The following is a 144,179-nucleotide window of genomic DNA, read 5'->3' as shown; positions in this document are numbered from 1 at the left end:
AGATTTTATATCACTAAGTTTTTCAAGAGTTCCAGTCTATAGTTATTTCTATTAAGTTCTTCATTATTTAAAAGGAAATTTCAAATTAATGCAAACATCTAAAAATATTCCTTCTGCTGCTTTCATGATAATTCAGTCTTATATCTACATCGACTTTTTATTTAAATCCTTTTGAATGAATTTTTTTATTAATTGTTACATAAATATTTCTAAGTTCATTTCTTTAAATTTTGTTCAATTTTGCTCCAAATTCTGCAGGTTGAAGAAAAACTTCAGTGATATTTATGAATTTTACTTATCAAACTCTTTTATTATTGAATACATGTAAATTCATTTATTCAGTACATATTTATTAAGTGCCTATTTTATGCCTGTCTTTGCTATAAGCACTCAAGATATAAAAATATGATAATAGCAAAAACAGAGAAATACCTGCCTTTTAGAAGTAATAATCTAGTAAGACATATAAGATAGATTTGTATGTCCTTATATTCTTTTAAAACGTGCTTGTTTCCCACAATAACAAACTGTACAAGTTCCTAGTATAGAAGGAAAATACAGAAAAAAACCAACTATCTATAAAATACAACTTTTTTGAGACAATCTAGTTTAGAATTCTCCAAAACTAGGATATAAAATATTGCAGAAACTGCAAGTGTTAGTGATTTTCTATATAGATGGGATTATAGAAAATATGTATAACGAAAATAAATTTCAATGTTTTGGCTCATTAATTCAATCTGAAGAAAGCAGGCCTTTTGACATTCATATGCACCATCTAAAGAGCTATAGTGTAATGAAGATTGAAATGGTTTAGAATAAGTAGCAACACTAAGTTGGCAAAGGATCGTACCATTTTATGGTTACTTCTCCTCCTCTCACTTCAAGGTGTGATAATTACCAGAAAGATTGGATTCTACCAGACATTTTATATATTGATACCTCAGAAGCCTGGGAATAGAAGGGGGAGAAAAAGAGACATTTTCTTATTACACTACACACTTACTACAGGCAAACAGTGACCAAGAAGATATGAGGTACAAATTCTGTATGATCATCACTTCTTTTGTGAAGCTATTAAAACAAAAAGAATACCATCTTAGATGGAAAATAAAACATAAAAACAAAAATGAGATTTTTATCATAGGAGAGTATTTTATGATTTTGATTTGAGATTTTAATAAATTATCTCCATAAGGATAGCTGACTGCAGAGTAAATTCATATATGGGTAATAAGGACTCTATGGGCAAAATTGTACTCTTCAAATAGCCGCCTATATGTGCTTGTATGAGTGTACATATGTATGTACTAAAAAGTGAAAATATACATGTGTATTTTTAAAATATACAATATTGCCAACACTATTTGTTTTTACTGTTTATGTTTTAGTTTCTTCCCTGGTTTCTAGGGATGAATTTAAATGTATTTTTTATAATTTTTATTTTTAAAAATTGAAAGTCTAAAAATTTCAAAAACTTAGGCAATCCAAATTTATGAACAATTTTGTTTAAAGATATTGATCTTGTTTTTAATATGAAAATTTGGTAGAACAATTTACAAGATATGCAAGAATACCAATAGCCTAAGAAACAAAGAAAGTACCTGAATCAACATTTCTCAGAGGAAGACAAACAAATGCCCAGCAGATGTGAAAAGATGCCCAGCCTTACCATCATCAAGGAAATGGAAATTGAAACCATTTCAATGGGATATTACCTCACACTTGTTAGAAAAGTGACTGTAAAAAACAACAAAGGATAACAAGTGTTGATATGGTTTTGAAGAAAGTAGAACCCTATATACTCTTGGTGGGTGTGCAAACTGGAATAACCACTGTGAAAAACAATATTAAAGATAGGCCAGGTCCCGTGGCTGGTGGCCTATAATCCCAGTGGCTCAGGAGGCTGAAGAAGGAGAATCATGAATTTGAAGCCAGTCTCAGCAACTTAGCAGATAACAGGGACTGGGCAGGGGTAAAGAAAGTGGAGAAATTGTCAAACAGTACAGTTCAGGTATGCAGAATTAACACTTTCTGGAGATCTAATGTACAATATGGTAACTATATTTAGCAATACTTTATTATGTACTTGAAATTTTCTGAAAGAGTAGATCTTCATTGTTCTTACACACACCCAAAAGGTAATCATGTGAAGTGTTGGATATGTTAATTAGCTTGATTGCAGAAAGTATTTCTCAGTGTAGATGTATATTGAAACATCATGTTGTTCACTTTGAATATATACAATTTTTATTTGTTAATTATGCCTTAATGAAGATGGGGAAAACTTACAAAGTAAACTTCAGGTACAGAGGTCTTAACTAGAAATTCAACAAAACATGTAAGAAAGAGTCAAGGGCAACCTGCTCTCAATTCCTCTCTTACCCTTGCAAGAGTTCTGTTTCTATTCTTCACATTCTATTCTTTCACTCTTGCAAAAAAAAAGTCTTTTTGTGAACTCTTCCAAAATTGAAGATAAGTGAATACTTTCCAAGTTATTCTATATCTCCACTATTACCCATTTAAGAAAACAAGAGACATTATAAGAAAATTACAGATCAATATTTCTTATGAACACAAATACAGTAATTCTTCACAGTATATGGCAGATCAAATTCAGCTACATAAAAAAGGTAATAAATACATCATGACCAAGTGGAGTTTATCCTAGAAATGTAAGGTTGGTACAACATTCAAAAATCAACCAATTTAATTCACTTATTAAAAAATTTGAAAATAAAATCCATATGATATTAATATATGCAAAAAATCATTTTACAAAATCAAATATACATTCATGATAAAATATATTGGCAAATAAGAACTGATGAGAAATTCTTCAACTTAAATTACTGAAAATGTAGAGGAAATATAATAGCTAATAAAGAAAGATAAATGCTTTCCCTACAAAGCAAGTATATCAGCACTCACCCCTTCTATTTAACGTTATGATAGAGATTCTAGCCAGTGCAACAGAAAGAAAAGAAATAAGAGAGCCATATTGGAAAGGAAGATGTTAAACTGGCTCTGATCTCAGCATGATTATTTATGAAGAAACACGAACACAATCTACATAAAGTATCTTCCACTAATGGGTGAATTGAGGTTTCAGGATAGAAGATCAAAACACAAAACTCAATTGCATTTCTGATGCTAGCAAGAAAAAGAAATTATAAAAATTATATCCTTATAATCACATCCAATAATTGGAGATATTTGGGAATAAGCCTTATAAAAGATACAAAAACTTTGTAAAGTGAAAGCTTCAAAATATTTCCAAGGGTAATTAAAGATCACCTCAATAAGAGAAAAATACAGCATATCCTGGTGGGAAATTCTCAATGTCATTATGGTATTAATTCACCCCAAATTGACACAACATTCAACACAATGCCAATCAAAATCTTAGCAAACACTCTTTTAGGAACTGAAAGGCAGATTCTAAAATCCATGTGAAAATGCAGTGGATGTAGAATAGGCAAAACAACTTAATAAAAGAAGGTTAAAGGACTAATAAATGATTTAAAATTTATTATAACTGCATATCTATCAAAATGACTAAAATTTTTTAAATGTGAGAATATAAATGCTGACAAGGATATGGAGAAATCACATCACCAATTAATTGCTGATGGGAATATAAAATAGTACAGCACTATAGAAAAAAGTGTGGTACTTTCCTACTTAACTAAAACATGTGCTTAACATATGGTCCAGTAACTGCTATCCAGGTCATGTATCCTGGAGAAATGAAAACTTATGCTCACAAAACAACTTGTCTGTGAATGTTCACAGCAGTTTTACAGTAATAGACAAAACCTGAAATCAGCCCAGATATTTTTCTACAGATAAAATATTTAAAAAAAAAACTGCAGTTTGTATGTAGTAAGGTATACACTTAGAAATAAAAATACACAGACACACAAGTTGGGTCTAACTCCAGGGAATTAAGTTGAATAAAAATTCAGTCCCCAAAATGTTAATTACTGCATAATTGCAAACATTTCAAACTCCATTTTAGTACATTAAATTTTAAAATTTTGATAATAGAGAATAGTGATTGCCAGGGACTGGGAAGAGGGTGTAGAGTGGGGAAGTAATGGAGTTATTCCGTATTTAGACTGTGGTAGTAAAACTGGATAGGACTTAGTAAACTTATACACACAGGTATAAGTAAAAGTGGGGAAGATCAAATCGCATCAATTTACTGTGTCAAAATCAAAATCCTGATTGTGATATTATAGTTAGCAAAAGTGTTACCATGAGAAAAAAATGAAAGGTGAACAAAAGATTGCCCTTTTCATTTCTTACAATTGTATATGAATTTATAATTACTTCAATAAAAATTTCAATTGCAAAAATACTATGGAGTCAGAGTAATAGTGTAAACTTCATTTTCTATGCCTGTGTAAATGTAGACAAACTGATCAATATAGCTCTTAAAATACAGCATATATTTTATTTATATTTAATTGAATTAGTGATATAATCAGCTTTAATTACTATCTATGTGTTTCTATTTGCTTCATCTATTCTAGATTTTATTTTCTCCTCTTTCATTCTTTTGGATTTCTTTTTATTATTTGGTTTTCCCTCTCTTAGTTCAGAAGTTGTGTATTCTTTTATAATTCTGTTAGTGGTCATCCTAGAACCTTTATTCCCAACTTTTAAGTCTCAAACTTTTTAGTCTCAAACTAGTGCTTTCTGCTCATTCAGAGAATGCAATGACCTGAGAAGATTTTAATTCCCTTCCAATGTATATTTTATTGCTATCTGTAATATTGACTCAACCAGCATACTTACTTCATGCTCCAAAAGATTATATAATTATTTCTTTATAGGTCAATACTCATTTTTGTTTACTCACTAATTACCATTTTTATTGCTCTTCTTTTTTTATGTGGCTCTAACCTTCCTCTGGGAACACATTTTGTCTGAAGAACTTCCTTTTCTTTGATTTTCTTTGATAAGGATCTGCACTTGGGAACATGTATTTGTAGGGACATGTATTTATAGCATTTGTTAAATATGCTATAGCTCTCATTTCATATTTTCAGATTTCTCTGAGTGACACTAGATTCGGAGATGCTCTATAGTACTGTGTCTTTATCTTCAACATGATTACAATGTCAAATACTTTTGAAAAGTGCTTATATGAATTTCACTCTTGGCAACAGCATTTAAGTACTCCTGTTGATCCATATTCTCATAATATTATACCTAATAATACTATGTCTTTTAAATTTTTCCAATCACCTAGGTGAAAGTCGAATCAATGCAGTTACAATCTCTCTCTCTCTCTCTCTGTCTCTCTCTCTCTCATCTCTATCTCTATCTCTATCTCTATCTCTGTCTCTATCTCTGTCTCTATCTCTCTGTGGTACTAAAGACAGAGAGAGAGAACCCAGGGTGCTCACTACTAAGCCACAACCCCAGCTCTCCCTCTCCTTTTCTTTTCTTTTGAGACAGGGTTTTCTTCAGTTGCTTAGGGCCTTACTAAATTGCTGAGACTGACTTCAAACTTGTGATTCTCCTGCCATGGCCCCCAGAGTTGCTGGGATAACAGGTATGTGCCTCTGCGCCGTGCATAATTTCTTTTACTATAGATGAAGTGGACAACATTTACTTGACTAAATTTTGGCATTAGTTATTATGAGTCACTGTTCACATATAGATAATCTGCTCTTTCAATGTGCTTAAAATTCCCTTCTCCTTTATGATTTAGGGAATTTTTCTGGATTACAGTTATTAATTTTACTTCTATTTCCCTTATTTGGGTTTTATTCTCCAGGAATTTTGTGCATGTCTTTAATAGTGTTCAATTTCTCACAAATCCTTTGAATCTCTTCATTCATTTCTTTCTGATTTTTTTAATTGCATCTTTTCACCTTCTATTTCTATTCAGGCATTATTGGTTGTGTTTATTTGTTTATGAATTCCTTATCTTTGATGTGTTTTGCTGTTGTCTTGGCTTTTATGCATTCTAGGAAAGCACTATACCATTAAGCTACATCCACAACTCTCATTGCCTTTTTTTAAAGTTCTCTTCTATCAAATTGCTATATTTTTATTAGTGCATTATGGTTATACATAATATTGGGTTCATTTTTGTCATAATTATACATGCATGGAATATCATCCCCCAGTACTTCCCTTTCCCTCTCCTCTTCCTTTTCCCTGTTTCCTTTTCTCTAATCTACTGATCTTTCTTCTATTTATTTGTGTTTTCTTTAAGTAGTACATTGGGTATTCATAAAGATGAAATTCAATGTGGCTTATTCATATATGCATGTTGAAAAGTTTGGTCTAATTCATTCCACAGTTTCCCCCTTTGCCTATCTCTCCTCCTTCCCTCTAAATCCCGTTTCTCTACTACAATAATTTTTCTTCTATTTTCATGGGATTTCCCCCTCCACACATACACACTTCTTTTCTTTTCCCTTTTTTAAATTATTTTTACCTAGTTTCAACATATGAAAGAAAATATTCAACACTTATCTTTCTGAATCTGACTTATTTCACTTAGCATGAAGTTCTCTGGTCCCATCAATTTACCAGCAAATGCCATAATTTTATTCTTCTTTGTGACTGAGTAATACTCCATTGGGTAGACATACTACATTTTCTTTATTCATTTATCTGTTGATGGGTACTTACACTGGTTCCATAGCTTGGGTATTGTGAATTGCACTGATATTAATATTGATTATTGGCTTAATTTCTTGTGCTTCAGGAGTCTTGTTAAAGCATTTGATACATATCCCAATGTGTTAGATTGTTGAAACTACATTTTCTTCTAGCAGTTGCAGTTTCTGGTTTAATTTCTAGGTATTTGATCCACTTTGAATTGACTTGTGTGAAGAATGAGATAGATATAAAATTTTCCAATTTTTTGTATATATATGTGCGGATATATATATATATCACATATTCTTTATCCATTCATTTAGGTTGGTTTCATAGTTTAGCTATTGTGAATTGAGCTGTGGTAAACATTGATGTGACTGCATCAATGTAGTGTGTTGATTTTAAGTCCTTTGGGTATAAACCAAGGGTTTAACTGGATCAAACAATGGTTCCATTCTGAGTTTTCTGAGGAATCTCCATACTGCTTTCTAGAGTGGTTGCATCAATTTGCAGTGCCACAGCAATGTAGGAATGTACCTTTTCCCCCACATCCTCACCAACATTTATTGTTGTTTGTATTCTTGATAATTACCCTTCTGACTGGAGTAAATCTCAGTGTAGTTTTAATTTGCATTTCTCTAATTGCTAGAGATGGTGAACATTTTTTTCATATACATGTGTGTGTGCATATATATATATATATTATTTCATTGGGGTGTACATTTTCAAAATAGGTTCTGATTATCTTCTGTATTTCAATAGTGTCTGTCATGAAAGTTCCTTTTTCATTATGAATTTTACTAATTTGAGTTTTCTCTCTCTTTCTGTTAGAAAAAGAAAATTTCCAATTTTCCCAGCACCATTTGTTTAAAAATCAGTCTTTTCTCCAACATATGTTTTTGGCACCTTTGTTGAGTATTCGATGAGAATATCTATGTGGGTTTCTCTCTGTGTCTTCTATTCTCCTCCACTCATCTTCAGGTCTATTTTTGGTGCCAGTACCATGCTGTTTTTGTTAACATAGCTCTGTATTATAATTTAAGGTCTGGAATTGTGATGCCTCCAACATTGTTATTCTTCCTCAGGATTCCTTTGGCTATTCTTGGATTTCTTGTTCTTCCAGATGAATTGTAGATCAATTTTTTTCCTAGTTCTGTAAATAATGTCATTCGTATTCTGATGGAGATTACATTGAATCTGTGTAACACTTCTGGTAGTGCGGTCATTTTGATAGCATTAATTCTGCTATCCAAGAACATAGGAGGCCTTTCCATATTCTAAGGTTTTTTTCCTTTTCTTTCCTCAGTGGTCTATAATTTTCATTGTAGAGGTCCTTCATCTCCCTTTTTAGATTAATTCCAAAGGGTTTTTTTTTTTGAGATTTTTGTGAATGGGATAGTTTTTCTAATTTCTTTTTCAGCAGATTTATTATTGGAGTATAGGAAAGCAATTGATTATGTATATTGATTTTGTACTACTTTACTAAATTTGTGTGTCAGCTATAGAGTTCTTTTGGTGCATTTTTTTTTGCATCTTCTAAATATACAATCATGTCACGAACAAATAGAGAAAATTTCACCTTTTCATTTCCAATTTGTACTCCTTTAATTTTTTCTCTTGCCTGATTGCTCTGGCTAGTGTTTCAAGTATTAAGTTAAACATGAGTGGTGAGAATAGCCATCCTTGTCTTCTTCCTGTTTTTAGAGGGAATGGTTTTCATTTTTCTCTGTTCACTATGATGTTGACCTTGGGTTTGGCATGTATAGTTTTTACAATGTTGAAGTAAGTTCCTTCTATCCCTAGTTTCCCTAGTGTTTTAAACATGAATGGATGCTATATATTGCCAAATGCTTTTCTGCATCTATTGATATAATCAAGAAATTCTTGCCCTTAATTCTATTTATGTGGTGAATTACATTTATTGATTTGCATATGCTGAATCAGACTTGCATCCTGAGAGAAAACTCACTTGATCATGGTCCACTATCTTCTCATTTTGTTTTTGAATGTAGTTTATCAATAATTCATTAAGAATTTTTGCATCTATATTTATCAGGGCTATTGGTCTGAAGCTTCTTTTCTTTGAGTTTATTTGTCTGATTTTGGTATCTGGGTGATACTGGCTTCATAGAATGAATTTGGCAATGTTCCCTCCATTCTTATTTCACAGAATGATTTGAGGGAATTGGCATGAGTTCTTCTTTAAAGGACTGGCAGAACTCAACTGAAAAATCCATCTGGCACTGAACTTTTTGTTAGAAGACTTTTAATTGCTGCTTCAATCTTGTTGCTTGATATTGGTGTGTTTAGATTTTCTGTATCCTTATGATTCAATTTTGGTAGGTCATATGTCTCTAGGAGTTTGTCAAAATCTTCAAATTTTTTTGTATAATTGAATATAAATTGGTGTATAAATTTTTTAAATAATTTCTAATGAGCCTCTGAATTACAGTAGTGTCTACAGTAATATCTCCCTTCTCAACTCTAATTTTTCTAATTTGAATCTTCTCTTTCTTTTAGTTTGGCTAAGGGTTTATCAATCATGTTTATCTTTTCAAGGAATCAACTGTTTCATTGTTCCTTGTATGTTTTTTAATTATCAATTTCATTAGTTTCAATGTGGATTTTAATTATTTTCTTTCTTCTACTGATTTTGGCATTAGTTCTTTTTTTTCTAGAGCCTTGATAGAGCATTAATTTATTTATTTGGTATATTTCTATTTTTTTAATCTAGAAATTTAGTTCCAGATATATCGACAAATTTTTGAGTGCAGATTGCTCACTGACTGGCACTTATCATCCACCATTTGCTTACATCTTGCCTGCCCATCGCCTACCTTTCTCCTACCCATCACCCACCACCTGAGGTCTACCTGCTGATCGTCCACCAGTAGTCAGCAAACCAACTACAGACCGCTAGTAGATTACCAGCTGCCAGCTGTTGCCTGAAAGTCCACTATCACAATACCTGCAGGTTTGCTTACACATGGCTACTGCCATTTTGGGATAATACCCAGGACCTGTAGGACCCCCAGCCAGACTGAACAAGCCATTTCTCCAGGACCCCTCAACCAAATTGACTACACCTTGCCTCCAGGACTACCAGCCGACCATGTCCACACCCAGTGCTGCAGCTCCCTATTTGCCAACACATTTGGAAGCCAGAGTGGCCATTTTGGATTATCCTGGAAATGGTAGCTCCCATCTTTCAGTGGGACAAATACCATCCTAAGATACCTTCTGGAGACTGGAAGCTCACTGTCAGGTAGCTCTTATATATCAGACTACTGAAGACTGGAAGATTTGAATACATAGACTGTAATAGTGTACTTTTTTTATCCTTTTTGAAAAGTTTTAAGTTTTTATTTCTTTACTTTCCTTGCTTTCTTTTACTTTTGTTTAACTTTTTCGTCAGTCTCTTTCTCCCTTTTCTCATGCTAACTATCAACTTCTTTTGATTACACTTTCACACTTTCTATGATCTAAACTTCTACATTCTCTTTTCTTATCCCAATAACAGCTACATCCTACACCCCTCCCAATTCTCTTTGTCCTCCATTAGAAACTGCAGACCTTATTGCAATTCTATTTGCTATACTACAGATAATAATTGGACTCATCCTCTCTATTATGACAATATTATTAACATCTTCATAGGGGCTCTTTGGTTTAGGGCTGCATATTGTCTGTACTGGGCACTGCTAATATTGATCTCCCCCTTAATTAAAAAGGTTTTGGAAACCTATAGGGTCACTACAAGCTTATAGGGGGAAAACTACAATACCCAGATCTGCACTGCTAGAGTGGAAGATATGAACAACATGAAAAACCAAGGGAAGAAAATGTTCCAAACAAACCTAGATTCTATATTAATAGAATCCAATGACAGCATGGTAGAAGAAATGTCAGAAAATGAGTTCAGAATATACATAAGTAAAATGATTCATGAAGAAAAGGATGAGATAAGAGAGCAAAAGCAGGCAATGAATGAACACTCCAATAATCAGTTGAAAGAGCAAATGCAGGAAGAAAAAGATCATTTCAACAACGAGATAGAGATTCTCTAAAAAATGAAATGGAAATCCTTGAAATGAAGGAAACAATAAACCAAACAAGAAATTCAATGGAAAGCATCACCAATAGACTAGATCACTTGGAAGACAGAACCTAAGACAATGAAGTTAAAATATTTAATCTTGAAAATAAAGTTGATCCAACAGAGAAGATGGTAAGAAATCATGAACAGAAATTCCAAGAACTATGGGATATCATGAAAAGACCGAATTTAAGAATTATTGGGATTGAGGAAGGCACAGAAATACAAACCAAAGGAATGAACAACCTATTCAATAAAATAATATCAGAAAATTTCCCAAACCTGAAGAATGAAATGGAAAATCAAATAAAGAGGCTTAAAGAACACCAAATGCACAAAATCAAAACACAACCACACCAAGATATATTATAATGAAAATGCCTAACATACAAAATAAAGATAGGATTTTGAAGGCTGCTAGAGAAAAGCATCAGGTTACATGTAGAGGAAAACCAATATGGATATCAGCATATTTCTCAGCCCAGACCCTAAAAGCAAGAAGGGCCTAGAACAACATATTTAAAGCTCTGAAAAAAACATGGTTGCCAACCAAGAATCTTATGCCCAGAAAAACTAACCTTCAGATTTGAAGATGAAATAAAATTTTTCTATGACAAACAAAATTTGAAAGAATTTACAAATAGAAAATCTGTGCTAAAGAACATTCTCAGCAAAATATTCCATGAGGAGGAAATGAAAAACAACAATGTAGATTAGCAAAGGGAAGAACTACCTTAAAGGAAAAACCAATGAAGGAGAAACAAAGTCAAGTTAAAAAGCAAAAATAATCCAAAATGACTGGGAATACAAAGCATATCTCAATAATAACCCTGAATGTTAATGGCCTAAACTCATCAATCAAAAGATATATACTGGCAGATTGGATGAAACAGAAAGACCCAACAATATTCTGCCTTCAAGAAACTCATTTCACAGATTAGGACATCAACAGATTAAAGGTAAAAGGAAGGGAAAAAACCTACCACCCATATGATTGCCCACTGCCCGCGGGGACAATCACAACACGTACGCTCTTCTTGATCACAGGAACCACAAAGATTTTATTCCACAAGTCTCAGACTTATATTGAGAACATCAGCCTATCAGAGAGTAGACTACCAGGAAAGTCAGCCTATCAAGGATCAGTCTCCAGGCAGATACCAGAATTGCCTCATGTACAACAGCCAACCAGAGTTACTTCCTAAAACTTGTATATGAGTGTAGCTATGTCTGGCAAGCTGCCAGGTGCCATCTTAGAGATCAGGCCATGGTGCAGCTCTGGGACCCTCAGAGCCCGCCCCTGACATCTCCCCCTTATTCTTTAAATAAAGAAAAGATGACTTGGGACCACGCCTGTCTTAGGTTGTCCATGGCAAATTACATCCTTACCCATCATTGGAATTCTGACCTCCAGGCGTCAGAATCCTGTCTTAGGTTGGTATGCATTTCCATGGATCTTACCCGTCTTTGGCTACTGGTCCAGCATGCTTAGCCATACTTGGGGGGATGTGCCTGTCTCAATGGCTGTCAAAGTCTGTACTATAGCCCGTTGATGACATCGGGCATCTTGGCGAGCTCTGATTTGGCTGTGTATAACATAGGCTATCCCTAAGCAGATAATAATCAGAACAGCTACTATTCCAGCCCACTGTTTTGTCAATCCCAGGGCTTTAGATAACAAAGAGAACATCTTGGATACCAATGCAACTTGAACCTTGGTGGCATTGACTCTGAGTATTTCAGCTCATAGCTGACTGGTTAAATTATCAAACGTAGATGACCAATTACCAGTAAGGTAGACAGAGAGATTTTTAGATAACATAACCACAGAGCTAAGGTTATTATAAGCAATAGGGGTGACACACACTGCTCTTAAAGGATAAACACATCCCAGTCCCAAAAGTTCTTGCAAGATATCCACTTGTTCTTGTAGTAAGTCCACTCTTTGATTTACAAGGAGTATGCCTGCTGTTAGATGTTGGTTTAGGGTCTCTTTAGTCTGTAAGGCTGCAGCTGTATTTTCAGCCAAGTGATTGTTGTTGCTGTCTGTATGGTTGTGTCAATGCTGCTGCTGTGGTTGCAGCTGCCACTGCAGAGACTGCTACCGTGGCGACCACGGCCACTGTGATGCCAAAATCTCTCCTGTTTCTTGATACTAACACTGGCAATTCTGCATCTGTAACAGAGACTGGAACTGGTAGGAAGGTAGGAACACACATTAAGACTGCCAGCGGGAACCTAGAAGCATTCCAACATTGAGAGAGATAGCATAAATCTGAAGTACAATTGAGAGAAGCAGTTGTTTCATTAGGTGGAAAGGTACATAATTGAACTGTTCTTCCTAAGAGACTAAAAAGAGGTTGTAAGTTAGTTCAAGGGGGGAAAGGCTACGAGCATCATGGTCATCAGGAGTATGTTCAGCATCTTCATTTTGTTGGTCTGAGTTACTTGTTGGTAGCGTTGGCATTGGTCGAGTTAGTCACTCAGGAAACCAGATAGGCGATGTTTTATCCTGTGGAAACACACAAACCGAGCCGTGGCTCCAGTAAAGCACCAGGTCTGGGCCGTTCCATTGTCCTGTAAGAACATCCTTCCATTTTACCGTCGCTCTATCATGTTGTTTATGATTGCCATGTCTCTCAGTGGCAGAGCGACCCTCATTATCCAGAGTTAAAAAATTTAAAATAAAGAGGCAAAGAGAAAGTTTATCTTTAGGGGAACTGAAGGTCTCCCCTATTCCCCCTTTTTGTTTATAAAGAGTCCTTGTGGGTTATAAGGTATACCTGTGGTTAGAGTTATTTCAAATTTAGTGAGAAATTGGTTCTTACCAAATTTAGTTTTTAAAGAAAATTTAGACTCTATAACGTAGTACAATACTCTAACAGTTGCTTAACCATAATTGTATAAACCCCTATTTTTGTTCTAAAGAATAAAACTTAATAGACACAAAGTTAAGAGTAAATTAGTGTTTCTAAGAAATCCTTGTTATTTTACCATGTCATTTTACCATATAGATTAAACTTTGGTTTATATTAGAACATTAGTATTTCACCTTAGGAAAAACCTTAAATAGCTTTAAGTGTTTCACATACATACAACCAACTTAGTTACATGCAAACTTGTTGAAACTTGCCCTTTACTTACATAGACTTTCTTAGCACTTGCTTAGACCCTCATTTATTTCATCACACAAGCACTTTCTTACCCAGAAACATTTCCTTTTCCCTTTTACTAAATATATTTCCATACCCAGAACCTTTATTTTCTCTTTCCTGTTGACCCCTTTTTGTTCACATTCTGAAACAACTCTTATGAAATTTCTAAATTTAAAAAAATTACTCTATTTTAATAAGATTAAATATTTTGTTGTTTATAGTACTCTAATCGAAACACAGTTGAAACTTTTAGAACCCTTTGTATATAGAATTATACCTATTAGGACATAACTCTTAGTAACCTTGTTTTTAGTTTAGTGATGACACAAAACAATTTTTTCTACAAACACATTTGAGTAATCCCATGCATGTCAACTCTAATTCACTTACTTTGTAAAAACCAAGATATCAGACAAGTGTCCTGAATAGTATTTGCCATCTTTTTCTTGTTGAAGGAAAGTCCTAGAAAAATTGATGTTAAATATTTTATTAACATCAACATTTTATTAATTTGACCACCTAAAGACTTGCAAGTTATTTTCAAGACACTTTACTTCTATTAGTTTACCCAATTTAAACTGAACCTTTTTAAATCACGTGAATTAAAAGTATTTGGATCCATTTTTAAATTTTAATTTTAGGAGTGCTCAGTTTTGATACAGACAAAACATGACATCAGACAGCACGACATACACATAACACAAAATCAAAGGCCTTGAAACTTTTTAGGTGAATCTCCATTGCAATGTAACAGATGTTCAAAAACTCTAGTTGAATAAAGAAAAAATAGAACTGATCAAAAAGTCATGAGCTCAAAAAATATGTAGAATTAAAAAAAAACAAGAGTCCTGGAAAAATGATACGGGAAAAATGATACGGCCATTAATTACTTTAGTAAAGCACCATAAAATCTACTTTTGCTGGAGTTCAGGTAAGACTCTTTTTGCTCTCTTTTTTTTTTTTTTTTTTTTTTTTTGGGAGTTTGAGACCGGTCTCCTACTGAGCCTTCAGGCTTTCTCTATTTACATTTCAATGTAAGCCTTGACTGAGATTTGGATCTGAAAGGGGATAAAATGTTCCAGCAGAAACTTGATGCCTAGGGCATTTTAACCCTTAATCTTGGTTAGTAATCAATTCAGGTTTGGACGCAGAAAATTGTGAAACAATTATCTCCCAATATTTGTGGGGACTGAGGCTACTATATTATACTCCTTACTAGGACATGCCACTGATGGTTGGGCTGGTTACTCCCTACCCACTGGTGTACGTGGGACCTCATGGCAGGAGGACTAGGTGGGCTGGACTGGGGAATGGAAGCAGAAACAGCTGAGTCAAAGTTGGAGGAGGAGGAGGGATTAAGAGGGGGAGAAGAAGGAGGCATTTGCAGGAAGAGCAGAGAAGCGCAAGAAAGAAGAGACTTGAAGATAAGGAATCCCTTTCCATCTGCCCACTCGCTCACAGATGCTGTGTGCCAATATCTTTGGTAGCCACAATCCACCTTCCCATGGAGCAATCTTTCATCCCTGCACAGGCCAATTTGTTATCGGTAGTCATTCCTTCCCAAACTAACATTTTAACATTTACCGGGAAGGCCCTACAGGGAGGGGGGAGGTTAGAGTCTGTGAGTTCTTGCCCAGTATCATAAAATGGCCACCAGGAAGATTTCCCACCATCCAGAAGGAGGAGGGTGAGGGCTTTCATTAGAGTCTGATGTGGCCCCAGAATACAAGATGGCAGCAATGAGCCTCCCTGGGGCGGTAGTGGGCCCTCCCTATGTGTAGAGGCTGGCTGCCCTCGTGGTTCCTCAACCTTGGGAGGAGTGGATGGAGATGGATTGGGCTCCTCATTAAAGGTCTCCTAACATTGTTTACTATGTGGCAAGTTTCTGGAAGGAGATGCAACGGGAGGAGCCGGCGGTTCTTTAGGTGGCGGCTCTTTGGGGAGAAACTTGGAGCCCCCTTTGGGAGGTCCTGGAGAGAAGCAGGCCTTAAGGACGGATAACACAGGGCAGACTCCTAATGGGGGACCCTCCCCTAAACTGATTTCCCTCTTAAAGGTGTCCCAGGCTTTTTCCGCCTGTGTATCAGACCATTCAAGGCTGCTACTCTTCAGCATGAGTCTAAGAGCTGAGAGCGCAGGGTCACCATGTGTGGTGTGTGTTTGCCCCATCTTTTCTTTAGTAGATCCTGTAATAGCAAGATTTTTTGTTTTACATAGTAAATCCTCCTCTTCATCTGAACTATCCTCACATCCAGTTTCATTTTCCTTGTCTGTCTCTGATCTTATTGACGCCCTTTCTGATGCTTTAGACCTTTCCTCTTTTATTTCCTCCAAAACCTCTTCCCCTTGTTTTATGGCCTCTCTGCATTTGGTTCAGGCTGTTTTAGTTTCAAGAGGAATTCCATTGGCCCGGAGCAAATCCTTTAAGGGACCTTCCATGCGCATTCGTGACATTTCAGTGCCCATATTTCTCTATTAAACTAACAGAATGCAAAGCACTTTAACTAGCAAAACAAAAGCGAAAACACTTACACTCAATCGCCGTTGCTTATCCTGCGAACTTTAACTCGTCACTTATTCAGCGAACTTTAACTCGTCACTTATCCTGCAAACTTTAACTCGTCGCTTATCCAGCGAACTTTAACCTGGCCAGACTATACTTTACTTTCCCTATATTTACCTGATCAGTTCCTTCTTTGTAACTCGAGTTCCCGGGTTTCAGCACCACTTATGATCGCCCACCGCCCTCGGGGACAATCACAACGCGTACACTCTTCTTGATCACAGGAACCAAAAAGATTTTATTCCACAAGTCTCAGACTTAAATTGAGAACATCAGCCTATCAGAGAGTAGACTACCAGGAAAGTCAGCCTATCAAGGAACAGTCTCCAGGCAGATACCAGAATTGCCTCATGTACAAAAGCCAACCAGAGTTACTTCCTAAAACTTGTATATGAGTGCAGCTATGTCTGGCAAGCTGCCAGGCGCCATCTTAGAGATCAGGCCACGGTGCGGCTCTGGGGCCCTCAGAGCCCGCCCCTGACACACCCACACACACTCAGTAAAAAAGTGGGGGTTTCTTTCCTTATGTCAGGTAAAGTTGCTTTCAAGCAAAAGTTTGTCAGAAGGGATAAAGAAGGACATTTCATACTGCTTAAGGGAACCATAAATCAGGAAGACATAACAATCATAAATATGTATGCCAAAACAACAGTGCATCCATGTACATGAAACAAATCCTTCTCAATTCCAGGAATCAAATAGACCACAACATAATAATTCTGGATGACTTTAGCACACCTCTCTCACCACTGAATAGATCTTCCAAACAAAAACTAAACAAAGAAACCATAGAACTCAATAGCACAATCAATAACTTAGACTTAACAGACATATATAGAATAGTCCATCCATCAGTGAGAGAATACACTTTCTTCTCAGCAGCACATGGAACCTTCTCTAAAATAGACCACATGTTATGCCACAAAGCAGCCCTTAGTAAATGCAAAAAAAGTAGAGACACTACCTTTATGATCTGTTCTATCAGATCATAATGGAATGAAATTAGAAATCAATGACAAAATAAAAAGCAGAAATTACTCCAACACCTGGAGACTAAATAATATGCTATTGAATGAAGCATGGATAACAGAAAACATCAGGGAGGAGATTAAAAAATTATTAGAGGGAAATAAGAATGATGATACATCATATCAAAATCTCTGAGACACTATGAAAGCAGTACTAAGAGGAAAATTCATTGCATGGAGCACATTCAAGAAAAGAATAGAAATTCAACAACTAAATGACCTAACATTATAGCTCAAATCCCTAGAAAAGAAAGAACACCAAAATAATAGAAGACAGAAAATAATTAAAATCAGAACTCAAATCAATGAAATTGAAACAAAAGAAATAATTCAAAAAATTGACAAAACAAAAGGTGGTTCTTTAAAAAAAGTAAACAAAATAGACAAACCCTTAGCCAGACTAACAAAGAGAATGAGAGAGAAAACAGGTGATCACAAATATATTAAAAAGTGATCATCATCACTAGTAATTAGAGAAATGCAAATGAAAACCACCTTAAGTCTCCATATCACTCCAATTAGAATGGCTATTATCAAGAATACAAGCAATAAGTGTTGGCCTGGATGTGGGGGAAAAGGCACTATCATACATTGCTGGTGGAGTTGCAAATTGGTGCAGCCACTCTGGAAAGCAGTATGGAGATTTCTCAGAAAACTTGGAATGGACCCACCATTTGACCCAGCTATCCCACTCCTTGGTTTATACCCAAAGGACTTAAAATTAGCATACTACAGTGATGAAGTCACATCAATGTTCATAGCAGTTCAATTCTCAATAGCTAGATTGTGGAACCAACTGAGATGCCCTTCAACTGATGAATGGATAAATAAACTGTGAGATAGAAAGATAGATAGATAGATAGATAGATAGATAGATAGATAGATAGACACACACACAATGGAATATTACTCAGCCATAAAGAAGAATAAAATTATGGCATTTGCTGGTAAATGGATGAGGTTGGAAAATATCATGCTAAGTTAAATAGGCCAAACTCAAAAAACCGAAGGCCAATTTTTTCTCTGGCAAGTGCATGATGATATATAATGAGGGGGATGGTGGGGGGGAGAGAAGAATGAAGAAACTTTGGATGGTGAAGAGGAAAATGGAGTGGGAGTGGGTGGGGGATAGGAAGATAGTAGAATGATACAGATGGTTATTACCCTATGTATATTTATGATTATATGAATGGTGTAAATTTTCATTGTGTACAAACATAGAAATGAAAAGTTGTACCCGATTTGTGTACAATGAATCAAAATGAAGTTTGTAAAAATAAAAAAAATTTTATTTAAAAAAAAGAAAGAAATTTAGTTCTATAAACTTTCCTCTTAGATATACATGTATACTATTCCAGGGAGTTTTTCTACATTCATCTACTTATTCAGAGTTAAAAGGAATCAACCATTGCAATATGTTCAAAATTCAAAGTATACCAAAGATGTATAAAAGTTGCTTTAAAATCTCATACAAATTGAATTGCATCCTCAGTGAATTTGTTTTTCAGAGGGAGTGAAAATACTGATTTTGCTGTGTGGATTGCAATAATTGTTTTCTTAATACTGAGGTTGTATATTTTTCTAGATAATAAATATTTGTGTGTTAATAGTATTAATGTCTTCCTTTGTGAGGTTTATTTAATTATTTACATATTGTTTGGGGGTCAAATCCTGGACTTTGTGCATGCTAGTCAAACACACTACCACTCAGCTACATCCCTAGCCCTATTGTGTGTTTGAATGGTATATTGACATCATTGTATCTTAAAGTTGGTTGCAAAGTGGGGCAAAGTCTAGATAAATTATAAACTTCCAAGACATTGTGAAATGTTTATTTGTTTTCTCATTCACTTCTAAAAGTATTTTATTTCTTCCCTGATTTATTCTGTGATCCATTCATCATTCAAAAGCATATTATTTAATTTCTAGATATTAGAATGGTTTCTCTTTTTTTATCTTGTCAATTTCTAGTTTCATTCCATTATGATCTGATAGAATGAAAGGAATTGTCTTTTTCTTTTTGTATTTGCTAAAATTTGCTTTGTGCACTAAAATATGGTCTAATTTATAGAAAGTTCCACATGCCACTGAGAAGTGAATTCAGTTGTCAATGGATGAAATACTCAACAGACATCTGTTAGGTCCATTTGATTAATAGTATTTTTTAGTTCTGAAGGGTCTTTACTTAGTTTTTCTCAATGATCTATCTGTTGATGAGAGAGGTATGTTGAAATTACCTAGTTTTATTGTATTATGATCAGTTTGATTCTTCATATTGAAAAGGGTGTGCTTCATACACAATATAGATGCACAATTGTTTGGGGAATAAATATTTACAATCATGATATCTTGTTGGATGATTCATTTAACGAGTATGAAATGACCTTTTTTGGTCTCTTCTGATTGACTTGAACTCTAGTTTATCTTATATGAGAAGAGCTACTTCTGCTTCCTTTCAGTTTCCACCTGCTTCCTTTCAGTTTCCATTTGCATGGTATATCTGTTTTCATCCTTAACCTTCAATCTTTTAATGTCTTTGTGAGTCTGTTTTCAGCAACATGTGGTTAGATCTTGTATTATAATTAGATCTGCTAAATCTATGACTTTTGATTGAAGAGTTTAGACCATTTACATTCAATGTTATTAAAGATGATTTTATTAGAGAGATGATTTTTATTTCTTGCTATTTTGATTTATTTCTTATGTTTAGTTCAAACTTAATTTTCTTTTGATTATTGTTCTAATGCAATTCATTGCTTTGCTTGTTTTCACACTTATTTTTTATTTTTTCTGCATGAAATATTTTATTGAGTATGTTCTGTGGTGTAAGTTTGATGATTATAAATTCTTTTGGTTTCTTCTATCATGGGAGGTTTTTATTTCATTAATTTGAGGTTTTATTTCATCTTCAATTCTGAAGGATAATTTTGTTTGATATAATAATCTTGGATTGCTTGCAATTTCTTTCCAATCTTTTAGGGTGTGGTTTGAGAAATTAGTTGAAATCTAAATTGGTTTACCTCTAAAACTTGCTTCTTTTCTCTTGCAACTTTTAAACTCCTGACTTTATTCTGTATATTAGGTATTTTCATTATAATGTATCTGGAAAGGATCTTTTTAAATCTAGTCTATTTGGAGTTCTACATGACCCTTTTATTTGGATTTTAATCTAATTCTTAAGTTTGGAAAATTTTCTAATATTATTTCATTGAAGAAATTGTGCATTTCTTTAGTTTGTATTTAAACCCTTTATCTACTCCAGTGATTCTTAGATTTGGTCTCTGAATGTCATCCCTGATTATTTAAATATTCTCATCATGATCTCTTGACATCTTTTTTTTTTTTTTAATCTTCTGATTCATTGTACACATATGGGGTAAATCTTTTTATTTCTCTGGTTGTACCCAAAGTAGAGTCACACCATTTGTGTAATCATACACGTACATAGGGAAATGATGTTTGTCTCATTCCATTATCATTCCTTCCCCCCACTCCTCATTTCCCTCTACACAATCCATCTTTCCTCCATTTTTCCCTTACCCCCTCACCCCCTGTTATGTATCATCATCCACTTATCAGAGAAAACATTCCATCTTTGGTTTTGAAGGATTGGCTTATCTCATTTAGCATAATATTCTCCAACTCCATCCATTTACCTGTAAATGCCATAATTTTATTTTCTTTATAGATGAATAATATTCCATTGTGTAGGTCCAAATCTTCATTATGTCAGCTTAGGACCAGACTTCCTTAACAAGACTCCAAAGCACAAGAAATAAAAGCAGGAATCAATAAATGAGATAGATTCAAACTAAAAAGTTTTTCTCAGCAAAGGAAACAATCAACAACGTGAAGACAGAGCCTAAACAGTGGAAGAAAATCTTTACCACAGGCACTTCAAATAGAGCACTAAGCTTCAGAATTTATAATGAACTCAAAAAACTTTACACCAAGAATACAAATAACCCAATCAATAAATGGGCTAAGAAAATGAGCAGATACTTCACAGAAGATTTACAAGCAAATCAAGGGATATATGAAAAAAATGTTCAACATCTCTAGTAATAAGAGAAATGCAAATCAGAACTACCCTAAGATTTCATCTCACCCCAATTAGTATGGCTACTATCAAGAATACAAGAAACAATAGGTGTTGGTGAGGATATGGGGTAAAGGTACACTCATACATTGCTGGTGGGTTTGCAAATCAGTGCAGTCACTCTGGAAAGCAGTGTGGAGATTCCTTAGAAAACTTGGAATGGAACCACCATTTGACCCAGCTCTCCCACTCCTTGGCCTACACCCAAAGGACTTAAAATCAGCATACTATAGTGATCCAGCCATATCAATATTTATAGTAACTCAATTCACAGTAGTTAGATTATAGAAACAACCTATATGCCCTTTAATAGATGAATGGACAAAGAAGCTATGGTACATATAAACATCTTTTCTCTTATTTTCAACTTTATTTTCAGAATTATTTACTTTATCTTCAAGACCTGAAAATCTATCTTAAAAGTAGTCTAATATTGTAATTCTATCCACTGAAATTTTAATTTATTTTATTGAGTCTTTCACTTCCAGATTTGTTTAGTTCCTTTGCAGATTTTTCTTTATTCAAGTGATCTTTTACTTCCTGTATTTTCTTAGTTAATTCCTTACATCTTCTTTTAGCTCATTGACATTCTGACTATAATTTCTAAATTTTTCCAATATTTCATCTCACTGTGGTTTTAATAGGTTCAGTCATTAAAGTGTTGTGGTCTGTTTGGGATGGTTTTATCCCTTGCTTTTTCATATTGTTTATATGTGCATACATCTATTGGGATGATTATCACTTTTTCTTTTATTCAAAGGACTATTTAGTGAGCTTTTTTGTATTAAGAGCTCCAGTCTGGGCAAGAATCCAGGTTTTGATTCTTTCACTGAGTGTGTGATCTTTCTTGCTCCCAGTTCAGCACTACTTTGAAAGAAGACTGAACCCAATTCACTACAACCACTTCATATATAAATAAAGTCATATATTATTATTATCTTATTATTAAAAGTGAAAAACTTCCTGATACTCTCCTTCATAGTTCTTCTAATTCAGGTGTAAACTTATAATAAAGTTGTGGAGTAGCTTTAAAATTTAGTTACTAAATATCACACAATTGTTATAGCATTATATAGGAGCTGAAAAAGGAGGAAGAAAAATTGTTCAAAAGAAGAAAAAAAAAGAAAAAATAGAAAAGAGTAATATACATCAAGGTAAAATGAAGAAAAGAATGGATGGAGGATGGATGTGAGGTGGTAGCAGGTAATGTAAATGGGAAAAGAATGGGTTAGAAGAGCAAGTGCCAACTCGAGCTAAGAAGACAAAGATAGAATGACTCCAAATAATTAATAATTAGAAGAAATTAATTAAAATGGTTGAGGTTGAGGTACAAGGTCAAACAGTAGAATAACAACTATCAAATCGAAATGATGTGTAATATATATATGATCAAAGTTGACATTAGAGCTATTTTTATCAAAACACACTTAGGTGAAGAAAATTCTTATTGAGTTTTTATTTTGTATTTCATCAGGATTTTGGAATTGTAGATGTCCTTAACCCTTCTTTGAATCCCCCCAGAGGCAATAGGGCATGGGAGTTACTCCATTAGTTGCAATGGATATTCCACCAGCTGGTTCTCCTTTGTCTGCCAAGGGACCAGAGGCTGGATCCTCAGAGAGTGCTGAATATTGTCGGTTGACTATTTCTATTGTGTGCAGGTGCTCAGGATTCAGGTCTTTGTTCTGTCACTCTGACTGCTGTGAGTCACTATGCACTCATTCTACTCCACAGGGTCCTCTTCAAAGTGGCACAGAGCTTGATGGCTGTCTGCAAGTATGGGACCTGTAGCTGTGAGTTCTTCATGGATGATCTGTGGTGCAAAAGCATTTCTCCTAACCAATGCAGATCTCTGAGTCACTGTCCATGCTACTGGGAAGGGACTCAGCTGGATCACCTGGGTTCTATTTTCCACTGCACAAGATTGTGAACCATGGATGCCATTCCCATCTGCCGAGTGGGAAATAGACAACTTCATGCCTGTGTCCAAGCTCCGACTGGCTGCTGCCATGAATCACAGGCAATGTCCGCCTCTGGGACCAATAGAGCCATCCTACCAATGTAAAATCTCCTGCTGGCTATATATATGAATCCAGCTGCCATCTATCTTTGTTTCCCCAGAGATTACCTTCCTGCTTGGTTCTGAACTCTTGCTTCCTGTGGCCATGAATCATGGAATTCTTCTCCATCTCTGCTTGGACTCCTGTAAATGTTGTGTGAAGTGCTGGGTTAGGCTAGCACTTCCAAAGACAGGTCTGCTCCACCCCCTCCCCTTGTTCATGGTGAGGGCAAGAGGATTTTAGCAAAGTCTGGCTAGTAGCAATCCTTCTACAAGTTCCTTCTAAAAGGACTATTGTGACATTCTTACTACAGGGGTACTTCCTCTGGTTTAATTTGTTGCTATCTGGAGGCAGAGAGATGCTGTGTTGATTTAATTTCTTCTACAGCATCTGACCAACTATGGACTCTCCAAAATGGTTCCATACACAGCATGGCTTTCTATCCAAATTTGGGCTAAACTGTTTGATCTTCAAAGATGCTACTGCTCCTGTCACATTTTAATTTGTTCTGCTTTTCTTTCTAGCTGTTAAGGGATGAGCTTATGTGCTTTTCCTTTTATTCTTTCTCTCTGTTGTGTATCTCCCTTTAACAACCTGTTCTGCGTTTGGGGTTAAGGAATTCTGTCTTTATCTTCTGCTCCAGTAACCAAACTTCAAGTCTCTCCAGGTCTCAGACTGTCTAATATTAGAACATTTATTCTGTGATCCACCTCTCTGGTGAGCTGTTCCTTCACTGCCTCCTTTATGTGCTGTGAAGGGGTCAGGAATCACCACCTAGTTCTGCTCTGCCATCTTCTCCTCAGTTTTTTAAATTTTATTTTAAATTCTTAAGTTCTGCTTCTTTAAGTATTGATTCTGATTTTGTTGTATTTTGTGTCTTGAATTACTTTGTTATTCTTTAGCCCATTTTAAGTATTAAGTTTTTATCTGTTTCTTTTTTTTTTTTTCCATTTCTTGAGTATATTTTATTCCCATTTCTCTATAGGCATATATTTTTTTTTATTCAAGTTGTGTTTTCTTCATGGGATTTGATGTTAATAGTTTGAATGTCTCATTTTAATATAGAATTAGTATTCCTGAACTGTGAGTACTGATTTAGAAAATTTTTACAACTTTTTTGTTTTGTTTCTTCCATTTTTTTTCTATTACTAAAAACTTGACAGTTTAGAATTTAGAATTCTCCACCTCTAACACTTTTATCTGGACCATCTTCTTCCCTCTGCTCTGTCATTCTGGTATTCACTTTTGATTCCACTCCAAACAGTTTTTCCTCAGATTTGTGCCATGACCTGGAAGGGAGATCTCTTGGTTCCATTTTGAAAATTAGTAGAGAAAAAACAGCTTTAATTCCTTAAGGCCTTTCTATATAGATCACCTGCACTCAGTCACCCATAAGTTGTAGTTCTACATTAGTATACCAGGTTTTACAACAAATTTATGCTGCCATTCTTGGGGTTCTCCCACTGCCTTATTTCAATGTGATGATTTGAAAAGACCCAAAATCCATCCTGACACTGATGCTACCATATTCTGCTAATCCCTATATTCTTCATTTTTGAGAGGTTCCCCCTTTCCTTTGACCACTTTAAAGATATCATTGTATTATTTTCTGACTTCCATTATTCTGAAAACTACACTGAATATCATATTGCAAAGAGTTAACTAGTGTAATGCAATCATGCGTTTAGCAGGTTTAGGTATATATGTAGACAACTGACAAATGTTTCAAGAATAAATCTTGTTTTGTCTTTTTAGTTTGTTTTCATGACCTTTCTAGTAATAGGACTTTGAATCACAAGCATTGTGAGATTAAGGGAGCTCCTCCTTTCTAGGATAGTTCCAAGATTCGTATGCCTCCCTTATGTGCCTCAGGAAAAACTGAATGTTTGTCTTTGTCTTCTCTCCATTCCAATTTGTCATGCCAGCCCATGCAGAAGCTTTTAAAAATTCTGCTTATTTATTGATTTTTTTATACCTAGTAAAGTCTCTCTGCTGCACCCAAAGAGAAAAGATTAATAGCTCAACAAGAAAGAGTTCTTCTGTCTTGAAATATCAATTTATACTGGCTCATTTGCTTCCACACTTTCCAATGTTTTTAAAAATATAATAATATTACTTGTTCCTTTTTATAGTTGTTGAAATAGAAGAAATGTCTTGCCACTATTATATCCTACTACAAAATAAGCAATTTTATGATTATCTTTTTGGAAGTGTTATATTTTTCTTATAAGTTTGTATTAATTGTACATAATAATGGGGCTCAGTGTAACATTTCAAAGTATGCATATAAGATTCACTGATCAGCTTGCCTTTATTCAACATTTTAACCACCCTACCCAGTCTGTAGTAGTCAACATCCTACTATTTATTTATTTAACAGTACTGGAAATTAAACCCAGGGACTTTCTACCACTGACCTATATCCAGCACTTTTTATTTTTTATTTTGAGATATGGTCTTTCTAAGTCGCCCAGGCTGGACTCAAACTTTAAATTCTCCTATATCAGCCCTCCAGGGAGTTGGACTTTCAAGCATGTGCCACTATCTGAGGCACCATTCTACCTTCCCAGTAATGACACTTCCCACCAATGAGACACACACTCCAACCACAGGACTGATCTCCAAAGTAAACTTTGTATCCAAGTAACTTATGTAAATTTCTTTCCTTTTTCATTTTTCCTTTTTTTTGGGGGGAGGTAGGACTTTGCCTAAACCTTGAATACATTCATGGTTTACAATGACACATATCTTTCCACTGAAATGCTCTGTTATTCCTAAATAAATTTATTAATCACAGGAGATTCTCTCTGAATGTTATGTAGATTGATACGTGGTTCTTATAGTCTTAAGGTGGAATAAGGAGGGAAAAAAAGAAGGGCAATGTATGTACTTATTTTTACTGCATATGGATTTCCAGTTTTCTCAGCACCATTTGTTGAAGAAGCTATCTTTTCTCCATGTTTTTGGCATCATTGTCTAGTATGAGATAACTGTATTTATATAGTTAACTGTATTTATATATATTTGTCTCTGGGTACCATTGGTTTTCCTGCCTATTTTGATGCCAATACCACGCCACTTTTGTTACTATTACTCTATAGTATAGTTGAAGGTCTGGTATTGTGATATCACATGCTTCACTCTTTCTGCTCAGGATTGCTTTGGCTATTCTGGGTCTCTTATTCTTCCCGACGAATTTCATGATGTCTTCCATTCTTACAGTAAAAAAGTAAAGGCTTTTCATTTTCCTGTTTAACAAAGGAAGGGAGAAAAAACTGTCTCAAGAATCCCACCTTGGCAGACCCTAGAATTTTTCATTTCCAGCTTGGGAGATAGGACTTTGTATTTTCACATAGTATTTGTCTTCTTGGTATTTCTGATCATCTTGTACTTAGGCATTTATAATGAGTTTTAAAAGATTCCACCTTTTGGTCCCTTTCTTCCACCTAGGAGAAGTCTGCTTCTACTTTTCTTTAATAAAGCTTACTTTCTACTCTACGCTTGCTTCGGCGTGCTTCTCTGGCATTATACTTCAACACCTGAGAAATAGGACTCATCACTGGTAAATGCGGTTTCAGATTTGGAGGTCCTATCGAGATCTACCCTGAGGTAAGTAAGCTTCTCTCTCCATGCATGCCACATCTCTCTGAGGTGCATCTTTCTGTCTCTTTCTTTCTGGATGGTAAAATGGGCACCTGTCAGCTACTTAAATGCAGTTAGTGCAGCTGCCATCCTTCAAGACTCGGGTGAGAGGTTTCCCGGCCCAGACAAGTTTCCAATCACCTGCTCTTTGCAGACCAGGCATATTGAATTCTGCCAAGGCTGTTTCCTACTTTTCTGTCCAGGCCCAAAGCGCAATTGCCATCAATGCACAGTGTCCCTAGTCCTGATCTACCCAGGATGCATGGAGGTGGAGGAAAGGTTGGAACAACTGCAGGGTTCTCTGGCCCGGGCTACTCTCGGGTGGAGCCCAAAGGTTCCTTCTCCAGACTCCCCCTCCCAACCACCCGAAGGGGTATCCAGGATAATCAGTTGATGAATGGCACTGAGGGAAAGTGCCAATTACTTTTGTCTTCGTATGGGCCATACAGTCCTCCCCCCACATCCACTCCCTCCTGGATGTGTCCCCTTCCCTCGCCAATCAGACATTAAGCATTCAGATGGTAGGATCAAGAGAAAGACATGGGACAATAAGTAAGAAAATGCCCAGGTTACCTTTGTTTGCATATTTAGCCTTTGCTAGTTGGTTTAAAGTTTTCCTGTGCTTAAATGTGCTCAGTGTGTTCTAAGCTGCAAGGAGGATGTATTTTAAATCAATCCCTCCCTTGAATCCCTCAGAGAACAGGGTATTATATGTCTAACAATCAATAGGTGTTCCCTCACCCTCTGGAGATTCCTTTAGACTACAAAATAGGCAAGAAGATGTGCAATTTTTCTTTTGTTGTGGGTCTCTCTTAATTAGGAATTTATAGGGGCAGGGAGAAAAGCAGTAATGCCCTTAAGTCTGAATCCTCCAGGGGTCTCTAGCACAGGGCAAACTGGGACCCTAGTGCTTTGCCAAAGAAGCCAAAAATAACTTTGGCAAAGCCAGGTGGTGAGAGATGGGTTTTCTGGATTGGATTGAAGCTCAAACTTAGGGAGACGTCCCTAAAAATGATCTCTGGTGTGGGTGCCTGAGGTCCATTTTCCCTTTCTTCCACTCATATGGGAGCTTCACTCTCAACAGTTTGCCAGGTTCACCACTAGCCTGCATACTGAAAAACTGGGACAAATTTGACCCGCAGACACTCAAGAAAAAGTGCCTCATTTTCTTCTGCCACCAGGCCTGACCTCAATACAAACTCTCTGATGGAGAATTCTGGCCACCAGAAGGAAGTATAAATTTTGATACCTTTCTACAACTTGTTAGATTTTGCAAAAGGGAAGGAAAATGGTGTGAGGTACCTTATGTTCAAACCTTCCTTACTCTAAGGGAAAACCCCAAATTATGCCAACAATGTAAAGTAGACTTGGCCATAACCACAGCCATAAGGGAAGAAAAATTTAAAGAACCACCTATTAAGGGAAAGGAATCATGGCTCACCCCCCAAGCTCCATTTTTCTGCTAATGCTCATCAGCAGACCTCCTGTCCTCCATACTCTGGCCTTTCTCCATCTGCCCCGATGGACAGATCAAATATACTACCTCTCCAGGAGAGGCCAGGAGGAGAATTTGGACCAATTAAAGTACACAACTCTTTCTCCCTCTAAGATCTAGGACAGACAAAAGCAGACCTAGGGAAATTTTCAGAAGATCCAGATAAATATATTGAGGTATTTCAAAACCTATGCCAGGTGTTTGACCTCATCTAGAAAGATATTATACTGTTACTTAACCAGACTTTAACCTCCAATGAAAAGGAAGCCACCCTAAAAGCAGTTGAACAATTTGGGAATGACCTACACCTTGCTCATGCCCCAGGAGCCCAAACTAGATCTAAACCCAATTATCCATCAGGAGGACAGGCAATTCCAGAAATGATCCTGACTGGGATCCGAATGATGAACAGGATACTTGGAAGATCAGACATTTCCAAATGTTAGTCCTTGAGGCCCTTAAAAGAATCAAACAGTTCCAAGGTTTCTGAAATTATACAAGGTCCCCAGGAAAGCCCTGCTATTTTCATGGGGAAACTCAGGGAGGCAATGAGAAAACACACCACAGTGGATTCTGAATCCACAGAGGGCCACTTACTTTTAAAGGACAAATTTATCATTCGGTTGGCCCCAGACACTCGGAGGTCATTACAGAAATTGGCATATAGCCCTGATCCATCCTTAGATGATATCCTCCAACTTGCAACTTCTGTTTTTTATAATCGAGATGAAGAGGAAAAGAAAGAAAGAGTGTAGAGAAAAAAAAAAAAAAAAAACCAAGGCTAAAGCGCTGGTCTTAGCCCAAGAGGAGTTTGCTTCCCAGGTGAAAAAGGAGGAAAGTCTCAGGCCACAAAAGGGATTTGTTTCCATTGTAGAGAGGAGGGAAATTTCAAATGGGAATGTCCCCGAGCCAAACGGCCACCCCTGGAGCCCTGCCCTAAATGTCAAGGCAATCACAGTAAAAGTGACTGTTCTCGGGGGCATAGGTCCTCAAGGCCAGACTCTTTCACACAGGCCTGATGGGGCCCAGGGTTGACTCTAGTGGCTCCTGTGACTCCTATCACTAAGCATGAGCCCTGGGTATGCTTCTCCATAGGGAGCCAAGAGGTCAACTTCCTCTTAGATACTGGCGCCAGTTTTTCAGAGCTCACTTCTTATCCTGGACCTCTTTCCTCTAATACTATAACGGTGCAAGGGGTGTCTGGATGGCCTATTACCAGAAAGTTTACCCCATAGAATTGTGTGTGTGAGTTGTGAGTTGTGAGTTTTCTCATGCATTCCTGTTAGTCCCAGAATGCCCTACCCCTTTATTGGGAAGGGATTTACTTTCAAAACTTCAGACTTCCATTACAATAAATTTGGGACCATAAGGATCATTATGTTTACCTTTATTAGAATGTGATATAAACCCTGAAGTATGAACCACTGAAGGCAAGATTGGGTGGGCAAAAAGTGCAATCCCAATTAAAATAGTGTTAAAGGATCCCTCTGTCTTTCAACATCAGAGACAATAGCTGCTACGCTCAGAAACAAAAAAGGGCTTATTAAAGATCATCCAGAACTTCAAACAGCAGAAACTTTTAGTACCTTGTAACAGCCCATGCAATACGACGATTTTGGAAGTTCAAAAATAATGGAGAATAGCATTTAGTCCAAGACCTCAGAATAATTAATGAAGCAGTTGTTCTCCTCCACCCAGTAGTTCCTAATCCATATACTCTTATTATCTGAGATTCCAGCAACTGCTGCTTGGTTTACTCTGTTAGATTTAAAGGATGCCTTCTTTTGCATACCTCTGGACTCTCAGTCTCAGTATCTGTTTGCCTTCAAGGAAGCAGATAGTGGATCTCAATTAACCTGGACAGTACTTCCCCAAGGATTTAGAGATAGCCCCCCACTTATTTGGACAAACTCTGGCTAAGGACTTAACAAAATTCAGAGATAAGACATCTGCAATTGTTCTCCAATATGTGGATGATGATATCCACCCAGGAGGAATGTCAAAAGGCTACTACAGAACTCTTAAACTCCTTAGCCAATTAGGGTTATAAAGCCTCAAAAAAGAAAGCTCAATTATATCAACAACAGGTCCAATATTTAGGATTACAATATCTCAAGGAATCCGCAAACTAGGACAGGAAAGAATAACTCCGATAGGACAATAACTTCTGCCTTAGACCATAAGGCAACTCAGAGGCTTCCTAGGAATAACTGGATACTGCAGACTTTGGATTCCTGGGCATGGGGAATTAGCTAAGCCTCTTTACATCCTTCTGAAAGAAACTTTACACCAAGGAGCAACCACCCTAATATGGGAACCAGAACACATTAAAGCCTTTAAGACATTAAAAGGGGCCTTACTCCAAACCCCTGCCCTTAGTTTACCTACTGAAGAAAAATTTAACCTGTTTGTCACTGAAAGAGGAGGAATAGCCCCAGGAGTGGTAACTCAAAATAATAGATCTGTTCAAAAGCCAGTAGCCTATCTCAGCAAGGAACTTGACATGGTGTCTCGGGGATGACCCCACTGTGAGTAATTGCAATTGTAGCCCTACTAGTCCCTGAGGGCAATAAAATCACCCTGGGAAAAGACCTTATTGTCTACATTTCCCATGATCTCTCAGGAATTTTAAACACTAAAGGAAGACTATGGCTTTCAGACAATCGCCTTCTAAAATATCAGGCTTTACTTTTGGAAGGACCCATAACTCAGATAGAGGCCATGTCCTCCCAGACTTATCATGGGAAAAAATTTCTTAGCTCCTGGTTCTCTGGTACCTCCTGGTGGAAAACATTATTAGTTTCTGTCATCACCATCATATTCATTGGGGTGTTCCTATGCTGTGGCATTTACTGTTGCATTAATCTTATCCCAGTACTCCTAACTTCTTGTTTCTCTTATAGACTGCCCATCTCTCAAATGACCCTCCAGTCTATTATTTCTTAACCAGACTTTTACCATGGATCCCTCGATCAACCCAATTTCTAAAAGGGTACTCCAAACTGCTTGCCCCACGCTGTCCCCTTCCAGTTTGAAGCAGCCAGAGCAGTCATTGCCCCCTTTTCTTACAACAGTAAGGAGTTCCTAAAACTAGAGGGGGGAATGAAGCCAGAATTGGGGACAGGCAGTTAGTGTAGAATAGGGGATTGGTCAGATGGAGAAAATGGAGGCCATGAAAGTCATCTGCCTCTGGAAGTTGGAAACCGCCTGGGAGAATGGAATGTCAAGGACCTGCAGAAACCATTGATAACCAAATTTACCTGCCCTTGTCAGGAACTATAGACAAGGAGATACTAATTAATGCCCCCTGGGCCCTTACCTGCCTGAATCACCTTGGCCCTCCCCCTGCCCCATCTCTTCTCACTTTATGCAAAACCAGGCCTAATCCCGTAGGCAGGAAGGAAAGAGATAAGGGGGAAAGAATGGGAGAATAAAACCTATAAAAGGACAAGATTTGCTCAATTCAATGGATTCCGCCTTTGGGTCCCCTTCTTCCACCTGGGAGAAGTCTGTTTTTACTTTTCTTTAATAAAGCTTACTTTCTACTAAAAGGAAAAAATAATAATAATTTTATCCTATGTTTGTATTTGTTTTCCATGAGAAGTTTGGCCAGCATACCTAATCCAAAAATGCTTAAGCTATGCAAGTTATTAACATCTCTAACATAATTATTTAGAAAAACTCTACATGCATTCAGAGAAGAAAAACAAAAAAATCAATAGAGAAACAAAAATTATTCTAGCTTCTTCTTCTCTTTTGTAATAGCAAATACCAGAAAATAGTGGAGTTATAATTATGATAAAAACTTGGAAAAGGGTATTTGACCCTTAATACAGGTACACGTCTGTAATCCCAGTGATTTGGGTGAGGTGGGAGTTTGCAAGTTCAAAGCCAGCCTCATCATCTAAGCAAGGACCTCTGCAACTTAGTGAGACCCTGTCTCAAAATGAAAAATAAAAATGGCTGGAGATGTAGCTCAGTGGTACAGTGCCCCTGGGTTCAATCCCTAATACCAAGAAAAAACAAAAAGAATTCAGAAAATACATTACTCTAAATAAAATTAAGAAACTAAAATGAATAAAAGTCTGGTAAGATTATCAAAGTAAAGCATTCAAAATATTATGTAGAAATAATGCAAATATGGTCACAAACTGAAAATAAATTTCAAAAAATATAACTGCAAGAGATATATGACATGAAAAATAAAGACTTTTAATTCTCTTTATATTATTAATATCTGAGAAATAAAAAGAGATATCAGAAGAAATATGAATTTCTATTTATTAAGCTGTCACTGGCCGAAAATATTACATATATAAATTTAATTAATTCTTCATAACATTCCATTAAGTAGGTGAATTTATTTATTTTTTCTCCTTACTCTAAGAAGGTACCTCAATCAAAGTGGTTTGAAACCACACAAATTTATTACCTTACTAGAGCTCCATGTTAGAATACTTGTCTAACACTCACCAATATTGATCTCAATGGGCTCAATTCAGTGTGTCAGAGGGACGAACTGTGAACACATTGTGTTCTTTTATAAAGTGTCTAGAGGAAAATGTGTCCTTTCCTTCTTAACTTACAGAACCTGCCCACAGTCCTCAGATTATAGACTCCTTCCTCCCTACTCAAAGTCAGCAATAGCAGGTCAAATTCTTCTCACATCACATCATTCTAATTTCTGATTCTTCTCATTTTCAGGAAATTTGGGATTACATTTAAGCTATCTTGATATCCCTTATAATCTCTATATTTCCTTTTTATGCTTTTATTAGTGCATTAGTTATACATAATAGTTGAATACATTATGACATAATCGTACATTCATAGAATTTTACTCTATTTCAGTCCCCAGTGTCCCACGTTTACCTTTCCTCTCTGAACTCCCATTACCCTTACTCTACCCTACTGGTCTTCCTTTCACTCATTTATTTTTTATTTGTTCTTTATAGATATACATAAAGGTAGAATTCATTGTGGTGTACTTATACACACACATAGTATAACTTCACCAAATTCATTCTGCATTTTCTTCCCTTACCTGTCCTCCCCCTTCCCTCTCAATTTCCTTCTAATATTTCACTGATCTTCCCTTTATCTTAATGGACAATCTCTATTTTAAGGTCAGCTTATTAAATATTTGAAGTCTGGACAGCTCACAGAATGGGAAAAAAATCTTTGCCACATGCACCTCAGAGAGAGCATTAACCTCCAAGATATATAAAAAGCTCAAAATACTTAACACCAAAATAAAAATTGAAAAAAACAAATAGCTCAATCAATAAAGGGGTAAAGAAACTGAACAGACACTTCACAAAAGAAGAAATATGAATGATCAACAAATATATGGAAAAAATATTCAATATCATCAGCAATTAGAGTAATACAAATTAAAACCACACTGAGATTTCATATCACTCTAGTCAGAATGGCAGTTAGCAAGAATACAAGTAACAATATATGTTTGACAGGATGTGGGGGAAAAGGTACACTCATACATTGCTGGTGGCACTGCAAATTAGTGCAACTACTCTGGAAAGCAGAACAGAGATTCCTCAGAAAACTTGGAAGGAAACCACCATTTGCCAAGGAGTGATCCTGCTCCTTGACATATGCCCATAAGATTTAAAATTGGCATACTATAGTGATGCAGCCACATCAATTCATAAGAATTAAGTTATGGAACCAACATAGGTGCCCTTCTATAAATGAATGGATAAAGAAAATGTGGTACATATACACAAAGATTATTAGTCATAAAGAATAATAAAATTAAGGAATTTGCCAGTAAATGGAAGGAACTGGGGGACTATCATGCTAAGTGAAACTAAGCCAATCCCAAAAAACCAAAGGCCAAATATTCTCTCTAATGTGCAGATGCTGACTCACAATAGGCAGGAGAGGGGAGTGGAAGTTCACCAGATTGGACAGTGGGGAATGGAGGGAAGGAAGTGGGGATGGAAATAGGAATGATAGTAGGATGAATTGAACATAACTTTCTTATGTTCATATATAAATATATAACCAGTATAACTCCATATCATGCATGACAAGAATGGGCAGTAATATTCCATGTATGAATGATATGTCAAAATCAATCTACTGTCATGTATAACTAAAAAGAATAAAAAAGAAAAAAGAGATTTTAAGTCCATCTGCAAACTTAGCTCCAATTTACCATGTAACAAACATATTCATAGTTCTGGGAATTAAGATGTGAAAAACTTTGAGGAATGATTATTCTATCACAGACTATCCTCCATTCCCCTAAAATTCATGTCACTCAAGGTCCTCAAAATTCAGAACCTGTTACAACATTAACTTAGAGTTCCAACTCTCATCTCAATCCTATCAGCTCAAAAGTCCCAAATCTCATATCTAAATCAACTAAATAAATATGGGTAAATTTCTGGATATGATTACTCAGTGGTACAATTTTCCCCATGTATGAACCCGTGAAACTTAAGATGACAATATTGTATCCATTTGACAAATGAAACCTACTAAGTTAAAGTAACTTCCCTAAATCCACAGTTATTAAGATTCAGATTCTAATCTGTATTCATCACCAAAGTTCATGATATTCTTAACTAGTTAGCAAGCATGAATTTCCTCATTTTACAATTGAAAAGTTCAAAAGTACTTATTTCATAGGGAAATAAATATATTAGATAGAGGTGTTAAATATTTCTATTTCTATGATCCAGAGATAGAAGCCAAGAACAAATCTGGGTAAAAACATTCTGATGGGACACCATTTTCAACTGCATCATACAAACATAATAGTGACATTATAGTATGCTAAACAATGCTCTGCCTTTCCAAGATGCCCACATACTTAAATCTGTGAAGAACGTTTTCTTATTTGTTGAAGAATTTTGTTGATAGTGGTTTTCGTTCATTACTTTGAAAGTGTTAAACTTTTGACTATTGGCCTCCATAGTTAAGTGTTACTCTTAAAGACTTCTTTGTACATGATGATTCATTTCACTCTTGGCTGCTTTCAAGATTTTCTTATTGATTTTTGCTTTTGACACTTTTATTTTGTATATCTGTTAATACCAGAGTTCATCCTAACTAGAGCTCAATGAGTTTCTCAGATGTGTAATGTTTTCACCAGATCTGAGAAATTTTCAGACATGTATTTTCAAATATCCTTCCCCTTTTTGTCCTCTCTCCTCTTCCTCTGGAACTCTTGTTATATATATACTGGTGTAAGGAAAAATGCAGCTCAGCTTGGGACCCGCAGCAGTTCCAGCCCCTTCCACAGAACTGCCGCTCCGCATGCCCATCTCAGTTGCGCTCGACAATAGCTCCCAGAAAAATCAACAGGCGGGCACAGGGTCTCACGCAAGAGACTTTATTATGCAGACGACTAGCACGTCTGTTCCGGGGTGAAAAGAAAGGAAAAGAGAAAGATGACGTGGATGCTTCTCCCAGATATTGGAATCTCCTGGGCTGGAAGGAACCAATAGCGGAGGAGAATACTTGCAAGATGGCTGATGAACCAATAGCTAGCTAGCATGTTAGGACATAACTTGGGAAGCAGGAAATGGCTATAGCGTAGGCCAGAAATTCCCATAAAGTAAGAGGTGGGCAGAGCACAGATTGACAAGTGGTTGGGAGGCAGGGAGAAATGGCTGCACCTGAAAGGGCAGAGTATCAGTTTTGTATTACAGCTGGTATGTGTGAAAATGTTCTACGCATTTGAGACTCTGGTTACTTTTCTTCATTTTTATTTCTTTTCCTATTCCACAGACTGGATACTGTCAACTGATCTATATTAAAATTAACTTATTCTTTTTGTACAAGGCCTACTCTGATGTTAAACTTCTGTAGTAAATCTTTCACTTGTCATTGTGCTTCTCAATTCCGTAAGTTTCACTTGGTTCAATGTCTTTTTAATGATAATGTATGTTGATATATTAGTCTCATATTTTCTTTTTCTTTCTTTCTTTTTTTTTTTTTTTTTTTTTGTGGTATCAGGGATTGAACTCAGGGGCACTCAACCACTTAGCCACAACCCCAGCCCTGTTTTTATTTTATTAAGAGACAGGATCTAACTGAGTTGGTTAGCAACTTGCCATTGCCGAGGCTGGCTTTGAACTCAATACTTCTGCTTTAGTCTCCAGAGTCAGTGGGACTACAGGTGTGGACCACCATGCCTGGCCCAGTCTCAAATTTTGTATTTATTGTTTAGACATAGTGTTATGATTTGAATCTGTAATGTCCCCCAATGGATCATGTGTTGATTATGTGGTCCCCAACACAGCAAAGTTCACAGTTGGGCTCTTGGGAAGTGATTGAATCATGAAGTCTCTGACATCATCAATGGATTAAACCATTAATAGATTCATAACTTTTATGATTTGGATCTGGAATGTCCCCTCAAAAGTTTGTATGTTGGAAGTAAGATTCCCAAAAAGCAAGGTTCAGAGGTTGAACTTTTAGGAAATGATTGAATCATGAGAACTCTCACCTCGTCAGTGGATTAATCCATTTGGTTGATTAATAATTTGAATAGATTTACTGGAAGGTGATGAAAACTGTGTGCAGGTAGGGAATGACTAAAGTAAGTAGATTACTGGAGGTATAGCCTTAGGGGCTACATCTGTTCCTTGGCCATCTCTCTTTATCCCCAGTATAAGCTGAACAGCTTTCCTCTACCACATCCTTCTACCATGGTGTTCTACCTTACCTCAGGCCTGGAGCAATAAAGTCAGTTGACCACTAACTGAGACCTCTGCAACTCAGTCAAAATAAATATTTCCACTTCTAATTTGTCCTTGTCAGGTATTTTGGTCACAGTGATGAGGTAACGGTGATGAAAAGCTAACTAACACAATGACTGATAGCATTATTGGGAAATGGTGGAAACTGTAGGAAAGAGGGCCTTGTAGGCAGATTACTGAATACATGTCCTGGAACAGTATTCCTTATGCCAGGAATTTTGTTGCAGTCACAAAAAATGATATGCATGATACCCTTTTTATATTTGAAACACATTTATCATCATCAATATCTTTGTTGAATAAGTCCTAAGTCTTCCAAAGGGTCGTTTTCTAACATACTACCCTCTGCCCAAATATGAGCCATTCTTGATCTCATTGATCTATTTATTCTATTGATCTCATAATTTTTGTATTGAAAACTGGGTGTTTTATATTATATAATGTGTGAACTCTAAAAGTAAGAGTCCCCCCACTTCCTAGGATTTCTTTTGTTGGTCATTTATGCTATTGCTTAATTTTTTTCCTAGACTAATTCTGCAGAGTTTTCTATCCCTATTATGTGTCTCCTGCTCTGTCAGCTTTGTGATTAGCTACTGACAGATTTTCATATATGCTTAAATGAATAAGCCTTGTATTCTCTCTTGAGATTCTCTGTCCTCCATACATTAATCTTCTCTTTCTACTTGCATCAGTTCTCAAGGTTGGGCAGTAGTGACAAATTGGGATCTTCTCTGCTTATTCTTCACATGCACACAATCCTGTCCATGCATGTAGCTTTTTTAGAGTTCTTCAGGAATTTCATGTTTTTGACTCTTAAGTAATCTCACAGTTCAAATCCTGTTAAAGTTTTTATTCTTATTTGCTTCAAATGGTAACACCTCCTCGGGCAGCTGCCATATAACACTATCATTGCTATTTTCAGCAACCTTTCTGAAGACAAGATTTTTCCCAACAAGCAACTTCTGAGTAGGTCACACGATCATACCATGAAAATGGAAATTTTCAAGGAGTTGTCAGAAAGATCAGTAGTGCCATCAAACTGAGGATGGGGATTTTGAAGAATCTAAAATAATTCTATCCCCTGCAGTTTTGCTAGATTTCACAGCAACCATTTAGCCAGTGAGAATGAAAATAGAGTAAAATGCCATATAGCTTGACGTTCTAGGCAACATTTAGCTCTTTTATAGAAAAACTTGTTATGGGGCGCAACTTAAGAACAGATCTATCACCACTGAGAAGTTCAAATTTGAGAGTCTTTATTAAACCAGCTGGCTTAATTTATTTATTATTAATTATTTATTAATTTGTCTCACAAAATGCCCCAAAAAATGGCTACTGGGAGAACAGCCCTGACCATAGGGTTGTAGGGGTTCTTATACCAAAAATCACATCAATCATAAGTGTCTGATGCTATGATTCAAAATTACAAACTAACATCATGAGATCATCAACAGAAGGGGAGGTGGGTCAAAATGACCCTTACCTAGGTACAAACTAAAGAATGGTTACTAATGTCCAGACAATCACTACATGGTACATTGTTTAGAAGCAACAGGAATCAAGAGAGAGCAACTTCTCATTACATATGAATTGTTATTTTGTATTGCTTAACATGTCACGCTAAGTAACTGATGATGGGTACAGAAGCAGGGTGTTCCCACGGGAGAAGTTTATTTCCTATATAACATGGAATCTCAGAGCAAAATGGAGTCTGGAGTCTGTTTAGTCATTTCCCTTATAGTTTGGCCTATAACATTCTCATGGAGTCAGATCTGTCAGCCCATCACAAACTGCTTTCTGATTATCGCAAGGCTGGCTAATTTCAAGTGTATTAAAAAAGTTTTCTGGGTAAATTTTGCCATTGCTTTTATGGATGTGTAATGGTTAATTTGAATTGTCAACTTGATTGAATTAAGAGATGACTATGATTAAGAGGCTTCTGGGTGTGTCAATGAGGGCATGTCTAGGAATGATTGGGATGTGGGAGAGTGAACTGAAGACTCTCCCTAAGTGTGGGCAGTACAGTCCAATAGGATGGTGGCTTGGATGGAATAAAAGTTGGAAGAATAAGCAAGCAGATGCAGATGCAAGCTCAATTCTTCTTGAATGAATTCTTGATTGCTGCTTTGATCACCTGAGGATATTGGACTCTTGCGTCTTCACTCTTCCAAAGCAGACTCTGCCAGTGATTCTCCAGGGAGTTTCCAAAAGCCTTGATCTCAGACTAGGGTAGCACTGTTGATCCTTCTTTTTCTGGGGCTTCCACCTCTTGGACTGTGCATGGATGTGTAAAGGCTAATTTGAATTGTCAACTTGATTGAATTAAGAGATTAAGAACATCTGGTTCTTCCAGCTCTTTAACCTGCAGACAGCCATTGTGGACTATTCAGCTTCTGATCATATAAACCAAACTAATAAATTCCCTTTTTATAATCATACTTCCTGTTGATTCTGTTCCTCTAGAGAACCCTGACAAAGAAATTGGTAGCTTGAGTGGCTCTGGAGAAACAGAATTGTAAGGATGAATTTCCTTAGTTGGTTTTGTGGGTTTTGGAGTTGACTGTCTAAATTGGTTAGACCTAAAGTTACTAAAGTCTCTCCTATTTGTACTATGGAGAGCACTGATAATTCATGGTGTGGACTGTTTAAAGAGATTCACAAAGGAAATGTAGTTGATGCTCCCATTTCACCATATAAAAATTAAGGCATTTAGTGACTCTATAACTTTGAACAGTTCTGGAAAATTAAGAAACATGATGATGTCGGTTGGTTGCTTCTGGCTTCACTGGACAAAGTAACAAGCGAAAATGATGAGTTCAGAAATTCAGTTTCTCAGTTGCACATGTGCATAACTGATCTGAAAGCTGCTAAGTGTGTTATGAAGGAGACTTTTCTCTCTTGGAGTCACAGTGCTGAGGTTGCTGAAAACCAAACACAAACCCTTAATGCTGCAATTGGCTGAATTAAGACAAAAGTTTAACTCTCAGCCTTGGAAAGTGTCTGCAGATAAAGTGAGAGCACTACTTGGAAAAGAATGGGATCTTGCAGGTTGGGATGGCAATATGTGGGAGAAGTCTGAAGGGGTTGGGGATGTTGAACTCCCATAATTCTGATGAGTTTATTTTTCCACAATTTGTTCAGTTCCCACCCTTAGCCAAGATTGAGACATCCCTACCCCCACCCTGTGGCATTGGCTTCTCTACCCTCCCTGGAGGAAACTAACCCTGCTTTGTTTATGGAAACAGTAAAAACCTTCTGTGATTCAGTTACTCAGTATGAAAATGTTGATACTTCTCAGGACCCACCCTCACTACCCACTTTTGCCTCCAGGCCGATAACCAGATCCAAATCTAAACAGGTCTCTACAGGTGAGGTAGAGTGTGACCCATGGGGAGGCACACTACATTTCGAAGAACTTCTTGAGTTTTCTAATTCATACAAGCAGAGGTCTGGGGAACACATGTGGGAATGAATTTTAAAGGTGTGGGATAGTGATGGAAGGAACATAAACTTAGATCAGGCTGAATTTATTGATATTAGCCCACTAAGCAGAGATTATAGATTTAATGTAATAGTTTGCAGTGTTAAAAAAGGTACTAATAATTTGTTTGCCTGATTGACTGAGGTATGGGTCCAGAGATGGCCTACTATGAGCTGGAAATGCCTAATACCACTTGATTTACTGTTGATGAGGGAATTCAGAGGCTCAGAGAGATTGGAATACTGGGGTGGATCTGTCATGTATGGCCTTCTTCTCCATACATGGGGAGTCCAGAAGACGTGCACTTCACCAAAAAGTATAAGAAACAAATTTGTGAGGGAAGCACCAGCATCCTTGAAGAGCTCTATCAACGCTCTTCTTCATATGCCAGACCTTACAGTGGGAACTGTGGTAAATCAATTTGAAGACTTAAATGTGATGGAAATGATTGGATCTTGGGGAGGAAGAGGCTAAGTGGGAGTTCTCAATCACCAAAGACAGGGTGGTTGTGGTTACCATAATGGACAGCAACAGTGAAGAAATGGGCCCAATGTTCTGACTATGTAGATCTCTGGCATTGGCTAATTAATCATAGTGTTTCTAGAAGCCAAATAAATGGGAAACCCACACAATTCTTACTTGACTTATATAAGCGGAAAAATTCCAGGGTCTTTTATCAGGGTAACTCTGCATTGAAGAAAAGGCAATGATCAGACCTTTCAGGGACTACTAGACACAGACTCTGAACTGATATTGATTCCGGGAGACTCAAAACATCATTGTGGCCCTCCAGTAAAAGTAGGAGCTTATGGAGGTCAGGTGATCAATGGAGTTTTGTCCAAAGTCTGACTTACAGTGGGTCCAGTGTGCCCTCCAAATCATCCTGTGGTTATTTGCCCAGTCCCGAAAAGCATAATCAGGATAGATATACTCAGCACTTGGCAAAACACCCAAATTAGTTCCCTAACCTGTGGAGTGAGGTATTACGATGGGAAAGGCCAAACGGAAGCCTCTGGAGTTGCCTATACCTGGGAAAATAGTGAATCAAAACCAATACTGCATTCCTGAAGGGATTTCAGAGACTAGTGCCACCATCAAGGACTTGAATGATGTGAGGGTGGTGATTCCCAAAACATCTCCATTTAACTCTCCTGTTTGGCCTGTGCAGAAGACAGATGGGTCTTGGAGAATGAAAGTTGATTATCGTAAACTTAATCAGGTGGTGACTTCAATTGCAGCTGCTGTACCAGATGTGGTTTCTTTGCTTGAACAGATTAATACATCTCCTGGTACCTGGTATGCAGCTATTGATTTGGCAAATGCATTTTTCTCCATTCTGGTGCCTAATGACCACCAGAAACGATTTGCTTTCAGTGGGCAAGTTCAGCAAAATACCTTCACCATCTTCCCTCAGGGGTATGTCAACTCTCCAGCACTGTGTCACAGCTTAATTTGCAGAGATCTTGTTCATCTTTCTCTTCCACAAGATATTACACTGGTCCATTACATTGATGACATTATATTAAATGGACAAACGGAGCAGGAGGTTGCAAGCACTTTGAACTTACTAGTGGAGCATTTGCATATCAGAGGATGGGAAATCCCACTAATATTCAGGGACCTTCGACTTTAGTAAAGTTTCTATGTGTCCAGTGGTATAGGGCCTGCAGAGATATTCCTTCCAAGGTAAAGGATAAGTTGTTGCATCTGGTCCCTCATACAAATAAGAAGCACAACACCTGCTGGGCCTATTTGGACTTTGGAGGTAGCACATTCTTCACTTGGGTGTATTACTTCAGTCCATCTCCCAAGTGACTAGAAGAGCTTCTTATTTTGAGTAGGGTCCAGAACAGAAGGGTCTGTAACAGATCCAGGCTCTGCTCTGCCACTTGAGTCATATGACCTGGCAGACACAAAGGTATTTGAATGTCAGTGGTAGATAGCGACACTGTCTGGATCTTAGGCAGGTCCCCATAGGTGAATCACAGAAGAGGTCATTGGGAGTTTGGAGTAAGGCCCTGCCATCATTCTCAGACAACTACTCTCTCTTTGAGAAACAGCTTTTGGCCTGTTAATGGGCCTTAGTGGAAACTGAACACTTGACCATGGATTACTAGGTTACTATGATACCTGAGCTGCCCATCATGAAATGGTTGTTATCTGATCCACCAAGCCATAAAGTTGGAACACAACACAACAGAACTCCATCACCAAGTGGAAGTGGTATACACGTGATCAGGCACAGGCAGGACCTGAAGGCACAAATAGGTTGCATGAAGAAGTACCCAAATGCCCATGATTACTACTCTAGCTGTAGTACCTTCTATCCCTCAGCATGAACCTATGGCTTCATGGGGTGAACATTATGTCAACTGACAGAGGAAGAGAAGACTGGGGCTTCACGGACGGTTCTTCACGATACATAGGTACCACCTAGAAGAGGACAGCTGCAGCACTGCTGCACCTTTCAACCCCGGACAGTGGTGAAGGGAAATCTTCACAATGGGCTGAACTTTGGGCAGTACATTTGGTTGTGCATTTTGCCTGGAAGGAAAAATGGTCATATGACTGACTGTACACTAACTCATGAGCTGTAGCCAATGGTTTGGCTAGATGGTCAGGGAACTGGTAAGGACATCATTGGAAAATTGGTGACAAGGACAACTGGGGAAGAGGTATGTGGATAGACCTCTCTGAATGGGAAAAGGATGTGAAGATATTTGTCTCATGTAAATGCCCACCAAAAGGAGAGCACAGCAGAGGATTTTAATAATCAGGTAGATAGGATGACCCAATCTGTGGATAGTAGTCAACCTCTTTCCCAGCCACCCCTTGTCATTACCAAATGGGCTCATGAACAAAGTGGTCATGGTGGTAGGGATGGTTGTTATGCATGGGCTCAGCAGCATGGATTTCCACTCACCAAGGCTGATTTGATTACAGCTACTGCTGAGTGCCCAAGTTGCCAGCAGCAGAGACCAACACTAAGCCCTGATATGTCATCATTCCCTTGGGAGATAAACCAGCAACCTGGTGGCAGATTGATTATATAGGACCACTTCCTTCATGGAAGGGGCCGTGATTTGTCCTTACTGGAATAGACACTTATTCTGGGTATTGAATTGGCTCTGGTTCATGTAGTGCTTCAGCCAAAATGACCATCTGTGGACTGATGAAATGACTTCTCCACCATCATGGTATTCTCCACAGCAATGCTTTGGACCAAGGAACTCACTTCACAGCCAAAGAAGTGAGGTAGTGGGCTCATGCTCATAGGATTCACTGATCTTACCATGTTCCCCACCATCCTGCAGCAGCTGGTTTGACAGAATGATGAAATGGGCTTTTGAAGATGCTATTACAACACCAGCTAGGTGGCAAAACCTTGCAGGACTTGGGCAAGGTTCTTCAGAAGGCTGTCTATTCTCTGAGTCAGTGTCCACTATATGGTACTGTCTCTCTTATTGCTAGAATTCATAGGTCCAGGAATCAAGGGGTGGAAACAGGAATGGTGCCACTCACCATTACCCCCAGTAACCCACTAGGAAAGTTTTTGCTTCTTGTCCCTGCAACCTTATCCTCTGCAGGCCCAGAAGTCTTAGTTTCAGAAAGAGGAATGCTTTGGTTGGGAGATACAATGATTTCATTAAACTGGAAGTTAAGACTTCCCCCTGGCCACTATGGGCTCCTCATGCCTCTGAGTCAAGAGTTGATGAAGGAAGTTACAGTGCTGGCAGAGGTGACTGACCCAGATTACCAAGGGGACACTGGCCTACTACTCCACAGTGAAAGTAAGGAAGAGTACTCCTGGAGTACAGGAGATCACTTAGGGCATCTGTTGGTATTACCCTGCTATTAAGGTCGATGGGAAACTACAATAACCCAATCCAGGCAGGACAACAAATTTCTAAGACCCTTCAGGAATGAAGGTATGGGTCACACCTCCAGGTAAGGAGCCAAGACCTGCTGAGGTACTTGCTGAAGGTAGAGGGAATACAGAATGAGTAGTAGAAGAAGGTAGTCATAAATACCAACTACGGCCAAGTGACCAGTTATAGAAATGAGGATTGTAACTACCATGGATATTTCTTCCCTGTTCCATTATGAATATGTTTGTGCATACTTACACATGTATTAAGAGGAAATGCTTGTTACTGTCCTGTTATTCATCATGTAGTGTAGTATTGATTGACTTAACATTAGTAATGTTTCTGTTTTTTTCTTCTAATCTGGGGAGATAACTAGTATGTTTTCAGTTGTATGAAGGATAGTTAGGCGGAATTATGTGTTGATTTGGAGATTAAGTATGATGTAAAGAATCATGTTTGGATATCAAGTTGACAAGGGGTGGACTTGTAATGGTTAATTTGAATTGTCAACTTGATTGGATTAAAAGATGCCTATGATTAAGAGGCTTCTGGGTGTGTCAACAAGGACGTGACTATGAATGATTTGAACGGCGGATAGTGAACTGAAGTGGAGACCCTCCCTCAGTGTGGGCAGCACAGTCCAACAAATGGTGACTTGTATGGAATAAAAGTTGGAAGAATAAGCAAGCAAATGCAAGCTCGATTGTTCTTCAACAGATTCTTCATTGCCGCTTCAATCATCTGAGGATATTCAACCCTTGCGTTTTCCCTCTTCCAAAGCAGACTCTGCCAGTGATTCTCCAGGGAGTTTCCAGAAGCCTTGATCTCAGACTAGGGTAGCACTGTTGATCCTTCTTATTCTGGGGCCTCTGCCTCTTGGACTTCACAGCTACTGGTTCTTCCAGCTCTCCAACCTACAGAAGGCCATTGTGGATTAACCAGCTTCTGGTCCTGTAGGTGATCTAATAAATCTCCTTTTTATAATCATACTTTCTGTTGAGTCTGTTCCTCTAGAGAACCCTAATACATGATGAGATCTTTTTTTTTTTTTTTTTTTGAGGTCCTTACTATACCCATTCTGGAGTCCTAACATACATGGTAAAACATTTTGTTATTCCTCAATACTCTAAGGTTGGGTTAAGGTTAAGGTTAAAGTCTTTATTGGTCTCTAATGCTTCCTACATGGTTTGGCACAACTATACCTTACTTAGAAAACAATAAAAATAAAGAAGCAGTCACACAACCATACACATAAAAGGAAAGTATAACTGAGATAAAAGAGACTAAAAATCTTGATCATTTTTATTGCTAAACTTTCATGTACTTATTACTCAGTGCTTACCCTATACTGTTTTATATGTGTTGTTTCAGTTAACCTTCACATTATAAATAATCAATATTTTATAGATAAGAAAACTGAGGACTATAGATGTTAAATAACTTATAAAGTAATATGTTCTGGGCCACTGTAAGTACTGAATTTTTTCAATTACTAATCAGAAGGGAAAAAGTTAAACTTGTCTGCAAAATAAAAGATTCTTGGAGTGAAGAAAAGAATAAAAAGAAGCAATCTATCTGTTGCTTACTAAAGAAACAACCAAAACAAAATGACTAAGGTTAAATATGAACAGATGACCTGCGGTTTATTAGGCAAAAATGAAGAAAAGAGAATAAGTGAAATCTACATCAAGGTAGATTTTAAGACAAAAATACTAAATGATACAAAGAAGCATTTCTTATATTAAAAGCATAAAATGAACTAGGTAACTATAAAAGACATGTACCTTTACAGGATAAATAAGGTCAAATGCACAAAATCCTCAAAATATAATCATAACAAGTGAAATTACACATCTTCCTGAGTATTAGATAGATCAAATAAAATGTCAAAGTTTTTGTTCTCACAATATTAGTTATTTCAAAGATAAAGCCATATACCATACTTTAAAAAACATTATCTATGACAAGTAAAAAGCAAAATATTATAAATCTGTCATCATAGCCACTGTTATCAAAGATCAATGCATAATATTTTCTTTTTTTTTAATAGAAGTGTTTTCAATAATTATCCTCAATGAAAAATGAAAAAGCACCCTAACTTGAATAATCCTAAATGAAGGTACTATCTGTGTAGTACTTCCTGACAAGGTACAAGAAGGCAAACTCGTGAAGAGGTTCATTTCAGGGCTGCCTTTCTGTGATTTTTAATGTGTACTAAGTGCCACATTCAACAATGAAAAATGTAACCCTCTGGATTGCATTTGGCTAACATCAGATCAGTATTCAGCTAAGTTAATATCCTCGTAAAAGGAGGAAAAGGGGAAAGATGAGTTAATTGTGATGCTTTTATACTTCTTCCTTGATGAAACTGTAAGGACTATTAAGTAGGGGTGTGTGTGTGTGTGTGTGTGTGTGTGTGTGTGTGTGAAAATTTCAGATTTCTTTTCTTAAAATAATGGTTTGCTCTACGAGTCAGTTAACACTAAACCTCCCAGATCTATTCCTTGTGGGATTTTCTCTGGGCCTGGTTAAGGTGAGTGGCCCAGGTAGGAGGTTACTCAGTTAATCAAATATTCATTGTCTTTTCCACCTTCTGAGGCACTGTCTGCCCCTTTCATCTTGCCGTTGTGAACACAATGGGAGAGATGTTGATGGTGATGCTGTGCTGTCTGAAGGTTTCAAGAAAAAGCAATGCCAAACAAACAAGCAAACAGTTTCTACTTCCCAACTCTGCAGGATTAGGGGAGATCCCAAAGTTGTCCTGCATCAGACACATGCTGACATCTCTGTCACTATTTTGGGTGTTAAGACTGGCAGTGGGTGACTCAATTTTTGAGTATATGTTGAAATTATAATATTTTAGATACATTGGGATAAACATACTTGAAATTAATTTCAACTTTTTATTTTCTTTAGTGTGGCTATTAGAAAATGTAAAATTACATTAGAAAATGTAAAATAGATGGATATAAAATGGATGGATATAAGAAGGACTGTATAAATCATACATATAACTAACAGAAAGTTTCTTAGTTTGTGGTTAGCACTAGACTAGAAAAGGAGTTGAAAGTTGAAATAGAATGGAATGCACTGTTTATGGATTTTTTTTAATCACAAGAAAAATTAAATTTTATCACATTAAAATACCCAGAGTAGGAGCACAAACTTTCCACATACTATGACTCCATTCCTTCTTTTATTCTTTTTTAAAACATCTATATTTATAAATGCCAGGGAGGCATAAATTTAACATAAATTGAACATAAATTTATGAAAGTTACTTTAGTAATTCAATATTGCTGAATGATGGAATTATTGTTGACTTAGTTATTTTATTCTTAATATGCTTCTGCATTTTCAAATTTTCTTTTATAAGCAATCATTTTCTGATTGTAAAATGCTGTAAGTAAAAAAAATGGCACTAAACATTAAAATTATTTAAGATGGAATATAGTAACAATCCTAGTAATATGGCCATGCTACTAGGATACTCAAAGACGGGTCAAGATGGAAAATTCTTTGAGTGTTTGATCTTTCCATTCCTAATTATGTATGATTCATTTCTATGGTCTATCATATCTATGGTTGGTGAAATTTAAAAAATGGTACTGACTTTGGAAACCAATTGAATATATATATTATCTTTAAAAATCTCAAAATTACTTAAAAGAGTTTTGACCTTTACCCCAGTATTGCCACTTTTCAAACATTATTCCAAGAGGGAAACTTAAAATAAAATATACATATAAAATAAATATGTACAATTATAGGTATATAAAATAAATATAAATATATAATTTTGTATATGTATAAACTAAATTCATCTTTGAATCTTAGGTACAATTGAGAAGGCTGGTGAGATCAAAGAAGAAAAAGTTAAATTACAGTGTATTATAAAAAGTACAGTAAGCCACTAATAGGTGCACGCAAACAACACTAATTCCAACTTAAATATTTCCCAAACTTGGTATATTATTCAATACAACACCTCATCTTTGTAAACGGAACTTATGAAACAAAATAGAAAAGAATTCATGCTAGGTTAAGTGAAGGATAAATTTCGGGAGTTTCAGCCACGATTATTACATAAAAGCTGTATACTGCTAGTTATAAGCAAAGGAAGAGAATATGTGAAAATGAATAGACTTTTTAAACTGCGGTGAGAGGATTGAACAGATTTCTCAGGAACTAACGTGGGATCCATGGAAGCATTACAAAACTTTCTACTTTTACTTACTAGCTACTACCATTTTAAGATTATCTCGTGTTATCCGTCATCAAAAGCATTTTCCTTCCAAACGCCCCATCTGGGAAATACAAATTACAAGTGTTTGTAAGCACATATTACTGTCCTTTATATTTAAAAAGCACTTTGCTATTTTTCCAGAATTGGAGAACTGAGTACTGGCAAAGAGGTAACCAGGGGCTAATTTGAAATATCAACCACTATCTTAGGGTCTTGGAGCAATCGTGACCATTTCTAGCATTACATTTAATCCATAATTTTCTGTTAATCTTAAATGCTTTCTATTTGCAAAGTGATCTGGCCGCATTGTTGGTAATATTGCCCTAGATGCCAGCCCTGCCGACAGCAGGTCAGTGGACGGGCACGGACGTGGACACTGACACGCACCCACATGGAGGGATTTGTATTCTACTCCTCTTTCTCTCAGCTCCGCAGTCTGCGCGGGGGCGGCGGGGGTGGAAATACCGTAGGATTCTGCACGCACTTTGAAGCAGACCAGGGGTAAAGGGCGACACTGAGGTACAGCCCAAATGAAGGACGCGGGGACGTGGAGGAACGCAGAGGGGAGGCCAGCTCGGGGCAGCAGGGACCACAGTCAACAAGGCGCCACTCCTTCGGAGGCAGCCGCTCAGCCCCCGGACACTCTATTCTGCTCCGTGAGCGTCTGTCTACACGTGCCCAGGCTCCACCTCCGACCCCCGCTGTCACCCACCCGAGCCCAACCTACCCCGGGCGCGCCAGCCACAAGGAAACCAGCCACCGCCTCCGCCTCTTTCTTCTCTTCTGCGCCTGCGCGACCGGAAAATTCGCGAAGGTTCCTGAAGCGGAACCGGCGCGATTTCCGGAAGCCGACAGCCGCCTTAGGAGTCAGGCCAGTGGTTGGTAGAGCAGAGTGGGTCGCGCCGTCTTGCCGTTCTGGGTGTCTGGGCCTTGCCCGTAACGGTGGGAAGAGACAATGGCCCTGCTGTGCTACAATCGGGGCTGCGGCCAGCGCTTCGACCCTGAGAACAATTCTGATGGTAAGGAACCGCGCCGCCGGCGCGCCAGCCCTCTCGCCACTCTGTCCTCTCTCGGGAGGCCTTGCGATCCTCCGCGAGCTGCGGTGGCGCCGCGCGGGCCGGCGCGCCTCCTCGGCCGGCGCCCCTCCTGGGCCTGCGCAGCTGCCTGTGTTCCCCCGGCGCGGCGCCTAGCGAGCGCAGGCACCCGGCAGCCTTCGGCGTCCGTGGGAGCCCCGCGCCCGAGCCCCGCGCCGGACCCACGTGCCTGCCGGGTCGACCCTCACTCTCGCATTTCGCCTCCAGTTTTGAATAATCACCCTGAGCCTGCGTCCCCGCAGTCTCCTCGGGGGATTAAAAATCGAGGAGTCCTGCCAGCTCGCCTCGCAGTTCCCCAGCATTACCGGCTGCGATTTCTGCTGGGGAGTGCGGCGTGGAGGAGACGGCAACCGGCAGGGAGGGATGGGCGTCCGGTCAGCCCCGCACTTAAGTTGTGCCTCGTTTTGGTGTAGAAGTTTGTCTTGGAAGTCTGCGCCACCCGTTGTTACAGATTACTTTTAAAGAAGTTTTTCTTTGGTTAGAGAAATGGCTCGATCTTTTTCCGCTGAGTTTTCACACATCCGACCTGATGGTACGTTTCATCACCCGTTGCAAAAGAATTTGAATATTCTTTGCGATGACCTCCGCATTTTAATAGCGTGGCATTTTCACAGTGCGCAAACGAATGAGCCCTGCAGCACCTAGGTGTAGATTTCCAAATGTGAAGTGAAAGCGATTACACTAGGTTAACGCTGGAAAGTGACCCCCGATTTTGATTTTAGTTCTTAAAGGGGAGAAGGTAATAAGCTATTTCTTTAAATGTCATAGGAAATGATCGCTCTTTTTAAAATTAAGTGTTTTTTAAATCCCAGACGTTGGTCTATCTCTTTACCACAGCAGCCCTGGTAAGTATGTAGTCATAGAACCATTTAATAGATCTACAGAGTTCAACATGGCAGTAACGTGGTTCAGCTTTGTGAAAGAGATTAAGACGTTTGAAATATTTATCTCGGCGGGCAGGTAAATTGGTGACGTCATTTAAAATAAGGTCGTTGGTGCAAGATTTTAAGAAAAAGGTAAATCTGGTTTATGTATATTCAAGTTACTGTCTTTGACATTTTATGATATAAATGTGATATTACCCAAAGGGAATTGTTTCAGTCGGTAACAAAATTGAGAAAAGAGGGATTTTAAGATCATATGTTGGTTATGTTTATCACGTGTAAAAAATGAATGGTGTATGCTTTGTTGCATGGGACAGTGTTTTTAGGGAGTTACATTTGGGTCTACAGTTCAGGGGAGCTTTATTTGTTGAAAGTCAGTGTGCCCAGTTGAGTAATCATGCTATGCCTGAAAAAGAGAAGAGAGGCCAGGAAAACCAACAGTGTTAACAGCCTTAAGGATTGGTGGTCAACAGTACCAGATGCAGTAGGAAATTCCAATAAGATTGCTGAAAGTTTATTCACTTAAAGTGGGAATTATTTTTAGAGACTTTGGATTAATTGGTTAAGTGAATAGAAGGTCAAGGAAATGTTAATAAGGATTTAGAAGACAACTAAAAGCAAACTGTAGACTTGACTAGAAGTAAAGTTTTATAGAATACTAGACGATTGACTTTGTACAGTAACTAAAATGGCATGTTAAAGGGGTAAAGCAAGTTCCAAGTTCTGTCTTGCATGGAGCTAGATGGCAGTTTCCATCATTCTTTAAAAAACTTAATCTACACTCAGTACTCTTTTTCTTGGTGGTGTGACATAATTACCAAGCTTATTAATTTCTTTTAATATTTTTTCCCTGTGAACAAAAATCAGACACTTTAGTTTGTAATACAAGTTAAACAGGTGTTCAGAATAGATATGGTTGGTGACTTGAATATGTTAAAATACTTATGGGAAAAGCAAAACTTTACAAATAGTATTTATTTAATCCTCATATATGAGGTAACTGAAGCAGCAATAAAATGAGAATTTTAGCCAGGGTTAGACCCAGTGTGAGAAGCCCTTGATACTAAACCACTACAGTGTTGTAGTTCTTAACCTATAAAATGTTGATTTGAACAAAACTGGCAAGCCTGATAAAAGCTAGAGAAGAACATGTTCATCTGCTTGTTACTAGTTTTTGGAAACAGTGATTTTCTAATTTTGTCCATACTAGTTATAGGATTAAGATCTGAGTCATTTCTGCTGCCATTCTGCCAGAACTGACCACTGTTAAGAGTGCTTTATGCCTCAGACTGTTTATATTATACATTGTAGACTTTATGTCTCTGTACATTAAATGTAATATTGGACAATACTATACCCCTTCTCTACTTCTATTCCCCCTCAGCTTCCTGTCCTGCATATACATTTCAACTTCAATCTCCTTTTTCAGTTCTTATTTTTTCTATTACATAGTCTCTTCCTAATCCATAGGCTTATTTGCTGTGCTAGGAAAATATCTAACACTTTCTTACCACATTAGTATAGTATTTACATAACACATGGTTACTGTTTAAGGAAGTAATATTTCTCTGGGCACAAGGAATTATTCATTTTAAGGTAACATAGGAATCAAAAGTAGAGAAAGGGAAGAGAAACAGACTAAAGAGGTTGAGTGAGGTAGCCTTATAAGAAGATTAGAGGTGTGGAGTTGACCTGTTTTCTGTAAGTTCATTATACTATCTAGCCAGAGAATAAGTTTGTCTTTATTATCTAATTTTTTAACAAAATACTCTACATTGCTAATTGTAATAAATTCATTTTCTTAAGAGAGTTAAGTAAAGATTGATGGTATAATGGGACTGAGAAACTAAAGCACTTAATAATGATCAGTGACAACCCCAGTGAATGTAGGATTTAAATCCACTTCTTTTTAATGAGGTTAAATTAGCAGCTAGATATTACAAGTTGTTTAAAATGTGAAGCCTATTCTTCTAAAATATGTTTTGAGGAAATCTCTTGAGCAACCTTTATGGATCTGTTCATGTAGGTACATTTAAGTTCAATAGTATTTTTGTTAAAACAGAATAGACATGTTCAGAATCTTAAGTCTTTAAGTTTGATGCTAAACAACTTTCACTACAAAGATGAGAGGAATATAGAATATGTAATCTGTTGTTCTTAAACTGTTCTGTGTCCCCCCCCCCCCCGCATTTTTATCTATAAGCATTCATGCCCTTGAATTTAATCTTAACAGTTAACTATTGCACTTTGGTGTGCATTAACCACAAGCATTAGTGGATTTTTAAGGAATAGTGTTGCATACATTTGGACAAGGAATTAAATCTTAGCAACTGAAGGGAATAATGACGTGTACATTTTTCTACATTGTAAAGAATGCCTTTTTTTCCTTTTCATTTTTGACCAGATGCTTGCACGTATCACCCAGGTGTTCCAGTCTTTCATGATGCTTTAAAGGTAGGAACTAGATATGTTTTCAGTTTGTTCCTATTTGTTTAATAAATTTAGAAATGTAATATTAAATCTTTTGTTATCTTTTTTGCTTGGCTTGTGAATTTCTGCTTTTTTAGTAACCACTGTGGGAGGCTTTATGCATGTATTACACTAAAAGCAAAGAAGACGGTGGATGGTGATGTTTTCCAGTTATAAAAATATTTATTTGTATTCAAAATCATTTTCCTAATGATTTCTCTACTTTCTAATTTTGAAGGGAAATAGAAGTAGTTATAATAAATCTCAGTCTTTCTGTCTTATCACTGTTGCCCAATAAGAAAAGCTTTGAAGCTTTGAATTTTAGGAATGATTGTTATAAACATGCTAAGTGTAGAACATGTTTACTAAAGAGAGACAGTACCCGTTTTTCAACTGTATTTCCTTAGTGTTCCGGAGAATTAGAGAAATAATAGAATGTTTTTTTGGCCAGATTTTTTATGAAATAAAGAAAAATAAAAACAAAACTCAAGATACATTGGAGGAGTTTCCTTTGTATATCTAAAAGAAAATGCTGCCATGTGGCTACCGTGGTTTTAGGTACTACTACTTATATGCTCAGGAACATAAACAGTCTTACATGTTTAAATGTTGTTGATTCCTTTTGAATTTTCGAATTATTCTTCTAAAGAGCAGTTGAACTCTTGGCATTTAATTGACACAGTCAAATTCAAAGTTGTGTAGTAAATAACAATTTTATGTTAGCTTAGTTCTGAGTGAGAATAACAGAACTTCATAGGGGCACTTTGAGATCTGACTCTTACAAAACTTTAGAAGACTGGAAACTGTGGTTCTCTGGGGATATTTATTTTGCCTGGGGGTGGGAGGTTTCTCTTTCCTGGATTGCCATTTTTTGTTCATTTTTCTTTCTTTTTTCTCCCCCTATACAATTTCCTCCTGTTTACTAACATTAGAAATACTTGACTTTGCAGTCTGTAGCTTCCTGTTTTCTCTCATTCAGTTCATTTGTTTGTTCTCCAGTGTTACCTCTGTGCCAATGATTTTTGCAGCATATCACCATGTATGTGTCTTTTGCAAGTTTTCTAAAGTATTTTTTTGTTTCTCACTTCTGCAGGAATACTGTTTATTATTTCCGTTATATTAACACTTTTTCTAGACTTAGACTTTCCAAGACAATTGGATTTCACAACCCAGACTATTTGGATGAAATTTGTTTATCAGTATAAACTCACTAGTTTTCTATTTAACCAGTTAAGAAATTTAACTTGTATTAGCAGAAGAAAGGACATCTTTTTTTATTCTTCTAATAAATTGTTCTGTTTAGTTATACATGACAGCAGAATGGCAAGAGTACATTTTAATTCATTTTATACAAATGGAGTGTAACTTTTCATTTCTTTAGTTGTGTATGATGTAGAGTAATTCGTGTAATCGTGTGTACATTAGGGTAATGATGTTTGTCTCATTCTATTGTCTAAAAAATGATGTCTTAATTCTAGAAGACTATAATACTCATAAAGTTCTTCTCAAGAAAAGACAGTTAACAACCTTATACCCACATACTTAATATTGATTCTTTTCTTATTACTGAGGACTAGCATAAGACCCAGATAGGAATTTAAAGCAGCTAGCTTGTGTCATATGTGCATCACAGTTTCTGATTTAATTCTGTATGTATGATAAAACAATGACTCTTTCTAACTGGATAATTGTTTTGAGATAACTATTATCAATGCTGTTAAGCCCTCCAATTAAGGTGTTGAGGATTGGTTTTCTGCATTTCAGTTCAGAGTAAAAGAGAAAATGAAATTTTAAAGGAAAAAATGAATTATAGATACTTTTATACTTTCTTTTGCTTGTATTAACAAAAGAAAGGACATGTCTTTCAAGTTTCTGAAAAAAGAAACTTGAAAAGTGCATGCTGTGTAAAAACTCAATACCAAATTCTTTATGCAAAAGAGAAACAGGGAGACCTAGTTGAATATATACAAAGTTGGTCCTTAATCCAAATTTGGGACTTCCCATGTCTCAAGATTGCAGCATTTCTTTCCCCTACTCTCTGTAGTACATTAGTAGAGATGATAATTTCATAGCTGTTTTTTGTTAAGTCACTTGATATTTTGTTTGAAAAAACATACTGTAGTATAGCATAAAATGTTTTTCTTCTGAAAATTAGGGACTATTCTTAAAAATAAGCAATTTGTTTTACTATTTTAAGGTGCTACTTTCTTTCATGATAGGCCATAATACAAATCATTTTTTTTTATTTAATCAGACTGTAAAACACTTTAAAGCTATGAAATATGGAAGTTATTTCAGAATTCACAGAGATGAGTGCAAGAAGAGAGTTTCAGTGAGTTGTGATTTCTGTGGGAATAGTTTTCAAGGTTTTTCTTATGTTTCCTAGGGTTGGTCTTGCTGTAAGAGAAGAACAACTGATTTTTCTGATTTCTTAAGCATTGTGGTAAGTACTTTTTTTCCCCTAGATTATCTCCCTAAAAGTATATTTTATAGGAAGCTCCAGATTTGAGGACAGTGATTTCTGTTATCTATTAACTCTGAATCATCATCAACCATCAGATAGCAGTTTACTTTTAAAATGGAGTTCGCCTCTCTTCCACAGCCTCTATATTATTTATCTGTCTGCTCAGGAGATTAAGGTTTTAAGATATTAATTATTTATTGATCATATTATGTTCTTGATGTTAGCAGTATTAAAAGAACATCACAGAAGAAAATAGTGGGCTACCATTTCAAGTATTTTCAGTTAGGAAAAGTAAACTTACGAAATATAAAGGAACCATTGAGATATACCATTAATTTATATTCCAGTAAGAAAAAAAACTCAGCATTATGGCCTGTATTTTACAAATAAGGAAAAAGATTTCAAAAGATTATCTTGCTCGAGGTCATATAGCTATTAAATAGAACTGGTACACAAATTGAGATCTTGAGTATAAGAACTTTGCCTATAAATAATTTGTAAAGTCTTTCTTAAAATGTTTTATTTAGAGGTACAAACTCATTTTCAAAGTTAACAAATGTAACACATTTAGTTCATTAAAATAAACTAATAAAAGTATTTCTATTGTGGCATATAAAGTAGATGACAAAATAACTCTTAATGAATGCCTTTTACTAACAGGGCTGTACAAAAGGTAGACATAATAGTGAGAAGCCACCTGAACCAGTCAAGCCTGAAGTCAAGACTACTGAAAAGAAAGAACTATCTGAATTGAAACCCAAATTTCAAGAGCACATAATTCAAGCCCCTAAACCAGTAGAAGCGATAAAAAGACCAAGGTATGCTTTTTACAGTTGCTTATTTTTGTGACTTGAATAATAGCATTTGTTCATGGTATTTTCTTTTTTCATTTTGCATGATAACATTTTTCTCTTAAATGAACCTTTAATTTTATTCCCACCCAACATGAGGCATATACACAATGAAACTTCATTGCAGATTTGTTTATCATACCATCGCAATTACAGATTTATGTATATCAGGATAAGGGATTTACACTTTTTTTTTTTTTTTTCCTTTCACTTGGTATGTGACTTTATTGTGGCCTGGTGAAGTTCTGTGAAGTAGTTGTTTTTGTATGAAATCAGTTTGAATTGAAATGGAGCATAGAGACCTAAACATTAATCTTTACTTTCAGATGCCTGAAAACTACTGTTACTAATACTGAGGAATATTTAATGCATTTGATTTAGAAGGCATATTTCTTGAAGTATCTTAAAATAGCTTTTGCTCTTTTTTAACTAGTCAATTCTCAGGAATCATTTTCTGATCAAACAGACCCTGTGTTGGGTTAACTTCTGTTAGGTTGGGTCTTCATAAGTACTGAATTTTTATTTTTTTTATTTTTTACAGACTGCATTTTGATTTATTGTACACAAATGGGGTGCATAATTTCTTTTCTATGATTGTACACGATGTAGATTCATACCATTAATGTAATCATACATGTACATAGGGTAATGATATCTGTCTCATTTCACCATTTTTCATATCCCCCCTCCCTCTCATTTCCTTCTACGTAATCTAAAGTTCCTCCACTCTTTCACTCCCCATCCTCCCACCCCCATTATATATATCATCTTTCACTTATCAGGGAAAACATTTTGGCTTTGGTTTTTGGGGGATTGGCTTATTTCACTTAGCATGATATTCTCTAATTCCGTCCAGTTATTTGCAAATGCCAAAATATTCTTCTTTATGACTGAATATGTGGATGATCCTCAGAAAACTTGGAATGGATCCACCTTTTGACCCAGTTATCCCACTCCTCGGTTTATACCCAAAGGACTTAAAAGTAGCATATTACAGTAACGCAGCCACATCAATGTTTATAGCAGCTCAATTCACAAAAGCTAGCTTGTGGAACCAACCTAGATGCCCATCGACAGATGAATGGATAAAGTACTGAATGTTTTAGAAGCAAACTACAGAACTTTGAGTAGATGGTAATTAAAAAAAAAAAAAAGAGAAATAATTGACAGCATCTATTGAAATTTGTGTTCATACCGTTGAACTTACAGTGTTCTCAATTTTTTCTCTGTTGATCTTACTTGAATACACAAGAGTATTGAATAATATGGGACCAAGATAAGAACTTCAAGAGACTTTCAGTATGTTTGCTCATTAGTGTTCTTGAGTACAGATTATTATAAAGAAACTATTCAAATAATCTTACTCCATCTCCATTTATCCATAATTCTGGGAGACTTATCAAATTCCTTGCTAACCATTTTGAATAATTACTGGAAAATGATAAGAAAACATCTTATCCTAATTCATTTGATGATACTATAGAGTGAATAGACAAAGTGGAAATATGAAACTTATCCATTATGAAATGTTCAGAGGATTTTTTTTAACCTCTTGCCATACAATTGTATCTGAATTTACAGATCCTCAGTGTCCATATACAGCAAACATGTCCACTGGTAGAAATGAGTATGGATTCACAGCCTTTTACTTGGGCATGGCGTGTAGAAGTATTCCATAGCTCCTTCCTCAGTTACTCGTCTTGACAAACGTGGATTCCTAGTCTTTACTCCCTTCCCATTAGCACTAATGATTAATAATTGAAATGCATTACAATAGCATAATTACTTGAGATTTAATACTTTAACATAAGAAGGACCTTTTCTGCTAAAATCTATAATCGTAAAATATAGCAACTATTTTTTAAAATACTTCTTATTAACAATAACTGGATTACAAAGCATTTAACATTTCAAAAGGGGTTTTAAGGTTTTTCTTTATTTAGTTTTATTAAAAGGACATATTTGATATATTAATAAGATAACAAAGTTTCAAATTTCTCCAGCCCAGATGAACCAATGACAAATTTGGAATTAAAAATATCTGCCTCTCTAAAACAAGCACTTGATAAACTTAAACTATCATCTGGAAATGAAGAAGAAAAGAAAGGTAAAGTTTTGTTTTATTTTATTATAATTTTTTTCTATCTAATAAGCTGTCAACCAAAGCTCACTAAATAATGATCATTTAGCACATTCTAGTAAAAAAACTTATTTTTTTCCAAATGCAAAATAACTCAGAATGAATGTGTAGTTTATCGTTGTTATTAAAAATGAGAATCTACTCACTAAAGGTTTTTTCTTCTATGATTTATTAGTTTTAACAAACTTCTTTGCTAATTGAAAAGTTTGCATTTGATGTAAAATATATTTCCTATTCTATGACCTATACCTGATACCATGGGACAAAATTACCCTTTCATAATTTTTCTTTTTTATATGGTTAAGATGTTGGATAAAGTAGTATAGTATAGAATTAAAATACATCATATATCATTTTGAGGATATAGAGAAAACTTAATTACAGTAGATGAATATTATAAGACTATAGAAAATTTGCATCTTAAGAATGGCACTTCAGTGAACTATTTGATTTTTTTTTCTTCATTTTAGAAGATGACAGTGATGAAATTAAGATTGGGACATCATGTAAAAATGGAGGGTGTACAAAGGTATGTATTATAAATCTTGTGATGTTATGAAATAGAATTTTAATTTTGAAGAAAGAGGGTGCAATTCATTCACAATTTAGAAATTAGTCAGGTGCGTATTACATGTATGTGCCATACATTATTGTAGGGATTGGAGATACTGGTTTTTACTAAAAAAGTCTCTTATGGAACTGGCAGTCTAGTATGGGCACAGGTACAAAAAAAAATGGTAAATATGAATTCAAGTAGATATGAAGCAAGTAAAAAAGAGGAAACTATAGTGTTTTTGGTTGAGAGTTATCATTTAATAAGATTGTCAGTTATGTTCTTTTTAACATGGTGATGGAGTCAGAATTCTTCATAATACAGTGGATAAATTGTAAACCTGGGAGATGAATGCTATAGGTAGAGGAAGCAGCCTGAGTAGAGGCGTTAGAGCTTGATTATTTAAGGAATAACAAGATCATTGGAGGTTGGTCAGCAGTGTGGAAGTAGTGAATAAATTAGACAAGATACGGAGGTCCTTATAAAATGATGAGGAATTTTGTCTTTATTCTGTGTTGGGAAATTACCTGTCTAGGAGTTTTAAAAGGATTTCTGTTACTAGCAAATACATGCTAGGAATAATAGTGAAGTTGGAAGAGAAACCCACTTGGATGCTATTATAGGCTGTGAGATTGAAGAGAAGTTTGTGGAGAAATGGTTAAGTATGGGATATGATCAAATATCTCAATGAGACCTTATCCTGCTTACTTTGTAAACATTTCCTCTCTTCATCTTTTTCTCTTCATGGTACTTAAAACTTTGAGTCATTTTGCTACCATGGAAGGTTAATAATAATATTTACTCTTTGCTATATCTCGATGCTTAGAACAGTGCCTGGCACGTAGCAGATACGGTAGATTGAATGGTATAATTCATAAGTACTTGCAGGACTTGCTAATGAATTGCATGTAAAAGAAACTTGGATCTTGAGCATATGGGTGATTGGTGTTGCCATTAAATGAAAAAGGGAAAATGAGGTGGGGGCAGGTCTTTATTTTTCTCTTCCGTTATGTTTAATATCATGTTGCTTATTAAGGGGTGGAAATAAAATTATTCACATGTATATGAGATGGAAAAAGTAGATAAAAGGGAATGATTAATACTTGGAGTAAGGAAGGCAGTACAAATGTTAAGAGTAATGGAATAAGATCAAAGAGAAGGTGTTGCTGAGTTTTGAAAAAATGAATGACAGTTCTGAAAATGTGAGGAAAAAGTATATTCCTAGTAGAGATACAGTAGTATAAATAGTACCCTATAGTATACTATAAATAGTATAGTAGTATAAAGAAACAGTAAATAATTAAGAATGGTATACATACTTCTAGTGTGGAATTGAGATTAAAAGAGGTTAGTAATGGCCAAATCCTAACAGTCTTCAGTAGTACTGGGAAGTTAGACCTTACTTTAGATTATGGAAATCATTATAGAAATTTTTAATCTTTTTCATTGAGCTGTAACATAGAAATTATTTAAATCATGTATAAATAAAGGTTTTAGCTGAGGGATTGTCAGAGGAAACACCAGCATAGTAGAGTACTCCTTAAGACTCTAACCCATTCATTTTTCCCTTCCCCAAAAGTGACCACATTTTTCTGTCAACATTAGTTTTGCCTATTTTTAAATTTAATTTGAGTATAATCATAGAACATGTACTCTTTTCTTTTGTTTGTTGTCTTTTGCTTATTTTTGTTTGTTAGGTTCATATTTGTTGCATATAGCCATAGCTTTTGTTCTTTTTTATTTTGTTTCATTTGTTTAAATTTTGTTTTGTTCTTTTTCATGTTGCCATGAATATTTTCTCATACAGTTTTATACATTTAAATATGCAAAGCAGCTGGAGCTAATTATTGTATGAGGTGTGAGGTAAAGAACTTTAAATTAAGAAAGTGATTGTAATTAGGTCTTTTACTGAGGTTAAAAAACAGAAATTAAAGGGTTAGGAATGAGGTAGAAAATTTTGCATAGTGTAATTGCCTAAAATCTACTAGGTCATGAGTATCGCTAAGAAATTAAACCAGTAGATTTTTTTTCAGTTCAAAGTGACAGGATTTCATGATAGACTACATGTAGGTAGAGGGAGTGGAGAAACTAAAGAGCACTTACAGATTTTGATTTGAGAGACTGGTTATGGTGCCATCATATAAGATGGGTAGAACAGACTTGGAGCTATTGTGATAATTTCAAAATCTGACTTACTGGAATTTGTGTGCTCACATAATATCTTTAAGAGATAATACTTAAGATTTATGAAAAGTAAACACTGAATTGTATGTTCTGTCCTTGTAGATAGTTAATATAAATAACAATAGTAGAGAGAAAATAGGCTGCTGGCTGCTTCCATGTTTTATTAACCTGACTTACAAATTCATCTATAGAGCTTTCACCTACAGCAGCATTTGGGGCCTAGATTGTCCAAGCCATGGAGAGATACATATAGATAGACACAGGTACCCCTGCAGCTCATTTTACCATTTGCAGGAAGAGAAATAACCAACACTCTAGAATTATGCATTTTATTTCCCATGTTAATTGATAATGCCAACAGTTTGCTATACACCTAATCCTGCTGTACCTCTTTTTGATGAGAATCCTGATCTATTTTGAATGTTTCTGTAAATATAAATACCTGAATATGATTGGATGTCAGGCTGTGGAAACACTTTATATGTTATCTGTTGCCTACCTTTCTATTTGCCTTTTCACAGGAACCTAAAATTTAACCATGTCTAAAATGGAATCTTTTTTATTCCTTATTGGAATGGCCTGGGATGGAGTTGTCATTGTTCTGGGTAACTTGTTATTTTTTTCAGTGTTTGACAGAGTTCATAGAAATATGAATTACAGTAATAACAAATATGTATGAGATACAACTGAGAGCTAATGCAGCTAAATTTGTGCTTTTCTTTTCTCTTTTAGACATATCAGGGTCCACAGAGTCTAGAAGAAGTCTGTGTATATCATTCTGGAGTACCTATTTTCCATGAGGGGTAACTTATGCATGACTAATTAAAAAACCTTATGGTAGAGATTAGAAACTTAAACCTTCATGTTTTTAAACGGTACTTACCATGCAATGTTATTAAGTATTCTACTTACATTGATATTTAATTTTTATAGTAACCTGAAACTAGGGGATTTGTCTTTTAACAGAAGAAAAACAAATTAGTTACTGAGTGGCCATTATGATTCAAACACTATAATTTCCATTTTAATGTCATGCTTTTCCTATTTGGGCTAAATTCTTTTTTCTTTTTTTTAATGAAAGACTGTCTTGCTTGTTGCAGGACATTTAGAATTTTTGGCCCCAGGACCATTAAGACCTCACTACCCAAGAAAACTCATACTTTTCCAGTCTTCAGTTGAGAGTTTGTCTTTTATTTTGTTTTAAAAATCTTCCACTGTTTCCTTATGCTTCAAGGGTCAAACCTGAAGTTCTATTGTAATTTTAGCTTCCTGTGTTAGATTTTTCTTGAAGAACAGTGATTTTCTTCTGCTTTGGGATTAACTATCACAGGTTGTATAAACATTAATTGTAATTTGTTTCATGGTCTTTACTGGATTATTGAAATGTGATGATTATAAATTTTTCAATGCATCACTTTTTGGTAGTTTCATGAGGACACTGGGACTACAGCCTACCAGTGAAAAGTTGATTGGATTTTGTGATGGCCTTTAGTCTTTGCCCAGGAGCTTCAAATTTATATAATAAGTGACATTCTTGTTTTTAAATTATTAGTCTTTCTCATGTGTATCCATTTTTACTGTTTAGTAACTTACACACTGGTAAGATACTAAAGTTGCCCTGACTTTTAAATCATACTTGTCACTTTAATATTTCTATATTTAATTGATTGCCAAATTTTACTTCTGAAAAATTTTTATAATTATTTAAAGGATGAAATATTGGAGCTGTTGTAGAAGGAAAACCTCTGATTTTAATACATTCTTAGCCCAAGAAGGCTGTACAACAGGGAAACATGTGTGGACTAAAAAGGATGCTGTAAGTAATCTTTTTAAAATAAGGATGCTGAGTTGTGTTCCTCTGAGTCATTTTTCTTTATATTTAAAAAGAAAAATTCTTGCCCTCACACAGTAAATATTTTATTATTAGGTACACACACACACAAAAAAAAATGGTCTGAATCAAACTCTCAGCATGGCCTGTTGAGCAAAATAGCTATTGTATATGTTGGTGTAGACATGTGGGTTTTTGTGAAGTACTTGAACCTGTCAAAATGAGGCTTATTGTGAAAATTAATTTCAAAGCCTGTTCCCAATTCGCTTTCTTTTTTTTGGCCACTTAAAACTTTCGCCATTTACAGATATACAAATGCCTTACCTAGTGGCCGAGGAGTAGATTGCAAACTTGTTTCAATGGAATTCTGAATTCCTCGGTTTGCTATGGGGAAATATCAAGAGAAAACTGAAGCATCAGTTCCTGCTTCCCTGGACAGCATCTTAAAAAAACTTGGGGCTATAAATATAATTCCCTAAAAGACCATAAAATTGTAAGAAGGAAAGCAGTTTATCATGAAATAAGTTAATGTATTTAATAATATGCTGAATAAATTAATCTTTTATGCTGTATTGGCACTAATAAACCTCAATTTATTATCCTTTTCAGTTCATAGAGCTTGTGCCTTTTTGAGGCACAATCTCACTAAGTTGCTTAGGGCCTCTCTAAATTGGTGAGGCTGGCTTTGAACTTGGAGTCATTCTGCCTCAGCCTCCCAAGCTTCTGGGATTACAAGTGTGTGCCACCATGCCCAGCAAAATTTGTACCTTTTAACTTAGCAAGTAATTGTAAAGTTTCAGTGTTAGAAATTTATTCAACATTTGAACTGTTGGCTTTTTATTAACACGTGGTGAGCTATTATAAATGTCCCTCCAAATTAAAATAATTCGTTCACCATGAAACTTCCAGGAATGTGTTCTTAGTAGAAAGTTAGGTCTGCCTTTGTATTTTTCCCAAAGTTCAAAACTTTCAATATTTTAGTTCGAAAAAATAAAATATTGTTTTGTGTAAGAAGTTTTCAGAATATAGTCCATGATGAATGGTCTGTTTTGTTGTAAGTATTAAATATATTAGGTAATAGCTAAGGAAAAATTATGAGTGACATATATAATTTAAACTTAGTGTAATTGTACGAGAATATAAATGATGCCTTTTATAACAGTAGTGTCTTGGAGTTTACTGAATTAATTTGACTAAATTGTTATCATTTATAAAACCACCATTTGCCTCTTTAAAAAATGAATTGATATGGCAATAAACCACTAATATATAATCATTATTACCATAATAGTAATTGAGTAATCAAGGATTACTTCTGCTTTTTTCCTTTTTTTTTTTCTTTCTATGTTAACATAGAAGGACAAGAAGATTCAGTGACAATATCAGGTTTAAGTGGTCAGTGGATTTTTTTTCCCCCAAAATTATTCTCTTTCTTTTTTTGGTTCTGGGGATTGAACTCAGGGGTACTTGATCACTGAGCCACATCCTCAGCCCCTAATTTTATTTAGAGACAGGATCTCATTGAGTTGCTTAGTGCTTCACTTTTTCTGAGGCTGGCTTTGAACTCTATCATCCTACCTCAGACTCCCAAGCCACTGGGATTACAGGCGTGCAACACCACACCTGGCCCCAAATTATTCTTGTAGAAAATAAATCAAAGGTTCCTATACATGAGGTTGTTGTTGTTTTGTTTATCCTACTGAAACAAAGGTCCTTCCTTATTTCATTGTTCTAAGAATGTTCTTATGGCAGTACTTAATGGATAATAGAATTTTAAGATGAGATGAAGATTTCTTAAATTGTCCTTTTAAATGTATAGTGATATTGTGGTCCTAAAAAGAAGATAAAGAAAATGAAATGGGAGGAATAAGGAGGTCTCAAATCATAAAACTCTCAAAGTACTTTGTATTGTGTTGTTTTATTATTTAAACCTTTTGGTGGAAACTTTGGAAGTTGATTGTCCTAAAAACATTAAGTACTTAGTTGTGCATAGTAATTTTCCTCAACTATAAATGAGTCAAATTCTTTTGAAGAAGGTAATTATATGGTGCTTTTTAAACTTATAAAGGTCTTCTTATATTACAGGGGAAAAAAGTTGTTCCATGTAGACATGACTGGCATCAGACTGGGGGTGAAGTCACCATTTCAGTATATGCTAAAAATTCACTTCCAGAACTTAGTCGAGTAGAAGCTAATAGTACATTGGTAAGTACACTGAACAACTGAATCTAACTTGTCTTGTTCACATTGTTTTTATATTACTGCATTATGAGGTACTGTTCTTATTTCAATGGATTTTAAGATCTTAAAATCTTTCCCATCTGAGCTGAGAATGATGGCACTGTCTGTAATCCCAGCATTTGGAGAGACTGAGGCAGGAGAATTCCAAGTTCAAGGCCAACCTCAGCAACTTATTGAGACCCTAACTCAAAAAAATAAAAAGCTGGAAATGTAACTTAGTGGCAAGCATCCTGAGGGTTCAGTCCCCAGTACCAAAAAAAAGACTTTTTCCCACATGAGAAAATAACTTTAAATTATGTTCATGGAAGCTCTTTTAAATAAAAATCTAAAATCAGTAATAGGGTTTTTTCTTAAAGCATGTTGGAAATATAGTAGCTTATAAAACTTGCCAGATAATATAGTATTTTATCCTCAGTGTGAAACTTCAAGTTAGTCTGTCTTTTCTGTTGATGGTTTTCTTAAATGGCAAAAAAGAAAAAGTAAAACACAATATTGGCAGCTTCTTAAAATAGCTTAATTTAAATCTGTGTCTCCATACAATCAGTCGTACAAAGAGCCAGCCATGTGAATTTGATGGCTCAAGATAGAGCACATGCTTAGTATCATCAAGGTCCTGGACCCCAATACCACAAAAAGAAAGACGTTAATCAACTTTTTTATCTTTTTTAGTTGAATGTGCACATTGTATTTGAAGGAGAGAAGGAATTTCATCAAAATGTGAAATTATGGGGTGTAAGTATTATGAATCCATCAAATATGCAAATATGTTAGTTAATGTAGATATGGAAATTTATTATCCTACAAGAAAATCTAAAGACTGGTATACAGATGCCCTTGGAGGCTTGAGTTTGGGATTTTTAGCATAAGCAAGACTTTTTTTCTGAGACTAAATAGATAACCCAAGTTTACTCTTAGACTCCTTGATACCTTACAGGTGATTGATGTAAAACGAAGCTATGTAACTATGACTGCAACAAAGATTGAGATCACCATGAGAAAAGCTGAACCTATGCAGTGGGCAAGCCTTGAACTACCTACAACCAAAAAGCAGGAAAAACAAAAAGAAGATATTACAGATTGAGGTGGAAGGGGAGGGCTGTTGCCTATTTCAGAATTCTGAATGTGTGGTGAAGTGATGGCTTGCTGCTGTAACTTTTTGTTATTGAATCAGGCATTTCAGGGTCACATTAGGTTTTTGTTTTTAAAAGCCAAAGTCAATTTATCTTTTTGTGTTCCGTAAGATTGATTATTCATATTTCCTCATTGGTAGAACCATACTTGTGTCCCTTACTTGAAGAAGCTGGAAAACAGCTTGTAAGTGTAATTGCAGATTTCTTAGTGTATTATTATTATGTTAAACAAATAAATAATAAGGGACATTTGTTTTTTATATTTCTATTATTCCATAATTAGTAAAGATGAAAATGTCAAATTTTTAATCAATTTTTTTTCTTTATGAACGTTTTGTTCTTATAATACTTGAAAATCTTCAAGGAAGAAGTAAAGCTCTGTATTTTGTTTTGTTTTGTTTTTTCATGTGGGACAGTTACTTTTTCTAGGAGGATTAATTCTGAGGTAATATACTAGGTTAAGGGGAATATATGCATTGGCCAACAAATTTGAATTGGTTCACAGTTAATTTAATTTTAAAATTGCATCATTACCTATGTTACTTTCAAAACAGTATGACCTAAGAGTATAGGAAACAAGCCTAGAGAGGTATCAGTTTGGTTAAAATTCATCATTTTATAAGGTTAAGCAATAATGTTAAATCTTTTTCCTGATTAAAGGTCTTTATATGGTGTTATGACTAAATGGTACCTGATTTTCAGTCTAAATCCTCTGAAAACCTTCAGTTACCTATAAAAAGAAATCATCTATATCTGGCCTTACTGATGGAAAAATATCTATAAAAGTATCTTAAAAGTTTGTGGAATTACAGAAGAATATAAGAAAACTAAATACATAAACTTTGCTTTATGCCAACTATTACCTATTAAGTAAAATAGCTTAATTCTTCCAGAGTTATTTTTTTAAGGCTTTCAAGTAGAGTTTGACAATTTTAGTGATAAAATGTTGATTATATATTGTACTTTATTTGTATTAAGTATATGTAACTCATGATTTTGATTATTTATGCTTATCAAACCTATTAGTGAATAGATTGCTTTTTGAGGTAATACAGAGCTCAAGAAGAAAATTTAAGAAATGAAGTTATGAAGTTCAGACTCTGGCATAGCTTAATAAATTTGATTATTAATTAGGCTTATGTAGATTAGAAATGAAAGTCAAAAGGGTTTTCCAAACCCATTGAGTGTATTCTGGCTTAATAGAATTCTTGCAAAGAAGAATATTCAGAAGTACTATACTAGTTCATAAGGGGTTTGTATATATTATTCTATTACTCTTAGCAAATAACTATTAGATATATTAGTTATAATTATTTAAAAATCTAGCTCTGTTAAAATTCGCAAAGCCAATGTCTGTCAGCCAGGCTTTGTTGACATTAAAATAACATGGCAAGAAATTTTGGGCAATAAAAGTTTGATCCAGATAGAGAATATAATTGTTTAGTACTGAGAGAAGTATTTAAATTTTGACAACTGTCTTTCTGGAATTAGAAACCTGTGGTCTTTGGAGAAATGGTATCTTGATTGGAGAAAAGAGGTTGATTTGTAAATTTGATTCAAAGTAATTATTGTACCTTTTGTAATCCTTCCTTCTTGAGGCTGTTTTCTCCTGCAAAATATCTTAATCTTTTTGGATTTGTATGTCATTTAAAGTAGGTGAGATATTCTAACCTCAGATTTAGTTAAAAAGCACTGATTTTTTAAAATTTTTTTGATACAACTATATAGTCTAGTTACATTAGTGACTATATTATTTTGATTCTTATTCCCAAGAACCTCTAAATGTGTTGCCCAGTTAAAAATATAAGTGATATTTACATTAGACTCATAAAGGGACACACTTATAGTTAGGTAGAGTATGTTTTACTCTGAATTTTTCAAAAATTAATAAAAAAAAAACTTGTTAACTCTAGTGAGTCATTTCTCTAGAATTATGCTATGTCTGTGTTTGCGTTCAAAGTATAACAAAGCAGTCAAAAGGTAGGTGTATTAAACACTTGGTAACTGACTTCATCACAGGAAACATGAAATGCCATTTTTATTGCCTAGCACATTTGCTAGTGTAAAGGAAGTAATGTTGAGCTTTCTTTTTTAACCTCTTATTTTGAGATAATTTTAGATTTACAAGAGTTGTAAAAAACAGTACAAGAGTTCTTTATATTAATCTTTCTCTTATGTTAAAATCGTGCATAATCACGGAACCTTTCTACAACTAAGAATTTAAACCTTGGTACAATAATGTTAACTAAAATAGAACATTTAATTTTAACCAGCTATTTTTAGTAGAAGTCTTGAAGATCTGTCCTATTCTTGAGTCCTATTTTACTTTTAATAATTTAAGTTAGTAATATAAATAATTAAAAGTATGAATTGAAATTAACAAATGTTTACAGGTTGATGATGTAACTTCTTGGTGTACCTACACATGGCAAAGGGCTGGGTTTACTTTATAGTTTGATTTTATGCTAGAAATTTTAATTCTTACTAAATATAACTTGTTCAGTTTTCTTTAGACAGTTCTTCAAGCTTCAAGAATGAAGAGAACCTTAAAGCATTCTTGCACATATTTTAAGGGGCCTTAAAGCTATTGCTAACCCAACCCCCACCTTAAAAAAAAAAAACAAAAAACAGTCGTTTTCAAACCTGTAAATGGATGTCTTAAATATACCTACAACATGTAAACTTTGAAAAATTCGTTTATGAATTCTAGTATCCTTTTTAGGGCTATTTGAATATTAAAAGATTATTTTTTGTTTGTTTTATTTCAAATTTTCTTGACTTGGCATTCATATATAGTATTTACTTTGTATTTTCTGCTAGTGTAATTTCATGGCCTTAGTTTGGAAATGCAAGCTTTTAAGTCCAGCTTGTTTTAGATTTTATTTGTAGATTTTTGTTTTATTTCTTTTGTGTAATAAGTGAGAAGTTGTTTTTGTTTTTTTGTTTGTTTTGTTTTGTTTTGTTTTGCAGCTCCTTCCCTACTGTTCTTAAATTCATCTAGTGTTTCCTGGCTTGCCTTTTTTAAATCAATTATAGATGACTATGGCCTTATGCATGTGACTTTATCCCTAAAATACAAGGCTTGCAAAGTTTTTTCTTCTGCATAGCATTGCTTAATTTTAAGTTTTCATCGCATTCGTTGATTAGAGTTTCTTCAAGAATAGTTTCCTAAAGACCATGTTTTCACTGCTTGTTTATGACTTTTCTTAATTCTTCAGTTTAGAACACCTCACCTTTAATGTACAATAAAGTGAAATAGAACCGACACTCTTAGACAGTTTTAGGTTGCTTAAAGTTGCATGTCAAAGTAGTTTATCATTTCTTTTTCAGTAAGCAGATATCCTGTTCAGATACTTTTTAAAAAAGATTTTGCTAATAGTGATTAGGCTTAAAAAAGACAAACCTCCCCAAATGTACTGCACTTCTCCAACAGACATTAAGTGAATGTATTAGTTTTATTTATTTGTATTAATTTGTTATCTGTATCCCTTTGTAGACTGCATGTGACCTTAACTGTTCATAGTTTGACCATCGCTGCTCCTATTTTCTAGTAAAGTACTTGGCATATTGGTTGACTCTTTATACATACAGCAATAGTGGGCTACTCACTGTTCTAGAAATTTAAATGAGTATGAACGTAATCATCATATCATCTTATGAGGTAGTTTATATTCTTATATTGCAATTGAGGAAACTGATTTATGGCACTGCTTAACATGCCCAAAGTCGAGACTAGTGAGTTGGGGAGTAAAGAATTCAGACTCAGGAAACCTAGCCCTGTTCTGTGCTCTTAACCACTATTCTGTGCTGCTTTTATTTACTCATTGAATGAATAAGCTTCGTAAAACATTGACACATAGCATGGAAAATTAATAGCAGTATGTTGATAACCAGGAACAAATTTTTTGTTAGATGTGTTTGGTTAGAAAATAAATCTATAAAATAAAATATATAGTCCTTTGCCTGGATGTTTTGGTTATAACAGCCTATTAAAAGCTCATCACTTGTTATTTGACAACTTTTATAGTCAGTCTGTAGTTTAAAGTCTCAGAATCCTCAATGCAAAATATCATTGCCATTTTGATAATGACAGTACATTGTGGGAATTCATATTTCTACATTAATAAAATGGCATCACTGATGAAGTATCAGATTCTTTGTTTAATTTGGAATATCTGGAACATCAAATAAGAATGACAGAAGATAGGATTCTAAAAATACATACTACATAGCAAAGGATCATTTGAATTTTATCTTCCATCTTCAGGCCAAGATTATCAGAATACCATTTCTAAACCAGCTCTATTAGTATCGATAGGAATTTGTTGGAAGTATAAATTTTTGGATCCAAACCCAGACCTATTAAATCAGAATATGAGAACAATTTCCAAATTCTGCTATACAGTAAAAGTTTTTAAATTTTAAAGCCACTAAGAACATGGTAGTCCCAGTAGACTTATATTATTTTTTCTTTTACCAGCCTAATTTTTTAAATGAACTTTTTTGCTTTAAGAAAATTTGGGATTTGTAGAAAAAAGGTGAAGATACTGCAGAGTTTCCATATACACAACCAATTTTACCTATTATTAACATTAGTGTGATATGTCAGTAGAATTCATTGAGCCACTATTGATTTATTATAATCTATAGCCCGTATTTTATTTGGATTTTCAGAGTTTTTACCCAGTGTCTTTTTTTCATCTATTCTATCTAGGAGACCACATTGTATTTATTTATTCCTCCTGTGTTTCCTCTTGTTCTTCAGTTTCTTAAAACACTGACAGTTTTTAGAATGTCCCTCAGTTGGGATTTGTATAGCTTCTTTTATGTGTTTGGGAAAGAAAGAACACAGAACCAAAGAGCCATTCTTATTCTTATATCAAGGGTAAAGTGACTTGAGCAACTGACTTTTCAGTATTTTTCACTGTAAAGAACTTTTTAATCCCTCCTGTCCATCTTTCTTCCCACTATATAGTTCACATTCATGAGGGAGTGGAGAATTAACTTTCTTGCATTTCCTTTAGGACAGAATATCTATACAAACCACTTGGAAATTTTTGCACAGATTTGTCTCTTTATTCCATGAATCATTCGTTTATATTAGTACAGACTCAGATATTTTATGTTTGGGGTTAAAATCCAATGCTACTTTATTTTCTTGCTTAAATTATTCCAAGTTACAGCTTTTCAGTTGACTTCTATTTGGCATTACTGTTTCACTTTTTTTTTTCACTTTTTTTTTTTTTTTTTTTTTTGCTTTTGTGTGTGTTTATAATTTTTGTTTTAGTGTTAGTGCATTTCAAGATGTTCTAAGCTCATTTTGTATATTTACTACCCAAATTCAAGAATCAGCCATTTCTTTATTGGAGAATGGTTTAGAAACCAGTATCTAAGTACTAGATGTGCTTATTGCTATTGGAATCTTTGCCCTAGGCAAGGAAATGTGTTTTTATGTGTGCGTGTATTTTGGTTTGTAATCATCTGTCTTTGTTAAGCTAGTGAACTCCTTTGTCTCTTAATTCATTACTACATATCATTCCAACCTTCTCTCCTTGCTTATCTCTAACTTCCTATTATAGTAACAAACTTGGTTCCCAAATACACTATATTCCTTTGCTTAATTCTGATAAAACGTATTGCAGGGTCAGTATTGTTAACCCAATTACCCATGGGAAACAACTTTACCAACTTCAGTGTGCGTATGTAGCCTTAAGTCTTAAAACATTTCTAGAGACCTGCATACTCAGTAAGTTAGTTGAGCACCTTTTCCTTTCATCTCTTTAATACATTTGTAATACAGTCTGTACTTCATAGAAAAAGCAATTGGGGGTTGTATAGAGACCAGTTAGGATTAGGGCATGAAATACAGTAGGGGAAATAAGAGAGACTCAGGGTCTTGAAATGAAAAGAATTTGGTACTTATAGGTTTGAGAACAGAAGAACAAGACAAGGAATATAGACAAGGTTTTGGAGGAACTGATTTTGTCAGTGGATGACATTAAGGTCTGAAGCTTACAGTGAGGGATCTGGCTCAGGTTTGGGGAATCACAACTAAATAGGCATAATATAAATACTTCACTTAGCTTTTGGTGATGCAAAGTTGATGCACTGTAAACTTTGAGGGCATCTTATTTTCATTCAAACAATGATCCTGCCTTCAAATATGATTCAGTACACAGATGTGGAAATAAGTAAATACAATAAAGGATTATGTAGGTGTACACACTGAACCTTGAGAGTATGCTACCCAAACCATCTGAAATGGGTCCCCATGTGAAAGAAAGTACTGCTATCAGAATGGGAAAGGAAAGATGAGTGAAGAGAAATCCATTACAGACCTTGGTCCTGTGTGTAGCAATGATAAAGCAACTTAGGTGTGATAGATTCTTAGAGGAAAGTGTGAAAGTTCTCTGCGTCAAAAGAAAAGCCACATTTTTAAAACTTTCATTACTTTAGGCTGTTTTCAATTAATGGGATCATTGTAATTACAATTTTATGTAAAACTTTAGGTTTCCTGCTAATGAAATCTGGGTATCAGTAACAGATCCTTGACTACCTACCTCACACTGTAGACCAACTTTGTCCGTTTTATTGATACCTTAAAGATTCCTTTAAGTCCCTTTTGTTCCCCAATAAAGCTACTTAAGTTTATTAGCAGGAAAAGACTATTTAATCTTAGGGGGCAGAGAGGGAAATTAAGTTTATAAAGCCAGCATGCCTGTGAACATGAATGATGGAAATTAAAATTGGAAGATAGTTCAAGGGAATTTAGTCCCATTTTCTCAGGTAGGTATTAATGCTTTCAGGAAAAGTAGGTGTCTAATCACAGAATTCACAGTGCACTTAAGTAGAGAACACTTCAAAAATTCTATTCCTGATCTAGACTTAGGAATTTGGGAAGTATTCGTTACAAGAAGTAACTTGAAGCTACAGACCTAATTGCTAGCTATAGAGTTTTCATTGCACAATGTGTCAAGCGCTTTGGTAAGTATTTTATGACAGGTTTTGATTTACTCTTCACACCACCCAGTGTTTATACTGTGTGCTGTTGTCTGCATTTAGAGACACAAGAAAGCTGTATAATTTGCCTCAAGTTACAGAAAATGGTGAAATTCTGTTTCAAAATTAATGACTTACAGTTTAGACATATGAGGTTATCCCCCCAAAATAATTAACACAAGAAGTTTTAGAGGCAAAAATGACTGGGAGGTTAGGAGGGCCTTAACCAAATCACTGTCGATTAACTTAACTGAATGGTGACTCTAGATAGTAGGGTTGGTTGGAGGAGGGTCCAAACTCTTGGGATTTGAAATTTATCCCTTGTGAGTGGAGAATGCTCTCTGCTCTTTGGTGGCCACGTCCTGACCTATTCTCTTCCACCACATACTTTTGTCATGATTTTCTGCCTAATCTCAAGCCTCAAGGAATGGATTCTACCTTTTATGGACTGAGACCTCTGAATCCGTGAGCCCCCAAAATAATTTTCCTTCCTCTAAAATAGTTCTTGTCAGGTCTTTTGGTCACAGCAGTGAAAAAACTGACTAAAACTGACTTGACTCCAGAGGCCTTAAACTTTTGAAACAGTGAGACTGAAGACATCCCAGTCAACTTGCAAAACCAAGAAACAGACTGGTATTTCTTAATAAAGTCAATTCCTATTTTTTAATATCAAATAACAATTATGAAAAGAATGTGCTGTCAGTTTTTGTAGTAGTCAGTTAACCCATTCATTTTCTTAACTCTAAAGGGCCAATGAGCAGTTAACAATAAGAATGCATTCTGCAGGACTGAGTCAAAGTAAAAGGTTCATGGCCATGAATCTGCCCTGCAGGCATTTTGTTCTAATACCCTGTACCTATGGCATGATCATCTGGAGTCTAAATACATTTTTGTGTTATGTGTAGACAATTAGAAGGCAATGTACATAAACAATTCTTTTTGAATTCAGAAAAAAGAAGCAGTTTGTTAAAGATAAGCATATGAGGCAAACAAAATGGACTCATTTCAATTGTGTGAAAACTAGGTTCTTTGTAGAAAGGTAAGGAAGATGTCCTATAACATTACAAGGGAAAGACATTTTCTTAAAAAAAAAAAAGTTCCTGAACTCAGTGTTTTAATGAAGAATCACATTAAAATTGTTATAGAACATTTTCCCAAAGAACTCTCACGTACATAGGTTATCCACTTTTCATATTTATGTTTTGTCAGAAAATCTTGGTTAGTTGAGGTTTCTTACTATTATTCTCTCAAAGGAACTTTTAATGAGTGTGAAATTTATAGATTTTAGATGTAAATCTGTAATAATGTAGTCATTCCTTTGCTTAATTATATTTCATTCAACAAATGCTCTTTGGCGTGCTGGGGATAACTGATCAAATAAATACACAGCCTCTGCTTTCAAGGAAGATTCCAAAAAGGAAAACAAGATCATTAAATAAAAGTATGTCAAGCCAGGTATGGTGACACATGTAATGCCAGCGGCTTGGGAGACTGAGACAGGAGGATCACAAGTTCAAAGCCCAGCCTCAGAAACTTAGCGAGACCCTAAGCAACTTAGCAAGACTCTGTTTCAAAATAAAAATAAAAAGGGCTGGGAATGTGGCACAGTGGCTAAGCGCCCCTGGGTTCAATCCCTGGTACCAAAAAAAAAAAAAAAAAAAAAAAGTATGCCAAAGAGTTGCTGTGAAGCATATTTCATACACTTTGTGGAAGAACAGAAGCCAGAGTCCAAAAAATAAATGGGTACAAAAATAAACGGTAGCCAGGTAGAACAGAGGGGAGGGAAGTTTACAAAGACAAGAATGTGAAAGAGCCTGCAGTAGAGAGATGGCATGGCTACCTTTGCAACAGTTCTTAAGCAAACGTCATAGTATTGGATTGGGACTTCTCTTAATTCCAGTACATCATGATAGTAAATACAACTCTCAAAAATCTCCTAAAGTAAGTTGCTTCAGTCCATGCCAAGCCTGAACTTTAGCCTAATGCTTAGAATTGGAGAATGAACCCTGGAAAGAAAACAGTTGGTAGTCTCAGTTACCCAAGGACTCAGCGAGACCTTAAGCACCTCTGTTTTTCAGTGCTTCTATAGCTCTGTGGAATCTCTAAAAAATATTTTGAAGTTTTAAAATATAAAAATGTTATCTTTAAAAATATTCAATCCAATTTTTCCTAGTTGTAACTGGAGCCATTGTCTACCAGAGAGAGAGAGAGAGAGAGAAAGAAACAATCCCTCACCCAGGGGAACAATAATTAACAACTGTTAATCAAATGCTCGGAAAAAATTCAAATATGTAATGAACATGGGATAGCACATAGCCTATGTCCAATATCGTGGACTGATTATAGTGCTTACCACATAGTCTCTTGTTCTGATCAACGGTTGATGACAGTTGAGAAAAACAAAATAACTGACCAATTAAAGGAACAGAAAGTTGCAAAGATTACTATTTTACCCCACATTCATATTTCAAATCATATATGCTGTCTTGGAAGCCCACATCTTTATTCAAAAAGCTGCCAACAGGAATACCACCCTTCAAGAGATTTCTAAACTTTTGTGATTTGTCTCCTTTAGAAATAATGTGGTAGAATTGGAAGAAACTGATGTCCAGACATATACTAATTCACTCACTTGGATAGTAGAAAGTGACTATTAGTAGATAGTGAAAATTGACTCTTGGGTGTTAACCCACTATATTTTCTAAAACAGTGCTTCCAGGCAAAAGTTAAAATAGTTGCTTCTCTATGAACCTCAGGGTGGTTATGCTGAGGTAGTGTAGTGTGATAGTGAAGTTAACCCTCTAGATTTGAGAAAACATTATTATTTCAAAAGAATAGTTTTGCATACTTTTTGAAGTATGAAGGAATTTCATAAACAACATAGCTTGTGCTTTTTTAAAGCAGAAGTATTTGTGATATCTTTAAGCAGAATAAGTGGAACACAAGATTTATCTTGATGACTCAGGGGCATTGTTACACATGCCACTTATTTTATTATAGGGAATTGGTGAGACCTGTAGTAATGTTGTGATGTAGAAGTAATGTCTGTCTACAAATACTCGCACTCTTTTGTTAGATTAAATCATATTGTTGGTCTTGTAACGAGTGGCAGAGGTAGTTTCTCCTTGCAAAGTTTCAGCTATCACTTACCTTAGTATGCCTGCCAATAAATCTCTTCTAATTTGTCATTATTAACTGTTTTTTGGTAAAAGAGTTGAACAAGCAAGTTACTGAAATGTAATAATGTTTACCTGTAATTCTGTGATTTCATAAAAACTTGCAGATGCTGGTATACCTTATAGAAGTTAGACTGTGGAACTTTTGGGCAGCTCTCTCCTCACCTATTAGATTTATGTGTTTTTTCAATAGAGTTGAATTTATCAAAAGTATAGACACTATTGACTTTTTCTGACAATTTGCACTCCATGGTAGTTTTACAAGAGAAGATGTGTTATCCCAGTTTCTCTACCAGACCTTTATTTTTTGTAATTACATTTATCAGGGCATAATTTTCATACAGTAAAATGTACACATTTTTAGCATGATGGAGTATGGCAAATGTATACACCTCTGTAACAGCTCAAGATACAGAAAACTCATTTAGCCAAGAAAGATTCCCCATACATCTTTGTGGTCATTCCTCCCCTCCTACCACTTGCACAATCACTGATTTCTATCTAGTTTAACACTTATTCATGTAATTAGTTTTGCCTTATGTACTTTTCTATGCCTAACTTCTGTCATTCAACAATGTCTGCCAGTAACAATGCTTTTATTTTTATTGCTGAGTAGTATTCCCTTATGGATATACCACAATTTATCCATTCATCTGTTGATGGACATTTGGTTATTTCCATTTTCAGTTTCTCTGACCATGCATGAAAAAGTCAAAATACCCTGATGTGAACATCAAGATTTGAGAACACTCTGCTTCATGAGTCATCAAACAGAAAGACTAATTCATCCTCAGACTTTCAGGAACATTTTTAATAATTGTTCACTTGACTGGTGCATTTCTATAACACTTCTTTCAGTGTTTCTGCTGCTGCTTGAATTGTGAAAGCTGCAATAGAAATCTGTTTCTTTACTTCTGTCCAGGCCAAATGAGGGTCTGCTGTATTTTCAATATCAAACATAGCATCATAAATCCCAGGAAATGATTCTCCAGCATATTTGTTGTGGCTACTTGGAGCAAAGATAATGTGCCTAAAAGAAAAAAATGCTTATTATTTAGAACAAATGGAAAATTCTAGGTAGCTAGAATTAGTACCATAGCCATATTCATCTCAGAAGTTATTTGGGTAAGTACAAGGGTACATGCAATACATTATATATTCACTTTATAATATAATCTTTATAATCATATAGGGAAAACTGTATATCACTGTGGTAGACTGAAACAAGGCAATGCAACTGCTTTAGAATATACTTAATATTTAATTAATAGTCCAAAATGTATTTTTAAAAATATAGTGTAGACCAGGCACAATTGCATACACTTGTAATCCCAGTGACTCAGAAGGCTGAGGCAGGAGGATCATACAATTGAGGCCAGCATCAGCAACTTAGCAAGAACCTCTCTCAAAATTAAAATAAAAAGGGTTGGGGAAGTAGCTCAATATTGAAGCATCCCTGAGTCTAATCTCCAGTACCAAAACATAAAATTAAAAATTCAGTGTAGTTTTTTTGGAGCACAGGTTGTAATATCCTCATCAACTTTTAAAATGTGTTGACTCATAGACCCTGAAATCCCACATCCTGATTATGAAGATATTAAATATTCAAATAGGATACAATGATGACTTATTTTCATATATGTTTATTCTATAGTAATAGAAAATTGGGAGAAAAGACTCATTCAAATTTTAATAAGGGGTAAATTATAAATGTAAGCCATACAGTACAGCAGTAGGCTACAGATGAGAAGAGCAAAACTATATATATATACTAACAAAAAAGTTAAAAGAGTGTTAAGGGAAAAAATTTTTTTGCAAAATACTATATGGTTCCATTTAGGTAATGATGAATGTTTATATTAAAATGTGTGTTGTGTATTTATAAATGTGTATGTATATATATATATTTGTATACAGACAATATGTGTATTACAAATAAATATACATGAATATAATTCATATTTACATAAAAACAATATATACAAATTATAAAGATATACATTTTATATACTCACACAAATATATGTATAGTATGTGTGTGTGTAAACCACTGAATTTCCCTGAAAATAGCAGAACTGACTGAGAGTGAAGTATAGAGGGGAATGATAAAAGTGCCTTGTCTTTTTTTCTATAGGCTTCTTAAAGTCTAATATTCTTATATTTTAAAATATAGATGTTTGATTATAATAGTAGAAATTTTAAAAGAGACTAAAAACAAGAGAAGACTATAGATATTGTTTTTAACATTTTGTTTGTTTTATATACTTACCTAATTGCCCTAGTGTATTTGCATGAGTAAAAATTTATGTTACTATTTATAATTTATAAAAATAGCTGCCATGTACTGAGTGTGTGCTTCTTTAATTTTGCCTAGCTCACACTTATTATGTGATAGAGCTGGGCTCTAAAAACCTGTTTGTAATTACTTAAATGTCAATAGTAATCACTGACATTTAGGAAAGTATTATATTTAACAACTTTTTGCATGTTATCTAGTGATAGACAGCCTTGTAAAGTAGCAATTAACATCATCTTAGTTGAGCTGGGAAAGCCATGGAAGCCACTTAAACTAAATCTTATATTTGTAAGTGAACTTAATCATGTATTTTCTGACTTAAACTTTAGGACCTTTCTAATTTCCACAAGGAACCATAATTTACAAAGGACCTTCAGAAAACATGACAGATATACAAAAAGAAAACCAGTATATTACTTTAGAGGAACATGGCAACCATCTTAAAAAAACCTTAAATGTTATATGGAAATGTTACTTGGCTTTGGAGCAAAGATCCGGGTCAAAGAGAGAACATTAAAGGATAATAGATTTCAGATCTTATGAAGAAAGTTTTGTAATAATGAGTGCTTCTCTTATGGAAGGGACTTCCTCATGAAGTAAGCTTCCCATCCCTCAGGATCTAAATATACTGCATATATTAACTGAGAGCCTATAACGATTCATGTAGATGGTTCAACTAGATGAGCTCTAAGGTCTCCTTTTAAATTCTGTGACTTGAAGATTTTGTTACAAGAGTTCTTTTTCAATTCTCATTATTTGCATTAAAAACAATGGGAAATGGGTAATTTTTCATATATATTATACTACTATTGGATGCCCATGTTCCTTTCAGTATAACATAGTCACCCTCTATTCATCTAATAATATCAGTTTACAGCAGACTTTGGGTATGCTTTATTTGTCACCGTGAGGTATTTGGTACTCTTTAGTGGGTTCCCTACTATTTCCTTACCTATAGAACTTTCTCCCTGGTAAACCAAGGGGATCAATGAATGCTCTTTCCAGAAACATCAATTGGTCATTCATAATTCTCACTGCAATGGGACTTTGAGAACAAGAAAATACATAATTAAAACTTTTACTACAGAACCATGATTAAAATAATATTAAATAAAGACAAGGCAAGGGAAAATAATTAAAATCAATAGATTTCTTCAACAAAAGTCATATTAATCCAGTACTGCCTTTACATGATAAACTACATAGCAAGGTCATCTTTCTGGCATTTATAATAACAATTCTACTGGAAACAATTTGTTCTTCAAGGCCACACAATGATCAAAAAGAAGTCTTCCAGCCCTGGATAGGTACAGAGTGAACTGCCAACTTTTTCCTGACAAGTCACTCAGCCTACTGTGGAACCAAATAAAGGCGGAATGACTAAATGTTTCAGGAGTCCATAAGAAGGGCAGGAAACCATGGGCTGGGAATTCCTTTTGCACTCTGAATTTTCCAACTGTCATCTTGGGGAGTGAACAAATTCCCGGGGAACTCCTAAAATTCAAAGAAGAAAGTCTCCTTAAAATGACTGAGAAAGCCAGGCATGTGGTGCGTGCCTGTAATCTCAGCAGCTGGGGATGATGAGACAGAAGGATTCCAAGTTCAAAGCCAGCCTCAGCAATTTAGTGAGACCCTAAGTAACTCAGTGAGACTCTATCTCTAAATATAAATACAAAAAAGGACTGAGGATGTGACTGAGTGGTAAAGAGCCCCTGGGTTCAATCCCAGGTACCAAAAGTAAAAAACAAAACAAAAACTGACCAACAAAGCTTTCTACTTTCTGATTAAGTCTGGAAAACGAAAGTCATGGACTTTAATATGGAGCAATTTATGCTTATTACATAATGTTTTACCTTGAAACTATTTTCAAGCTAAAAGTGGTAACAAGTCATATGAATTCAATAGAAAAAGAATTATAAACTGATGCACAGAAGTATTGGAACAGGACTATAATGAAATAGATTACAAATGCCCTTAAACCCTTAAAGCTATGAATACCAGCTAAACCAAGCAAACTCCTAAGAATATGTCTCTGGCCCTTGTATTGAAATGAGTGTTTAGTCTTTCTTGTACAGCAGTATCTCCAACTTTAAATCACCTGAATGTCTTTTTAAAAAGTGAATTTTAATTCACTCTGCCTTGGGTGGGCTCTGATTTCTGCTTTTATAACAAGCTTCCAGGTGATGGTGATGCTTTTGGTTTGCAGACCATAATTTGAACAGCAGTGATTTAGAGCTAAATGTTTATGTGAATGAAAACAGTTCATTCTTGCAACCAGATTACTTTTCAAAACAATAGGCATCTGAAACTTACTTATTAAGATCAACTTCTGTAAGTCTTCTATGAAAATCTAAAGCAGCCTCTGAGAAGTTTTTCACAGCAGAAAACATGGAGTCTTTTTTTTTAGTAGAAAAAAGAAATTAGTAAACATTAATGATTCATATTTCAGTTTCACTTTTCTGCCCTCTCCACTCCAGACTGATGTGACTGAATAGGTGCAGAAACCATTTTCTTATTGAGCCTTCTTGTAGATTCATGAAAAGTATTAGAATATATCACCAAAAATATTGTATGAAATTTTTTAAATGACTAAAGTGATTCTTGAGGAAATTACCATTCAAAAATTTAGGATATAGATAATTCCTTGACTTATAATTTATCCAATCCTAGAATTCATGCATTTATATGGTTATTCAATACATATTTATTAGGACAATTACTCTACATAAAACACTGGATACATAGATATGAATAAATAATAATCCTTATAATTATTACAGGATTAAAACAATATCAATTTTTATTTTCAAACAGTACATTTAAGATCTTGCTCAAAAGGTAACCTGTGACAAACTGATATATCCAGACTCAATGATGAGGTTTGATTGGTTAAACTTTTCTCTAGTTCACAAATTAGGTTCTTGGGACATATTTTTTTATTGCTACAACCTATTTATTGTTTTTCATGTTTTCTATGTAGGACTTGATTGGTTGGTTGATTGATACTGGGAATTGAACCCAATGTTGCTTTGCCACTGAACTACATTCTCAGCCCTTTTTATTTTTAATTTTGAGACAGGTCTCACTTAGTTACGAGGCTAGCCCCAAATATGTGATCCTCCTTTCTCAGCCTCCCAAGTCTCTGGGATTATAGGCATGCACCACTTGCACCTGGCTTCTAAGCATACATCTCTTCATTTCTACATTATTGTTTTGATGCTTGCATTATTCTGTGATGTAACTAAGTGTAACATACAGTTTTCATTTTACACATAACAGCATTTATAGCTCAGACCATGGGATTTCTATTAGGTCACACTGCTAATTGGTACCTTCAAAATAAACACAGTTGGTATAAAACACAGGATCTTTTCATTCTAGATTTTCTAAAATTTTACTTGTGTTTCAAACCATATTTAAATCAAATAATCTAATAATAGATGTGATAGGAGCTAAGTGAAGAGCATATTGAAAGTTTTTAATTTTAAATGTAATAAGAGAATTTGCTAGGCACAGTGGCACATGCCTGTAATCCCAGTGAGTCAGGAGTCTGAGGCAGGAAGATCTGAAGTTCAAGGCCAGTCTCAGCAACTTAGACCCTGTCTCATAATAAAACATAAAAAGGACTGGAGATGTAATTCAGTGGTAAAAACTCACTAGGCACAATCCCAAGTATTGCAAAAAAAATAAATAAATAAAAATGTACTGAAGTCAAGATAATAACAGAAATATGTCCCTAGAATTTAGTGACACGGGTCAATGACAATTTTGGCAAAAGCCACTTTCAGTAGATAAGATAGCAAAATGAATTAGTGGGACATGGAGAACTAGAGACAGGGAATGCAAATTATGTATTCATTCATTTGTTCATTCATTGAACCTTCATTCTTCATTAAAAACATTTTCCTTCAGGTTTTCTCAACTTTACTTTCTAATCCAGAGGTTCTCTAACCCTAGTTGCACTGGAATTACTTGTAGGCTTTATTGAAGCAAAGGTTTCTGGCACACTTCTCCAGAGGGTCTAGGTGAATCTAGGGTGGATCATGAAAATTTGGATTCTAAAATTGCGTCCAAAATATAAAAAAAAAAAAAAAACATTTTCCAAGATAATGTATTTGCCTGACACAAAATGAAGAATTTCAGTAGTGAAAGAAGTAGGACAAGGACTGAGATTGTGGCTCAGTGGTAGAGCACTTGCCTCTCATGTGTGAGGCACTAGATTTAATTCTCAGCACTGCATATAAATGAATAAAGATCCATCAACAACTAAAAAAACAGCTTAAAAAAAAGAAGTAAAACACATCAAAAGAAGAAATACTGTTGAAAAAAAGATAGGAAAATATTTCATCTGAAGGAAAGTCACCAATGAAGATGGAAATTATTAAAATATGGCAAAGCAAGGCATTAACAGATCAGACCAAGTCCCTAAGAAGGTAACCTGGTAGAGGAATGAACCCTGTTTAAAGGGAGCCCTTCTGTTGAGCTTGTGTAGTTTATGCCTCTTGACTGTACCCTGACTTACACAAATGGATAAGACATAATTCCACCAAAAGGAAATCTGGGCATTTGTGAAGGCAATCTGGATGCTAAACAGCCATGGAAATATGAGGACCGTCTTCCTGTCAACTCTGCTCATTTTTCCAGTTCCATCTCTCTTCATTTCCTTCACATACAGAGATATCCCAACCATTGTTGTAACCACAATTTCCTGTATTTTCTTTGCTTTTTTTATTTTCATGTCAAAATACCTTGTTCTTTGTAACTTCATAAAGATTACTAACACTTAGATAATAATACCCAAAATAACACATGACCACTCCATAACACTTTTCTGTGCTATAGTATTATGTACCACTCTAATGTCCTATGCATTTTGTCTTCTCCTTGCCCATGCAAGATTTTAATCTTCGAGGATTTGACTAAGTCTTATAATACAAATCTCCCAGGAATAACATAGCACTTTCTACAGAGTAAACAGTACATATTTGAGACAATTCTGGTTTATATTAAGAATATGTCCCCCTGAATAATAAAAGAAAATAATAAAACAGTAATAGTAGGCAACATTTATTAAGCACAGTGCTAGCCACCACTGATTCTATATGTTACTTAACAATCTCCACAATAATCTTTGACATGTATAGTCTTTCATTTTTTTGTTTCACTCAATTAAAAAAAAACCTGGGACGTAGAGAAATTCAGTAACCTTACAAAGAACACACAGACTAAACAGTAGAGCCAGGATCCAATTCAGGCAGTCTTCCAAACCCAATACTATACCCTACTATTCTACATTATATTTTCATTACTACTTTATAGGAGATCTATGAAGTTGAACCAAAACTGAGTGGCCAGTTATAAAAGGAATGATGATGTAACTATGTTAAAAAAAATCTTCATTTAGACAAACACTAGTGGGTATATGCAGTGATAAGAATGCTTAATACATACATGTAGTAGAACTACATATACAGTCTTCTCTACTTTTCTATATTTCTGCTTTTTCCTCATTTTGTTTTTGTAAAAGTAAAAATGTTCTTAAAGGCAGTATAGTATAAGGAATATTTACTAATCCAATGCTTGTAGCACTAACTCAGCCATAATGTATTCATCCTAGACATATCAGATTAAATCAGATTCCTAAGTAGTTGTTTGTTTAGTTTTTGTTTAAAAGTCAGAATTAGTGAGGCAAAATAAATAATTATGACTAGTTCTAAAATGAAACAGTATGCATTGATCATAATAGATAATATTATAAAGCTCTACCTTAAAGATTATAAAATGTCTTACCAAATGATACTCCCTCATCTTTCAATTGCTGGTCATATTTCTTGGATAAATTGAAGATACTTGCTACATAGTTTTCCAAAGCTGTTCCGTAGTCTTGAATATTGAAAGGAATTATTGTAGAGTCTGCAAGCTCATATACTAGTGCTCCTCGTAGCTGAGCCACAGAAAGCTGTTTCTTAAATGTGGGGTCATAGAAATTCTCTACTAATTCAAATGTTTCATAAATTGTGTGATATACAGGGTAGCTGCTATATTTATCTGTTTTCTAAAAAAAAAAGAAAGTGCAAGTGTAAAAAATTTGAATATTCAAATTAAAATATTTGAATTTTAAGAGAATATTTAAAGAGAAGTGACTAGAGAATAAATTCATATGACATCCTGAGTTTTATCACAATGAAGCAAAAAAGTAGAAATTTAATTAACTAAAATGTTGCAACCAAAAAGTCACTGATTTAAAATTTTGCCTTTATTCATTTTATAATTCATGCAAACTTTATTTGAAATGCTGTTTCTTAAAATTTTTCTTTATTGTATTTCCAATAACTAAAATTAAAAATACATATTCAAACTGCACATTAGCAGTTTGAAATTATCTATCAATTGGAAATGTAGGTGCTTGGCAGTTAGGTATCTATTTAACTGAAGGATGATGTATTTAAGTTATCTTCTCTCCCTTCACAAGAAGTACATAACCAAATTTAACCTGTATTATACAATTAAGAGCTACTACAATGAATATAAATTATTATGTAGTGGAATCCTATAAAAATATTTTTCAGTTCTTAAGTCTGCCAATTCTAAGTTTAGTTTTTACCATCTGCTACCTTGTTATAGGGCTATCATTCTCATTATCATTCTTAGTTAGTGTTATTAGAAGGCAATTCCTGTCTTGGTTCCTCTCCTTCTAATTGTCTGCTTCTAATCTACAGTGGTCTTAGAAACTAGATAAATGCTCAAATTGATGACAGGGTAAAAAAGTGAACAGGACTTGAAAAAGAATTAAAAGTTCATCTTTTATGTACAGTTGACCACTGAACAACACTGGGGTTAGAGATGCTGATCCTGTCCCCACACATATTTCAAAATCCAAGGATAACATTTGGCTCTCCAAAAAGTGAACTACTAATAGCTTCTTGTTGACAGGAAGCCTTACTGATAACACCAACAATTAGTACATATTTTGTATGCTATATGTATTCCATATAGTGAAAAATATGTGAGAATCAGAAGAGATTACTTTTTTACTATGCTATGAAACTTACTGGAGAGACAACTGATAATGATGATTAGTGTCAACATGGCATTTTAAACATACTTGCAACACTTGGGCTCACCACAATACAATAGGATGCAGCTATGAAATTTTTATAGTAGTACAGTATGGACTGTAATTAATTTTAAAACTGTATCTTTACATGTTTACATTTCTCTCTACTGCAAGTAACACCATGTGTCCTTAAGTGTTTATGTGTATAGGTTTTGATAAATACTAACTTTTTAAGCAAATTTATATATATACATAAATATCATGGCAATAAATGATAAAACAGACTATTATGTAAAGATATTTTATGTATTCATGACACACCTAACCTTTGCACATTTTTTCAAATTGTATTGAATCTCCAGAAAAATATCTGCACATAAATGGACCCATGCAGTTCAAACCCATGCTGTTCAAGGGTCTATTATATTAAGTATAAGGAGTATTAGTACACAGAGTTTATGTATCTATTTTCAAATATTCTGGAATTTGTTTTAGCTTAATTTTTGTTCTCATTTGTATTTTGGATAGTCAACTTTACAATTGATATGTATTATAAATATACAAGATGTTGGTGTGTTGCACTTTTGATTTAAATTGATCAAAAAGTGTGAAAAATCTGTTTACTGATATAATCTTCAATGTAATTAGTGGCTTAATTTATAACACAGACAAGGCAATATGGTATATTAACTATATCCAAGTATTTTCACATTATCCACATGCTTGGGTGATGACTAGACACTCCAGAACAGAAGAGGATTAAGTTAATAATTCAGAAAAACTTGCTATCCTTTATCCAGAAACCCTGGACTCATGATAGTAGGAGTGGGAATATGAAGAGGGGCTACTGACAATAGATAATCCTACTATACCTCTCAAACAAAATATGTCCTCCAACTACATTTTTTTCTCAGGAAAAGACTATCAGAGCCTACAAGACTAGGCTAGGAAAAAAAAAAAAAAAGACTAGGCTAGGAAATAAAATTTTTGCAACTAATCCTTCATCAAGAAAAGGATATAAATTACTTAGTACTGATAACCATCTGACATTACTCTGTGAACTGCCATTTCAGTGAATAACCTGGGAGTGAAATACTCACAAAATAACTCAAATTACTTCCTGTTTTATCTAAAGGAGCAGGCAGTCTGTCTGCATCCCTGGAACTCTTCCCAGGTCATATGTCCATCTGGTGCCCAAGGTCAAACAACTCAGAAAACAGTTCCTCACCAAAGAAAGGTGGTTACAGTGCTGCTGTGGTTTAGATCTGAAATGTTCCCCAAAGTACCATGAGTTAAAGGTTTGGTCCTCAGGTTTGCACTGCTAGAAGGTAGCAGAACCTTGAAGAAATAGGCCTGGTGAGAGGTCTTAGGCCTGTGGGACCTGGTTCCCTGGAAGGGATAGTGGCAATACAGCTTATTCCTATTTCCCTCTTTGCTTCCCAGCTGCATATAGGTCAGCAGCTTTCCTGCACCATCTGTTCCCCACCACATGTGCTGCCTCAACCAGTCCCAAAAGCAATGGGGCCACTGACCATGGACAGAAATCTCCCAAATGCTGAGCCCACATAGCCTCTCTTTATGAGTTGCTCACTGCACACATTTGTTACAGTAATGGAAAACTGACTAACATAAATGCTATATTCAAAATAATAAAATGGCTTACCCTATTCTTGGTGTAACGAGCTCTGCCTGAAGCAATTCCAAGCCTCTGAAAATAAGCTTCAAAATCACTTCCAGATCCCAACTTGTTGATTCTAGATGTAGAATATGGATAAGTAAATAAATAAGAACACATACATGCATGAATATATAGATAGATAACACAAAGTTAAATAGATGGAACAATGAATCTTGCTCCCAAAGTAGCAAGGAATTACATAATGTATGTACTACAAGGATTAGAACAAAGCTAATAGCCTTCAAGGCAATTTTTCCTACCATTCACTGGAAAGTTACTGTGATAAATTTATAAATCTGCATTGAAGACAACCAGAGATGGGCAATGTCACCAGAACTTGCAGCCTAGTTATGATGCTGTCTTCCATATTTCAGCATTTAAGAAAAATGGAAAGCAATGAAGCTATGGGCCCTACCTCAGAGAACTATAGTCTAATAAAGTCTGCCACAAGGAAATCTATATTTAAGGTCATGAAGAATCTAAGTGTGCCTCATTTCATTCCAGAAACAAATCTATTTACAATATGTTTTTTTACATATAATTATAACCACTGTACATATACTTATGTAATGTAATGACATACAGATTTTTGTGAAATAATGGTGAGTCAATAAAGCGGAATGTGATATTATATTTGCATTAAGAACTGTGCCTAATAGAAGAAAAAGTAGGCCCAAATCTTTACTATTTCAGCTTAGGATCTTACTTCCTTAACAAGACTCCTGAAGTGCAAGAAATAAAATCAAGAATCAACATGTGGGATGGATTCAAACTAAAAAGCTTCTTCTCAGCAAAGAAAACAACAATGTGAAGAGAGAGCCTACAGATTGGGAGAAAATTTTTACCACATGCACCTCAAATAGAAAATTAATCTCCAGGATATATAAAAAACTCAACAAACTTAACACCAAATAAACAAAAAACCCAGACAATATATGAGTTAAGTAACTGAACAGGCACTTCACAGAAGAAGAAATACCATTGATCAACGAACATTTGTAAAAACATTCAACATCTCTAGCAATTAGAGAAATGCAAATCATAACTACTCTAAGATTTCATCTCACTCCTGTCAGAACGGCAATTATCAAGAATACAAGCAACAATAAGTGTTGGTGAGGATGTGGGGAAAAGGTGCACTCTTAAATTGCTGGTGGGCTTGCAAATTGGTGCAACCACTCTGGAAAGCAGTATGGAGATTCCTCAGAAAACTTGAAATGGAACCACCATTTGACCCAGTTATCTCACTCCTGGGCTTATACTAAAAGGACTTAAAATCAGCGTACTACTGTGACACAGCCACATCAATGTTTACAGCAGCCCAACTCACAATAGCTAAACTATGGAACCAACACTGATGCCCTTCAACAGATGAATGGATAAAGAATATGTGATATACACACATACACACACACGCACACACACTGGAATATTACTCAGTCTTAAAGAAGGAAATGATGGCATTTGCCAGTATGTATTTTCAAACTATTAAGTTATTAGATGTGTTTTGAGATTGAAGACTTGGATGTTCTTAAAATATCTTTTGGCCAGGCACGGTGGCACATGCCTGTAATACTAGCAGTTTAGGAGGCTGAGGCAAGAGAATCATGAGTTCAAAGTGAGTCATAGCAATTTAGCGAGGCTTTTAGCAACTCAGTGAAACCCTGTCTCTAATAAAATATGAAAAAAAGGGCTGGGGATGTGGCTCAGTGGTTGAGCACCCCTAGATTCAATCCCCAGGAACTATATATATATATATATATATATATATATATATATATATATATATTTATTTATACATATATGTGTGTGTATATATTTATACATATGTGTGTGTGTGTGTATCTTTTGTACTCTACTCTTTGTGTTGAACAAACGTGAAACTTATGATAGAAACATATTTAAATTTTCACAAGACTGATTTGGAATATGAATGAGGCTATTAACTTCTCCCTTCATTTGCTAGTATTAGAAATAGCATTATAGAAATCAAATGAATATAAATAAATTCAAGGAAGCTGCTGTTGCATGAATGAAAAGTAGAAAAATTAAAATCTAAATTGATTACAGGTCAACACAATTTGGTGGTTACTAACAATGCCTTTTAGTACATTTACAAGCAAAAAGTCCATTATTAGTTTTTCTTCCCTTCATCAATATTGTGGGAAGTTATAATTTTATTAGTATATCTTCTACCCATCTGAATGAAATTTTATATAGGAATACCAAATAGTGACTAATAATAGAGCAAAAACAATTTGCCTAAAAATTTGCAAAAACTACATCCATTTGTGCTCTACTATAGGTTAAAAAACTTGATTGTGCTGGCTGATTAGCAGAACAAAACCTGGCAGAAGACTTCTTTATCAACTTCCCTACAATTATTGATGATACATCTAAGGATTATATGTTTGGGGACACAAAGGGCAAAGGGGAATTCAAAATTTATTCTATGGTAGAAAGGATGCTTATAAGTGATTTACCTAGGAAAACCTTTATTTTCAAGTGAAGGGTCTTTTTCCAACCAACTTTCATAAAGTGATTTATTCTCAAAACCATCATCTGGGCTAGGAATCTAGAAAGATAATCAAATACTGGCGATTAGGAAGAGAAACAACTAAATTTATTCCATTATAAAACTACATATTTGCCGGGCATGGTGACATGTGTCTGTAATCCTAGTGGCTTGGGAGGCTGAGGCAGAAGGATTGCACGTTCAAAGCTAAGCTCAGCAACTTAGCGGTAAGCAACTCAGTGAGTCCCTGTCTCTAAATAAAATTTAAAAAGGGCTGGAAATGTGACTCAATGGTTGAGTGCCCTTGGGGTTCAATCCCTAGTACAAAAGTCCTCAGCTAAGAAACAATCTGGGTGCCAGGTGCAGAGATATTTCTGCAGTTCCAGCTTCTGGAGAGGCTGAGGCAAGAAGACTCCTAAGCCCAGGAGTTCAAGACCAGCCTGGGCAAAATGGTGAGTCTGTGTCTTCTCTAGTTTTTGAAATCTTCAGATTTGGAGGTCTTGTACTTTTATCATTGCTGCTGCCAAACTTCATCTTATGAGACCTGACAAAGTAACCACCCAAAGAACATTTGTTGTATGAAAGGAGTTGCTGGGAAACACAATTTTTGAACCCAAGGTTTTTCTATTACAGCTCAATGTTATTTTCACTGTAACAAAATGCCTTGTCAGATTAATATTGGACCCACTATACATTATAAGTATGTACATAATTAATAATAGGCACTATTATTAGAGCAAAGAGACTGGAAATACTATCTTCACATAGTAAATTTCATAATAAAAGTTTTGTTTTTATTTGTTATTTGTATGAGTTACCCAAATTCTGTCACCAGCTTAAAATTAAATGCCACTAAATTCAGGGAAAAAAAATGTTAAGCATTTATCCATTCATCAGCAAACATAGTAAGACAGATCTTATATACCTCTTTTGTCAGTTTATACATCAACTGGTAAAGAAGGGGTGTACAGTCAACTCTGAGAGTATAATTGCCTGAAAAATAAATAAAACTACTATTTCATGCTTCCAAATGAAATTCCAATTGTGCTTAATTTTAACATTTTTTTTGATTTTAAAAAAGATATAACAGTCTTTAAATCAAATACATCATTCCCATGGAATAAGATGGGGTGGAAATTTTTCTCCAGGAGTGGGACAATCTGCCATACATATTTTGGGTTGAAAAGGAGCAGATGGCCTCAGGTGGCTGAGGTAACTTCTCACACTAGTCAGACCTCATCCTTATGGTAGCATCTCTCAGGGACTTAGGCAAAGGCAGTTTAAGACTACTGAATTCACTCTGTATTCATTCATTTAATTCAAGAGTGTGTATCAAGATATCAGAGTATGTATATATGCTTTGACTTTCATCTAGAAAAATTAAAATTCAACAAAAGCCTAGCAACATATATATGTCAAATTCAAAAGGAAGTAGTTTGTTCATATTTCAATAAATACAGAAAATATTCCTTTATTTTTTAGTTTTCAATAAACTGTTTTACTATAGGAAATACATCTCTATGAAATATTATGTAAATATTAATAGAGGAATATTTCTATGTGAAAAATTCTATAAAATAGCCAAATTTCTTTAATATTTCCATAGCAAAACATGGTTACTACTAGAGTTTTCAGTAGTAGCCCAAGATAGACAAATGGTAAATATAGCAAAGAAAAGAGGAGCAATAGGTTAGTTATGATTTCTAATAATTGATATGAATCATTATTTTCTCTGTGGTAAAATTAGAAAATTAAGTTTTTACTGAGAAATCTCCTAGGAACAGAATATCTGAGATAGATAATAAGTTGGAATTTATAGACTTAAAGGATATATAGCGCATATTAACTATAAAGGAAAATTAAGTAAAATTTACTTTCTGAATGTTCTACTTCAAAATGGAATAAAATTTACCTTCTATAGATGAATCTGAGTTGATATAAGCAATACTTCTCTCCTGGAGTATTTTTGCATTCTCCTACAGTTGAAGCAAAGTTGTTAATTCACAGTATTTACTATTATGAAAATATAAACAAAATAAGCAAAATAGTTTTGTGGAAGAGCAAGTTGCAAATATCTTTATGAACCAAATACTTACACCTGCCTGTGACCATAGATTCTGAGAAAATGTTGATAATTGGTTGTTTTAAAACATGAATGCAATTAAAACAAGAAAGAAGATTATTATGAATCAGTAGCTACTATATATAGTAAGAGCAGAGAGCCCCAAAGGAAAAAAACATTTTCAAAATGTGGTTCTTTGATTCCCTGAATCAATATATGCAGGGATGAGGCTCCCAGATTCTGGGGTCCCAGCCCAGATCTAACAAATCAGAAATGCTTGAAGTGAGGCCTGAAAATTTGTATCATCAGGTATCACTAAGGATGGATCCTCACTCTCATTGAGATTCACATAAAGTTACTATTTTAAAAGTGCAAACCAGAAAATTTCCATTGTGTTTATGAAAATATGAAGAATTGAAAACCAAAAAAGGACAGAGAAAAAAATAGGTTGAAAGAAGGAGACTCAGGTTAGAATAAAAATTAGACTGTCATACACAAACATATATGCAGATCTCATAAAGCTGAAGTAGTCACAGACAGATGGGAGCAGGCTGAGAGAGCCCTTTACCTCCCTTTCCATCTTGCTTCTTCATGAGAACAAGTTATAGTAAAACATTTAAAGCTTGTGTATCTATGATGCAAATAACTGGCACCTCTTTGCTCTTGCCTGCAAAGGGAAAAATGATAGTTGTCTTTTCATTACAGAGAATATAGTCAGAACTTCCATTTTAACAGATTTATAGTGGAAATAAAGAAGATTGCTGTATTTATAGAAATTAAGTATGCTATTGAATAAAATAAAGAATCTGGTGGAAAACTGGAACGAGTATTGTTTCTTAACTGCCATATATGAAAGTTAATGCAAAGCACATTTATCACATTATACATTAAATATCTTTTATCTTCACTTTGACCTTCTAAAATTAAAGGAACAGACACATGTATATATATGTAAATATTATATATGTAAATATACATATATATCTCACAGGAAGTTCAAAAAATAAATTATCTTAATATTTGATTCATCTAAAGTAATGTTCTTTTTCCAACTTCCTTTCAGAATACTAATGTAAAAATTAAAATCTACAACATAAATATGACCAACAAAGGATATAAGACAAGTACCTATGAGCATGATTGTGCTCTTATATTTATTTGATTTGTATTATTCTTATAATTTTAAAATAATGTAAGAGGAAATGAGTCAAGAGGAAGGAATTTTTTAAACTAAACATAATGGCAAGACACATATGCATGCTTTATAAAACTATAAAATCTGAACTGACAAAAGACAAATACATGGTGGAAGGAAAGCAAGTACTTACAGAGGCATCTAAATTGATAAAAATGAATGAGATTACCTTAAACTTTCGAGAACTTAGAGATTACTCGATAGGGAGGCAGAGGGAAGAAATGAAAAAAAGGAACCTAAGACACTTGAAGAATTCAGAACTAGTAACAAATGAAAATGTGTTGGGACTAATGACACGTTAACTAACTCAGGCTGACTCCTTACTCCCTGGCAAGTGAGCAAGATCAAGGCCTCAAAGGCGGTTTCAATAGTTAATGACAATAAATCGGACCACCGTCAGGGATTGGTTAACAACAGTTCTGCGAACGTGATCAGCTTGTGCTTGCCATACAGTCCAATGGGACTCTCACCCTGCATGAACCCCCCCTGCCTTGCTGACCTTTAAGCTGATTGGTTCCCGCCTAGCCCCCACCCTACATAAAAGCTGTGTGACTTCCTCAATAAACGAGTTCCTGCTGTGACGGGTCTCCCTGATGAGTCTGATTGTCCTACGCTTGGAGGACTGGGAGTGGGTGGTCAGTTGGCCCTACCTATCCCGATCTGACCTTGTTGGGGAGTGTCCCCTTCCCTTGTCGCTGGTCGAGAAGGGCAAGGGGGCTTAAGACCCCGACAAAAATGAACCATCTCTGAAGGAAAAAAAATGTCCTGTGATTCTACACAGTATTAATTTACTATACAAATTCAATACAAAATTATCCTTTTATACATATATATATATCTTAACATATATATGTATATATGTTATAAAAGGCAAAATGTAAGTATGGTTGTAATTTTATATGGAATTTGTAAATGTGAAATGATATCAGAGTATAATCATTTTAATAAAATAAACTTTCCCAGAAGACCTCCAAGGACACTTTAAAAATTTGAAAATTAGTTCAAGGATCTGAATCAGTTTTTAAATGATTGAATTCACATGTAAAAAATGCTTGCTAATGTTGAGTTTATTGATTTTATTTTCACAAAATAAATACAAATGGAAACTAAAATATTGACAATGAATAGAATTTGTTTGCAGACTAAGAGGCTATTCTGTTTTACCAAAGTAATAAGAAAGTAAAAACAAATTCTGTTTCTTAAATTCTATTGAATCATTTTTCAAATTAAAACCATATTAGGTAGTGGAATCTAGCAGTGCTCATCCTGAGATATATATTTGTTCTCTGTTGATCAAAAAAATAACAAGAACCTTGACCTTCATATTTACCTCAGCCCATTCTGTAGAACCCAGCAATCCAAATTCTTCTGCATCCCAACTGGCAAAAATGATAGTTCTCCTAGGTCTCCAGCCTGTAATCATTGTTAACATACAAAGTTAGGTACACCTGCCGAGGAATAAAAGAAATTTAAGGAAGTCACGTTCTCTTATCACCTAGCATATTCTCTTATTACTTACCTCTACTTATCAGTTTTCCAAAACTCTGAGCAATTTCTTGCAAAACAGCAGTCCCAGTGGTTGGGTCAATACCTCCAAAAACCCAAGAGTCACGGTGACCTCCCAGAATAACATACCTGTCTGGAAAAGAAAGTGTTCAAAAGAACAACTCTGAATACATTATAAATATTTGTAATGTATGTCTTTAAATTAAACTTCCTTCTGCTTGAGTTTCCCCCATAAAAAGTAATCAGCAAAAAGTTAACTTTTAGTTGTACAATTTTCCCCAAATTTAGTAGTTGCAAAAAAGGCAGAAAAATATCAATTGTTGACTGAAATTTATATTTTCTTACTCTTAGTCTTTGTAAAAACAAACTGCTTAAAAGAACTTGATGACTCACCAGGTTCTACAGATCCTCTGATCGTTCCAATTACATTGTAAATCCTTGTAATTTTGTTGGTATTATGAACATGCATTCTAACTTTCCTAGAATTTCAAAAGGAAAAATTACTTCATATAGAGTATTATATTTACAGTTTTCTTCCAACATTTTATTATGAAAAATCACAAAACTACAGAAAATTGTACAAGAGGACAATGAATTTTCATGTATATCTCACCTAAATTCAAGAATCATTAATATTGAATGCTTTGTAAGGAAGTTGCAGACATTGTGACAATTTACACCTAAGTATTTAAGCATGCAATTTGAAGTCAGTTTTTAAGAACTGATAATATCTATATTCTTCCTTCTCAGAGCTTTATTATAAACACTTGTTTACAATTCTAAGTAGTCTATTAAGTATCTTGGGCATTTATTCAAAAAGGTTTAAATACATCCTATTTTAATGAAGACAGCCCATTATTAATAAATGGAGGAAACATAAGCCAATTATTTGAACATTTGTCTTTACAATCTATGATGGTGGTCCCCTAAGATTATAACGGAACTGAAAAATCCCTATAGTTTAGTAACATTATAGTTGCTGTAATGTTACATAGTAGTCATGTATTTGTGAAGATGCTGCTGTAAACCAACCTACTACACTGCCAGCCATATAAAAGTGTAGTATGTACAATTATGTATAGTATATAATACCATTTTCATCAGTAATTTATAGTGTATACCTTCTATTTATTAAAAATAAATTTATTATAAAATAATATGCCATGTTACACTGGCAGAGCCTCATACATCTTATGTTTAATGCATCTTTTGATGACATCAGAAGACGATGGCAGATGACTAATATATACCATCTAAGTTTCTGTAAGTACATTCTCTAATGTTCTAGCAATAATGAAATTGCTAATGATTCATTTTTCAGAGCATATCCCCATATTAAGTGATGTATGACTTTATTAATTATATTAACTCCTACTGTTCAATAACTTTCTTCAAGACTATGAAAGTAGTCTATAGGTACAGAGTTGAAGAACTACCTGAGTCCTGCCTGTGAGAACCATGATAAATTCTACTCTTGAATTACAACTTGTGAAGCTCCTGCTAAAATGCACAACTACATAATGAAACTTTTCCAGACTCTCACTGTTGATTTTAATTTGGGCCAGGTTTTTAAATAGTCATTCATGAATATAAACTAACCAAATTAGAAAACAAGGGAAAATACAATCAAGCTCAACAGACAGAAAAAAAAAAAACATGTTTCATAAATCAAGAATGACACAGGAAAATGTTGAGTCACTTTTACACAAAAGAACAAAATAAGTCTTTATTTATTCTGGGAATGAAATGAAGGAACCCAGTTCCTTCATTTGTGATTATTTTTAAATGGAAGAACAATGAAGCTGCCAAAACCTGTATGTTGTTAAGTGCAGATTCTGTCTCCCACCAAATTATAGTGTGTTTCAGAATGCACAATTAATCCACATGCAACATTCAACAAAAAAGTACCTTGGAGAGAAAACTATTGAATGGTTTTAACATTTAAGTCATTAAGTAAAATGTTCATTTTTGCTACTGAGAAATAAAAATTAATAACAGAGAGTTGTGGTGTAGGTCAATGGTACAGCATGTGCTTAGTATGAGCAAGATCCTGGGTTCAATAACCACCACCAAAAATGATTGATGATGATGATGATGATGATGATGATGATGATGATGATAGAAATACAGAAACATTGTTTAGCTAAATGTTTCTGAAGTTCCTATTAAGGAAGGAAATTGAATTTCTAGTACTTTAACAGTTTGGAAATACAAAGAATTTAAAAAACTAAAAAAAACACACTCACACCAGGTGTTGTGTGTGGATCATTCCTGTAATCCCAATGACTTCAAAACAAGCCTCAGCAATTTAGCAAGGCCCTAAGCAACTTACTGAGACCCTGTCTCAAAAATCAAAAAAATTAAAACGGCTGGGAATGTGGCTCAGTGATTTAGTGCCCCTGGGTTGAATCCCTATCCCTGATACCAAACAAACAAACAAACAAAAAGAGAGCAAACTTATCTTGCAGTGCCATTCCACAAACTCTCTTCAAACTGACTCTGTAGCTAGCATTTTCTGCCTGCCTTGACCCACTGGGAAATTTTTATTCTTTCTGTAGACCTAACTCAGTAGATACATTCCCACAATCCTTCCTCCTCTACAATAATGCTTTCGTGTGTTAAAAATAACAAGTCTATTGATCTTTACAGTAGCTACATGATGAATTCATTTTAACTCATTTAACACACAGCATACAACTAAAGATTGTTGGCTCCTTTCTCTGTTCTCCTATATTCTCTCCCTTAGCTTAAACTAATGTTTCACATACATATATAGCATTTTGAAAGTTATTGAAAAAATTGTTTCTAAAACTTTAAGTGAAAAGAAAAGTTTAAAAAATTATTACTTGAAATGTTAAGTCTAAAATTCAAATATAGTAATTTGATGAGACTCTGAAACTAATTTTGGAATATCACTCCAAGAATTCAATGGTGGGGCTAGGGATGTGGCTCAGTCTTAGAATACTTGTCTAGCATGTGTGAAGCCCTGGGTTCAATCCCTAGCTCTGCAGGGGGGGGAAAAAAAAAGAATTCAATGGTTCATTCTGTAAGTACTTTTTAAGTGATATAAAATGAGAAAATTTTCACTAGTGACAATGAGGAAAAGAGATAAGCAAAAACTGCCTAATGGAACACTTATCTTCACATGTTTCCACTGAAATATAAAACTTTTCCAAGTTATGAAAGTAATACAAAATTACCTGAAAGACTCATTCCCAGTAAAGCCAGGTCCAATATTGTAACCCACATTGAGAGCTCCCTTCCAATTCTCACCTGGTGGAGCAGTTCCTCCCAAGTGGCTATCAAGAGAGAATGAGATGACAGAAAAAGGCTGAGTATCACACTTTCCAAGAAAAAATCAAATTCATACTGAGATATTTCACTCTATAACTAGGAACTCTTTATTGACCAGGTTGACAAAATCCCTTTCATTTTCTATCTGGGGAGCTTTTATTCTAGTGAGACAGCTGTAACTGGTACGAATAAGTAAAATACGCAATAATATTTTAGTGCTAAGAGCTGAGGAGGAAAAGCATAGAATATTGAAGGCACATGGGAAGTAAGAATCTCCTCATCCTTTATCTTATTTATGTGGGGAAACAGTAAGTCCAAGAAATTCAACATTAGAAAATTCATAACTGTGCTAGGAAGAAATTAATTTGTAAAGAAGCTGTCAACTATAGAGTGGGTACCCATAAAGAGATCTTAAAGATGTTCTGGTAGAAACATTGAAACAATGGAAGTTGGGAGACATGTAAAGAAACTTCAGTATTCAGAATACAGTAACCATAAACATGAATTGGCATTTACCATATTCTGAACACTGTGCTAACTAGTATAAATGAATGACAACTCCATCAGGGAGAAACATTACAGTCCTTGTTTTATAAATAAGAAAACTGAATCAGAGAATAAACAACTGGTGAAAGATCATACATCTAGTAAGTGGTGAGCATGATCATATTTTTGAACTATAGAGCAGGTATAAGTAAATATTTATTGAAAATATAAAGAAACCCAAATACTTGAAAACAAATCTCAAACAAGTATTTATTTTTTACCTTTAAACACAGTTTTGCATTTAAGAATTTCATTTCTAGCAACCAGAGCAATGTTTTATTATTTTCTAGTCACTAAACTGCTCCTGCTGCAGAATAGAAAGTTTCATCATTCCTACTTAAGGAGTTATTTTGATACAAGACTTTACTTTTAACATAATTGAGTTGGCAAAATATCTTCCTCTCATATACAACTAGAAAAACTATACCGTAATAATATTTCTGCATCATTATATCCAATAGGATGTACAGGTATTTTTGGGATTCCCACTCCTTCTTCAACATTTAGTCTGAAGGTATACTCTGCAAAATCAAGTATGTAAATGAAAACAATTGAAGAATCTGAGCAAGAAATATGTAGGAAAATCTTGTGTTATGATATGTCTTTGCTATACATTTTGTTTTTTCAGTACCAATTGGGGATTCAACCCAGGGCTTGACCCCTGCTAGGTCAGTGCTTTACCACTGAGGTATATCCCCAACATTTTTCTCATTTTATTTTGAGACAAGGTCTTGCTAAGTTTCCCAGGTTAGCCTCAAACTTTCAAACCTCCTGAGTAGCTGGGAGTATAGCATGTACCACTATGACCAGCCAAATTTGCTAGACATTTGCAATTATATAAAAATTAAAAGTCCCCCCAAAATAAAAACAATTGTTTTCCTGTGGCCTATCAGGTCCAAAAGTAAGATTTAAGTTGTTAACATCTTAAGGAAAAACTAACGACAGGGATTATAGATACTCAATTTTGTTTTTACCTTTCACCTAATTCTCTTTAATGTTACAAGATTTTTTAAATTTCCTCAAGGATATTTTGAATCTTTCTTTGAGAAGTTTCAGTTAACCAGATGCCTAGAAAATGTCTCAGATTCTAAAACTAGAAATAATTGGGGAAAAATAGTATTTATATAAGGTCTTGGGAATTAATGATCAATATTTGATTCAAACAGTAATTCAAAATTCTCTTCAAAGGCAGATGGAAAAGTATTGCCAGACTTAAAATCTCATAAGAATGGTTGACTTTCAGTCAAGAAAGAAAAAATATCTGAAACAAAGTAAAAATGACAAAATAGATGAAATATTTTTGCCAAACAACTATTTCTTATTATGTAGGTACCTTTACAATTGACTGTTCAAACAAAAAATTTAACAATACATTTAGAAAGTCCGTAAATATATGAATTGAATAGCAGTATGTATTAACTTGACCAAATTGACATTTATAGAATACTCCACTCCTTTTTTTACAAGTGAATATAAAATATGTATTGGATGGACTATATTCTGGATCATAAAACATATCTCAGTACCCATAAAATCATACAAATTATGTTCTCTGACCACAGTGGAATTAGAAACCAACATTAGAAAGACACTTGGAAAACACCTGAATATTTGAAAATTAAATAACACAATTATAAATAATCTATAAGTCAAAGTAGAAATGCAAAGAGACATGATAAAGTATTTGGAACTGAATAAAAATAAAAATAATATAACAAAAATTGTAGAGGACAGATAAAGCAGTGCTTTGTAGAATAATGGCACTAAAACACTTATCTTTAGAAAAGGAATATTTTCAAACAAATGAAATCAGATTCCACCTTAAGAGCTAGAAAAAGAAGAAAAATGAAAGTTAAAACAACAGGATAAAGGAAAAAAGTCAGACTATATCTAAAAATATATGAATCAAACACAAAATAATGGAAATAAAAAATGAGACACAAAGCTGATTCTTTGAGAAGATCCAGAAAACTGAAAAATCTAACAAGAAAGATAATGAACCAAAGGGACAAACATAAATTGCTAATGAAAAAATAAAGGAGAGAATATCATTATGAACTTGATAGACAAAATAATGAGTATTATGAACAATTTTACACCCATATGTTTGATAATTTTGATGAACAAAATCCTTGAAATAAATTACCATGTCATTCAAGACTAAATAGATAACCTGAACAGTCATATGTCTATTACAAAAATTCAACTGGTAGTTAAAATAGAAAAAATTTCTACATATGAAACTTCAGGTCCAAATGAATTACTTGGGAATTCTATCCTAACCCCTGTAGACAAAATTTAACCAGTTCTATATAAATTCACACAGAAAAATGAAAAAATTGTAATAGTCCCCCCATTCCAAAATGACAATATTACAAAAAAATTTACAGACCACTTTAGATTATGATCATAAACAAAATATCCTCAAGAAAAATTTAGCACACGTGAAATAATATATAAAATCAAAATACATTGTGACCAAGTAGTTTATACCAGGATGGTAGGGTTGGATTAACGTTTAAAAAAAAATAGTATACTTCAACAAAGGCAATACAACATAAGATTATCTCAATATACAAAGAAAAAGTATTTAACAAAATCCAATATGGGTTACTGACAAAAATGCTAAGTACAATAGAATAGAAGTGACCTCCTTCAGTTCAACAAAAATGTTCATAAAAAACCTAGAGCTAGCATCATGTTAAACAGAGAGTTGGCCATGTGTATACCTGTAATTCCAGTCACTGGGGAAGCCGAGGAATAAGAATAGAAGTTCAAGGCCAGCCTGGGCAATTTAGCAAAACCCTGCCTCAAATTAAAATTTTACAAAAGGGTTCAGCAAGCAGCTCAGTGATAGAGTCACTGACTAGCATGTGAGAGGTCCTCAGTTCAATTCCAAAAAATTCTGTTACCGGAGAAAGACTGAATGATTTCCCTGTTGGAACAAAAACAAAACAAGGAGGTCTACTCTAACAACTCTGTTCCACCTGGACTGAAGGTGCTTGCTGGTCAGTATAATAAGGCAAGAAAAAGAAATGAAACACATACCGAATAAAAGCAAAGAAAACTCTTTTTATTTGCAAAATTAATCATCTATGTAAAAATGCTAATGGAATTTACAAAAAACTTAGAAATAACTGGTGAACTTAACAAGTTTAATGCATTTTAAAATGCATTAATGGGTTAATGCATTTTTTCAAGAAATACAATTTCATTACTATTTATTAGTAATGAACAATAAGACTTGAGATTTAAAAAGTAATTCATGATAGTACAAAACGATGAAATGCTTATGAACAAATCTACAAGATGTTCATGGTCCATACTACAATGGTTAATTTGAATTGTTACCTTGATTGGATTAAGAGATGCCAATGATTAAGAGGCTTCTGGGTGTGTCAATGAGGTGTGTCTAGGAATGATTGGAATATGGAATAGTGAACTGAAGTGGAGACCTTCCCTAAGTATGGGCAGCACCACCCAACAATGGTGGATTGAATGGAATACAAGTTGGAAGAACAAAGAAGCAGATGTAGATGCAAGCTTGACTCTTCTTGAATGGGTTCTTGATTGCTGCTTTGATCGTCCAAGGAGATCAGACTCTTGCTTCTTCACTTTTCCAAAGTGGAATCTGCCAGTGATTCTCTAGGGAGTTTCCAGAAGCCTTGGTCTCAGACTATGGTAGCTGTTGATACTGTTGATCCTTTTATTTCTGGGGCCTCTAATTCTTGGATTGTGCAGTTACTGGTTCTTCCAACTCTCTAGCCTGCAGATGGCCATTGTAGACTATCCAGCTTCAGTCATGTAAGCCAATCTAATAAATCCCCTTTTATAATCATACTTTCTATTGATTCCATTCCTCTAGAAACCCTGACTAATATACATACAGTGAAACTATAAAACATTGCTGAGAGAAATTAAATAGTAAAGAGTTGTACCTTTTTCACGTACCAAAAGATTTAAAAGTTCTATACATTTTCCTCAATCTCAAACTTGCAGAAAAAAAGAAATCTTGCAAAATCTCTAATTTCTGGGAAATTAGAAACACAGCTCTAAAATTCACCCAGAAAGAACAAAGAATTGACCATACTTTAAAAAGTAAGAGTTGTAACTTAGAGGACTTACATGCCTATTAAAATCCAGAACTAAAAGACATTGTCATATAACTGTTGGCAAGGATGTAGGAACTGTGTCATTTATTAGAATACAAAGTGGACCAGCCCCTTTGGAAATTCAATTTGAAAATCTCTTAATAAGTTAAATATCCATTTACCATCTTATTCAACCATTCTACTTCCAAATATTTACCCAAGAGAAATAAAAGTATACATACTTACAAATACTTATAAAATTGTTCATAGCACTTTTATGTGCCAAAGTTTCTAAATTGAAATAATCCATATGTCCATCAACAAGTAAATGAGTAAACAAACTATGGTATAGGCAGACAAGACAATAATAGTCAGAAACTATTGACAGAAATGCCAACATGAACGGATCTCAAACTAATTATGCTGAGAAAAAACAGATCCATTGTTGCCTAGGCATTGGTATTGAAAAGGAAAGAAGAGTAGATAGGAAGGGACTACACAGAGATGGGAGGAGTTTTAGGGGTAATAGATTTGTGAAGATACCTTTTCAAATTTTACATTTAAAATGACAGTGATAAAAAACCCTTATTTGTATTTCTTGAAATTAGAAGTGTGATCTAAAGTAATATACAACCCTTGGAAAACTTAGAAAACTCTAAATCCTAGTTAGTTAAGAGGAATATTACTTTTGGTATAAGAAGCAACATTTCTGAAAATCTTCACTAGTATATGTAGAAGAAGAATACCAACTGAATGTCCCCTTCCCATACCTACACTTTATGAGAATTTAAACCTAAAAATAATACAAAGGCCATGCCGACTGGCACATTCCTGTAATTGCAGTAGCTCAGGAGGCTGAGGCCGTAGGGGTGCAAGTTTGAGGTCAGTATCAGTAACTTAGGCCCTAACTAACTTATTCAGAACCTGTTTCAAAATAAACAATAAAAACGTGTGGGGATGTAGCTCAGCAATTGAGTGTCCTGGGGTTCAATTCCTAGCACCAAATACATATATACACCAAACATACATACTACAAGGGAAATTATTTTGATTTCTTAGTAGTAATAATTCAAATGATATAAATGCATACATTTTTAGTTTTAATATTATTCTACAAATGCAGACTTTTCTCCCATCTAAAACATGGAGGAATATTTTCGTAAAAATGGTAGACTGATGGGTTCATAGGCTCATCCATTACCTTTAGCTGGATAGCCTGGAGTAAGCGGGTCACCAGCACCATTCAAATTTAATACATTTCCTCTCTGGGCTATAGTTCCAGGAAGGTTCCATCCTTTGGGATATGGCTGTACCCCAGGAGCAAAGTAGTCGGCTGGATCTGAGTATAAGATGATTCCTATGGCTCCTGCTAACATGGCATTTTTAACCTGCAGGAGCAAGGTACAGAAGTGGCATATGACTATTTATATTAATAATGTAAGGAAAGGGGATGCAAGATAGCAGAGTAGAGGGAGACTACATTCCTTGTTGCTCTGTAACTCGGGTTTCAAGCAGACATATCTGTTTCTCTATGAGGAAGTCTTTGCTGCTCATCAATCCCCAGATGTTTACCCCATTTGTCCACTGCGACCACCTGCAGTCTACAGCATATTGACTACTTTTTGAGTGCAGATTGGCCACTGACTGGTGCCTATCATCCTCCATTTGCCCATTTGCCTGCCTCTTGCCTGCCCACCACCTGCCTCTCACCTACTCACCACCCACCGTCTGAAGTCCACCTACTGATTGTTCACCAGTATCCTGCAGACTGACTGCAGACCACCAGCAGATCACTAGCTGCCTGCTGTTGCCTGGAGGTCCACTGTCACAGTACCTGCATGTTTCATTACACATGGCTACCACCATTTTGAGACAACAACCAGAACCTGCAAGACCCCCAGGCAGACTGACTGAGTCCATTCTCCAAGACCCCTCAGTCTGACTGACCACACCCTGTCTCCAGGAACCCTCAACCAGACTGACCACACCCCACCTCCAGGATCCCTGGCTGACCACGCCCATGTCCCAAGCAGCAGCTCCCATTTGCCAACACATTTGGAAGTCAATGTGTACATCTTGGATTATCCTGTAAGCAGAAACTCCCATCTTTAGGTGGGGCAAATCCCATCCTGAGACACCTGCTGGAGACTTGAAGCTCATTGTCAGGTACCTCACATGCATCAGGCTACTGAAGACTGGGAGATTTGAATACTATATGACTGTGATGGTGTAGTTTTTCTTTTTTTGTTTTTCTCCTTTTTGAAAAGTTTTAAGTTTTTACTTCTTTACTTTTCTTGCTCTATTTTCCTTTTATTTACCTGTTTCCTCAGAGTCTCTTTCTTCCTTTTCTCATGCTAACAACCAACTTCTTCTGATTACACTTTTACTCTTTCTATGATCTAGAACTTCTATGTACTCTTTTCTTATCCCATTACCAGTTACATCCTACATCCCTCCCCATCCTTTTTGTCCGTTATTCTGTAGATAATAATTGAACTCACCCTCTCTATTATGATATTGTTAAAGTCTTCATAGGGGCTATTTGGTTTAGGGTTGCATATTTTCTATACTGGGTGCTACTAATATTTATCTCCCCCTTAAAGAAGGGGTCTTGGAAACCTATGGAATCACTATAAATCTATAGGGGGAAAACTGCAATACCCTGGATCTGCATTGCTACAGAGGAAGATACATGAACAACATGAAAAAACAAGAGAAGAAAATTTTCCAAAAAAAACCGGGAGTCTATATTAATAGAACCCAGTGACAGCATGGTAGAAGAAAGGTCAGAAAAAGAGTTCAGAATATACATAATTAAAATGATTTGTGAAGCAAAGGATGAGATAAGAGAACAAATGCAGGCAATGAATGATCTCTCCAATAAGCAGTTGAAAGAGCAACTGCAGGAAGCAAAAGATCATTTCAACAAAGAGATAGAGGCTCTCTAAAAAACCAAATGGAAATCCTTGAAATGAAGGAAGCAATAAACCAAGTAAAAAGCTCAGTGGAAAGCATCACCAACATACTAGATCACATGGAAGATAGAACCTCAGACAATGAAGACAAAATATTTAATCTTGAAAATAAAGTTGCCCAAACAGAGAAGATGATAAGAAATCATGAATGAAACCTCCAAGAACTATGGGACATCATGAAAAGAGCAAATTTAATAATTATCAGGGTTGAGGAAGGCACAGAGATACAAACCAAAGGAGTGAACAACCTATTCAATGAAATAATATCAGAAAATTTCCCAAACCTGAAAAATGAAATGGAAAATCAAATACAAGAGGCTTACAGAACACCAAATGCACAAAATCACAACATATTCACACCAAGGCACATTATAATAAAATGCCTAACATACAAAATAAAGATAGGATTTTGAAAACTGAGAGGGAAAAGCATCAGATTATATACAGGGGGAAACCAATAAGGATATCAACAGATGTCTCAGACCAGACTCTAAAATCAAGAAGGGCCTGGAACAACATATTTCAATTTCTGAAAGAACATGGTTGCCAACCAAGAATCCAATACCAGCAAAATTAACCTTCAGATTTGAAGTCAAAATAAAACCCTTCCATGATAAACAAAAGTTAAAAGAATTTACAAAAAGAAAGACTGTGCTACAGAACATTTTTAGCAAAATATTCCATGAAAAGGAATTGAAAAACAACAATGTAGGTCTGCAAAGGGAGGAACTACCTTAAAGGAAAATCCATTCAAAGGAGAAACCAAGCCACATTAAAAACCCAAAAATAAGCCCAAATGACTGGGAATACAAATCATACCTCAATAATAACTCTGAATATTAATGGCCTAAACTCATCAATCAAAAGACATAGAGTGGCAGATTGGATTAAAAAGAAAGACCCAACAATATGCTGCCTTCAAGCGACTCATCTCATAGAAAAATACATCCACAGACTAAAGGTGAAAGGATGGGAAAAAAATCTACCATGCACAGGGACTCAGTAAAAAAGACATAACAATTGTAAATATTTATACCCCAAACAACAGTGCATGCATGTACATCAAACAAATCCTTCTCAAATCCAGGAATGGAATACACCACAACACAATAATTCTAGGTGACTTTAGCACACTGCTGTCACCTCTGAATAGATTTTCCAAACAAAAACTAAACAAAGAAACCATAGAACTCAATAACACAATCAATAACTTAGACTTAATAGACATATAAAATATTTCATTCATCAATGAGCAAATAATCTTTCTTCTCAGCAGCACATAAATTTTCACTAAACTAGACCATAAGTTATGCCACAAAGCAGCCCTTAGTAAATGCAAAAAAATAGAGATACTACCTTGTGTTCTATCACATCAGAATAGAATAAAATTAGAAATCAATGAGAAAATAAAAAACAAATTATTCCAACACCTGGAAATTAAATACTATGCTATTGAATGAAGCTTGGATAACAGAAAAAATCAGGGAGGAGATAAAAAAAACTCTTAGAGGAAATGAGAATGACAATATAATACATCAAAATCTCAGGGACACTATGAAAGCAATACTAAGAAGAAAATTTACTATATGGAGCGCATTCAAGAAAAGAAGAAAAAGTCAACAACTAAATGACCTAACATTACATCTCAAAGTCCTAGAAAAAGGAGAACAGAATAACACCAAAAGTAGTAGATGACAGGAAATAATTAGAATTAGAGCTAAAATCATTGAAACTGACACAAAAGAAACAATTCAAATAATTGACAAAACAAACAGTTGGTTCTTTGAAAAAGTAAACAAAACAGACAAACCCTTAGCCACACTAACAAAGAGGAGAGAGAAAACACAAATTACTAAAATTTGTGATGAAAAAGGAAATATCACAAAAGATACCATTGAAATACGTAACATAATGAGAAGCTACTATGAAAATCTATACTCCAAAAAAATAGAAAACATCAAAGACATCAACAAATTTCTAGAGACATATGATCCTCCCAAACTCAAACAGGAGGACATACACAATTTAAACAGATCAACTTAAAGCAATGAAATAGAAGAAGCCATCAAAAGTCTACAAACCAAGAAAAGCCCAGGACCAGACGGATTCTCAGCCGAGTTCTACAAGACCTTCAAAGAAGAACTTATACCAATACTCCTCAAAGTATTCCATGAAATAGAAAAGGAGGGAACCCTTCCAAACTCATTCTATGAAGTTAGCATCACTCTGATACCAAAACCAGACAGACATATCAAGGAAAGAAAATTTTAGACCAATATCTCTGATGAATATAGATGCAAAAATCTTTGGCAAAATTCTGGCAAATCACATACAAAAACATATTAAGAAGATAGTGCACCACGATCAAGTGGGTTTCATCCCAGTGATGCAAGGTTGGTTCAATATTCAGAAATCAATAAATGCAATTCGTCACATCAATAGATTTAAGGTTAAGAACCATATAAGTATTTCCATAGATGCAAAGAAAGCATTTGACAAAATCCAACAGCCTTCATGCTCAAAACACTAGAAAAAATAGGAACATACTTCAACCATGTAAAGGCTACTTATACTAAGCTCACAGCCAACATCATTCTTAATGGAGAAAAACTGAAAGCATACCCTTTAAAAACTGGAACAAGACAGGGATGTCCTCTTTCAACACTTCTATTCAACATAGTCCTTGATACTGTCCAGAGCAATAAGACAGACCAAAGAAAGTAAAGGGATATGAATAGGAAAAGAAGAACTCAAGGTGTCACTACTTGCCAATGACATGATTCTGTATTTAGAGAATTCAAAAGCCACCAGAAAACTTCTAGACCTAATAAAAGAATTTAGCAATATAGTAGGATATAAAATGCATAAACATGCATAAACCTTAAATATTTTTATTCATAAGTAATGACACATCTGAAATGGAAATGAGGAAAACAACTCTGTTCACAATAGCCTCAAAGAAAATAAAATACTTGGGAATAAATCTAACTAAAGAGGTGGAAGATCTCTCCAATGAAAATTAGAGAACATTAAAGAAAGAAATTAAAGAAGACCTTAGAAAATGGAAAGACCTCCCATGTTCTTGGAGAAGCAGAATTAATATTAACAAAATGGCCATACCTCCAAAGGTGCTATACAGATTTAATGTAATTCCAATTAAAATTCCAATGACATTTCTCATATAAATAGAGAGAGCAATCATGAAATTTATCTGGAAGAAAAAAAGACCCAGAATAGCCAAAGCAATCATGGGGCAGGAAGAGTGATGCAGGAGGTATCACAATACAGACCTTAAACTCTACTATAGAGTAAAAGTAACAAAAACAGCATAGTATAGGCACCAAAATAGACAGGCAGACCAATGGTACAGGATAGAAGACACAGAGACATACCCACATAAGTACAATGATTTCATACTAGACAAAGGTGCCAAAAACTTACAATGGAGAAAAGATAGCCTCTTCAACAAATGGTGCTGGCAAAACTGGAAATCCATATGTAGTAAAATGAAACTAAACCCCTATCTCTCACCATGTACAAAACTCAACTCAAAATGGATCAAGGATCTAAAAATCAGATATGAGTCCCTTCACCAAATAGGAGAAAAAGTAGACCGAAATCTCCATCACGTTGGCTTAGGACCAGACTTCCTTAACAAGATCCCCATAGTACAAAAAATAAAATAATGAATCAACAAATGGGATGAATTCAAACTAAAAAGCTTTTCTCTCAGCAAAGGAAACAATAAGTAATGTCAAAAGAGAACCTACAGAGTGGGAGAAAATCTTTTCCACACACACTTCAGACATAGCACTAATCTCCAAAGTTTATAAAGAACTTAAAAAAATTTACACCAAAAATACAAAGAACCCAATCAATAAATGGACTGAGGAACTGGGCAGACAAAAGAAGATATACAGGTGATCAACAAATATATGAAAAAATGCTTATCATCTCTTGTAATTAGAGAAATGCAAATCAAAACTACCCCAAGATTTTATCTAACTCCAATTAGAATGGCTATTATCAAGAACACAAGCAATAAGTGTTGGCCTGGATATGGGGAAAAAGGTACACTCACATTGCTGGTGGAGTTGCAAATTGGTGCAGCCACTCTGGAAAGCAATATGAGTTCCTCAGAAAACTTGGAGTGGACCCACCATTTGACCCAGCTATCCCACTCCTTGGTTTATACCCAAAGGACTTAAAATCAGCATACTACAGTGATGCAGCCACATCAATGTTCATAGCAGCTCAATTCACAATAGCTAGATTGTGGAACCAACCAAGATGCCCTTCAGTTAATCAATGGATAAAGAAACTGTGGTATATATACAGAATGGAATATTATTCAGCCATAAAAAAGAATAAAATTATGGCATTTGCTGGTAAATGGATGAAGTTGGAAAATATCATGCTAACTGAAATAGGCCAAACCCAAAAAACCAAAGGCCAAATTTTTTCTCTGATAAGAGGATAATGATACAAAATGAGGCCAGTGTCAGTCGAGAAGAGAATGAAGGAACTTTGGATGGTGTAGAGGAAAATGGGGTGAAAGAGGGTGGGGGAAGGAAAGATAGTAGAATGAAACAGACAGTATTACCCTATGTATATGTATGATTACATGAATGGTGTGAATCTACATTGTGTACAACCACAGAAATGAAAAGTTGTACCCCATTTGTGTATAATGAATCAAAATGCAATCTGTAAAAATAAAAAAATAATAATGTAAGGAAATTTAGACACTTCTTTTGATTACGCCATTACCTATTCAGTTCTTTGCTTTAAAAATAGTTCCCCTCTTTGTAGGCCTAACAAATGTGAAATATTCGTATTGTTTCCAAACCTGAAAAATTAATGTTTCCTTTCTTCTTTGGATTTATTATTTGTATACATTTTCATTGTGGGACATATCATAGTATATTAAAATATCTTTCAAGTATCTGTCTTCCCTACTGGACTGAGAATATTGTTGAGAACATATATCAAGCCTTACTTTTAAATAGCCACCTCCAAAATCTCACACATCATAAGTAATAACAATATTTGTTTAATTAAACTAAGGTAAAATTTTATGTGAAACAGTCATAGTGTGTGAAAAACTTCCCAGCCCGTTTTTGCAAAAATATTTCTAACAATCTAAACTGGCCAACAATATGAAACCCTACCCTGTGAGGTACTAAATCTTTCCTTATCAAAAGTATTATAACAAAAGATACGATCATCATTCTTGATTTACTAAAAGATATCCCAATATTCAGAAAACTTTGTTATATCAATGAAAATATAATCTGCCCCAACTTTTGGGAAGGGCAATTATCATTATGCCTGTCAAAATGCTGTAAGAAGCTACACTATGATTTAGGTGCTCCATTCCCAAGAATCAAAACTATAAAAATCTTCACACAGATATTTTAAGCATATATGGACAAGAATGTTCACAATGGGCTTTTTTGTAGTGGTAACCAATTCAAGTCAAGATAAGCACCCAGCAACAGGAAAATGGTTAAATAAATTGCTTTTCAATTCTATAAAATATTGTTACCACATAAATTAGTAAGATATTTATTAAGTGGGATATAGAAATTACTAAAATCAGCTGCTACCCTAAGTGCTCAAAAACATCAAGTCAGTTAGCCCTAGTAAGGACTCTGAGACTGTTGCAATTATTAGCATTCCCATTTTATATATGAGGAAATTTTGGCACAGAGAGGTTAAGGAACTTGTTCACAGTAAAAGAACAGGGACCCAGACCACAGCACACCAGGTGGTATGGTTCTGGGATACTATTAACGACCATGTTAAACAACTTTCAGTGTGTTGGCATGGAAGAATACCAAGTCATGGCTGAGAGAAATTTTAAATTATAAATTATACAGTTATACAATATACAGTGTACTTTTGTTTAATGAATAATAATTACATATATATGTGTGTATAGTAAATATATAGATGTATGTTTATATTTCACAGAATTAGGTTTGTAAAAAACTATTAAGACTGATTATATCTAACCAATGTTGAATAAGGCAGGGGAGCTTTTTAGTTTATACATTTCTTCAATTAAATTTTTAAAAAATATTCTTGTAATAAAAATATTTTCCTTTCTGGACATATGAGATGAATAAAAAATAAAATTTTTTGTGCACTCTTGGCAAGTAGAAAAAAATTTTAAGCAATTTTGGAAACCATGAAGCAAGTTGATCATTTATATTGACAGTATCTGTCCCTGCTCCTTCCCTCTAGAAAAGGTACAGCATACTTTATTTCCTCTGAAGATCTTCCCATATCTTGCAATAACAATTTTTCCAGTGCAGTTTATGTTCATCTCTCTTTCTAATTTGAAAAAGTCTTCAGTACGAGCATAGTTCACATATATGAGATCTCCCTACAGGGAAAAGAAAAAAATACATAATACTGCTAAAATTAAAAAGAAAATTTAAAAATAAGAGGTTTTCACACAACTGCATTAACAGAAGTTTTCTTTCCTTTTTATAATTTGTTTTTTCCCTCTGGGAATTGAACCCAGGGCAGCCCTGCAGCACATACAAAGCGAGCACTCTACCACTGAACTACATCCCCAGTTCTTTTCTTTCCTTATTTGGGATTATTAAGGAGACCCATGATATTCCATAGAAGTCTTTAGAAAACCTGTCAAAATACTGAAAAGATTAGAGAATAGCTCCAATCCATAAGACATATTTTAAGTAGTGTGGTTTGTTTTGAAGAAATTATCAGTGTGTACAGTCATAAGAACTACAATAAATGTCATTTAAAAAATCCCAACTACATTTAATTTCCAACCATAACATTTTTTAAGTGCTTCTTTAGTATATAAATTCAGATTAAAAACAACAGAAAGCAATTTATAAAAACATCTATTACCCTTGCTGAATTAAAATCATCTTTAGAAGTTTCTTATTTCAAAGAGTGGCCTCTGCCTCATTTGGGCCTGTTTTTATTGTATTTATTTTCTTTTTTGTTTCTGGTAATCTTTTTTTTAATTATTTTTATTTTGAGGGGCATGCATAGTACTGAACATAAAACAATGGATGACTATGCCTAATCTCCATTTAAATCCCTTGATTTTGTTCTCTATATAATTTTTATACAATAAGGAAAGACTTAATAACTTGAATTAAAAATAATAAAAATAGTTAGGTGTGGTGGTACACACCTGTAATCTCAGGGCCTCAGGAGGCTGAAGCAGGAGGAAGGAGCGTTCAAAGCCAGCCTCAGGAAGCAAGGTGCTAAGCAACTCAGTGAGACCCTGTCACTAAAGAAAAATACATAATAGGGCTGGAAGTGTGGCTCAATAGTTGAGTGCCCCTGAGTTCAATCCTCAGTACCCCAAAATAAATAAAATAAAATAAAATAAAAATAATGAAAATAAATAAAACCTGGAAAAAAAAATGTCTGTCTTTACCTCTGGCATGCCTTGGGCTGAGAAAGCATTATATGGTGGTACAATATTTGTAACGTTCTCATATCCATCTGGAGGTGGTTCAAGGTGTGATGTTTTGAATATCTAGTAAGAAGTAAAGCATGTCAAGTTAGGGAGAATAATTCCAGGTTATTATTAATGTATAATTAATTTTTTCCAAGTGTATACTAAAGATTAAGCATCCTGGAACTAGATTCCATAATTAAATAGATAAATTCTACTGATGATGAGAAAGAGCTCTATTATTATTTTTTTTCAAAATAATAGAAACTATTATAAGTACATACAGACCCAGACAATTAAAATCACTGTACAGTGTAAAATGACATCAAACCTTGTTGTGGTGTCATGTGCCTATAATCCCAGCATTCAGGAGAATGAGGCAGAAGGACCACTTGAGTCCAAGAATTTGAGACCAGACTAGACAACATGGGAAGACCCCAAATCAACAAGAAAGAAACAGAAAAGAACAGGGCTTCAAAGGCAGCACTCTTGGGTTGGGAATCTATCATGAGTGAAGCGCTGGTTTCATCACAAGCATGGAAAAAAAAATGCTAACAAAGGTGGCACACTTGCAATTTTCATTTCTTGGCTATGCCTTTCAGCTTCCTTTGTGGTCTGCTTTTCTTTCATCTTCATCTAAATATTACATATATTTTGTCCCCAGCCAATCACTTGTCTTATTTTATATTCTCTCCCAGTGAGATTTCATAGATTATCAAAAATTTACCAATAGTCAATGTACTTATGTTTTCCAGCTTTTCACACTCACACATTAAGAGCCCAATGGTCATTTAGCTTTGATGTCTAAACTCAACATGTTAAAATTTGAATTTATGTTCTCCCACCCCTACGCCTGTTCCTGGTTCTGCATTCTCTACCTCCATTAATGGCCTCACCAAGTTAGCCACCCACATCCTACAGTCTAGGAGGCATTCTGTACTCTCTCTTCACTTCTTTCCTCCCAGACACTAATCAAGTCCTACTGATTCCCTTCCTGTTTCTCAAGATCATCATTCTTCCTCACCTGCTAGCATACTAATTCAGGACTTCATCATCTTTCATCTGAATGACTATCTTTAACTCGTAACTCTAACTCCTTGCCTAGCCTAAGTGTAATATGCAGACTCCCCCATCTATCTAAAATGCCTTTCTGGTCACATCCTTCTGCTGCTGAGAGTTCATCTTTGGTCCCATGAATTGAAGTTGAAGTCTTAGCTCCTTAGGATAGCATATAATCCTCTCCATGAGTATCATCTGGTCTATCTCTTATTATAGCCCAGTTTGTATTTCACAGTCTTGAAATACATAAAGATTTAAATTCTACCAATAATACTAAGCTAGTATGTTTTCTAGCCTTTGCAGTATTTTCTTCCACCTAGAACTTTCTTACCTTGCTTCTTCTTATTGTTAATCCCTTGTGCTCTTGCCTGACTTATATGTCAACTCATTCAAGAAGACTTCTCTAACTCCCAGTGTGGGTGTGGGAGGTGGGGTGAACAACCCATTTCTGTGTAGATAAAGAGCCCTGATCATACCCTTCATGGCACTTACCATACTGATTTGAAACCATGAATCCTATTGTCTGTCTCACCTTAGTTAAACAAAGGATTCATGTCCTAATCTTCATTCCAGCCTGAAGTCCTAGCCAAGCTCCATGCCTAACACATAACAGACACTGAATAGTTTACAGTTTATTAACTTTTCTATACAAAGTGAACTCTACACACTACTAACAAATTTCTGTTTTTACTTGACCTTACATTCCATTCCATATAAAAGTGTGGCATTATAAAATGTGAAAAGTACCAATAATTCTCTATCACCTCAGTTCCATGTTCATCCACAATCGATATGCAGTTAGCATTTGCCTCGTTAGGGTAAGATAGGAGAACATCGTAATGGACTAAATTGGCTGAATCAAGTCCAAATTTCTTCCACTGGGCTTGAATTTTTTTGGCAAGTAGTAAATTTTGTTCTGTTCCTGCCAGATGAGGAAGTTTTGTGAAAGAACTAAAATGAGAAAAAGAAACAACTGAACAAAGAAAAAAACAAGTATGAGTTAAAGAGTACATTCAGATTGTGTGCCTAAGAAATATTCTGGATGTTTTATACATCTTTTATGCATTATCAATTATATATCAGAAATATTACAAGACACAGCTAGAAATATCAATTTCTATATATGCCAATTTTTAAATTATTTATGTACAGCTGCAGTTTTCATATTATTCTCCCTCAGAAAAGAATTCATTCCATAGTAAGTAAACACAATCAGCAAGGGCCTGATATGAGAAGACACCCTGAAGAATGTTATACTGCTATGCTAATGGTTCATCTTCTTGCTGTTTGCTGCTTATTCAATAGATAGAGGACACATGGGAAGAAAAAAATCTCAGTGTTTTCCAGGAACCTGTCGGGCATTTCGACACTTGACTTAGATATATCTAGTATTGATTATATCATGTGTATAGCTGCTTTTTCATCTCACTGAGGTCAAGGTCTCTGCATTTTGATTTTTATATTCCCCAGTGCTTAAGCACTTGCCAGTTACCAAGGAAGTAAAGACTGGTTGGACTGAGTTTGGGAATGCCATCTTGGTTCTGGGTGTAAATGAGTTACAGCAATAAAATGACCTCACAAACATACCTCCTACTGAGATGTATTTTCTTTTAGGTGAATAATATTTTTAAAACTTTCTCAACCTTCCCACTTCCCACCAGTGTCAGTAGAACAATAGTAGATACTTTTATAAATTAGTTTTATAGTGAAGCAGAGGACAACCGAAAAGTAAGTAAAGATCAATTAATGTTTATTGAAAACTTACTGCATGCTAAGGACCCTACTGGCACTTTCACATGTGTTCTCTCATTTAAACCTCAGAAACTTCTACCTTTGTCCCCATTTTACAAAGGGAAACTGAAAGAGTGGTTGAATAGCTTGTTTATAATTTCGTAGCTAATAAGTGCTGGGGAAAGAAGCTAAAATTATAGTTGTCTGATCTTGAGAAATTGCGATATTTCTCTATACATCATCTGATCTTATTACCCAACTGTTTAAACCTTTCTACTGTTCCCCATATTCTGCATTATCAAGTTCATACTGCAATGTGGCATTTGAGGTTCGTTTATGTCTGCCCTACATTTTCAGCTGCATTTCCTCCCACTTTCTTTATTAACTGCTCAGATGCATGTCATTGAGCCCACCTATTTTCTCCCTGAAATGATTATGCTTTCTTCCTCATACCTTTCAGCCTTCACACAAGGTCTTCTCTAAGACATAAATACTGTCTAATCTACTGAATCTCTCTCCATCACATTTTCCCACCTGCAAACTATTAATAGTCCATGAGGATCCCTTATGACTATCTTCTCTGTGAGGTTTGTCCTCTCTACATCAGTAAATGAAAGCTGCAGGATACAGGTGCTTAATAGCTTAAATATTTGTTTTAAAAAGTATAAATTTGTTTAGACAGAAGTAATTCATAGGGGTAAAAATATGTCTAGGATATTTAATTTCTACTTTATATAATATACTACTATTTTATTTTCTACAATGAGCAGATATTATCTTACAATTAGGGAAAAATTAATGTATTTTCCAAAATTAAGATGCTGGATTAACCATAAATGTTTGCCTCTTATCTAATAGGGAATCCACTGAAATGAAATATAGAATGGAATAAAATAATTTTGAAAATGCAGCACTTAGATGAGTGTATACACTCCTTAAACCTATGATCAACAATTCCCCAATATCCTCTGCTTCTTCATGGAATGTTTGCATGACTACTGGCCTTAACAGGTATTCTCTGAAGACTCTGCTTACCTGCAAGCTATTTCATTTCCATGCCTGCACCTATCTTGGAGCTAGAAGGTCAGCTAGGACCCTTTCTTACTTTCCATTGGTTCTTCCTCATACTTTTTCTTTCTTTCAAACTAATAGCTCTTTTGATGCTCATACCAAATAGGTGCTCTCATTTGCAAAATTGTGGAAAAATCTTTTTCCTTCATTCAAGTCTTGGGCTCCTGGTTTGGGGATGTAGGTCAGTGGTGGAGTGCTTGCCTAGCATGCACAAGGCCCTGGGTTCCATCCCCAGTGTGGGAAAAAAAATTTTTAAATGTAAGAAAGTTGTGGACTACTAATGCACTATGTTTCTCTCTTTTCGTATTCTTGCCACCCTTCTTGTATGCATTTCTGTATTCAGGTATATGCAAAGGAAAGAAAAGTCAATCCCAATGATGTACTTAATAATCATGAAAACTCTAAGTGCATTATTTACCACCATACATATATATATGGTAATATATACAAGGTAATATAGGGCAGTATTATATGATATATTATGTTACTATACCATATTAAATAACTTTATATATTAAAGGAAAGTACTAATAACATAATATAAATTTTCAAGGTAAGTGCCAGCACCAAGGTTTACTTCTGATAACTCATGTAATTTTCTAGGAGTTTTCTTTTGGATACTTCATGACATGCTGCAGGTATCTACAATGTTAACATCTTACCTGATTTTTTAAGTTATACAAATTTAAACATAAGTATGTTGTCTCATTTTATAAGACATTGTGCATTTTATAGCACTGAATGAGCAATGTAGACTTCAAGGGATAGTCATCCCATTGCCCACTCATTTTTTTGTATCTCCAAAAAGCATGTCAAAACAAACATTTTGAATTAGCTTCTTGATATCTGATGTGCCTCGTTCATAAATCGGCTTAAATTTTCTAAGAACAGTATAGCTGTTTTCATTCCTCATTATAGTTAACTATAATTCATCCATGAGAACTAATATGGAATTGTGTGATCTCATTAAACCACAGCATGGACAAAGAAGAAACAGATCATAGAGTATTCACTTCACTCTGCATATTGATCTCTAGAAGTAAACTGGACTCTCGGAAAAAGAGAATAGTAGAATATGGAGAAAAATGACTTAACAAATAATAAACAAAACCTTCCTAAGAAAGAAAGAAAAGTTTTTTCAAGAAATTTTGCAGGAATATTGAATATTTACATTTAAGATTATCATCAATCCTTAGATCATGCCATACACAAAAATTAAGTTGAAGTGGATCATTGACTTTAAATGTGCATACTAAAATTATAAAACTTCCAGAAGAAAACATGAAGACATTAGTCTCATAGGCCAAAATAGACAAGACACAAAAAGTAGGAAGAATGAAACAAAAATATGTAATTAAATGGACTTTGTTAAGATTAAAAATGTCTGATCTTCTAAGACTTCACCATAAAACAAAAAGGCCAGCTGCAGGAGAAAATATTTGTAATACACATGTCTGACAAAGGACTTAACTCCAGAATATGTATGGGAATATATGTGGAAGGAAAGTTTATATAAGAAGATATACTAATGTCTAATAAGAATATCAGAAGATGTTTAATATCACTAGTCATAAGGAGATACAAATTAAAACCACAATAAGATACCACTACTCAATAATTAGATTGGTTAAAATTGAAACAACTGACAATACTAAGCATTGCCCAGGATGTGGAGCAACTAGAATACTTAAACTGATGGGTAGAAATATGAACTGCTATGACCACTTTTGAAATCTCTTTAGCCTTTCCTTAAAAAACTGTACAGGGCTTCATGTAAAGCCCAGTGGTAAAGCACTTGCCTAGAATGCGCAAGGCCCTGGGTTTGATACCTAGCAACACACACACACACACACACACACACACGCACACAGAAAAGAAAAGCAAAACATATGCTTATCCTCCAACCCAATCATTCTAATAGAAATAACAATAAAAATCACACAAAGACTTGTAGACATATGTCTGTATAAGCTTCTTTTACAATAATAAAAAACTAAGAGCAATACAAATGTATGCATTATAGTATATCTGTACAATGGAATTCTACTCAGTGATACAAAAAATTAACTACTGACACATGCAACAATCTGGGTGAACCTTAAAATCATTATTCTGAGTGAAAGAAGTCAGAAAAAACACAGCTTATGCTATGTACACCACATTTATGTAAAAATGTGCGAGGATGTGCAAATCAGTCTAAAGTGATGTAAAACTGATCAGTGATTGTCTAGGGCCAGGATGAAGGGGAAATAAACTGCAGTGGGTATGCTAGCAATATTTTGTATTACTGAGGAGTTGTTTTGTTGAGTATCACATATCTTTGTAACAATTCTCAAGGTGTAAATTTTATAGGAATACAGCTTATATGATGTAAAATATTCTTCAATAAAGCTGATTTTAAAAATAGCACTCCATTGAAACAACCTAAACACAGAAATAAATGTTATGCTAATTGATTTCAAGAAGTTCACAAGTATCACTGAATATCACCCTGAATATCACTCTTTTTCATGCTTAGAAGATGGAAGATTGACGCTGATCATTTTATGTTTTCATCTTGCCCTAATTTTGGACAACAAATTTATATTAGCACGATTGGATCAAGGTTTAACCTGTGGCAGAAAGAACCCAAAACGTTGATCTCCTTTCTACTAATTCACTGAGTGAACAACATCCTAACTGAATATGCTGTGAAAAAATAAATAAATAAAATTGCTGATTAAATCCAGGCTACTGATTACATCCATGGTGAAGAACAAAGAATAGCATTCACTTGCCACCCAGAGCTGCATGAAGTTGAAACAGGCCCCAATAAGCCAACAGATACTTTTCTGGAGGATGAACTTAGGAAAGAAAGACCTACTTCTTAACATTTTATGGATTTCACATCAAGAGTGATTTAAAAAGACATTTTAAATAACAACAAATTAACGAGTAATGTATAATTTCACACAAAGACTGTTCAACTAAATATGACCAGTTTTAATACACTTTTGACTATATAATGCTTTAAACACTATTTTTAGGATAAAATACAAAACAAACTTACCGAAGAAATGATTTAATGTTTTCAGCTTTCATTTCTGATAACAGTTTCTCTCGTATACTTTGATGATGGTGTGTTGCACTGGTTGTTTCTTTGAGAGGCTTAATAAACCAACCTATGGGGAAAATACGGATATACACAATTACCTTTGACTTTTTTAAAGGTAGAAACTAGCTGGGGCACAATGGTGCACAGCTGTAAGCTGAGAGACTAGGGAAGCTGAGGCAGGAGGATCTCAAGTGTGAGGCCAGCCTGGGCAAGTTAGCCAGGCCCTCCTTTAAAATTTTGAAAATTTTTTAAAAAGATTAAATAAAGGAAAAGAAAGAAAACAGTAGAAATCAAAAAGGCAAAAAGAAAAAAAAATAACTGATGACCAACAAATGGATCCTAGTGAGCTTTTAAAAAAGACTCATATAAAATGCAGAAAACTTCTACATTCCGATGTGTGATGCAATTTTGAGTGGGTTAAAACAAGTTTTACTTGAGAGATGTGCTTCCTTTCTTACATGTTATGCATTACTGAGTCAAGGCCCTTCTTAGTCTCCCCTGGGGATCTTGACACACAGGAAGTATTCCAAAGTTGATGTATTTAAAGGATAAGGGAAAAGCAGTTCTTGGCAGTGCTTAGTCAATACTAGCTGATAATTTCTACTTACTGCTATTACTTGGAAATGAAAATAACTTTTTCAACCCTGTAAACAGTAAGAGCCCTAACTTATCTTTTCAAATGCCCACAACAGAAACCTGAACTCAGTGAGTTTATTTATTTATTTATTTTTTCATTTCGGTCACAAATACATTCTGTTTGGCTTCTAGTTTTGATGCAGTTCATGGAATTCGCCATGTCGGGAGCCTAACTAGCCACCGCCTGGGAAGCCTAGGGCACAGCCCAGTCGCTCCAGCTTCAGGCTTTCTCCCTTTACCTCCGCAGAGAGGCAGTCCGGAGAGGATGATTTGTACACTTACCCACCATAAAGCCCGCCAGAAAAGATGCCAGCACTGCAATCAAACAGATCCAAAGGTACAGACGGCCCCTGGACTTCGCCATGGCTTCTGCTGTGGGATCTGGGCGCAGCTGCCCTCGCCAGAATCCAGGCTGCAGAAGAGCAGAGAGCTCGCGCGCCCTGAAGGCGGTGACCGCCCAGGCAGCTTTCACCTTGCTGACCGCCTGCGACCTTCCCAAAGGCGCCTCCGCCCTGCTGGTGGGTACAGAGACAGGAAAAGGAGGGAGCACCGAGCTCCTCCTGGCCCCCAGGAGCGCCAGGAACCCTGGAGCGGAGAGAGGAAGCCCTGCAGAGGGAGGAGCCGCTCTTCCTGTTGGCCTGCAACTTCCATTCTGTGGACCCTGCACAGTGGGCTGCGGGAGCTGCTGGAAATGTTCCCGCCTCCTATAAAACTGCCGCCTCTTTGCTAACCCCATCCCAAGAACTGCCGAATCTTGGCGGCAAAATGCATTTGAGTGTTATTTTTCATTCCTCCGGTTCCAGATTCTCTGACCCAGTTTCCAACTTGTCAGACTTGGGAATAGTTCAGGTCCTGACTGCTGCACTCACTAATATCTCAGTCATACATCAACACCACAACTGGAATCAAGTTCTTTTACCTCCCGCCCCCCCCCCCGCCCCCACACACATACACAAAGTCTCCAAATTTGGGTAATTCCTCTCCACCTGAGGTTTTCACAGTCCCCGCTGGAATGTTATAGATTCAAATTAATGTAATTAACCATTCATTCAGCATTATTCCTGACAATGGGTTTTGAACAAATGTCATTGCCCAGACCTCATCCTTCCAAGTATTTACATTTTCTTTAAGGTGTTTAGAAGGTTTGCAAACAGAACTACTGCATCCATCCATCTCTCCACAGAGGAAAATTGTAGAAATATACAGCTGGTTAATCACATCTAATCAAAACCAGTTTCTTTTTCAGTCAAAGCAAAATTTTTGTGTGGGATTGGAAGGAGATGGCACCTCTAGGGTTATGCCCTACCTTTGCTGCATTGTCTGCAGTCCTGATGGCCGTAGGCAAGGCATCTTCCTTTGCCTTTAACAAGTTATTGCAAGCAACTATCTTATTTCTCTTCAGTGTAATTGTCTGATATATCTAATGTGTTTTTTTTTTTTCTTTTGGAACTTCTGTAAAATTCCTGAAAGTTAACTATAAAACAAACATCTTTATTGAACTAATTGATTTTTTAGGATATTTGCATATTGTTTAAAGCCCAACTAACCTCAGATTCTTCAGATATTGATCCCTTACACATTCCTCAACTGATGCCTCTAGCATTTTCTGTTTCAGGGACAAACACCTTTCCATGGATATTTTCTTTAAAAAATAAGTTACCCCCTACCCTCACAGAGACACAGCAGCATATACAGCAAGTTAGAATAAAATTATTCAAAAGGTGCAACAGCTGGTGAAATAACTATGCTCCTCAAACATGGAGCATCTAGACATACTTAATCTGTTTTATTAATATAGAATATAGGCAGTGGTAGATTGCTTTCCTAGCACATGTGAGGCCCTGGGTTCATTCCTCCGTACCACATAAAAATAAATAAAGAACTGGCATTGTGTTCAATTAAAAAATATTTTTTAAAAATATAGAATATATGGCTTTAAATAACTACATAGTGTCAAACATTGGGACAAGAGTGTCCTCAATGCACAAATAATATCTAATTTTATTTGTGATGCACATAAACATTTTGAGGATCAGTTATGTAATTTATTATTTCTAGACATTTTGGCTATTTTTTAAATCTTGTGCTCATGAAAACATTGCTATTGCTACATAGCTCTCAAAAGACTTATCTAAATTACTTCTACATAAAGGTTTGTTGGAGAGAAAAGGTGGAAACTAATGATTAAAATAGCTTTTTGGAGAATTTTTTTTCTACTCCTTTCTTAATTCTAATAATTGAGGTTTAACTAATAGAAGAACTTGTATTATTTAGCACAATTTTCCAAATTGATTAATCTTCCCATATAAAAATTAGATTACTAATGAGCACAGTGGTGGTGCATGCCTGTAATCCCATTACTTGGGAGACTGAGGCAGGAGGATCACCAGTTCAAGGTCAGACTCAGCAATTTAGTGATGTCCTGAGCACCTGGTGAGACTCTGTCTCAAAATAAAAAATAATAAAGGCTAGGGATGTTTGCTCAGTGTTAAAGTACCCCTGAGTTCAATTCCTGGTACAAAAAAAAAAAAAAATTAGATTACTAACTCAATCGACATTTATTGAGAAGCTATAGCATGCCACTCATTGTGCTTAATCCTGAGAATATGATCCTTTCCCTTACAAAACATACAATATATGAGAAGACAGATAATTAATAAGTAATTAAATATTACACTTTCAAGAAGGAACAGTATTTCCTCAAATGTGAACTTACCGATGCCCTATTAGACAGCATCTGCAATCTCTATATTGACAATCCATTATGAAAAGTTCAATTAGCTGGTTCAATAAGTCTTTGGCCTTTGTTAATAATAGAATTCAAAAGCATTCAGAATTCCATATTATTTAAGCTTATAACAGAAGGGGTCATCATTAAAAATGGTTTCTAAGTATTAATATCTCAACAAATATTTGTATCTTTCAAAGAACAATTAATAAAGCAACATTGTTAATTGATGGGAACGCTTTTCAGTTTTTCCTTCAAAACTGGAAAGTGGACAAGAAATGTTTTTTATTGGACAAACAATCTCAATAAAAGTACTTGACCTGTTGGCAATACTTTTCCATCTTCCTTTGAAGAAAATATTGCATTACTGTTTGAATCAAATATTTGTAATTAATTCCCAAGACCTTATAAGTTTCATTTTTCTCAATTATTCCTAATTTTCGAAGCTGAGACACATTTTCCTGGCATCTGTTTAACTGAAACTTCTCTAAGAAGGATTCAAAGTATTTTTGAGGAAATAAAAAAAAATTATAAAATTAAAGAGAATATGAGAAAGGTCAAAAAAAAATTGAGAATCTATTATCTCTATGATTACTTTTTCCTTACAATGTAAACACACAACTTAATTCTTACTGTTAGATCTAACAGGTCATTGTAAAATAATTGTTTGATTAGGGAGGACTTTTAATTTTTATGTAATTGCAAACGTCTGGCAAACGTGACTGGACCTGGCGATACACACCTGTAGTCCCAGCTACTCAGGAGGATTGGAAGTTTAGGGCTTGCCAAATTGACAAAATTATACTAGAAAATTTATATAGTTCATTCTTTTGCCTTTCCAATATTCATCCACACATTATTCTACCTATAGTTAAACTTCCACATACACAAAAAAACATTGATATATGTCTGATTTTCACACTTAAGTCCACACTATCCTTTCTCTAACCAGATAGAAAAAAATATATATTAAATATCACAGGAAGTGGTTCCTGGCTTGAAGTCCCTAGATCAATAGCAATATTATCCCTTGGCAATCTGTTAGCCAGGCAAGAACTATTGAATCAGAAACTAAGCAATTTGTGTATAACAAGCACTACCAGTGGATTCTGATCATACTAAAAATTGAGAAACTCTAAAATGAAGTGACAGTCTGTAATTCCAGCTACTGTGGAGGCTGAGGCAGGAAGACCACTTGAGTTCAGCCTTGAGCCAGGGAAGTTGTGACCAACCTGAGCAACACAGAGAGACTTCAGTTACAATCAAACAAAAATTTCAGAGATTTGTTTGTTTTTTAGTTATGTGAAGGTAATTCTGTCTTGTATTACTCTTTATCTCTTAACAGTTCTTGGGAGAACAAGAGAATAAAAGTTTCATAAGCTGCTTCATGGATAAATCTTTTTCTTTTTCTTTTTTAATTTTTTTTTTTTTGTACAGGGTATGAACCTAGGGATACTTTAACACTGAGGCATATTCCTGACTCTATATTTTTCTTATTTTGAGACAGGATCTCACTAATTTGCTTAGGGCCTCACTAAATTGCAGAGATTGGCTTTGAATTTACAATCCTCCTACCTCAGGTTCCCAGCAGCTGGGATTAGAGCTGTGCCCCACCCTACCCAGCCTGGATGAGTCTCAAAGTTGCACAGGGAAGAATGAGGCTGGGGCTCAGTGGTACAGTGCTTGCAGAACCTAGGCAGTTTGGGGTTCTGGTGGGCCCTGAGTTTGAATTTGTTCCCAGCACAACTAAAAAAAAATAAAAGAAAAAAAGTGTTATAATTTCCAATGTGGTTATAAGGCCTAACTATCCCAGTCCTAAGTTTATATTAGTGGAGGACCCAATGACAAAAATTAAATAAGGAAGGGCAAGCCTAAATACCCAATATAAAAATAAATTTCTAAAAATTTTTTGCACATCATAGAATGTCTCCCTAAGGAAAAGTAAGGGTTTAATATACTTGAAGCATGACATTTTCTTTCTTATATTTCTCAGTCACAGCTCTTCCATTCATAAATTGGAGTACAAAATTAAATAATTGACGAAGTTTATTTCATGTGCTTATAAAGCGCTTAAAGTGTAGACTTCATGTGTGTGACTTCTGAAAATCATGTCGTTCACATAACCTTTCTGATCAGTTCAAAAGAGAATCCTGCATATATGTGATCCCAAAGAGCTAAAAATGAGCTCAGCATTTCCACAGTCAAGGTCACCGGAGCTCCCTTGCATTCAGTTTCTGCAACTGCCAGAAACCGAATTATTATTATTTCAAAATCTATATTCCATACCAAATTCCACAATCAGTCCCATTTGGACATATCACTACATCCATATCCATATTCTTGTCTTCATGTTTCTCATGAGAAAACACAATCATGAAAGAGATGTCAATGACCTACAAGTTAGCATAAAAATCTCCACACACCAAGCAAGATGGATCAGGTGGTTGGTTTGAGGACACTCAGAAGGCTGGCCCTAATTATGCCTTAAGACTTGAGTTTCCTCTGGGAAGTCTTCAGGAGACCGTCAGCTCTGTTATCCTGATAGTGCCAGATACCATTCACTGTGATGCCTGAGGTGTGCATGCAAATCCATTTCCACCTGTACCCGACACTCAGACTCTTCAGGCCAACCCTCCAGTCATGTTCCTGCTTGTCCACCTCTTGCCCCATATTTGGATGACCTGAGTGTTCTCTAGGTGATCCTCTTGGAACAGCAGCTCAGATTCCTTCTCAGTCTTAACCATGTTTTTACTTTTACCTCTATTCTTGGACTAAGGTGATGGCAGTCACTGGACATAGGAAGGCGGCAGGAGGGAGCAAAGTTGAGGCTTTGTTGCCTTCTCCTTTAAGCAATGGCAATCGTGTTGAGGGATGTGGATTTGCAAGGAAGTGCACAGATGCACCTAGGTGAGGAAGGCTCAGGGATCTGACTCACTTACTACCAAGACAAAAATCCATGTCCCATCTTCAATGCTTCTACAGTGTCTGCAACTCAATCTCAACAGGTCTCACAGTGCTGGGCCATCCATCTGAGGAATCACTTTTCATCTTGCATACAGCAAAAATTTGAATACCTGGTGAACCAATAGCTCATCTCAGGAAGTAGCCTTTAAACACATAGCCCTTTCAGGGACTTTCAGATCCAACCCATAGCAGATCATGATTCTGGAAATCAATCTATTACTTCTTTCATTGACATTATTCATTAGTATTTTCTGTCCTAATTAGTTAGCTGCATTTTGAGAAGCATTCTTAATGCTACTATAGTATTTATTAAGACATTTTTCATTAGTCTGCCCTTTCACTACATTTGTATCATATACTATGTTCTAAACATTGCATTTTGGATAACGAGACTATAGTAGTAAATATGATGAACACTGCCCTTCTTATCTTGGAATTTAGAATCTAGTAGTAATAAGTAACTATGAATTTGATGAGTTTGTCAAATATTAGGAGATGGTGTTATACACTTGGAGTGTATAATCAGAGGAACTACCCTGGTCTATGGAAGCAGGATGGCTTCCCTGAAACAACTTTGAGCTGAGATGTGCTAAATGAGTAGGATGTGGAGAAATGATGAAATGATAATCTCTCAGAAACTGGGATCTACCCAACTAGGTCAAACTTAAGAGAAATTTAAGCACCCTTAGATAGTTTCTTTTCTTTAGTAAGCTAAGATATGTCACTTCATTCTTCTGCCACAGCTTTGCTCAAATATGTAGATCAAACACTTAGTTTGCAATGTGGATGAGCCTTGGAAGATTTATACTAAATGATAGAAACAAGACACAAAATGCCACAAATATAATTTAATTTTTATGAAATTTCTAGAATATACAAATCCATAAAGACCTAAATATTTAGGAGATTTCCAGGTGGGGGTGGTGGGGGATAATGGGGAGTTAATGTTAGTAGGTATTGAATTTCTTTGAAGGGACTGAAAAACAACTTTAAATCACATAGTGGAGGTTTTACAAATGTTTAATAAAACAACATTTACTAGGGGTTGTGGCTCAGCGGTTGAGCATTTGCCTAGCATGTGTGAGGCACTGGGTTCAATTCTCAGCACTGCTTATAAATAAATGAATAAATAAAGGACAAAAAAATCATTTAATAAACAAATTCATAAATTCAGTGTGGTTATAACAGTTTATGACCATGAAGTGATTATGCTTCCAGAAGTTACAATCAGTCCACAGAAATCATGCATAGACTTTAATCTGACATGAGAAGGCCCAAGAATCACAGGTTCTTCAGACTTGGGCATTCACCAATAAATTCTCTTTTTTTTCCCTAATTTCATTTTCATCTTTTTATTTTTCTTGACCATTTATTATTTTTTTTTCTAGTACCATGGAATGAACCCAGTGTCACCCACATGCTAGGCAAGAGCTCTACTACTGGACTATAACCCCTTTCCTCCCCCCTTTTAAAACCTCCCTAAAATGCCCTTTCTAGCTTCAAAACATGAAGTCTTCTCGTGTCACATCCCATGTACCTAAGGCTTTAGGCATGTGACACCAGGTCCAGTAAAACCTCAATATTCATGGGGAACCTAGGCAGAGAAATGGCTTCAGAGGGGAGGTGAAGGGGGAAGGAAAGAAAGTGCATATGAGGGAACCTCGGCAAACATCATAGAAGCTCATAGTTGCATTGTCGTAATCCAGAAACACCCCGACTCGACCCTGAGGCCTTTGTATAAAATGAGTTACAGGTGGAAAGTTGGTGGAGAGACTACAGTGGTTGTTCTTCTTCAAGGAATATAGGAGAAAAGCTTTCTCCCCTTCAAAATTGTCACTTGGCATGGAATCTTTACAGACACCCAGCACCCAGTTGGAGGCCTTTGCCACATCTACCTCCCAGTAGTGTCTACCAGAAGTAAAGGCCTCAACACTCCATGCAGCATAACTCTCCACACTCTGGGGATCTTCAGTTGCACCATCATCTCCAAATATCATATTTCTAATTTCCTCAGAAAGGTTCATAAAGCAATTGGCCCATCCTTGAATCGTTCCATTATTCACTGCACAAAAAAACAAACATCAGGTCAGCAAAAGGCATTTACCTGTCTTGGGGCAAAAGCTGTCTACCCAAGGAATCTCTTTATTTGTCCCTCCTCTAAGGAATGGTAGCGAGCAGAGAGAGTTCAGATGTGCTCATGTATGAAGAAGGGTCACTATCACCTCTATAACACCCAGAAATATTCACACTGTAGTGCCAAATGAAAGAAAACCAAAGGTATCCTGTGCTGTGTGAAGGGGTGATTTAATATCTACTTTTGCATGGTTCGTTTCAGGACACACCCAAAAGTCTTTTTTCTTTAGTAAAAACTTTTCTTGGTGTCTACCATTAATAGACATCACTTTGCTATGATTATGCCTGCTGCATTATCAAACATCAATTAATTTGGTAGAAAGCAACATCCACATACTTTACTGAAAAGAATCTTCTGATTTAACACTATCTGCTGAGACCATGGATTCACTCTAACTTGGATTTCAGCTATCTGCTCTCTAGACCTCCTCTCTAGTGGGGCAATAACATGGCTGGGTCATTTTCACAGACCACTCAACCTTCAGTTGATTGGAAATCCATCTGACAGTATTAAAATTGCTCTATCTATGGCAAACTAACTCATTTTTTTGTTCATTAAAACTTGGATTTTATAATAATTTCTATGTGCTCAATGCATATCACAAATATAAATGGGATATAGAATAGATAAAAAACCATCAGTACCATATTTAAATCTTCAAATTAGAATGAACTGAAATAACACAAAATATCCACTGTTGCTCTGAGAAGTAAGTTTTGTAACCACAATACTTGAATGCTTTTCCTCTCTTGTACTCCATATCAGAACTAAAATATACATCTGAGCTATAAGTTAACAAGTGTGGTCTTTATTATTGTATTATGACTAGGCAGGGAAGGAAGATAGAAATATTTTGGAAAACCACATACCATCTTCATGTGAGAAAACTAAAAATGGTAGGCAGTTGATTGTCAGGAACCCCCTAAAACAATTAAGCCTGGCTGCCAGAGGACTCACTCTTACCTCTGAAATGGTTCAGCATGTCCAGGAGTCCAGTGATGTGCAATGAAGACAGCTCTGGGTTCACTGGATGGGGCTTCTGTCTCTGCACCAACTCAATCCTGTAAAGAATGACATCAGTTTTAGGTTCAAAACCACAGGTTAACCACAAGATCATTACAAAAGTACCACTTTTTATTCCAAGATATTTCATCAGAATTCTCCCTTTTTGGTGAATTAGGTATACATTTTATTCAACACTCTCAGGGACATAGATGCTATTTTTTCTAAATTTAATGTATTAAAATCCAATCCCACTCCTTGGTTTATACCCAAAGGACTTAAAATCAGCATACTACAGTCACTTAGCCACATCAATGTTTACAGCAACTCAACTCACAGTAGCTCAACTCTGGAACCAACTTAGATGCCCTTCAAAAGATGAATGGATAAAGAAAATGTGACGTATATACACAATGGAATTTTACTCAGCCTTAAAGAAGAATTAAATTGTGACATTTGCAGGTAAATGGATGGAACTGGAGAATATCATGCTAAGTGAAATAAGTCAATCCCAGAAAATCAAAGGCTGAATATTTTCTCTCATGAGCAGATGCTGATCATAGTGGGGGGGTGTGTATAGAAGAATGAAGGAACTTTGGATTATGCAGAGGGGAATGAGGAGAGGGATGGGGCAGTGGGGATGGGAAGGATGGTAGAATGAGACAGATTATTATCCTATATACATGTATGAAAAAAATTAAAAATAAATAAAATCAAATCCCCTTCTTTTCAAACATTATTAACTTAAAAAATCATTGAGTGTCGTTCCCTCAAAGATCCTGAGTATCTTACAAAAGCAAAAGTTCAGGCCAAGCCTTTGGGACTTCAGTTCACAGAAGTCACCAATGATAGTGTCACTGATTCCTAAAGAGGAATGTTCCTTAAACAAGCAGCTATGATCATCTCTGCCCATTGAGGGGATCTGTTACAGTCTGGCAGCCCTGATCCTGAGGGTTCTCAGGCAGCCCTTCCCTTCTGAGATCTCCCCACACCTGTGGTGTGCTGTGATGGAACAGGATCTGGCATCTGGTCATTGCTACTCATGGGAATGAAGGCCCCTCCCCTTCCTATCTTTAGGGAATATTACTCTTTTCTGTCTTTTCAACCTTCTACCTTATTAGAATAGGATGCTTCTCCGTGATACCTTAGGAAAATCTCCTTATCAAGGTTTGTTGGGGCTTGGCTGGAGAAGATAGAATGAATGGGTGAAATTAAGCCTAGAGTGTCAAATCATTTCTAAGTATATTTGAATTCATCCACATAAGAAGAAAATTTCTGAGACAAAGAACATATTGCTTCAGAGCCTCTTTTCAAACAAAATATTAAATAATTTCAGAAAAAGATGTTAATAATTGAAAACAATGTTAATAATTGAAAACATAAACATTCACTTCTTCAATGAGAAAACAACTTTCTCATAAATCAGAAATCATTATTATAAAACTCACCTTTCAAATACGTCCTCTAAGCCCTTAAAAGAAAAAAGAAAAAGATAATGTTAATAATGAGAAGTATACTTCTCCACACCCTCTGGTATTCTTTTTTTTCAGTAACTTTTTTTTTATTCCCCTCTGAGAAATCACCTGAAGCTATGTTAATAACAAAGCCCTAAGTAAACATGAAAGACGGTCTTGATGTGCACTGAGAGGATGGAGCTTAGAAAGGGTCTGTGCGGTGGTACAACAGGACCTAGGTTCCCATGTCCCTCATCTCCCAGTCTTATTCCCAAAGAGAGATCTGACCACATCTGACAATTAAAACTAAACGGTGAACTACTTGAAAAAATAGTGCATGAAATTGGGTACCAAATTCTGTCCATCTTGCCTAGGAGAGGGGCAAAGCTTCAATTGCTTTCGTGCAGGATAACAGAGTGGTGATGGATTTGAGAAACAAAATTGAGTATTTCCTCAACAAAGTTAACCTTCCTATGACCACTGAGTTTTTGAATGATTTCTCTATGGGAATAGTACTCTTGATAACACAGAAATTTTGTCTTGTGGTATCTTCTAAAAGGCTTTAAAAAACTCCCAAGATTACCAGAATATACAGAAACAAGTGATTGGACAATGACAGGAGTGAAGGAGCTCGTGTCACTCAGCTGAGCATAGTGCTCTCTGCAGGCAACACTGCCCAGACAAGGACTTCCGTCTCTGAGGATGGACCCTCCCTGCTCACCTGGAGCAACTCCATGTCGGGCTTGTGGCACATCTCAGTCAGCTCCCTGTACATTTCCTTCAGCTTTTCTCTGTGTTGGGCCATTCTGATTTCGCTGTCCCTGAGTTCTTGCAAAATCTCCTCTGCTTGTCTACCTAGTGTCACCAGTTGAAATTGCTCCTCCTCAAAGAGAAACTGATGCATCATCTGATATTGGGCTTGAATCATGTTCTTCCTTAAAGTCACATATTCCTGCAGATATTCATTTAAAAGGATTAGATGTCCTTACTCTCAAAGAAAATGTAAAACTACAAATATTATTGTCTTAGCATCAAGCAAGTACATCATACACTTCTTGTCTCATGCCTGCAAAGTGTCTTAAATATGTACTAATGCTGTCTACTGCCCTTTCTGTTTCTTGCCGTCCTCCTGTTTAAATCAAGACCTCTGAGCGGTCCCAGGGTATCTCCCTGTGATGTTTCTCCAGAGTTCTTATGTATTATTTCCTCTTTTACTTGAATCTTCTCCCTTTTCTTTTATTTCTTTGTCCGATTCTTCTAAATATTTTTAAATATTTACATAAACAAAATATTATACATTTTAGAAAACACTCCACTTTGCCCATAGTAGAATTCTGTTTCCCTTCTCTTCTTCACAACTAAGTAGTTCAGTACTGTCTTTCCTAAATGTCTGGGAAGATTTATGTAAATATTTAAAATCAGACTAGTAATACCAGTCATACCTCATTCACCCCATATACTAGCATTGTTCACATTAGCATGTGTTGGCCAGTACATTTGTAATATTACCAGAAACCACTGCTTTTTCTGAGAGGAAAACACTATCATTCAGTGATAACTCAAATTTAGCTGAGAGCATCATTTCATTCTGCATAAAAACAAGGAAAACCTTTTTGTACTTACCAGAAAGGACGTTGATTTGCTAACTTCCTCGTTTAGATTATCTTGCATCTCCTGAGTCATTTTCCATAAAGAATCCATTTTCCTCAGAAGTTTCTCCTGCAAAATAACCATAGGCTTTAGTGATAGGGAAGACAGTATTATTGGATTGATTCTTTATCAGTATTGGAAAAAAGAGTGGTTGGGAGAACAGTAATCTTGAGTTAGAAGAGAGTCACATTTTTACAAATTAGTCTAATTTGATCCTACAACTTGGGATATAAGAAGCAACAGAAACACGAGTGTTTGAAGGGGGTCTATAGATAATACAGTTCATTTCCTGAGAAATCAGTGTTTACATAACCTCACTATGAAAGTGTTCAGCCTGCAGTAAAAGAAACCCATGTTTTTAGTGCTGCCCATCTGCTCTACTGCTGCCCCGATTCTACGTTTTTGGAAAATACATTTATTTTTACTTTTTTCTTTTTCTGGTATTGCAGATAGAATCCAAGACTTCACACATGGTAGGCAAGCATCTATCACTGAGCCATATTCCAGTCCCTTAAAAAAAAAAAAAAAAATACTACAGGGTCTTGCTAAACTGCCCATGTTGGCCTCAATCTTGGGATCCTCCTGCCTCAGTCTGCTGAATAGCAAGGATTATTGGCCTGGCCCCCATGCCCTGTTATTTGGACAATGATTCTAGGGGAACATTCAAGAGCATGCAACTTAGTAATGATTACAATGTTAAACTGTTGAACATTTAAAGGTACATATACATCTTTAGATTTACACTGAAACATCACCACGCCCATCGTCTGCATGCTCATCTGCCTCAATATCATGGGTCCTCATCTTTCTGATCCGGCAGCTTTTAAGTTACTTCTCAGCCATCACTCACCCTGCACTCCTCCGCCACCCATGACACGGGGCTGAGGCTGTGGCTGTGAACCGCGTGTTCGGGTGAGTCAGAGCAGGGCGCACACAGCAGGCTCTTGTCGACATCGCAGAAGGTCTCCTGTGCCTCCCTGTGTGCGGTGCAGAGCTGCTCCCCAGAGCTGCTGTCGGGGCGAGGCGTGGCCTGTCTGGCGAGGGAAGCCAGCTTCTTGAGGACGATGTTGGTGCTGAAGTCTGCCTTGTCTGTTATTTCCCTGCACTCGGGGCAGCACCTTGGCGTTTGGGCTTCGTCCCAGCAGAGCCAGAGGCAGGGTCGGCAAAAGCTGTGCCCACAGTCAATAGTGACAGGATCTAAGAAATAGTTCATGCAAATGGGGCATGTGAGTTCACTCTGGAATTCTTGGAAGGTATGTGAATCCATGTTTCTGTAAACAAAATACATAGGGGGGGGGTGAGAGGAAAAATGTTTTCTTCCGTCTTCGTAAAGGAATAAGAAATATGAAAGGGCTTTGTATAGTCCAACTTGTTCCCTTGAGTTTTACCTAATCTTTCTATTAACTTCCTGCAGTACAAACCAAGATATGGACAATATAGACAGGATGAGTTTGTTCTATGACACAAATGACAAAATGAGATGAGCATGAGCTTTATTTTTAACACCAACTTTCTCAACCATTTGGGCAAGTTTAATACAGGAACAAAAAAGAAAGATTAGGATGAGAGCAGATTTACTTACAGTAGCTGATCACTCCGGTGCCCATATAAAATATTTTTCTCTCTCTGACACAATAATTGTAAGAAACATAGAGAAAGTTAGCATTCATTCCAAATTTCTATGCTCTCTGCCTCTCAACCAACAGATGTACTTTTCTTAAAGATAGTTAAAAGTTTTAAGTTTAATTCATTTGAAGATGACTTAATTTAATCAGTGTTGTGTTCAACTTCCAAATCCTGAAACTACAAACTGTTGAATTTATGCTTCTAATCTTAATTGAACAATTTCTTTCAAAAAATATAATGCAAGCAGGGTATTTTGATGCATGCCTCTTATCCTACTTACTCAGGAGGCTGAAGCAGGAGGTTTAAAAGTATGAGGCCAACCTCAGCATTGAGATTCTGTCTCCAAATAAAAAATAAAAAAAGGTTGGGATATTACTCAGTTGTAGAGCAATCCTGTGTTCATTCCTCATTATAAATAATAAATAAATAAATAAATAAGTAAAATTTTAAATTTTTCAAAATTAAAATAAAATGTAAGACTGGGGATGTAATCAGTGGTATAGCATTTGCCTAGCATGTGTCAGGTCTTGAGTTTTAGCCCCTGTACTGAAAAGGAAAAACAAAAGGTGAAAATTTTCTGTTACTTCTCATTAAAAAAAAATAATTTTTCCCAGGGTCTGTTCTGACTATCAGAATGCCTTCCTATATTGAGATGATGGACACTCATGCTTCAGTAATAATCATCAACAATTGATCCATTGTTAGTTTGAAGAAATCAACAGGTGAGCCCAGTGCTATAGTGAATGCCTACTATCCCAGCTACAGGGGAGTCTGAGGCAGGAGGAAACTAAGTTCATGGCCAGTGTGGGCACCTTAGTGAGACCATTTCAAAATAAAAATATTTGGGGTTGTAGTTCAGTGGTAGATCACCCCAGGTTCAATCCCCAGTACCCTCACCAAAAAACAACTAGAGAGAGAGAATATGTTAACAATAGTAACAATGGTGCTTTGCTCTCCATACTAGAGTTTAGAGACTATCCTTCAGTTTGGAGATGCAGTTAATGAAGCATGATCAAATTCATCTTAAATTCTCGTATTTTTCTCTAGTGATCAAGTACCCACAACTTGGAAACTTCTACAAATTTATTACATCTATTGGGATAGTTTGCAAACCTGAAGGTTTTAAAGAGAGAGCAAATAGAACCTTTACATCAAGGGTTTTACACTCAAATTTATATATTATACTTCTAGATTGATTTGCATAAAGACTATTACATGTATACAATACACTGAATGTTTTAAGCATTTTATGGTTTCCAAAACTGATAAAACTGCAGAAATATTTTATTTAAGATCTGCAAATCCAGTAAAATACAAGGTAATAGAATCAAAATTACTCAAATCACTTAATGGAAACCAATATTTTATAAATGCTCTGGTTATATATATTTTAACCAGGAAAAAAAACAAGTAGGATTTTTACTTGGACAAAAGCCAAGTCAAAAAGTAAATTTAAACTATTTTTATGAGAGATAGTAAGCTTGAAACCTTTTTCTCTAAATTCCCAACTCACCTGAGTCAACTATGGGAGACCTCAGGTCTGGAAGTTCTGGAAGATTCCTCAGTTTCACTGTGAGCAGTAACTCTCACTTCTCCAAAGATCATCAACTGAAAATTCAGTCTGCTCCTTGTAGGTAGAGGAATGCTCCAGACAAGAGTCCTCCTTAAATACCTGTGGCTCACCTAAGACCACACCCACTGTGGGCCTACCTCTTCTGAAAGTGGTGGAAATGATTTATTAGATTACACTGATTAGATTTATGTAGTAGAGGAAACAGCTTTGATGAGATTTGGGGTCAGATGCAAAAAAGGTCACATGACTTAGGTTTTGCAAAGAGATGTTTTAACTGAAACAATTATTTTATTAAATAATAGTTTGTTCTACAACCAACATCCTCACAATTAAAAAAAACTTGCTTTCTTCCTCTACTATTTTTAAATTTTGAAATCTTTGATTTGTTTTCTTTCTTTCTTTCTTTCTTTTTTGGTCCTGGGTATAGAAGCCAGGTGTTCTTTACCAACGAGCTACATCCCCCAAACTTTTATTTATTAATTCATTTTTTAATTTTATTTTGAGACAGGGTTTTGCTAAGTTGCGTAGGACCTTTTTCAATTTCTGAGATTGACCTTGAATTTGTAATTCTCCTGCCTCAGCCTCCCAAGTCACAAGGATTACAAGTGCATGCCACCACACCTGATTATTTTTCCACTACAGATATTTTACAAATGCTCTAGTTATATACATTTTAACTAGGAAAAAAATAACAAGTAGTTTTTACTTGGACAAAACTCAACTAAGCTGAAAAGTAAATTTAAACTGTTTTCATGAGATAAAGTAAGCTTGAAAACCTTCACTCTAAATTCCCAGCTTAACAGTCAACTATGGGAGACCTCAGGTCGAGAAGTACTGAAAGATTCCTCAGTATCACTGTGAGCAGTAACTTTCAGTTCTCCAAAGCACAGCAGCTGAAAATTCAGTCTGCTCCTTAGAGGTAGAGGAATGCCCAGATAAGTGTCCTCCTTAAATGCCTGGGGCTCACCTAAGACCACACCCACCCACTGTGGGCCTACCTCTTCTGAAAGTGGTGGAAATGATTTATTAGATCTCACTGATTCTGTTTATGAAGTGCAGTAAACAACTCTGATGAGATTTGGCGTCAGAAGCAAGAAAGGGCACATGACTTAGGTTTTGGAAAGAGACCCTTTTATTTATTTAGTTATTTTTATTTTTCATTTTCTTTTGAGACAGGTTCTTGCTAAGTTGCTTAGGGCCTTACTAAACTGCTGAGATTGGCTTTGAATTTGTAATGCTCCTAGCTCAGTCTCCCAAATCACTAGGATTACAAGTGTGTGCCACCATACCTGGCTGTTTTTCTACTTTAGATATTTCATTGCTCCCTCAAAAAATGTTCACTGAAGACATTTTTGCTGTTTGTTTTAACTGAGGACAATGTTCTAAGAATAGGGAATAAAATTATAGTGAATGAAATAGATAGTCCCAGTTCTGCCACAAAATAAAGACCAGAGAATGAACTGCAGTGGTGGTTCATGCAACTTGGGAGACTGATGGAGGAGGGTTGCAAGTTTGAGTTCTGGCTGGGCAATTTAGGGAGACCCTGACTCAAGATAAAATGAAAAGTCTGCAGATGTAACTCAGTGGTAAAGAATTCTTGTGAACATGAATTTAATACCCCGCATTCAACCCCAATAATGAAATTAAAAGAGAAGACAAAAAACAAAATGAACCTCCCCACTCAAAAGCATTTTAGAATCTCTTGCAATTACAGGTCACAGATTGACCACTACAATATTCTTTCTTTCATGATTTTCTACCTACTGAGATTGAAAAGGAGCTACCTGTGTCAGATAAAGAAATTTCAGAGAAAGTATCTGGACAAATTTTAATTCCTTCAACAAGAATTGGATTTTAAAAAGAAAAAAAGGATTTGGGTGTGGTTACCCCCCAACCCAGGAATGATTCCCAGCTACGTGGGAGGCTGAGGTAGGAGGATTCTAAGTTTGAGGCCAGCCTATGTAACCTAGTGAGATCCTCTCTCAAAATAATAATAAAATGAGGTCCCAAGCAAAACTTACAGGTAGAACACTTGCCTTTATTGTGCCAGGTCCTGTTTTTAATCCCCAGCACTGGAAAAAAAATAATTGGGCATGGTGGTACCATGCATTTGACCTCAGCTATGGGAATGCAGCTCAGTGGTAAAGCTTCTGCAGATTTTGCTGAAGACCCTGGAATTTTTTCCCTAAGACCAAAAGTATTAAGGAATAGAGCCTCCTCAAACCTACAGAACAGTTTAGGCATATTTTTTCTACACAACATTTAACAAATGTTTAGTTTTAAAAAGACAGACCTGTGGCAGAATTTAGTTAAGGACTTTCTTTAAAAACTGGTATGGAGTTTGGCAGTGGGATAGATGTAAACTTTACACCTTGCGTTTTGATTTTTAGCATCTTCCAAAATTTTGTTTCTATAAAACCAAAGTGACATAGGAAATTTCAAAGAAAAACATTAGCCCTTACTCAGATCGACAGGTTTTTAAAAATTGCAGAAGGGGTAATAATAAGAATTATATATATATATATATATATATATATATATATATATATATACACATACACACATATAATTATTTATGTATTTATACACATATATGTCCATAGTCATGTAGTACTAAGAATGATGAAGCTTTATAAATTATGATGTTAGAAGTCTAGTGAATAATTCTACTTCAAATAGATCAGTCTCAAGTACTCTTCAGTGTTTTTCTTATTCTGAATTTTTTTCATGTTTTTTGTTTGTTTGTGTTTGGGGTACTAGAAACTGAACCCAGGGTTGCTTTACCACTGAGCTATATGCCCAGTCTGTTAAAATTATTTATTTTGAGTCAGGGTCTTATTAGATTGCTTGAAGCCTCACACAATTCCTGAGTCTGACTTCAAACTTGCAATCCTTTGGTCTCAGACTCTCCAGTGGTTTGAATTACAGGCATGCACCACCATGTCCTCTTCTGGTCCACTTCTGGTCCTCAATCTTAAGTAACATGTGGTTGTATGTTATCAGGATTAATAAGGATTAATGAGAAGCTTAGTGAAGTGCTTTTATGCTTGATTTTCTGAGATAAATCCACCAAGTAGTCATATTAGTAGGTAAACAATTTATTCTCTTCATGCTTAATTTCTTTTTTATTTTATTTTTCTTTTTTAAACTTAATTTCTTTTCTTTTTAAAGCTTAGTTTCTTTATTCATAAATTAGCACTTCAGAAATGTTCTGAGTATAATGAACCAGGATTATTGTATTATCTGGAACATAGTAAGTGCCCTATAAATATTTAGCTATCTTTAAGACAACAAAATCCTAAAAGATTTTAAAAGTCATTTATATACAGACACAAAATTTGTTATACTTCGTATAATCAATTTATGACAAAGAATTAGAGCAATAGTCCTTAGCTGATCCTGGCAACAGAGACCTCTGCAGGTGTGTTGTGAGGCTATTTATTGAATGTAGTCATCCTTTTATGGTTATGAGTCTGAATCTTCTCTTACTGAGAATCTGTGCTACAGTGAACTACTGTGTGCAGGTGCTGCTCATTACATCTTCTCCAGTGGGATAAAAGAGAATCAGAGGACCCAAGGGCAAAGAATTGTAACCTGATGTAACAAAGAAGGTAGGGTCCTTGGACTCTGAGTGAGACACTGATCTCAGTATTGGTAGAGTTGGCCTTGGTGGAGAATGAATAGCTTTGATTGGCAGTTGCTTAGGGAACTTATGTCAAAGTACTGTACTAATGCTTACCTAGACCCACTGGCACTTATTTTGTCAATGCATGTGGAGGACAGAACATTAAGCACAGCATTCTTTCAATTAAGCTATTCTAAGAAGGTTGCATAGTGTGTGTCAGGGCAGCTGTGATACAGTAAAAACTTCTGTTTTTCTTCTCTAATTTTTGGCTTGGTATAATAGCCTCCTGCAATGATGATCATGATAATAGTTAGCCCTTTACCTGATCTAAAAAAATGTGGTTTAAGATTATTTTGTCATTGTAAATATCTCTGTCTCTTCCTCTTTTCACACAAAATCTAAGGTTTCCTTTGGTCTTGAGTCAGAATCATTTTGCTTCTCTTGAGTCATAGATTTATTTTTATCTTAAGGTTGATGTCTCATCTTCAAGAAAGTTATGAATAAAGAAAATGTAGACTATTTATACAATGGAATACTATTCAGTCATAAAAGAAGGAGAAATCCTGTCACATATGATCTCATTCACCTGTGGAATCTATTAAAGTAGTTTATAGAACTAAAGGTGTGAATGGTGGTTATCAAGTGCTGGGACCTTGGAAAAGGAGATGGGAGTGTGGATGATGTTAGTCAAAGTTTACACAATTCTAGTTAAGAGGAATAAATTCAACAGGTCTAATGTTCAACATAGTAACTATATTCAATAATATATTGTATGTTTGGAAAATACTATGTCAGTGAATGTCAAGACTTTTTATTTATTTGTTTTCACAGACTGCATTTTGATTCTTTGTACACAAATGGGATACAACTTTTCTGTTTTATGGTTGTGCACAGTGTAGATTAACACCATTCTTGTAATCATACATAGGGTAATGATGTCTGCCTCATTCCACTTTCTTTCCTCCTCCCATACACTCTCCCCTCTCATTTTTTTTATTTATTAGTACCATGGATTGAACCAAGGGGTGCTTAACTGCTGAACCACATCCTCAGCCCTTTTATTTTTTATATTGACATGGTCTCCCTGAGTTGCTTAGGGCCTCACTAAATTGATGAGGCTGACTTTGATATTATGATCCTCTAGCCTCAGCCTCTTGAGTTGCTGAGGTTATATGCATGCACCACCTGGTGGATGTTAAGTATTCTTATCACAAAATGAGTATTTGAGTTTATATATAGGTTAATTAGATAGATATAGGGACTCCACAATGTGTATGTACTTCAAAGTATGTTGTACATAAGCATATATATTTTATCTGTCAATTAAAAATATAAAAATACATTTTATAAAGGTTTGTGAAATGATGTACCTCTGTGCTGTATTCAGTTTTTAAAAAATATTTGAAAATATCTCACTATGTTGCTCACACTACCTATAATTCCTGTGCTCAATTGAACCAGAACTACAGGCACACACCATGGTGTCCACCCTATATGGCTCTTAAAATGTTAATGTTTAGGTGAGACAGCCCCTGTTCATAATGTAGCTCCTCAGAAGTTGAGACAAGAGGATCACACACTTCAGGCCAGCCTTAGCAAATTAGTCAGGCTCTAAGTAATTTAAGAGACTCTGTCTCAAAAGAAAAAAAGAAAAAGTTCTGGGAACATGGCTAACTGGTTAAGTACCCCTGGATTCAATTGCAGAACCAAAAAATATTTTTAAATACATAAATAAATGCTGTGTTTGTTCCAAGAAGAGTATCACTCCCACAAATTACATGATTAAATCCATATCTACTAGAAATTGATATTTTAATGTGGGCTGCTTGCACTGTAATTGGAGACTTTTTGTTGATTAGCCTGTATTTTGTTCAGTGACTAATAAATTGGAATGCATTCTTTCATTCCTTATTTATTAATAACATGTGCTAGCCATCAAGGACAGACCATGAAGAAAGAGGTTACTGTGTAGAAAGCTAACTGCTCTCATGAAAATTAATGTCTAATTGTAGACCAAGACATTGAATAGACAGGAGTAATCACATATTTTCTAAAAGGTTGAGTGTTATGAAGGAAAATACTGGTCACTGTGGTCCTAAATACTGAATAGTGTATCCAGACTACTGTAAGAAAGAAAAATCTGAACTTCGAGGTAAAACATGATTAGTGTGTGGTGGGGAGGGATAATTAAGTGGGAGAAAGTGTAAGTTAAAATGAATGTACAAAACCATTCAGTCTGGAGTGAGCCTGATACAAGAGCGGGATAAAATGAGTCTATAAAGTAGGCACTGGTCAGAATATTCAGAACCACGGGATCCCTGAAAGTCTTTTAATTGTGAATACAATTTCCTACCTCTTTGATCTACATAAAAATGATTTGTTGATTTTTAAATACAACCTAGAAGACAACACAACCTATTTATAGGCTGATGCTTTAATATTTAAAGAGTTTGTACAAAGCAAAGAAAATTAACTTGGGCAATGGAAATGAAAAAAATGTCCAAACACATGCAAAGATACTCCATCTGATGCTTGAAAGGAATCAGAATTTTCAAACACACTGAACAGAGCAGAGTGGGAAGGAAGGTGCAACCGATAGGTTCCGGCCTCTAGGGGCGGGCAGAAGGCAGGAAGAACTCGGGCCCCTCTGGCGGACCTGGGATTTGGGGCACCCGCATTAGAACAGCTGTGGTGGCACCAAAACCATGCCTCTGCGAGCCCAAGCGAGCCCGCGCGCTGTGTCAGGTTGGAGAACCCGGGAGAGTTCGCTGCAGGAAAGCAGTGCTGCTGGACTGCTTCTCATGGTTAGAGCTGCAGAAAGAAATTCATTAAGGAGCAGCCCCAAGAGAGCACGCAGTGCTGTGTGAAAGCACGCACGTAAAGTGGAAAAACGAAATTCACAAACCTAATTATTGCCCATTGTGGGCTTCTACCGTCCACCCACCCACAACTTCCAACCAATCTTGGTTTCAGGTCTCTGGTTCTAAGATTTACTGGAAAAAACTAACAGATCAGGGCTTGACGAGAACATTGCCATATAACAGTCCTATTTTATTCTTATTTGTATGGTGGCAGTAGATACCAGTGAAGGTTCCAAGGAAAGTGAAATAAACCTGAACTTTCCTCTCACTCTGATATCAGCTCTCAGGTCCACCTTGGTAGGGTCTTGAGTAGATTTTCTCAAGGAAAGGTGGTCCTTATTTCTCTAGGCAGAAATAAAAGTTAGCTTTAAAAGCTTTGAAAACTGTAAATAAACTATCCATTGTTTAATCCCAAACAATGCAGAAACATATTTAGAAAATACTTGCAATTACACAACAATCAGAAACTAATCATCAGCATTTTGTAAAATACTGGAAAACAAAATAATAAAATTGAATAAATTTACTCTCATGACCCCTACAGCAACTTTATAAATACTTTGGGAAAATATATAGTAGTTTGTTTTTTCCTTCTTCCTTTTCTGTTTTTTCTTCTTCATTTTTAACCTAGGGATGCTTCACCACTGAACTACATTCCCAGCTCTTTATTATTTCATTATTTTTAAAAATTCAATTTAATCTGGTTTTTAATTTTTTATTTTTTGGTAATGGGATTTGAACCCTGGGGCACTTAGGCATTGAGCCTCTTCACCAGCCCCCCTTTTTTTTTTATTCATTTATTTGTAAATATAAGACAGGGGCTAGCTAAAATTCCTGGGTTTTCACTCAATTGTTAAGGCTGGCTTAAAATTTGTCGTTCTCCTGCCTCAGGCTCCTGAGTGGCTGACACAGGCCACCATGCCTGGCCCAAGCAGTATTTTCTTAATAAATACAGATTTTTATACTTACTGAAGAAAGGATGGTGCTAGAAAAATTGATTAAGAACTGGAAATAAAGCCCTTAGGTTTAACAGTTATGGGCCCCCAGAGTGCAGCTGTGCTTTTTGAATCCAAGATCATTCTAGAAAGCCCTGTTCTCAATACATACCAGACTGTGAATTGTATATGTACATATACATATGTTGGAAGACTAAAAGATCAGGTGAGAATTCTCATTTCTTTAAAACCTTTATGA

At 35.4% G+C, this 144,179-nt stretch overlaps 3 protein-coding genes, 1 long non-coding RNA gene and 1 pseudogene across 5 annotated transcripts; 2 read left to right on the top strand and 3 right to left on the bottom strand.

The window, feature by feature from the left end:
• Positions 1–35,992: 35,992 nt before the first annotated feature.
• LOC124959627 (uncharacterized) lies at positions 35,993–44,840 on the top strand (annotated as a pseudogene).
• An 866-nt stretch (positions 44,841–45,706) lies between these two features.
• LOC124960337 (uncharacterized) lies at positions 45,707–49,870 on the bottom strand. The gene is made up of 3 exons (XR_007104062.1): positions 49,824–49,870; positions 49,088–49,157; positions 45,707–45,764 (listed from the first exon to the last, which is right to left on the bottom strand). It is a non-coding gene; the product is annotated as an uncharacterized LOC124960337 (long non-coding RNA).
• Positions 49,871–49,909: 39 nt separating this feature from the next.
• Chordc1 (cysteine and histidine rich domain containing 1) lies at positions 49,910–80,160 on the top strand. Of its 2 annotated transcripts, none has more exons than XM_047519064.1 (11): positions 49,910–50,115; positions 53,479–53,528; positions 55,930–55,986; positions 56,668–56,825; positions 58,862–58,965; positions 59,469–59,527; positions 62,468–62,538; positions 63,446–63,551; positions 65,652–65,771; positions 66,477–66,539; positions 77,800–80,160. In XM_047519064.1, the coding sequence occupies exons 1-11, from the start codon at positions 50,052–50,054 to the stop codon at positions 77,806–77,808; spliced, it is 861 nt and encodes a 286-aa protein (XP_047375020.1). In that variant the 5' UTR covers positions 49,910–50,051; the 3' UTR covers positions 77,809–80,160. The 2 variants fall into 2 exon arrangements, with proteins under 2 accessions (XP_047375020.1, XP_047375019.1); XM_047519063.1 differs by lacking the exon at positions 77,800–80,160 and adding an exon at positions 66,742–70,509 and having other exon boundaries at positions 49,914–50,115.
• Naalad2 (N-acetylated alpha-linked acidic dipeptidase 2) lies at positions 77,402–121,872 on the bottom strand. Its single transcript, XM_047519062.1, has 19 exons — positions 121,651–121,872; positions 120,688–120,799; positions 115,601–115,787; positions 113,757–113,858; positions 112,593–112,718; positions 104,554–104,740; positions 99,689–99,782; positions 98,622–98,720; positions 95,815–95,900; positions 95,435–95,554; positions 95,246–95,328; positions 92,571–92,634; positions 91,584–91,651; positions 90,627–90,718; positions 88,129–88,219; positions 85,199–85,463; positions 81,722–81,803; positions 80,361–80,453; positions 77,402–78,142 (listed from the first exon to the last, which is right to left on the bottom strand). The coding sequence occupies exons 1-19, from the start codon at positions 121,730–121,732 to the stop codon at positions 77,953–77,955; spliced, it is 2,223 nt and encodes a 740-aa protein (XP_047375018.1). The 5' UTR covers positions 121,733–121,872; the 3' UTR covers positions 77,402–77,952.
• Positions 121,873–128,643: 6,771 nt separating this feature from the next.
• LOC124959626 (tripartite motif-containing protein 64-like) lies at positions 128,644–134,567 on the bottom strand. The gene is made up of 6 exons (XM_047518009.1): positions 134,151–134,567; positions 133,274–133,369; positions 132,333–132,602; positions 131,645–131,667; positions 130,158–130,255; positions 128,644–129,122 (listed from the first exon to the last, which is right to left on the bottom strand). The coding sequence occupies exons 1-6, from the start codon at positions 134,565–134,567 to the stop codon at positions 128,644–128,646; spliced, it is 1,383 nt and encodes a 460-aa protein (XP_047373965.1).
• Positions 134,568–144,179: the final 9,612 nt, after the last annotated feature.

This window comes from Sciurus carolinensis, chromosome 11 (genome assembly GCF_902686445.1).
Source record: "Sciurus carolinensis chromosome 11, mSciCar1.2, whole genome shotgun sequence".
NCBI classification, from domain to species: domain Eukaryota; kingdom Metazoa; phylum Chordata; class Mammalia; order Rodentia; family Sciuridae; genus Sciurus; species Sciurus carolinensis.
This window is presented reverse-complemented; position numbering and strand designations above follow the sequence as displayed.

What these genes read in the sequence shown, in the direction of transcription:
- Chordc1 (XM_047519063.1), top strand. Translation starts at nt 50,052, where the DNA reads ATGGCCCTGCTGTGCTACAATCGGGGCTGCGGCCAGCGCTTCGACCCT. An exon ending in TCTTTCATGATGCTTTAAAG is followed by an intron (nt 53,529 to 55,929) that starts GTAGGAACTAGA and finishes TATGTTTCCTAG; the next exon opens with GGTTGGTCTTGCTGTAAGAG. An exon ending in TGTGGACTAAAAAGGATGCT is followed by an intron (nt 63,552 to 65,651) that starts GTAAGTAATCTT and finishes CTTATATTACAG; the next exon opens with GGGAAAAAAGTTGTTCCATG.
- Naalad2 (XM_047519062.1), bottom strand. Translation starts at nt 121,732, where the DNA reads ATGGCGAAGTCCAGGGGCCGTCTGTACCTTTGGATCTGTTTGATTGCA. An exon ending in TCCAGGCTATCCAGCTAAAG is followed by an intron (nt 99,783 to 104,553) that starts GTAATGGATGAG and finishes TTGATTTTGCAG; the next exon opens with AGTATACCTTCAGACTAAAT. An exon ending in TGTATAAACTGACAAAAGAG is followed by an intron (nt 90,719 to 91,583) that starts GTATATAAGATC and finishes TTATCTTTCTAG; the next exon opens with ATTCCTAGCCCAGATGATGG.
- LOC124959626 (XM_047518009.1), bottom strand. Translation starts at nt 134,567, where the DNA reads ATGGATTCACATACCTTCCAAGAATTCCAGAGTGAACTCACATGCCCC. An exon ending in GGGTGGCGGAGGAGTGCAGG is followed by an intron (nt 133,370 to 134,150) that starts GTGAGTGATGGC and finishes GTTATTTTGCAG; the next exon opens with GAGAAACTTCTGAGGAAAAT. An exon ending in CATGCTGAACCATTTCAGAG is followed by an intron (nt 129,123 to 130,157) that starts GTAAGAGTGAGT and finishes TTTTTTGTGCAG; the next exon opens with TGAATAATGGAACGATTCAA.